At 35.2% G+C, this 144,179-nt stretch overlaps 1 protein-coding gene across 1 annotated transcript; it reads right to left on the reverse strand.

Annotated features, from left to right (window-relative positions):
* Positions 1 to 24,994: 24,994 nt before the first annotated feature.
* Positions 24,995 to 86,661, reverse strand: LOC126975887 (peripheral plasma membrane protein CASK). The gene is made up of 12 exons (XM_050823984.1): positions 86,541 to 86,661; positions 44,447 to 44,638; positions 42,324 to 42,488; positions 41,686 to 41,754; positions 41,350 to 41,379; positions 40,850 to 40,948; positions 40,395 to 40,533; positions 35,415 to 35,534; positions 34,652 to 34,762; positions 33,697 to 33,804; positions 32,757 to 32,932; positions 24,995 to 32,492 (listed from the first exon to the last, which is right to left on the reverse strand). Exons 1-12 carry the CDS (start codon positions 86,550 to 86,552, stop codon positions 32,313 to 32,315), a joined length of 1,401 nt encoding a protein of 466 aa, XP_050679941.1. The 5' UTR covers positions 86,553 to 86,661; the 3' UTR covers positions 24,995 to 32,312.
* Between the last annotated feature and the right edge of the window lie 57,518 nt (positions 86,662 to 144,179).

The raw sequence follows: 144,179 nt of genomic DNA on the forward strand, positions 1-144,179 counted from the left end.
CTAACCTAACCTAACCTAACCTAACCTAACCTAACCTAACCTAACCTAACCTAACCTAACCTAACCTAACCTAACCTAACCTAACCTAACCTAACCTAACCTAACCTAACCTAACCTAACCTAACCTAACCTAACCTAACCTAACCTAACCTAACCTAACCTAACCTAACCTAACCTAACCTAACCTAACCTAACCTAACCTAACCTAACCTAACCTAACCTAACCTAACCTAACCTAACCTAACCTAACCTAACCTAACCTAACCTAACCTAACCTAACCTAACCTAACCTAACCTAACCTAACCTAACCTAACCTAACCTAACCTAACCTAACCTAACCTAACCTAACCTAACCTAACCTAACCTAACCTAACCTAACCTAACCTAACCTAACCTAACCTAACCTAACCTAACCTAACCTAACCTAACCTAACCTAACCTAACCTAACCTAACCTAACCTAACCTAACCTAACCTAACCTAACCTAACCTAACCTAACCTAACCTAACCTAACCTAACCTAACCTAACCTAACCTAACCTAATCTAACCTAACCTAACCTAACCTAACCTAACCTAACCTAACCTAACCTAACCTAACCTAACCTAACCTAACCTAACCTAACCTAACCTAACCTAACCTAACCTAACCTAACCTAACCTAACCTAACCTAACCTAACCTAACCTAACCTAACCTAACCTAACCTAACCTAACCTAACCTAACCTAACCTAACCTAACCTAACCTAACCTAACCTAACCTAACCTAACCTAACCTAACCTAACCTAACCTAACCTAACCTAACCTAACCTAACCTAACCTAACCTAACCTAACCTAACCTAACCTAACCTAACCTAACCTAACCTAACCTAACCTAACCTAACCTAACCTAACCTAACCTAACCTAACCTAACCTAACCTAACCTAACCTAACCTAACCTAACCTAACCTAACCTAACCTAACCTAACCTAACCTAACCTAACCTAACCTAACCTAACCTAACCTAACCTAACCTAACCTAACCTAACCTAACCTAACCTAACCTAACCTAACCTAACCTAACCTAACCTAACCTAACCTAACCTAACCTAACCTAACCTAACCTAACCTAACCTAACCTAACCTAACCTAACCTAACCTAACCTAACCTAACCTAACCTAACCTAACCTAACCTAACCTAACCTAACCTAACCTAACCTAACCTAACCTAACCTAACCTAACCTAACCTAACCTAACCTAACCTAACCTAACCTAACCTAACCTAACCTAACCTAACCTAACCTAACCTAACCTAACCTAACCTAACCTAACCTAACCTAACCTAACCTAACCTAACCTAACCTAACCTAACCTAACCTAACCTAACCTAACCTAACCTAACCTAACCTAACCTAACCTAACCTAACCTAACCTAACCTAACCTAACCTAACCTAACCTAACCTAACCTAACCTAACCTAACCTAACCTAACCTAACCTAACCTAACCTAACCTAACCTAACCTAACCTAACCTAACCTAACCTAACCTAACCTAACCTAACCTAACCTAACCTAACCTAACCTAACCTAACCTAACCTAACCTAACCTAACCTAACCTAACCTAACCTAACCTAACCTAACCTAACCTAACCTAACCTAACCTAACCTAACCTAACCTAACCTAACCTAACCTAACCTAACCTAACCTAACCTAACCTAACCTAACCTAACCTAACCTAACCTAACCTAACCTAACCTAACCTAACCTAACCTAACCTAACCTAACCTAACCTAACCTAACCTAACCTAACCTAACCTAACCTAATCTAACCTAACCTAACCTAACCTAACCTAACCTAACCTAACCTAACCTAACCTAACCTAACCTAACCTAACCTAACCTAACCTAACCTAACCTAACCTAACCTAACCTAACCTAACCTAACCTAACCTAACCTAACCTAACCTAACCTAACCTAACCTAACCTAACCTAACCTAACCTAACCTAACCTAACCTAACCTAACCTAACCTAACCTAACCTAACCTAACCTAACCTAACCTAACCTAACCTAACCTAACCTAACCTAGCCTAACCTAACCTAACCTAACCTAACCTAACCTAACCTAACCTAACCTAACCTAACCTAACCTAACCTAACCTAACCTAACCTAACCTAACCTAACCTAACCTAACCTAACCTAACCTAACCTAACCTAACCTAACCTAACCTAACCTAACCTAACCTAACCTAACCTAACCTAACCTAACCTAACCTAACCTAACCTAACCTAACCTAACCTAACCTAACCTAACCTAACCTAACCTAACCTAACCTAACCTAACCTAACCTAACCTAACCTAACCTAACCTAACCTAACCTAACCTAACCTAACCTAACCTAACCTAACCTAACCTAACCTAACCTAACCTAACCTAACCTAACCTAACCTAACCTAACCTAACCTAACCTAACCTAACCTAACCTAACCTAACCTAACCTAACCTAACCTAACCTAACCTAACCTAACCTAACCTAACCTAACCTAACCTAACCTAACCTAACCTAACCTAACCTAACCTAACCTAACCTAACCTAACCTAACCTAACCTAACCTAACCTAACCTAACCTAACCTAACCTAACCTAACCTAACCTAACCTAACCTAACCTAACCTAACCTAACCTAACCTAACCTAACCTAACCTAACCTAACCTAACCTAACCTAACCTAACCTAACCTAACCTAACCTAACCTAACCTAACCTAACCTAACCTAACCTAACCTAACCTAACCTAACCTAACCTAACCTAACCTAACCTAACCTAACCTAACCTAACCTAACCTAACCTAACCTAACCTAACCTAACCTAACCTAACCTAACCTAACCTAACCTAACCTAACCTAACCTAACCTAACCCAGTCGCAGTCTGATCACGGTCGTGTTAACAGCTAAATCGGATCGCTCCGCAGTTGAAAAATCTTAGAGGTGGTATTTTTGATGCGTACATAGTGTTGCTGTATATCAATTGACGTGTTTCAAAGTGGTGAATCCAATGATATAATTTGTTTGAAGATCGCAGTGTAAAAAGTGAGAAAAAGTGTAAAAAATCGTGTTGTTTAGGTTACAATTAGTGAAAAAGTGAACCACACAAAAAGTAAAGGGGTAACGTACTTATTTAAATTTATTTATCGTTAGGTCTCATTTAAACAAAGATTTTGATACCATAAACAGAAATTTCCGGCCACGCGCGACAATATAATAAGGATTTTTCCGAAAACCACGTGGCACGTGATTAGTGTTCCCGGAGAAGTAGCGGATCGTGCAATACCTTTTCAGAAAGCGCTTAACAAAATCATTCTGAAGCCGTTTAAAGCGTGGAGATCGGAGCATCCCACGTGAAGTTATCCCACCCGGAAGAATTGAAGAAGAAAATTCTAGGTTGTTTTTGCAACAATTAAGTGTAGTACACACACATCAAATAATAACAGTGCAGTACACTCACATCACATAATAACAGTGCACGATTTAAATAAATTTTAAACATGTCGTCGCCGATGAAAGCTAGAGAACGCTACAACGCTGCAATGGAAGTGCTTGACAAGTCCAAGAGTATCACACCAACAACCAAGAAGGTAATTTCTGATGCCCTGGTATACATTTATGACTTTATTAAGGAAATCAATAGTGAATATCTTGCAGTAAAGAGGGAATTAGAAAAAACGAAGGAAATAAATAGGGAGCTCTTAGACGCCCGTCAAAGTGAAGAAGTAAAAGCCCTCAAAAATTTAGACCAGCTCCTGCAAGGTGTAAAGGCCCTGGAGACAAAGAGTAATACGATCCATGAAAATATCGAGCGCATCGCCGCAAAAACAGTGCAGATGTCGGATGCACCGCGGGCAGCCGCTGTACCGCTGACTTATGCGGGAGCAGTTGCCAGGGGCCTTAGAACACCCAGCCACTCATTGATTGTCAGTAGCACTTCAACATCTGATACGAGTGAATACGTTCTGAACAAAATACGAACTGCAGTGGATCCCACCAAAACCGGAGCAAGGGTCGATGGCATCCGCCGAGTTCGCAACCAGCGAGTTGTTCTGACATGTGCGTCGAGGGAGGAGGTGGAATTCGTAACTAGTAGGCTCAAGAGCAACCCGGAACTTACATTTCAGGAAGCTAAAGGGAGAAATCCACTTATCATTATTAAAGACGTACTGGCAGACCTCAAGGACGAAGACGTCCTTGGGGCATTAAAGGCCCAAAACAAAATGATATTTTCCGGGCTCTCCGAAGAAGAGCAGTCAATCGAGATTAAGTTCCGTCGAAGAAACCGAAACCCGAACATTAACCACATTGTGATGCGAGTTGCTCCAAAGCTGTGGCAGCGACTGACAGCCGAAGGTTCTGTCCACATTGACCTCAAGCGGTCAAACGTGGAGGACTTCTCGCCTGTCATCCAATGTACCCGATGTCTTGGCTTCGGGCACGGACGACGTAATTGCAAAGAGACTGCCAGCCTCTGCAGCCACTGTGGAGGCCCTCATCTACGACACGACTGCCCTCACTACCTTGTGGGAGAACAGCCGTGTTGCTCCAATTGTCGGGCCGCAGGTCTCGAAAGAACAGACCACGGGGCCTTCAGTGACGAATGTCCGGTCCGTCGCAAATGGGATTCGATTGCCCGCATGAGCGTTGCATATTGTTGAAAGTTTTTATTTTTAAAACAATCTAATAATTATTATGGGCTATTAATTATCAAATAATATAAATAAATGTAAGTTCATCTTTTAAAATAATAATATAATATCTATGTCATTGCCTTGTAATAAATTTATAGTCACATTAATCAAATAAATCATGTGAAAAATTTAGTGTAAAGCACTGATTAAATCTAATTAATTATTATCACTATGTAATGAAATGGCATAAATTCACATACTATAGTAACCTACTGGAATTTTAGTATCATAATAATATTAGTAGTCGTTATTCACTATAGTAATATTAATTTAATTACTTATATTAAAAATATTGTGTAGAATAGATATTGAAATTGTTAATAGTATTGTATTTTAAATATTACAATACTTATTGTATATACTTATAAACAAGCCTTCTAAGTTGTAACTGTGAAATAATTTAATGCATAATGCAATAATAATAATGTATTTAATTAACTGTATCACATAAAACACTAAGTTGTAAGAACTGATTATATCCAATTAATGATTAATATTATTAAATAAATAACGTTAGCATAAATATTATAATAACTCAGTGAAAAGTGTTAGCATCATTAAAAGAATAATTGTTGTTCGTTGTATATTAAAGGCAATTCCTTAAAGAAATGAAACGTTTATATAGATCACAGTTCATGGAAGTAAAGGCAAAGTAAACCAATTTGTTAAATATACATTTAAATTTGTAAAAGTAGTAAATATAGACATAAGTGATTGAATATTTAAAAGTACTGTATAAATAAATAATCAAAAATTTAAATATATTAAAACAGCGAATCGTCGTAAATAGTCTTGTAAGATACGTTGGTAAGCTCTTTTGTGTTAGATATAAGTGAACTATGCTTTCACCATATGTATATATATATATATGCATATTAGTATAGAATATTTAAATATTATTACATATAGAATGTATTATATTATAATCGTACGTATAGAATTAACGGTAATGCTATCACATCTATGTTCATAGATGGACCAAGCATACCCATGCCGATGATATTAAGTGTTATGTACATAATAAATTTTTTAGACCTACGTAAAAATTTAATTGTGTATTTATACGTAATCTTTATGTTTTGTATTTCATTAGGGTAGCCGCAACAAAAAAAAAAAAAAAACAAAACAAAACAAAAAAAAAAAAATAAAAAAAAAAAAATAAAAAAAAAAAAAATAAAAAAAAAAAAAAAAAATAAAAAAAAAAAAAAATATAATAAAAAAAAATTTATTTATAAAAAAAAAAAAAAAGTTGATATGGCACCCTTATTTTCCATTAATCATTTAGAAATTATTGTCATTGTCAATGTTCGTTACTAGTAACTGTATTATATCTTTTGTCTAAATTACGTATATGTAAAGATATTGTTAATATTAATCATTGTCGAATTTCAGTATGAATGTAAAAGTATCATGTAAGAAACAAAGTTTGCAAGTTAGCGACTCTATTGTATAAAATTAATTGATTAGCAAGATCTTAACAAATAAGGTATCATAAACATTAGCTATATTCTTAACGTGATCAGCACAAAAATGTAGGTAATTTCAAAAACAGGATCACAATTCCTTCCGCGTGATGGGAGGAAAGCACTGGAAGACATCATCCCTTGGTGGGTGCTTGTCTATTTAAAAAAAAAAAAAAAAAAAAAAAAAAAAAAAAAAAAAAAAAAAAAAAAAAAAAAAAAAAAAAAAACCTAACCTAACCTAACCTAACCTAACCTAACCTAACCTAACCTTTTTTTTTTTTTTTTAACGAGGAGGAAATACATTTACGTACTACCCCTGTGCACTATGTGGCACAGGGAGTGTGGGACTCAACCACTTAGACCATCTTCTACGTAGCTAGAAGTTGGCCAAGTTTGGTAATACCCACTAAAACCTCCTCGAAAGCAGAGAGTTCCCCTTTTTGAGAGGTTCTCCGGGATCTTTGCAGGGCATTTCACCGGAGAACCTCGGGGAAGAGGCCATCAGTGGCCCTCTACTGGCTGCTAGGGGCTAGGGTTGAGAGGTCTTCTTGGACCCCTCTCCCCCTCCTGCCCCGCCCTGCTGCCCTCTGAAGGGCAACTGATGCCCTCTCTCTGTTTCTTTCGGCTTCCTCCTTCTGTAGCATTACGTGCTCGCAGAAGGAGGAAGCCGCCTTCCAGGACTCCTCGCTGTCCAGCATGCTCTTGACCATTCCAGGCAGCGAGAGGTCCTGGCCGATCACTGTCCTCAGGTCTTGACGCCTCGTTTCCCACGCGGCGCAATTCCGGAGAGTGTGATCGGCCGTATCCTCCTCGGTGTCATCACAGTGATGACAACGAGGCGATACCTCCTTCCTCACAACCCGGCACAGATATTGTCCAAAGCAGCCATGGCCCGACAACACCTGTGCCAGGCGGAAGGAGATCTCCCCCTTTCGTCTTTTCTTCCAGTCACTTAGGACTGGAAGAATGGCGCCTATAGTGCGCGCGCCCACTTGGGAGGACTCAAGTTCCTCCCGCCACTGCCGCATAATGGCAGCGTCAGCCGCGCGCCTTACAGACGCCTCGCGCTCCCTCCAAATTTCGCCGCCCATTTCCGCCTTAAGGCGATATAGGGCGGCGCTCATGCGAGCCTCCAAGGCCCAGGGCGGAGTGCCCGCAATAACGCAAGCCGCATCAAATGATACCGTCCGATAGCACCTGGCTATGCGGTTCGCTATCACTCGCTGCGGCCTGCGGAGGAGTGACCCATTGCCTTTTCTTTTTAAGGCATCTGCCCAGATGGGGGCCCCATACAGAGCCATGCTCTTCAGGACCCCGCTATACAGCCTCCTGACGCTTTGGGACGGCCCCCCCGCGTTTGGTAATAAACGCGCGAGAGCTCCAGCCGCCCCAACCAATCTCTCTCCGAGGTGCCTGAAGTGCGCCTCAAAGCCCCAACGGCCATCCAGCACAAGGCCTAGGTACCTCATGCAGGGGGCCACCGGGACACGCACTCCGTTCACCTCGATGAAAGCGCCAGGAGGTGGGCCCCTCCTTGGGCCGTGGAACAGGATGGCGTCCGTTTTACTTAACGCCACCCTGAGCCCCAACAGCCTGATCCGCTCAACAACAAGGGAGGTCCCGACCGAGGCCAGTAAGCCTGCCTCCCCAAAGGACCCCCCCTGGGCCACCACCAGGGTGTCGTCTGCATAGCAGAAGATGCGCATCTTGGGTAGAAGCGCACCTCGCAACACCCAGTCGTAGCCCATGTTCCAGAGGAGCGGACCCAGCACCGACCCCTGCGGGACTCCGCACTCTACGGGACGCCGCCTCATCCTCCCGTCTCCCGCCACGTAGGCCACCCGGCGCCCAACCAGGTAGTCCTTCACTATTCGGCGCAAGTACCAGGGCACCTCGAAGAAGTCGAGTGCCTCAGCAATTACGCCGAAAACCTAACCTAACCTAACCTAACCTAACCTAACCTAACCTAACCTAACCTAACCTAACCTAACCTAACCTAACCTAACCTAACCTAACCTAACCTAACCTAACCTAACCTAACCTAACCTAACCTAACCTAACCTAACCTAACCTAACCTAACCTAACCTAACCTAACCTAACCTAACCTAACCTAACCTAACCTAACCTAACCTAACCTAACCTAACCTAACCTAACCTAACCTAACCTAACCTAACCTAACCTAACCTAACCTAACCTAACCTAACCTAACCTAACCTAACCTAACCTAACCTAACCTAACCTAACCTAACCTAACCTAACCTAACCTAACCTAACCTAACCTAACCTAACCTAACCTAACCTAACCTAACCTAACCTAACCTAACCTAACCTAACCTAACCTAACCTAACCTAACCTAACCTAACCTAACCTAACCTAACCTAACCTAACCTAACCTAACCTAACCTAACCTAACCTAACCTAACCTAACCTAACCTAACCTAACCTAACCTAACCTAACCTACCTGTACGCACTTAACAATTTATATATACAAAAATCGAATATTTATAAACCAGGATAAACAATTTACAAGTATGAAAAATATATGCACTATGAACAATAATTTAAACAATTTTTTTTTGTATAAGCGCGCCTTCCTTCGTTCACTCGTTCCCGCCAAAAAAAAAAAAAAAAAAAAAAAAAAAAAAAAAAAAAAAAAAAAAAAAAAAAAAAAACTGACAACACTCAAATACTGTCAAGTGTCAACAGCTGGGACTCAGGCGCGCTGTAATTTTATGATCTGGTAACTAAGCAATTGAGTTAAACTGTATTTCATTTTTACATGATTTTATGGTTTTCATTTCACAGTTCACTAATCACTTCACTTCAGTTTATTTTACACTTTTGGAATTTTATTTTAAATATATATATTGGTCTATAACTTTTATCTTTTAATAACCGATAAAGTGAAGGCGAGTGGGATGACTGATTACATAAATTATTTGTGGCATTGAATGTCTTTTTTTAAGATGTTTTAAAATTTATCCAGATTATTGGATAAATATGTGCTAAAAATATTTACATAAGTCATTCTAATCTCGAATATATTCTTAAAATTTATATTCTTTTCTACCAAGTGGTTTGAAACTTTGAACTATCAAAAATGTCGGGCTAGTGAGGAAACCTTATCTTATAATTATTACCCAAGTATTTTAAAGAAATATCAGCTTTTATACAGTATCGTAAGTAGAATTATAATTTCATGAACATAGACGGTGTCTGGCAGAAACAATATTTACAAGTTCAGAAAATACACACCAATACTAAATCTTACATTTCAACCAATAGTAAAACGTTTCATTCAATAAGAATTGAGAATAATATTATGTGTTCTATCTCGCTCTAAATCTATGCTATCGCAGTTTGTGTAAACTCGCGTCGAACCTCGATCATACGATGTCAATGAGCATTCAGCACCTACGCTGTTGCTCATTGATTAAAATTGCATGAATAGCGATCGACCCCCGAGTCCCGACGTCCCGCTTCACTCGTCAGTCGAGTCCGCTCGGCCTTGCTGTGCGGTTGTGAAACGCGGAGCATATGACTGAACACGTGAGTATATCTGCAATCGTCGAGAGAACGTGACGATGCTCGTACATTGATGAGATTATTACTGGTGATCTGTATGATTCTATGAGTGGATGTACAGCATTATGAAATGGTTCTTATCAGAGCTAATATTACGTTATATAAAATAAAATGTTCTTATCAGAGCTAATATTACGTTATATAAAATAAAATGTTCTTTTTCGTCGGCAAGCTATAGAGCTTTAAAATAAATCTTTCTTTAAGATAACTAAATCTAATACACAAAGGAGGAAGGTTGGCCTCGATTTGCATAGCAGCTATTGGGCTAGTTTTAAGTGCACCCAATATTGTACGCATGCATTTATTTTGTATTTTATCCAGACTATTAACAATTTTGCTGTCTGCGGCGAAACAATGAAAGCCATATTCAAAATGACTACGAATAAGCGATTTATACAAAATTAACAATATTTTAGGGTCCGCTCCCCACGACGTTGCACACAAAGATTTTAATACATTATAAGCTTTATTCGCTTTAATTATAACACTATCTGTATATTTTTTCCAAGACAGTTTTGGAGTAAATGTTACACCTAGAAATTTTATGTCACATGAAATAGGCAGTGGAATGCCATTGTATAAAATGGGAGGCAATATGATGCGTTTACGACCAATCACAAAGACTTTTGATTTGGTTGGATTTACATTTAAATTAAGATAAGAAAAGTATTGATATAAATTTACAAGTGCTTTATTAATAGTAGCGGCTAAATTAATCAGATCAACTCCCGATACATAGACGACTAAGTCATCTGCATACTGTAGGTTTACTATATTTGGCCCCAAAATAAGGTTCAATCGTCTTATGTACATAATAAAAATTAAAGGAGACAATATTCCCCCCTGACAAACACCTAGAGAAGAGAGTCGTGGTCCATACAAATGTTTATTAAATTTTACATATACTTTTCTGTCAGTCAAAAAGGATTGCATCCAATTTATTATTTTACCTGGTATCCCTAACATTGATAACTCGTCACAAAGCACGGCAATATTTACACTATTGAAGGCACCTGAGATGTCAAAAAATACAGACAAAAGATACTGATTACTTGCTAAACATTGATGCGCATCAAGCTGTAACTGCGCTATACTCTCCCTAGAAGACCGACCTTTGCGAAAACCAAACTGATTATTAGGCAAAAGACAATTTTGTTCTATAAAGAACTCGAGACGTTGTTTTAGAAGCTGCTCAAATATCTTCCCAACACAAGACGTGAGAGCTATAGGTCTATAAGAGTCAGGTAACATTTTATTTTTGTCTGGCTTTAAAACTGGGATTAAACAGTCTGTTTTCCATTCTGCAGGAATAGTATTCTCCTTCCATAGGCGATTAAGATTATTTAAAAAGATGTTGAGACTGTGGCAATTAAGTTTTTTGAGTAAAATATATGGAATGGTATCAAGACCGAAAGATGTATCTCTTCTAGTAAATAAAGCGGATTTTAGTTCTTGTAAAGAAAAAGGCTCTATCAAATATTTATTACTATCATTAACAACATTTACATAGTTAGTTAACTCATTTGATACAAAGTCAGAAGTATACTTTTGTAGAAAATCTGGAATCCAACTATCATTCAACACACTGTCAGGAATGTAAGTTTTGTTAAATTTGCGCATGTATTTCCAAATTGAAGACAAAGGAGTACAACGATTAAATGAATTGCACAAGCCTATCCAGCTATTTCTTCTTTCACTTTTTAAGATAAGTTTTTTTAAAGCCCGCAATCTCTTAAACTCCACATAATTTTCATCAGTGGAGTTGTTTTTAAAATTAATGTAACCATTTTTAGCATTTAAAACTGCTTCTGTACACCTCTGATTCCACCAAGGCGACCAAGGATATTTAAAAGATTTTTGTGAACAAGAACTAGTAGCATTATTACTATTAGAACTTTTGGAAAACAGACAGCTAGGGATTGACTGCTTGGCAGCAGAAAGTAAAATATTACAAAAGGAATTAAAAGCATCTATTGAAGATAAAGTGTCAAATTTAACATCATCCAAATAAGAAACAACTAAGTTACTATACATATTCCAATTCACCTGCTTATAATTAGGGTGAGTGGGCAAATGTAGATTATTACATAATGTGTTTTGCAAACTAATACTATCACTACTTACTGCCATTTTTATTATTACAGGGAGATGATAACTACTGCACAGAGGACTGTCAATAACTGACCAGTTACATAAAAGAGCCAAAGATGGAGTTACCAAAGTCAAGTCAAGAGCATTAGGACGCCAAGATGGAGATCCTATTGTGGTAGCTTGAAAATAAAATGTTCTTATCAGAGCTAATATTACGTTATATAAAATAAAATGTTCTTTTCAGAACGAATCTTTCGGCATACGCTTATTACAGTTATTATGCACGATAACTATTTCTACGATCTATAATGCTACGTTACAAGTTAGATATTAGACTTTTGTATTTATTGATATTATTTGTTGTAGGTACAGCTACAGGAGTCCCCTTCAAGTGAAACGCACCGGCAACTTGATGAGTCGGCCTGTCTTTGACATTTTGATAGGCTGGGACGTCAAGTTGTTCGTAGGGTCTGGTAATGTGGTATTTCGGGTATTGGTGGTATGTTTTTCAGGTATGGTATCGGTAAGGTTTTGGGTAACTTGTACAGGTAAAGGTAATGAATATAATGTATTGTTTTCTTCAGTTTCATTAAATAAATATGCAGGTTTTAAACGGTCGATCGATATGTTTGTTTGTCGACCTGGTAACTGAATGGTATAAACTTTACCGCTTCGTTTGATAACACGGTACGGTCCTTCATATGGTGTTTGTATTGGGGCATTTACTGAAGCTATTCTAATAAACACATGACTGCATGTATGTAAGTCTTGATGAACAAATATGTGTTTGTTATTACGATGTTAAGTAGGTGAGTGTGGTTTATTAGCTGCGATATGGGAACGTAATTTATCAACGTAGGTATGATCCAATGGTAGATGATGTTTGTGTGCTTATGTCGAAGAAATCACTTGGTAGACGAAGGTTATAGCCGTCTGTTAGTTCGGCGGCGCTAACGCCTGTGTCCGATCGTAGGACTGCGCGCAGGCCTAATAATACGGTTGGTAGTTCATTGACCCATGCACAGGTGTTCGTTAACCTTGAACGAAGGGTTGTCTTCAAGCAACGATGAAAGCGTTCTACCTTTCCGTTACTCTTTGGGTTATAGCTAGTACTTCGTATCCGTTTAACTCCCATAGTTTTCATGAGGTTGGTAAACAGAGAGCTTTCGAATTGTCGACCTTGATCGCTTGTTAGTGTCGCTGGGCATCCAAATCTTGAGATCCAGTGATTGTATATGATATCTGCAATTGTCTCGGCTGTAATATTGTCGCTAGGGATTGCCTCAGGCCAACCAATATGTCCGTCGATCATTGTTATCAGATAACGATGTCCTTGAACAGAGGTAGGTAGAGGTCCAACAATATCTATGTGTATATACTGAAAACGATCGCTTGCGTCAAAACATTGAATTTTGCTGACTATGTGGCGTTGTATTTTACTTTTCTGACAATTTATACAAGTTTTACTCCACTTTCCGATGTCGATATTCATTGATGGCCAAAAGAATTTTTAGATATTAATTTACGTGATGTTCGTATTCCTGGGTGAGTAATATTATGTACACTATTAAAAATTTGTTTGCGGAATTCTGTAGGTATGTAAGGACGTACATGACTTGTTGATGTTTCGCAATATAATTCTAGGTTCATGTTAGGTACATTTATTTTCTTAAAGGTTAAGTTTGGTTGTTGAATGAGTTGTGTTATGCTGCTGTCTCGCTCTTGTGCGTTTGCAATCTCGCTGTAGTCGATCGTAGGTGACACTGTTATTGTTTCTATTCTACTTAATGCGTCGGCAATAATATTGTTTTTTCCACTGATGTGTCGAATATCGGTTGTGAATTCACTGATGAATAATAATTGGCGCGTTCGGCGTGGCGTTTCGTTTGCAGTATGTGTTTTATTCATAGCGAATGTGAGGGGTCTGTGGTCTGTGAATATAATTAATTCACGTCCTTCAAACATCTAACGGAAATGTTTTACTGACTTATAGACGACTGAGAGTTCTCTGTCATACGCTGAGTATTTCTTCTCCGCCTCTGAGAATTTCTTTGAGAAGTAACCGAGTGGTTGCCAATTATTTTCGATGTATTGTTGTAGGACTGCACCTACTGCATTGTCAGACGCATCGCAGAATATTGCGATAGGGGCATCATGTGATGGGTGAGCGAGTAAGGTAGCTTTGGATATACTATTCTTGCACTCTTCGAATGATTGTGATGCTTCGTCGGTCCATTCAATTATTGTTTTATCACGTTTCTTGACATGGTGTAGGTAAGCGTTTAGTGGAGCTTGTATTGATGCAGCATTTGGTATGTGGTCACGATAGAAATTTAACATGCCTAGAAATCGTCTTAAACCTTCTATAGTTTTCGGTTTTGAATATTCCGTAATGGCTTTAATTAGTTCTCTTCTGGTGGCTGTATACCGTTTTTTGATACGATGTATCCAAGAAATTTGACTTCCGTTTTGCCTAAGTTACGCTTCGCGGGGTTGATAGTGATACCGTTTTCTTCCAATCTTCTAAGAACTGTTCTTAGGTGATCGCGATGCTCAGTCTCGTTTGCTGAGGCTATGAGCAAATCGTCGATGAATGGGAAAACGTAGTCTAATCCACGGAGCAATTCGTGAATAAATCGCTGAAATGTTTGTCCCGCATTCTTCAGACCAGGACACATGCGAGGAAATTCAAATAAACCCATTGGTGTGATGATAGCTGTCTTCTCTATGTCCTGTTCCCTGGTCTTCAATTGTTGGTAAGCGCGGTTGACGTCGATTGTGGAGAATATTGTTTTGCCAGACAGATGATGGGTGAAGTCCTTGACTCTCGGCACTGGATAACGATCGGGTTTGGTTATGCTGTTCAATCGTCTATAATCACCACATACCCGTATATCTCCATTCTTCTTAGGTACTATATGGAGTGGTGAAGACCATGGACTTTTACTCGGTCTGCAGAGTCCTTGTTGCATCATTTTTTCGAATTCTTTCTTTACTATTTCATAACGATGAGGTGGAATGGGACGAGCACGGCAATGTAATGGAGGTCCTTGTGTTTCAATATAATGTTCCACGTTAATTTTTGGCGATAATTGCATCGATGTTAATCTCGTGGTACCGGGGAATTCGGCGAGTATCGCGTGGTACGGGGCCTGTATATCGATACTTCGTATTGTGGGTGAGGTCGTTGACATTATTGGCGCGTTGACTTTAAGACTTGTGACGGCATCAATTAATCTTCGATTTTTTAAGTCTACGATAAGTTGATGGTGGTTGAGAAAATCGGCACCTAATATTGGTTTCGTGACGTCAGCTACAATAAACTTCCATTTGTATGGTCGACGGAGGTTGAGATCGAGTTCTAATGTTTTCTCACCATAAGTTGAAATTGTTGTGTTGTTTGCAGCGTACAATTTAAATGGTAGAGGCGTTGCTTTCAGGCCTAGTTTTCTTGGTAGGACGGATATATTAGCACCGGTATCTACTAAGAATGACATTTTTGTTTTCTTGTCTGTGACAAAAAGGCGGTATGAAGTGTGAAGGACGCCGGGGTCCGCCGCAGCTAACGTCCGTTCTAGTTTCCCGATGGCTCTTTCTTGAAGCTGCAGGGCGTAGTACAACGTCGTGCTTCACTACCAAATCGGCGATGGTAATAACAGTAAAGTGTTGGTGAGCTATTGAGTGTGCGGGAACGGTGTTGTGATGAAGTTCTATTGCGAGATGACGAGCGAAATCGGTGGTGATGATAGTGTTGAGATGGCCTTGACTTGAGTTCGGCGACTTCTAGTGATAGTTTTCGTATCTCGTTAATAAGGAATTGTGTGTGATCTACCTGATTTGACGTCGATGATTCTGGACCTGATGCTGGTGGCTGGCTGGAGACGGCTGCTATCTCCTGGATTTGCTCCATCATCGTGTCAGCAAGCAACGCTAGTTCCTCCAGCGTGGACTTCGCGCTGAATGACTCGCTGACGGCGAGCACGGAGTGGACGTGGGCTGGCAGCAGCTTACTCCACATCATGCGGAGGGTGGAGTCGGTAACCTTGTCCCTTGCAAGGTTACGCATGCGTCGCAGTAGCTGTGAAGGCTTCTCGTCTCCAAGCTCCATCTCGGCGAGTAGCTTCTGGAACTTGCGGCTGTCGGATTCTTCATACACTGATATGAGACGTTCCTTGATTGCTGAATATTGTTTATCTCTCGGTATGTTAAATAGGCCGTCGGAGATTTGTTCGATGTCAGCCTTTTCTAATTGGATGAGCACCATCTGTGTCAGCTGGGCTTGACTCCTCTTGAGGTCATCGGTGGCGGCTTCAAAGCTGTGATACCACAATCGCGGGTTTTCCCGCCAAAATGGTGGTATGCGCATCGACAGTGAAATGCTGGAGATTTCTGTCGCAGTTGGCGCTGGGAGTGGCTGAGCCTGGTTTGTGTCTTCCATTTCTTCGTCGGGTTGATATTACTCGAGCAGAGATTCGTCGAACAGGAATTCGTCGTTTCGGCGAGCTGGTAAAGCTGTTCTTCGATGTGTAGCCGGGCAGAGGTTCGGTGTTCTTGTGTTCTGGCTTCCTTCCATCGGCGTTCTTGTTCGGGCTTCCTGACTTCCTTCCGTCGGTGTTCTTGTTCGGGGTCACCACTTTTAGAGACTGTGGGTTTGGCGATTAAATAAAACAACTGCTTGACTGTGAGGAATATGTGGAAGATATATGATTTATTTGAAAGTTACACAATATATATACAAAATCCTTAAAACTAGTTACCCAATTACAATCGTTACTTAAAAAATATTTACAAGTTCAGAAAATACACACCAATACTAAATCTTACATTTCAACCAATAGTAAAACGTTTCATTCAATAAGAATTGAGAATAATATTATGTGTTCTATCTCGCTCTAAAACTAATGCTATCGCAGTTTGTGTAAACTCGCGTCGAACCTCGATCATACGATGTCAATGAGCATTCAGCACCTACGCTGTTGCTCATTGATTAAAATTGCATGAATAGCGATCGACCCCCGAGTCCCGACGTCCCGCTTCACTCGTCAGTCGAGTCCGCTCGGCCTTGCTGTGCGGTTGTGTAACGTGGAGCATATGACTGAACACGTGAGTATATCTGCGATCGTCGAGAGAACGTGACGATGCTCGTACATTGATGAGATTATTACTGGTGATCTGTATGATTCTATGAGTTGATGTACAGCATTATGAAATGGTTCTTATCAGAGCTAATATTAGGTTATATAAAATAAAATGTTCTTATCAGAGCTAATATTACGTTATATAAAATAAAATGTTCTTTTCAGAACGAATCTTTCGGCATACGCTTATTACAGTTATTATGCACGATTACTATTTCTACGATCTATAATGCTACGTCACAAGTTAGATATTAGACTTTAGTATTTATTGATATTATTGGTTGTAGGTACAGCTACAATAACATAAGAAAGGTCTGGGGATCACGGGCATTTTTGGTATGGTCTAATATAAGTGACCATTACAGACATAATATTATCACCCATGCACAGTTGAGAAAGTGAGATCAAAACTAAGTACTTTTAAATATAATAATATTATTATCATTTACCAATATTAGATGACTAACGCCTATTATCATATAATTATGTAAGGTATATAAATTAAAAAAAAAGTATTTAAATTATTAATACATTCGTGGGACATTATTAACTTTGTTTATTTAAATCGTCTTTACTCACGATTCATCGGTCAAAGTGAAATAAAAGAAAAAATAAAGAATCAAATAAACTTTTTTCAATTGGCTTAAACAATGCGCTTTTGAATCGTCACTATTTTTAATTTTTATTTTAAATTAGAGGAACCTATTGTACCTTGTCCACTATGTGTACCTAGTAGGCCATTAAGCTGGTTTCAAAAATTACCGCGACGTTAAATTGTATTGTCATACGGTAGTCTGTACGTCACTACTGACTATTCAATTTAAAAGTAGTCACTTACCGCCATTAAGCCGGTGTTTGGTAAGAAAAAAGTAAGTACTTTTAATATGCTTTGAAGTCTTTAAATGTTTTTCAATAGTCACAGAACTTTTATATGCTATTTTATATTTTATATGCATTAGTTGTTTTCTTTAACTAGTATTAAAACAATAATAAACTTACGAGATAAGTAAACCCCAAATTGAAATCCATCGTTTTGTTGAAGTAATGTTAGAGTAGTGTTGTTCCTCGATCACTTTCGATCAATTGTGCCTTGGTCAGTGGCCAAGGTACATTTAGATGTTGTACTTTGACCAGGATAATATTTTTTTAAACTTTTTCATATTCACGTAATAAAATATTTGACATAAAATATAAAAGCCTTGTCTTATAAGAAAAAATAAACGTTGTGAAAAACAAATTGTTCAGAATTTATGAGTTATTTTTTTAATATGTTATTTAAACGAACAAAACAAAAATTAAAAAAGTTTGCATCAAAGCTAAATCTATATATATCAGAGATAAAATCAAGAAATCTGATAATAAAATAAAATCTGCTTGGCAAATTAATAAATCAGAAACTGGCAAAACAAGGATTATTGATTTTAAGACACGGCGACTTCTAGTGATAGTTTTCGTATCTCGTTAATAAGGAATTGTGTGTGATCTACCTGATTTGACGTCGATGATTCTGGACCTGATGCTGGTGGCTGGCTGGAGACGGCTGCTACCTCCTGGATTTGCTCCATCATCGTGTCAGCAACGCTAGTTCCTCCAGCGTGGACTTCGCCCTGAATGACTCGCTGACGTCGAGCACGGAGCGGACGTGGGCTGGCAGCAGCTTACTCCACATAATGCGGAGGGTGGAGTCGGTACTTGTCCCTTGCAAGGTTACGCATGCGCCGCAGTAGCTGTGAAGGCTTCTGATCTCCGAGCTCCATCTCGGCGAGTAGCTTCTGGAACTTGCGGCTGTCGGATTCTTCATACACCGATATGAGACGTTCCTTGATTGCTGAATATTGTTTATCTCTCGGTATGTTAAATAGGATGTCGGAGATTTGTTCGATGTCAGCCTTTTCTAATTGGACGAGCACCATCTGTGTCAGCTGGGCTTGACTCATCTTGAGATCATCGGTGGCGGCTTCAAAGCTGTGATACCACAATCGCGGATTTGGTATCACAGCTTTGAATTTTGACAACATTGGCGGGAGCCAAAATGGTGGTATGCGCATCGTCAGTGAAATGCTGGAGATTTCTGTCACGGTTGGCGCTGGGAGTGGCTGAGCCTGGTTTGTGTCTTCCATTTCTTCGTCGGGTTGATATTCCTCGAGCAGAGATTCGTCGAACAGAAATTCGTCGTTTCGGATAGCTGGTGGAGCTGTTCTTCGATGTTTAGCCTGGCAGAGGTTCGGTGTATTCTGTTCTGGCTTCCTTCCGTCGGCGTTCTTGTTCGGGTTCCTTGCGTCGGTGTTCTTGTTCGGGTTCCTTCCGTCGGTGTTCTTGTTCGGGTTGCTTCCGTCGGTGTTCTTGTTCGGGGTCACCACTTTAGAGACTGAGCGTTTGGCGATTGAATAAAACAACTGCTTGACTGTGAGGAATATGTGGAAGATATGATTTATTTGAAAGTTACATGATATATATACAAAATCCTTAAAACTAGTTACCCAATTACAATTGTAACTTAAAAAATATTTACAAGTTCAGAAAATACACACCAATACTAAAGCTTACATTTTAACCAATAGTAAAAAGTTTCATTCAATAAGAATTGAGAATAATATTATGTGTTCTATCTCGCTCTAAAACTAATGCTATCGCAGTAAGCCGGCCAGAGAGCGCGGTTTGTGTAAGCTCGCGTCGAACCTCGATCATACGATGTCAATGAGCATTCAGCACCTACTCTGTCGCTCATTGATTAAAATTCCATGAATAGTGATCGACCCCCTAGTCCCGACGCGTCATTCGAGGACGCTCGGCCTTGCTGTGCGGTTGTGTAACGCGGAGCATATGACTGATCACGTGAGTATATCTGCGGTCGTCGAGAGAACGTGACGATGCTCGTACATCGATGAGTTGACTACTGGTGATCTGTATGATTCTATGAGTTGATGTACAGCATTATGAAAAGGTTCTTATGGGAGCTAATATTACGTTATATAAAATAAAATGTTCTTTTCAGAACGAATCTTTCGGCATACGCTTATTACAGTTATTATGCACGATTACTATTTCTACGATCTATAATGCCACGTTACAAGTTAGATATTAGACATTTGTATTAATTGATATTATTGGTTGTTGGTACAGCTACAGATTCATCAATAACTCTAAATATTAATGATGAGTTAGTTTCAGATAAACTCATTGTTGCCAATTATTTCTCTAAATTTTTTACAAATATATTTTTATTATAAATATATTTACCTATAGAAACCACAAAGTATCTTATATCATATTATATTATTATCTTATCTCATCACCAAATTCAGCTGAACTTCTTTTAAAGAATAGCATTAAACCTAATTTGACTTGAAAAATGAAAGGTACGGAAGACTTATCGGGACTGTCTGTTAAGGCTGTTGAGTCTTTTATACAAAATATTGCTCCAATTTTGGCAGCTATTTTTAATTGCTGTGTAAGTGATGGTGTCTTCCCCGGTTTAATGAAGATAAGCAAGGTAGTGCCCATATTCAAGACTGGCTGCTCGAATAATCTTACTAATTATAGGCTCATATCTGTACTGCCAGCGTTAAGTAAAATATTCGAAAAAATCATGTTCGAGCAACTGTTGGCACACTTTAATATGAATGGAATACTACATAAAAACCAATTTGGATTTAAAAAAGGCCGGTCCACTCAAGATGCGGAATCTACTCTTATCAAATCTGTGTTTTCTGTGATCTCTCGAAGGCATTCGACTGCGTCGATCATCGTACGTTAATTGTAAAACTGAAATTCTATGCAGTCTCTGGAACATCTGGATATGATAATTTCTTATTTGTCCGGTCGTGACCAAATAGTGTCCATCGACGGTGTCACTTCTGCAGGTTCCTCAATAAAAATGGGAGTGCCTCAGGGTTCTATACTGGGCCCTTTCCTGTTCCTAGTTTATATCAATGATCTTCATATCTAGTAGATAATATGTCAGATATAGTTTTGTTCTCCGATGTTACATCGATGATATTTAGAGTAAATAGAAATGATAGAGAGATCATTGAAACTAATAATGCCCTCAACGTTGTTTCTAACTGGTTTTCTGCAAATCATCTTTTGTTGAATGAAGGTAAAACTAAATATATTAAATTCTCTTTACCAAATGTTACATTTACTGAACAAATAGTTAAACTAAACAATGTAACTCTAGACTTAGTTTCTGATACAGGGTTCCTAGGAGTTACACTAGATTCAAAAAATTGCAATTGCAAAATATTGAGAAATTATCATCTAAATTAAGTTCGGCTTCCTACGCCGTTTGAAAAATGAGACAACTATCGGATATAGCAACGGCTAGACTGGTATATTTTGCGTACTTCTACAGTGTTATGTCTTACGGTGTTTTGCTCTGGTGTACGGCGGCCGATATTGGTAGCATCTTCATTTTACAGAAGAGAGCTGTTCGCGCTATATACATTCTTGGAAGTCGAGATTCATTGCGAAATCTGTTCAAAGAAATAAATATACTTACAGTGCCATTAGAATATATCTACCAAAATATAATGTATACTAGGAAAAATATGTATAAATATGTTAAAAAGTGTGAACAGCATAACTTTGATACCAGACATAAATATATAATTGCTATACCCAGTTTTAAAACCACTAAGGCAAATAAGTCATTTTTGGGAAATTCTGTTCGATTCTATACTAAGCTCCACATGACCATAACAGAATTGCCTGACAAAACATTCAAGACTTATATAAAAACTGTTTTAATGGGAAAAGGTAACTATAATATTAGGAATATATTGAGGATAAAGAAGTTTGGAGTGCGGTACCATGCATATCGCCAGTCTCTGCGACCCTGTTGCATCCACTGACGTATTTTTAATTACTAACGTAATTTACTTTTTGACGCTTATGCGCACTTGTGAACATTTAATGACTATTTACAGATGCTTTTTGTAAGTTTACATAAATAAAAAATTACATTCCATTTATAAAACGGTTTTTGTTAAGAATAGTAATATTTTCCATAAAATACCACCAATACCTAGGTACACCATAGAACTGGCACATAAGTACATAGAGTAGGTTGTACCTTGGCCATAAATCCCTTTTTTCGTTTTAATTATTTAAACGCTTCTAAGTATGAAAAATACATTTATGATACTTTGGTGGTGAATACTCAAATAATTGACCTTTCAGAATATATGCAAAAATCGTTTGAGTACAGTTCGTCAAATAAATATCTAAAAAACTGTGCTAGGTTCAACAGGTGGGGAACCTGAACTACTACTGAATCTACCATATCGCATCTACTTAAAAAACAAACGGTGTTGGTACCGACTAACTTTGGTCCATTAGAAAGTCCTTGATCAGTGTGAGACGCAGAACTAGCTTAACCGCCAGCTCTTGGTATACCTAGAGGGTCACCAGTTGATCAACGACCGGCAGTACGGCTTTCGCCATGGTCAGTCGGCAGGCGATCTTCTGGTATACCTAACACATAGATGGGTGGCGGCTATTGAAAGCAAGGGGGAAGGCCTGGCAGTTAGCGTGGATATAGCGAAGGCCTATCGTGTATGGCACAAGGCGCTCCTCTCAAAACTTCCATTATTTGGGCTTCCCGAGAGCTTATGCAAGTGGACCTTCAGCTTCCTCACTGGGCGCAGCATACAGATCGTTGTCGACGGTTATTGCTCGAACCCGAAGCCCGTGAACGCTGGAGTGCCCCAAAGCTGTGTTCTATCTCTCACGCTGTTTCTTCGGCATATCAATGAAATGTTGGACACCTCCAACAAACATTGCTATGTAGACGACAGCACTGGTGATGCCATATACACGGGCCATGCAGGTCTATCTCGAGAAATCGTCGACCAGTGACGAGAGAAACTTGTGTCTTCTATCGAGTCCTCTGTCGAGAGGATCGCCGAATGGGGTAAGTTGAACCTTGTGCAATTTAACCCCCTGAAGACTCAAGTTTGCGCGTTTACCACTAAAAAAACCCGATTTGTCGTATCACCGCCCTTCGACATCACTTCCCTTAAAGCCTCGCCTAGTATCGGAATACTGGGTCTCGAAATCTCGAGCGATTGCCAATTCTGCGGCCATCTAGAGGGCAAAGCCAAATAGGCTGGGAAGAAACTGGGCGTCATTAATAGAGCACGGCAATACTTCAAGCCGGCCCACATCCTAACGCTTGGTTTTCAAGGAGCTTTCTTCCACGTACTACAAAGCTGTGGAATGAGCTGTGTAGTGCGGTGTTCGATATGGGTACCTTCAAAAAACGTATACCTTCCTTAAAAGCCGGCAACTCTCCTGTTATTCCTCTGGTGTTGCAAGAGAATGGCGGCGGTGATCACTTAACACCAAGGGACCCGTACGCTCGTTTGTCCTCCTATTTTATAAAAAAAATGCGCACAAATTGTTGTTGCTCCATGTCACAAGTTTGTAAATAATTCCAGGGACAGCTTTCATTAGCCTGACTAACAATCGATCTTAGCTGCCGTAGCGGTACATTTCATTTATTAAGGATATATTCATATTTCGTTCCCAAAACGTGTCAAAACGTGGATAATATTTATATTTATAAACAAGGAATAGAAATTATCCTTATCTATATTACCTAAATAAAATAATATGAGGTTACCAACTTTTTATAGAAATCAAAAAAATGTCCAAAGAGGGAAGAATACTCACGGCACTGTATAACATAGTGAAAGAAAGATAAATTTATTCCTTGCCACACACATAAAAATATAATCTAAATACTTATCCCCTTATTCATAATAACTCTGTCTTCTTCTATTGACCTAAGTCAGAATGAGAAAAAACACTCCATAGCGGCTGTTTAAAGTAAGCGGACGATTATGAATAATATATATTCCTAACCCTAACTTAACTAAATGCAGTGTGGCAAAAGAAAAGACCGATGCTCAGCTTGTGCTGTAAACCAATATACTCGCTGCAGCGCTGGTTTTCAGCATCTACCTGGCTAACTGTCGGAGTGCCAGTTAACAATAAAATGTGTGGTATAGTAGGAATCTACTTGCCACAGTGCCGCCTTTTTCTTAGGTGAAGCAGTAATGTGCAAACATTGTTTCGGTTTACAGGCGGCAAAGCTAGTTAAATTACTGGACGAATAGGGCTACACATCTTATGTCTCAAAGTGACGCGGGCTATTATAATACCATACAAATTTTAGGTTCATTCCTACTTACAAGCAGATAAATGTCTTGTTACTTTTTCTAAAAAACAAAATCGATTAGAATCCTTTCCTAAATTCTATTGCAACGATTCGCTTGCAACGATGCTGCTGTACCACTTGTAATTCCCAGGAAGAAAGCCAAATTAAATAACTCCATACCATTCACTTTATCTGGATTAACTTCCAGGATCTCTGCTTACATCGTCCACCTATCGAAGGGTTAATTACTTACCTATACCGATGGATCATCAACTAGCGGCTATGGCGGCCGTAACAGATTGTTAACCTCAAAATTTGGCAGGTCCTAAATCTACTCATGACTTTGTAGAACAGATATATACATAACTAGCTGATACCCCGCGACTTCATCCGCGTACACACAGGGCTGACCACGTAGTAGCAAAATTTCAAATAAGAATACTTATTAAATATGCTGTCGCGACACTTTTTAAATAATGTGTTCTGAAATGTCGTAGCCTACTGACATACATTATTTTATTCTATCATCAGCATTTTACAGCGAACGCAAAATAAAGACTTTTTAAGGTAATTTTTTTAACTTTTTTTGTTAATATAATACAGCCTATGTCACCCGGTGATAATGTAGCTTCCCAACAGTGAATTTTTCAAATCCTTTCAAGGCCGTAGTTTCGGAGCCTATGCAAACAAACAAACAATCAAATCTTGCCTCTTTATAATATTGCATAATGCATAATGAGTGAGGTAGAAAGCGGAATCTGAGTTGTCAAAACACACTCACATCAGCCTTATGATGATATGATAATTAAATAAATGAAAGACAAGTGATATTTTGTGCGATTTATTAAATTTCAACAGTTATTACAATGTTTTTTCTTCAGTCATTATTATTTAAATATTTGGAAATTCTACTTTGCCAATTTAAAATGTCAATATTCCGACGCAAATAATAAAAAAAATCTACTAATAATATATTTAAATATGTAATATGCACAGTGACATAAGTTTGAATTATTTGTAGTCTTAATTTTGAACATTATGTTTGCTAGTTTGTAAGCTCAAAACATAAAAATAGTATGCATTAACACTGTGATTTTAAAATAATTTTACAACAAAAACAATTTCAACAAACCATAATATGCACAAAACAATTACAAGACTAAAATAATATTACCAACAATAATTTAATGAAATATAAATGGAATGTAAAAAGGGTGGGAATTAATTAAGTTCTTTTCACACAAGTTTAAACAAGACTACTCCGGTGGCGAAGTCAACAGAATTAATATTTACCTTAGTGTTTACTGCTAATAAAAGTGGGAGCGAGATAATTTTACGCGAGCGATAGACAGTACCTACCCATGTAAAGGTCAATGTCCGAAAATGATCTGTGCTGCGCGACTGGAGTATTTAAACTTTTATTATTTATATATAAATCGTCGTTCTATCCATTTCATACCTACACTTGTAGGTAATATAAATATAATTTATGTATAATTACATTTACAATTAAATACTGTTACTATATCTGAAATAAATCTAATGACTCGTTTATAAAATATTTAAAGTGTAATATCCTACAGGAGACATGCTTTGCAATAATCTATCTGTTATACTATGCAATTTTTAAATAAATTCAAAATAATTATATATATATATTTTTTAGTTATGTAATTAAATTATTAATAATTGCATCCAATGGGGAAAAAGTATATATTTAACAACATTTGATTTATCTTAAATTTAAATAACAAATTAAATATAATTATTGAGTGTACAGCCACCATGTGAATAAAACTATGAAGTACGCTGCTTCCTTCCAAACCCATTGTTTGGAAGTCATTAAGTTCAGATATAACAACCAGCTGCTGTATTCTACTTAAAACAAAAGCTGTGTTATTAATAAACGCGAAGTAAAGTTATTCCTGATTTAAAACATTTCTACTCAGTCACTACATAATTACGTGACAGGGAGAAGTGATTTTAAACATGTAACTTTACATTGCGTTTATTAATAAGGCAAAATAATATGATTTACAACACAGTACAATAGTTTAACTCATATAATGTAAGACACTTGATAATAAAAAATTATGTGTGTAACATAAAACCAATAGCATACAGTACACACATCCTCTTCACTACTAACAAAAGTTTATACAAACTACCCTCACTGAAAAAAAAAACAGTTGTGTTGGGATCTATTTTTCAAATAATGCTTTAATTAGGTGTTCTAACCAGATGAGGCAGGGTTCACAGGCAAACTTTAACTATTGTCTATTGACAGTTTTGGACCATGTTCAAAATATATTAAATGATAAGTCAATTACTACATGTATAATATAGCATATTGTTAATTCAACAATGACTTTTGACGAGCGTCAAATTCAATTATAAATACAAATCATTAAATACCTACACGGCCATTTATCTCTGGACCTCGTAACGTAATGCCCAATCCCGTTCCCATATGACCCCCTTGCGCTCGTCCTGATGCGTCAGTACGGTTTGCAGTTTCATAATTCATTACCGTTACGTACATGCCGTGATATTTTCGTGTAATCACTGCTTTGTTTTTGAGGTTTCAGTGTAACGTTCTGACTATTGATTGTTAATAGTTTTGTAGTTAGTGTTGTTCTGTGTCGCGATAATAGTAAGTAATTAATATTTGTATTATAACAATAATAATTAATTAGCATCACAATATCACCTTTACACAAATCAATCGTACAGAAAAAATTAACCGTCGTAATTATTAATAATAATATCCTAGTGATGATTGTTTTGCACACCGTAACGAGGCGATCATGTGACGTCATCGACGTTAGGTCCAGACATAATGTAACCGGGTATTAGTAGTTTGTAACGATGTATCGATAAATCGATGTTGGGAAAAAAACTTTTTAATTGCATTTAAAATCTCATCATAATATAATATATAATATGAAATAAAATATCTATGCGAACGGATAATAATTATACTGTTTTGAACAGTTACACAAAAGGTCTGTGCATTGATTATTATGTACAAACTATTATCAATAAAACCTATGATAAAGCAACACTAGAAGAAAAAAAATATACCACATTTTATTTCAATCGGCACTCACACCTCGTTAGTTTAATAATTCAATTTACGATTCATATACTTATCTTACATAAAATGTCTACATCTCTTACGCTAGAAGTATTAAAGAGTTAAAACAATACATAATTACAAAAGAGAAAAATTCTATACTAACGTTATACTGAGTATACTTACATAAAATATATTCGAAACGAACACAAACATTCAATAACAGAATTAAATGTATTTATGTGAGTATAGAAACTCACAAATATATGACACTGAAAGATTAACATCAAATATAAATTCATATTAAATATGTTTTACTAACTGCGACCAACCTAATGATGTATCTTTTGATAATAATAATATGTTTTCTTTCTTTACAATACTACCACTTTCCAAGGATTTTAACAAAAACAGCTCAATGGTGCTCCGTATATCTTTAATTAACGTAGGTATATAATTTAAAGTTATTTCCCAACTGGTAAAAGACGAGTATACCAGAATAGACGAGTATACCAGAATAGACGAGTTTACTTTTGTATAAGTAAAGAAGATTTTTTTTAACAAAAGTTTTTTTGATATTAGTAATATATAAACGATAATATTCTCATTATTATTATATATACCCAATAATGAAATAGTAGTCCACAACAAAAAAGGCGAAATTATAATTGGTATAAGTAATAATCTTTTACATTACATACTTTATGTTTAATGTATTTTAAATATTTATAAGTGTCAATGACGTTCTTGCTACTTCTTTTTATTAGCTCAACCCTTTACGAAGTAGCGGTAGATTAAATAAGAAAAAATATTTTTTTTAACATTCATAAGTGTTATTCCCGTGACCTACACGAATCAAGTGATTTTGATTTATATCATCAGAGGTTGGCCTCGTCAGTTAGTAGCTAAAGACATTGAGCAAATTATATTCCATATTACCTGCTCTAGTTACAACTTCCAATAAAATAAAGAACACAGATTTTATAAATTCTACCTAACCTTAGTAGTATATTCGTAAAATAGTGAAATAGTGTTTAGTAAATTTCTACTGTTAAACCTTAATTTGTCTTAAATGTACAGGAATGTTAGTGCAAGTTTAACGAAACAAGAAAACCCCTTGTTCTTAAATACTCTGTCTAAGTACAAAGATGAGGGTAAGTTTAGTAACGGTTATCTAATATCTAACAAATATAAATAGCGCAAAACGTTTTTGTCCCACTAACTCCATGTGATAATTTTTTATAAATAGAACAAAAATATCCCATTGCAGTTTAAGTTTGAAACTTTGCTCTTTATTGTAAACAATGAAGAAAATACGAAAATAGATGCCAACTTGCAGAGGACACTTTGTCAATTTAGGGTTTATTTTGTTCCGAACACTGAGGCCATTCATCAACTAAAACAATTTTGCTTAGCCTCAAGGGTTATTTATCAAATTATATAAGTAAATATTCGTCATTTTCTTCTTAAATTGTTTTATTCAAACCTATTTTATTAGGTTGATCCAGTTAGTGTCAATTAGCCTTTTTTTATTTCAACTTGGTAGCTTATTTTTCTTTGCATATTGCCAAATAATAAATGGCTTTGACGAAATTTATGTGTTATACCTACAGATTACCTATCAACACTCACATTATTGTATCATAACAGTTAAGAGGCAAAAACGAGCCGAAAGATTTATACTACCACCCTCCCACTCCCACCGCGGCGCACGGAGAGGCTACGGACGTGTTCTAAGCTTCGCTTTACAAGAAAGTGTATATGATTGTGTCCACTGCAGCCCACGCCCATGCTAAGCATCAATTGGCGTCATTGATATATGCTTGGCATGCTCGATTAGGCGCTTACATAGCTCAACGCTGTCAGCGTGATACACGCTGTCAACGTGATACACGCTGTCAACGTGATACACGCTGTCAACGTGATACACGCTGTGCCTATGTACAACTAGGACGCTAGACGTAGGTTCATATTCCTGTATAGTGAGTGCTGCAGTGGAAACGTAGACCTCTAAGCTGTCAAATAAATGAATCCATGCAGCTAAAATGCGTGAGCCTTGCTTGCGCAGCGGTGGGACAGCAACTTTTATGGATCGGCCCAAGACAAGGCGAATAACACGAAAAATTGCTATATTGATATCATAAACTTATAGAAAGAATGTGGAGTGAATTATTGAAAAAGGAGCGACGACATAAAACATGCCTAAAGTCTAGTACCTTCTGTAGAAGAATGGTTTGTATATGTGTAAGAAATGGTTTGTATAACGGAGATAGTGGGACGCCCCCGCAACAAACGTGTCAATATAAGTTATCATATAAAAATCTACAAATAAAACAGCTACTTAATAATAACATATTACAACAGCATTTTCAACAAAAACTAAAATATATCTAAGATTTCTTGCAACCCTGTGTACGCTAACATTTGTGATATATAGGCTATATGAAGTTTTCTCACTAGAATTATTTCGGCAGTACTATATATTGCTTTCCTTAGTAACCTTAAGGTCATCCACAACATAGGATGTGGTAGAATAATTAAAATTAGTGAGAATACATCATATTATTTTATTCCATAGTAGTATATACTTATATATAATTTCAGAAGTAAACATTCTCTACTCTCTATAAGTTTTCCATTAAAGTATCTACTAATGTATATTTATGTACATTGTTATTAAAATTGTTTAAATGTCGATAAAAGTTTTAGGAAATTCTCATTCAATTACATCGCTTGCTAGTGTTTGGCACAAGTTTTGAGCGAAGCGCACTAAAGCATAAGTAATGCGTGTAGTGATCACATGCCCAGCTCATTGATGACAATATAATTTTTGACTGTATTACTCAAAATATTACAACCGTACAACACGAATAGAATAATTTTAACTTTAGAATTAAAGAGCGAAGTAAACCAACACGCAAAGCATACGATATAGTAAACTTAATAAAATTTATGTGTTAAATTGAGTTTGAATACGATAAAAAGTATTTCGAGGTATGATTTAATGACATGATAATATAGCCGCTGTCAAATTTGAGTAAGACATTTAAAGAAAAAGTTAACGATGCTTTTATTTTTCGTAATATAAGTAAAACTAGTCTTTGCGAACCTTTAGAACAAAAACATATATTTTGTAATATTATCTCTCTTTGGTTTATAAAATATAAAAAAACTTTACACAAAAAATTGTTTTGGACGAGATCAACAAAATATGTACAATGTAGGTACATACATGATATAAATATTTCAATATATGAAATTAACTCGACCAGAAACAAACATCACTAACATATAATTATATGTATTATATGTTTTTTTCTAGTTACAGATTCAATTAAACATGTACTTAAGCCATCTTAGCCTTTCTTATATTTGTGATCATTTTTGAAATGAATCATATATGGATAATATTGACTTATTCTATACACAATAGAACTAGGCGGGCTGCCTAAATTTCGGTGGAAAAAAATCTAAATTTAAGAAAATCTATGTACGCGCAAAGTATAACTTGTTTGGCTCGTTTAAATATTGCATGAAAAAATAGATAACAGTCAGTTGGTAAGTAGACGAAAGAGACGGGGACCCACTGTGGCGTGGAGCGCAGTTAGGCGAACGCGGCCTCTAGCTGAGCTTAGTGTTTGATCCGTATAAGAAGTCTTTAATTAAGCTAGTCTTCAGTTGGGCTACCTTTACGGTCTACTATCTATAGTTAACAGTTAGTTGGTCAGTAGACCCAAGAGACGGGGACCCACTGTGGCGTGGAGCGCAGTTAGGCGAACGCGGCCTCTAGCTGAGCTTAGTGTTTGATCCGTATAAGAAGTCTTTAATTAAGCTTGTCTTCAGTTGGGCTACCTTTACGGTCTACTATCTATAGTTAACAGTTAGTTGGTCAGTAGACCCAAGAGACGGGGACCCACTGTGGCGTGGAGCGCAGTTAGGCGAACGCGGCCTCTAGCTGAGCTTAGTGTTTGATCCGTATAAGAAGTCTTTAAAAAAGCTTGTCTTCAGATGAGGTACTTTTGCGATATACTATCTATAGTTAATAGTCAGTTGGTCAGTCGACCCAAGAGACTGAGACCCACTGTGGCGTGGAGCGCAGTTAGGTTACTGCGGCCTCTAACTGAGCTTAGTGTTTGATCCGTATAAGAAGTCTTTAATTTAGCTTATATTCAGTTGAGGTACCTTTGCGATATACTATCTATAGTTAACTATTAACAATTAACTGTTAACAGTTAGTTGGTCAGTAGATCCAAGAGACGGGGACCCACTGTGGCGTTGAGCGCAGTTAGGCGAACGCGGCCTCTAGCTGAGCTAGTGTTTGATCCATATAAGAAGTCTATTTTAATCAAGGTTGCCTTCAGTTGAGGTACCTTTGCGATATATAATCTATAGATAACAGTCAGTTGGTCAGTAGCCTCAAGAGACGGGGACCCACTGTGGCGTGGAGCGCAGTTAGGCGAACGCGGCCTCTAGCTGAGCTTAGTGTTTGATCCGTATAAGAAGTCTTTAATTAATCTTGTATTCAGTTGAGGTACCTTTGCGATACACAATCTATAGATAACAGTCAGTTGGTCAGTAGACCCAAGAGACGGGGACCCACTGTGGCGTGGAGCGCAGTTAGGCGAACGCGGCCTCAAACTGAGCTTAGTGTTTGATCCGTATAAGAAGTCTTTAATTAATCTTGTATTCAGTTGAGGTACCTTTGCGATACACAATCTATAGATAACAGTCAGTTGGTCAGTAGACCCAAGAGACGGGGTCCCACTGTGGCGTGGAGCGCAGTTAGGCGAACGCGGCCTCAAACTAAGCTTAGTGTTTGATCCGTATAAGAAGTCTTTAATTAATCTTGTATTCAGTTGAGGTACCTTTGCGATACACAATCTATAGATAACAGTCAGTTGGTCAGTAGACCCAAGAGACGGGGTCCCACTGTGGCGTGGAGCGCAGTTAGGCGAACGCGGCCTCAAACTAAGCTTAGTGTTTGATCCGTATAAGAAGTCTTTAATTAATCTTGTATTCAGTTGAGGTACCTTTGCGATACACAATCTATAGATAACAGTCAGTTGGTCAGTAGACCCAAGAGACGGGGACCCACTGTGGCGTGGAGCGCAGTCTGGCGAGTGCGGCCTCTAGCTGAGCTAATGTGTCGTCGATATCGTTGTTCACGATGATTAAATCGAAGTAATGTCCGTACGTGCGGCGCAGTTGCTCAGACTCGCGGACTAAAACCTCGAGCGAGCCGTCATACTGAAAAAAAAAGTGCTCACATGTTTTACTATGGCAAGAGCCGTCTTTGATGACTCAATAAGAACACAGAAATAATCATATTTTATTTGATATGCATAAGAGTACTAATATTTTCTATCATAACGTGGCTAATTCGAATTTAAAAATTAATTAAATCAAATTAAAACAATAACTTCCGTGTTGTAAGCCACCACGGATGTTATTATTTCGCCTGTTAGGAGATAAGCAAATAAGATTTTGATATAAACTATTGATTATACTCACATCAGCCACATTGTTAAGTGGCGGTGCGGCAATGAACACGACGTACGGCGCGAACTCCGCCGTCCGCAGTATCTTGAGCGCTTGGGGCTCCACGTCAAGTATTGCGATGCGCCGCTCCGAGTGAATGCGGCGGATTGTCTCGAGTTTGGTGCCATACATTGCATCCTCGTGAGTGCCTGAATTTAAGCCATACGTTGATTTTATTGTGTGGTGTGAGAGTAAACTATATTTTGCCTTTTTGAATAAATCTTAAAAAGCTTTCGGTATGAAGTTTATATTTTAAACCCAACAATAAATAATACCACACAAAGGAGAAAAAAATAATTTTAAATAGTGATGAATTACATCTCGAACTCAAATGAGGAGAGTAATGGGTAATAAAGAATACTGCAAAGCAAATTCCATATTTACTTTCCGGTACGTGGTCGCCATTCGAGGACTTTTTTGCCCCACCGGCCATCTGTCTGTCGAACTATGTGCCCTGCTTACTGCCACTTCAGTTTCGCAATCATTTGGGCTATGTCGGTGACATTGGTTCTCCTACGGATCTACTCATTTCTAATTCGACCTCACAAGGAAACTCCGAGCATAGCTCTCTCCATTACTCTCTGACCGACCATCAGCTCTCTCATCAGGGCCATAGCTAGCGACCACGTCTGCGTGCCGTAAGTCATCACTGGCAACACACACTGGTTGTAAGTACATATTTAGAGAGAAACATAAACATTTGGCGACACCAGTCCATGCGAAGGTGTTTCTGGTCGTCGGTTAAAGTATGGGGATTCCATCTGGTACAATACTTCCTGACGCCTATATGTTCGTGTAATACTTTTTGAACTTGACTCATACCAATGCGTAGGCTTGCCCGTAGGTATATATATAGGTCACTCTTAAAATATATAAATTAGTATAGATGATAGAATTTGTCATAGAAGGGTACCGTATTCGAGGTACTCGTTGGCCCCAATGTCTGCCATCATTTCGTCGTGAGTCACGAAGTAATAATTCCTGCCACTCTCCTCATCGGGCCGCGGCGGTCGAGTTGTATCTGAAATAAACATATTTTGAAAACATGTATGTTTTTTAAATGTATGAAAACCATAAGCCCTAAGCGCAATGATAAAAGAAATCATTGGGATTGATAAAAATAATGTTTACATAGTTACCTACGTTTAATTAATATCGATTGTTTATCGACTATCGAATCAAATCACACTAAATTTTTTACTATCGAAAAGTCGGTTCTATCCTTTAAGACAATATATGAATAGAATTTCCTACAGAACTTCTACTTTTAGTACAAAAAACAGATTTTGTCGTCGAGAGTAACAATTTTGGCTTATTTACAAATAAATTGTGCTCGAAATAATTTTTGAGTCTTTTTGACAAAAAGAGATTTTTACAATTTCACTCTTCGTGTTTTAGAACATATAATAAGCTCAAATATTCGTCCTTGGCCATGGAACTCGGGTTCCATAGTTATAGATAAATGTATAGATTCAATTTGTTGACGGTTAAGCAATAACGTTTTTTTATGGAAAAATTAGGACAAACGAGCATACACGCCCACATTCTCTTGCAACACCAGAGGAATCACAGGAGCGTTGCCGGCCTTTAAGGAAGGTGTACGCGCTTTTTTTGAAGGTAACCATGTCGCATCGTCCTGGAAACACCTCACAAGAAAGCTCTTTTCACAGCTCCGTAGTACGTGGAAGAAAGGTCCTTGAAAAGCGCACAGTGGAGGACACATCCAGACGGTGGGGATGATATCCTAATAGTCCTATTTATACTAACTAATTGCTACATTATTAATTTATTAATCATAATTAGTTGAATATCGTCAATTGCATTATACCTAAGCATCGGTTCAATATATTGTGTGATAGTATACTTACGTGGTATTGGATATGCGTACGAGTCTGGGTGTCGTGCGATGAGAGTGTTTTTTATGTGGCGACGTCCTACTCCGTGAGCACCGAGCAGCACTATTGTTTTTCTTTGGAAAGCTGAAAAATTATATAAATGTATTAATATTTGTAAAAAACTGGATAAAATACACCAGCATACGTTTTTGGGTTAAATTATATAGCACAAAATCGTATCAAGTTTTTCTTTGTTGATATATTGCAGTTCGATCACTAGTTCTATTGTGCCTCCAGTCATGTGCAATCCTTTGTCTCTTACTCTTTGGGGAGGTGTTGAAAACGCACCTCTTACAAAGTTCACTGCCTCTGACATAATTATTTATTCGTTTGAATTGAATTTTATAGAATTCCTTTTGTTGTCATTAAAAACATTAACACCGTTTAGGAAATAAATGTAAAAAATACCATTATTATAATGTTGTACATTGTTTGAATACCATAAGATTATCTCTAGACCCACGATGGATAATTTGCAGTTGAGGAATAAGATCCAAAGAATTTTTTATAAAACTAATAAGGCTTTACTCATGAATGATATCTTCTTTGAAGATTTAATACTAAAAATGTACTTTAATACTAAATTGAGTTTAAGGTTTAAAATATTTCCTTTCGGAAACTCGGTTTTTAGGGACCTTATTTTACCAATATTGGCGAAATGTATATTTGATAGACGCTCAAAATTTCCTGCGATAATTGTTTCACAAGTATTAAATAATTAAATATTTATACTTACACGGCAACTTGACCACCTCTTCGTAGGTGACAACGTCAAGTTGATCAAACACAGCGTTGTGTTTGGCCAGATATTTGTCTTTAGTTTGTTTCTTCTTGCGCCCGAATATTGAACAATTCACTGAAACAAATTCCGTTATTGTTAATACTGTAAAAATATTGTTATTAAATTTATTTTAAAAGTGTTGGATAATACTATAAAGAACATGCAAGCGTGCATATATTCGTGCCCATTATTTATTAAATAGAGAACAATATAGCAATATGAGATTTCACTGGATATTTTTATTCTATTTTGCTTCTCTCGTCAGTATTTCATTAATTACGTTCTGTTTAAACACAGACTTCTTTTAATAATTATTGAAGTGAAACTTCTTTAGAATCGTTAGGATTTGAAACTTGATGAAACGAAAAAGCGAGACGATAGAGACGCAAATAGGTAAATGTATGGGATTCAGCTGGAGGACGAGGACGAGGTAGACACATAAGTTAATAAGATTTAACGTAGGAGAAAATAAGATAGGAAGCATTATACAGTATTTTGGCACCAGGCCATCATAGTTGAAGAAAATATTGTCTTAAGAATGACGCGAGTGTACCTCAATATATTCTGAAGTCATGCGCACGACGTATTACTACATAGTCACCAGGAGAACATAAATATAGTAGCGGTGATTGTAATGTCTTTCATAGCGGTTTAAATCATGTGTCATCCTAGCAAGATGTACCAGGAACTCATTTGCAATTTAGAGGTTCACGCACAATGCACATCTTAAAATTATTATACAAGTGCTGACCCGCTATTGTTGTTGTTCTTTGGTATTCGTGGTTCTTTTTGTGATCTGCTTCGTACTTCCTACACTCGTACCAAGGCAAAGTCCCACAGTTTTCTTGGACCTCAGTGTTGTACGTGGTTTTGGGCGCATGCGTAGTACAAAGCTTGAGAAAAAACATCACAACAACCGTGGTGTTTTGTACATGTGTGAATTACACACATGTTTTTTTAGGTTCTTTATGTGATAAATCTATAAAGAAGAATTGAAGTGTGGATGAAATATGACTGCAAACAAACACAACACAACACAAGTTTGATGTAACTGAACAGCACAATGCTAAGCTTTATTAAAACACACGACAATGCCTAGATTCAAATTAATGATAGATTACCAAGCTATATTGTTGAATTCAAATATAAAGCGTATATAATTATGTAGAATGAGAAGTAACCAAAATCAAATATAAAAATAAGTCAGACAGCGAGAATAATATCGGTAAATATTATATTATATATTATATAATATTTAGTAGGCTAATTATAATTATAGATTAGAAAAATACATTATATTATCCCAACGCAACAGCATAGCTACAACCACTACCCATGACAATGAAAGTTCGATTTACATGTTAGACTTGATTCGCACATATTTAAGAATGTATTTATTTCAACACAAAAACACAAAACAGTAACCTGTAATGAATGGTCGTACTAGTTAGGATTATAAATAATTTTTATTGAGGCACATGACTTAGTTATCTTGGTATCTTGCGTCGTTCCTTCACAGTGTCTTATATATTTAAAGAAATGAAGCAGTTTCTGGTAACAGTATCATCCAGCCACCACAAGTAGCGCCATTGCCTACCTCGACCATATTTTAGGGAAGGTAACAGCCCGCCCTACGCAAACACCACAAATAGTGACATTTAACATTGGGCAGAATTCTATAAAAACTGTTAAATGTTTTTTTTATTTTTATTTCTCCGTTATATTATTTCGCTTACGGGCAAGTGCCAGTGTGTTGCGAGGACAGTGAAACTGAAGGGAGACCTATGTGTAACAAAGCTTTGGAAAATAAGGTTCAGGGCGACCGCAGTTTACTTACATGTATAAACAAAGTTTAGTATTTGAAATAAGCTACAAGTCTTAAGTTGAGTGCGAATGAAGACTAGCATGTATATGTATATGTATTACCTGTATTCTCACATCCGTCTGTATGAGAGACGCAGCCGTCAGCTCCTAGCCGCACAACATTACAACACACAGATGTCATGCAATACAACTTGGATACAAGATGTGACTACATCGGGGCGCGGGCGCAGACGGGGCCATACACAAAATATATATCCGTACTGACTAATCTTAATATCTGCATGCATTAAATTAAACATTACGCCCTTTATAAACTTGCATCCTTGAAACTTTTGTACCAGTAGGTACTGAGCACACGAGAGCCCCAGTACTTGCCCATGAAAAATTTTCTAGAAATTCATATCAACACCATTTGTAAACCTAAAGCAGCAAACGAAGAATTTTCAACCATTTCGTTTAGAAGGTGTAGATAGAAAGAGGAACTAACAATAGAGAGACATATATTTTTACAGATTATATTATGTTTTATCTCAAAGAAGGAGCCTTGCTTGGTGCTTGTAATTAATTGATTAATATCAGACCGATACACCACCTATGTAGGTAGATAAGCGTTACTGTAACTTACAAGAGTAATAATGCTATAAGTAATTGGTATATTGAGTAAAGCCTTGTTACTAATTTATTTGTGCATCGTGTTTTTTCGGGAGCTAACGATATAATAAAGATAAATTAACAAAACTTAGTTGTATTTAAATAATTCCATACGATTAAAAGGAGTCGTTCCCGAAGTACTTCGGACAAAGTTTTTATACACCAGAATAGTGTAAAACGGCAGTTGCACTGGTACTGATATAATTGTTTTAATCTGAAAGTTAGAAGTAAATAACTTACTCTTGTGAAATTATCAAGTAACAAAAATCCCAAACAGAGGTATCAACATTTATGGTTGTCGGAGTTACAAAAGTCCCTGTAACAATTCGATATTTACGATGCATATTCCGGTTTATAGAATTGTATTTCATTGATCCTATCTATTATTTACCATCAGTTGGTTTTATCGAATAATAAATTAGTTAAGAGATTGTTTGTTCTCTGTTAATCCCGGAGTCGAAAGACCTTAAGAGTTAGATCGTAAATATGCCGAAGAAATATAAATATTTTGTGATATAAAACGATGTATCTATAGAAATAATATGTAGTCTAGTAATTTTATCCCTAAGTGCCGCAAGCTTCAGAACGAAACATTCTACATATAACCAACATCAAACTGTTACAAATCGCATATATTTTGCCGTAAGTATGTATTAATATACATATATCTATTTTGTTTTACTATCTACCCCCTGTATAATTTATGGATGGCCCCTTACTTGGGAAATGTTTTAACATTCCACACAAATAAAAGCATGAAAAGGACAGGATCTCGAATGTTGGTTCAATGATTTCACAATCGAAGCGTCTAAGAAAAACATTTCTCAAGGAAAACAGACTTTATATTAATTTATATTCATAGCTTTCTAACGAAGATCTCTCTACACAATACGGCGTATACAATTAACACAAATTATATTGGAGTGGGCGATATCATGTATGGATATTCAAATTATTAGATTAGCAACAAGATGGTATTAATCCCATGCAATGTATCCAGCGATTGACGTCACAAGTAATTAGAATTTCGATTCAATAATACTTTAGGTTAATTAATAAGCACACTTTTACTCACCAACTGTCGAATAGTCCAAATTTGTAGCAATGGGACAAAACATAATTTTTGAACTCGATATGTATTTAACATAAAATTATATTATTAATCAGATTACCACCAAATCAAGATTTTCACTAGGTACCACAACGGCGCCTATTTCTGCCGTGAAGCAGTAATGTGTCAGCATTACTGTGTTTCAATGTGAAGGGCGCCGTAGCTAGTGAAATTACTGGGCAAATGAGACTTACCATCTTATGACTAAAGGTAACGAGCGCAGTTGTAGTGCCGCTCAGAATTTTTGGGGTTTTTCAAGAATCCTGAGCGGCAATGCATTGTAATGGGCAGGGCATATCAATTACCACCAGCTGAACGTCCTTCAAAAAAGATCTCGATTCTAGCAAGTCTCATAACATTGAATAATATGATTATTCTACTACGCGATTAAGAATCAATATTTATATGACTAAATACAAATTAAATATCTGATATTGATATGACCACTTTATCATAACAGAGGTTGTTCAATATACCACAGCATCAAATTGCTTTTAAATGCTCATATAATTTGTCACATATTATTACGAAGCCATAATCTGAGTTATTGCCATCTAACCACTACGGTTACCACAATTTCATTGTTATATGCATGAAGTACACTAGTATATGAAAAACGTACAGGCAAAATTTTATGTTATTGTATTCAATTATTTTACGCAACATAACTATCAAAATCGGCCTGATTTTTTTTTATGGGCTGGTATTTGCTGTAGACGATGGTTTTTGGCAAAATGTACAGACGGTGTCCTCTTTTTCTTTGGTATGTGTAGTTTTGGCTTTTAATTTAGAGATTATTGGATCCCAGGTGTTAGATAATTTTAGACCATGTTCTCTATTGGAATTTGGGTGTCGTTTCATTTCAAGCTGCTGCTTCACGTACCAGTCTTGGGAGAAATCTATTCTCTTTTACTAAAACTTTTGGTTAGTCGAAGCGGATGCAGTGGTGTATTCTGTGGTGTTCACAACAGGTGACTTAGAGTGACGTCTGTGTTTGATATCCGCAATGTGTTCTATAACGGCCGTTACCAATATTCAGTCTATCTCCGGTTGTGGCCTACGTGAGATAAAAATCGTAACTATCGTTGACTTTTGTGTCCTTATCCGTACACGCTGTCTGTTAATGGGAGGACGTATAGCTTATCAGCGATAGAAGTTTGGATGGAAATTGCAATTCACGCGTCCCAATACAAGGCGATAAGAATGACTTATCGGGTATATTGAGACAGTTTCAGATTATTAACAGCTAATTACTGACAGTAGAAGGTAGTAATTTATCTCAATCTGTAGATAGTATATTGGGAACGTCCTTTAGTCGGCTTGAGTTATTGCAAGATTGAACAGTTTACCTTGGTCAGTATTAGACCTTTCCGCTGCAGCGCAGGCCGCCCTCCACTCCTGAAGTTCAGGGCTCGGTATGAGACCAGCTGAACCTCCCGCTGCGTCTTTCCGAGCTTGCCACCAATGCGAATCGTCTTTACTTATAATCTGAAATATTATTTTTTTAAGCAATTGCTCTTTGCAAGAAACATACTAGTTTTAATAATCTCAATAGTAAGGACAACGTTAATTATTTTCTTTGAATATATTCAAATTTCTCTAAATGTAGAAAATTTACTGTATCTTAGTAAAATATTGTTAAGCTATGACATTATATACTATACTATATTTCTGCCATTTTATACAACATTACAAAATCAATATTTTTAATTCGAAATCCGTATTAAAGTTTGAAAACTTCCCAAAAACCCTGTTTCCCGTAATTCCTAATTGATTAATTAAAATTTGAAAAAAAGAAACTCACTTGCAGAATATCGCCCGTATTGAATGAGATCCCAGCTTGAGCGCACGGTATCAATTCATCTTCGAGTGGGTCATAGTCAAATTGTGCTCTTACAAATATCTGCAAAAAATTTTGATTACTGATCACCCGTGACAACAAAGGTTAAGGAAAAACATGAACAATATAATGAGCACAACAGGACAGGCTTGCAAAATCTATGGACACTCATAACACTAGATCAACACTGGGTACATACACGAAACAGATGAAAAATTATAAGGACATATAAAAACATTTCACTAACTATCGTAGCAAATGAAAATGAAAATTTTAATGGAAATGTAGGAATGAATGAAGCGATTGTAACGGACAACAAGCGCACAGAAACTGGAAGACAGGGACGCGCGGTAACATCCGAACGATGGGTACAAAAAGATACAACAACAACAGTATTAGCAAATATTTAACATAAACAACGAAATACAACATTATCAAGATGGTCAGTGCTATCAACTACTTACTAGAACGGGCGAAGGCTTAATCCGGAATAGCTAGTTAGAAACAAAAGAACAAATCTTTTAGTTTTTTAGTTACCAATCATAAGAAGCTTAAAGGCGATTTATGTGCGCTTGCCGAATTATCGACTACTCTCCAGTATTTTGGATTCAATCAAAAGCGCGTTAGTTTCACAAATTCTATTTGAAAACCAATCACACAAGTAACATCTACTGTAAAAAAAAGATTATTAGTTTTAGTAACAGGGTAAGCAATTCAAACAGCATTCCTATTAAGTAGAGCTCAAGGTCACTCAATAACAACTATCATTATAATGTGGTCTGTAATTATTGTTGACTTACTTCGCAGGGCGGGGGCGCAGACCGATAGGACGGCACTATCTTGAATGTGACAGAGCCTCTGGCCTCACGCTGAAACAGAGAAATGTTATAAGAAACGTGTATTTTAGTTAATACGTATTTAATTACGGTTGGATTACCCTGTCCGCATCAAAGTTCCTCAACCCTTTTCTTTAACTGCAAATTTAATTTGATTTTTTAAATTCATCGCTTAAATTGTAATTTTCGTGACTTATTTAATCTTCATCCATCGTCATCATCACCATCTTCGTCCATGAAACAGTCTTTCTATCTCACTCAATTCAATTTGAAGAAAAGTGAATTATAACATTGATCTTAATAATTTTAATCTACTATAATTATGCGATTTCGCCTACTAGGCGATATTTTCTATATTCCCAAAGATAAGCAATTGTAAGTTTTATTTACTGTGACATTTATTCATTATAGTCGTGAATCAGTATGTACATAGATATAATATTTATATAATTAATGTTGAATGTTTCAAATTAAACCCATGATCGTCAATATTAATAACACGGTTTATTACTTCGCAAATTTAACGAAAATGTATGTAACAAAACAATTTTTAGATAAATTTAAATTATTGGACCGAAACAGAATAATTGAGTAAGATATACCAGCATCCTTTGTAGTTGAGCGACGGACTGATTGGCGACAGGTGTACCGTTGATCTCTTTGATCTCATCGCCGACGTGGAGAGTCGCCTGGCGATGGATCATGCCTCCGTGCATAATACGTGCGACTATACAGCGACCGTCGTCTGCGAGCTTTAGAGTTATGCCCTGAAAGGTTCACATTTAATGAGCGTTACATCCTTACGGAAATTATAGTATACTTCAGATAGATAGATGGTAAGCTGTAGAAACAACTATATGTGCTGTGATCGTCTGGGGCCATTACCACTATTAAGACAATTGAACCACCAGTGAGTGACAGTGAATGGTGTAAAAAGAACACTTGTGATTAACACTTGTTAGCCTTGCAAGCCAGAATAGCAGGCGGCCATATTATCCTCGACCACGTCGGTACGTCGGTAAAGGTAAGGCATGTCTTCCTAATCCATCCTTCCTCCTTAATCACCGATCGCATCTATTTCTTTATCAGCCTCCTTCTATATACAGTCCACTTAAATTCAAATACACATATAATAACCGCCTAAATAAATAGTCGTTTATCGTCCAGGCACTAAAAAATTCCGGTTTGAAGGTTGTGGCTGCCACTCAGTAATATATCGAATACTCTGAGAGGTCGCTTCATTGTATGCCTTCTACAGCATTCATCACACGTTGTCCGGAAGAGCTGCTTGACTTTATTCCTCCCAAACGTTACATGTCCCACCTAGATGTCTTACGTTCCTTCACAGTAAGGAACATTTTATTACGTACTGCGCTAGTTAATTGCGCGGTGTGTTCACGAGTACATTAAAAAAAGCACGATCACGTACTTAAAAGGCCGGCAACACTCCTCTGATTCTTCTGTAAGAGAGTATGGACAGAGTGATAGGTAATATCAGTTGACCCGTCCACTCATTTGTCCTCATAATCCATATAAAACTAAACGCCTGTTTTAACGTAGGCTGAGAAAAGATCGGTTGGAACGTACTTAAATTATAACCAAATCACTCAAATTTAAATCGACAAAAATCTGAAGTTGTCACTCATTCAAAGCTAGAATGTATGTTTTTTAACCGTAGAAATTTACAAAAGGTATATATGACTATTTCGGATAGTGCCTATGACTATAATATTTCATCTTTTTTAATTATTATCATTAAGGTCTATCGCAATAAATATCGTAAACAAACTCGAAACGTTTAAAAGTATAAAATGAATATTTTATATTCAACTCTGCATCCCGCGCTTCAGAATTAACGCGTACTTGACCTTCTACAGTTTGTTTCCTGCCTCAATATTAAATTCTATAAAACGGCACAAAAGAATGCCTTTTTAAAAAAGGGACTTCATTCGACATATTATTACATTCTTACATGTTTACGCCATTGCTTCAATTTTAATTTTAAACTCGAGTGGGAGTGAAATAAAAGCAAATGAAGAATTATATTACATAATAATTAATTTTACTGAGTTATTTGCGTTCTTCATTATGTATATAATATATAAAAAGGAATGTATGTGCGTGTAAGATCAGATCGATGAACATATAGTTACATTAGTGCTGGATAGATAGCGCTGATGGCAGGGATTTTTATCTTTTGTACGTAAGTTTGTTTACAACCATTCCTCTGGTTTTGCACACAGCTGTTAGTATGAGTGGAGGTGATAACCAAAGAGGATGTAATTACTACATAATAAGAGGCGAGACTGCCTAAGAAAAAATTGTAATTTAGTTTAGTATGAAACGTGCAGTCATTTGACGTAAGTTTCAAATAGTAGTAATTACAGTATAGCGATTGGCCACGAAAGATTGGCGCTTAAAACGTAGTGGATTTCGGCTATTTCTTCTTTTTACAAGATTAAAGCCGTCATCAGTCAATCTGTCAATGACTGCACGTTTCATACAATCGAGTGAATCGCTTTTTTCTTAGAGTTTCGCTAGGCTGGTGATAACTCACTATCAGGTATGCTTGTTTGTCCTTATTTTCCATAATAAGACTGAGACTAGTATTTCTAATACAAAATTCATGTACATGATGGACAAGCATGGAGCTCACTTTATCATGGGCGATCACCACCGTTAATAAAGGGCCTGCGATCGAGTTTTTTTTTAATTCAAGCTATACCATTGGTTCGTCCGTATTCTTCTGGAACTGCACAAGCCGTACTCTGGTCACGTTCTCGAACTCTGGCTCGGTGTCGTCTTCGTCCTCGGTTTGCGGCTGCGTGGCGCGACCGTTGACCGGCGGTGGTGAAGCGCGCAGCGACTCCTCACCGTACACTTCTCTTGCGACCACATCGTGTGCTTGTAGAAGAGCCTGCAACAAAAGTACTTTTTAGATACTATTGGAAATGAAACATTCTGCAAATAATGATCGTTTTAACAATTTTTTGCTAATATTACATAGTGTTAATATTTCTATTGCGGTTAAACAGATACAGTCCACTGAGAGAGAGACGATCGGACAGTGCAATCATAGTAGGTTAGCATTGGTTTCCCCTTCAGGCTGACTGCACCCCTGACTACAGCCGAAAACTTGTGGCCAGATTTCTCAAAATGGTCACATCAATCGCTGAAACTTTACATACCTACGGCAACTACGGTCATTGCGACTTTTTGTAATAGCAAATTGGATTTATTTAATATAATAATAACATTGACACACTTTTACTCAAATTATCTAGACCCAAAACTAGGCATACTTAGCCTGTACGATGGGTGCAAGTCGACGATATATACATTGTAAATCGCAAACGATGTCTTTATTTGATAAATGTATTGCCTCATAAATCAGATCATGTTTAAAATACGATTTAGTTCGTTGGTTTCTGACTCTAACCCAAACATGTTACTGAAAAATCGACGTGAGAATTATTAATCCATACAAACGTCGGTTTTGCTACAAACGAAAAGAATTTTCCCGGTATGAATATCCGTTCGAATTTTTTAATCTCAGCTCAATGGCTATTTTACCATTTTGGCATGCCGTCTGTTACAGATAAAATCAGCAGTTGCCAATATGTTAGGAAATAATCCGAAAGCGTTCTACGAAATTGCACAGAATCAATAACCGAAAATCGTTTTGATCTAGCCATCTTCAGAAGTTTATTGGAGTATATTTTTCCGATAGACGCTTCAATAGTTGGTCAAATTCAAGTTAAATGATTAAGACAAAAGTGTAGTAAAGTGTAAGAAAGCAGTAATGTGTAAGCATTACTGTATTTCGGTCTAAAGGGCGCCGCAGCTAGTGAAATTACTGGGCAAATGAGACTTGACATCTTATCTCTCAAGGTGACGAGCGTGTTGTAGTGCCCCACAGAATTTTTGGGTTTTTCAATAATTTTTCTATTAATTTTTATGAAAGTAAGCTCAGTATTTTTCAAGAATCCGGAGGGGCACTGCATTTAAATGGGCAGGACGTATTAATTATCATCAGCTGCCGTCCTGCTCGTCTCGTCCCTTATTTTCATAAAAAAATTTACTCGTATTATGATAGAATTGTCATGATAATTTCGTAAAAACATTTTAAATTAATTTGAGAGTAAGTATTAGATTATTATTTTGGTAAACTTAAAAAAAAAATACAGAATTACTTACCTACAGATCTAGGCATTTTAAAATAATTTTTTTTAATAGAAAAATATTCAAATCACAACCTTTCGATAGTTTGTATCCCAAATATAATGTTAAATGTATGCTTTACTATTATTATCTACGGATTATTACTACTAGCAGATATGCCTGGGTACCTGAGTGTCTAGGTTATCAAAGGGACCGAGATCATTATCTTTGGACGCCTGAGATTATAATTCAGCATACAAATTAGACATAACGTAGAAATTACAAGCGCATATCTAATCTCATAATATCTTGTCCAACATTAATTATCCAGTAATTTTTATTTAGAAACGTGTTTAGAAAATAATGGAAAAGGCGATAGACTATATTTATTTATTTATTACACTTTTTTGACACCACATTAACAAAATATAACTTAACTACTCACATACATAATAACGTCACATGGTGCAAATGGCGGACTTATCACTATATAGTGATCCCTTCCAGGCAACCATTTGTAATACAATAAAAGAGAAAGAAAAAGAAAAAGGGGACACATTGACATAAAAAGGGGTAAGAAAAGTATCAAAAATATACAAACACATACTATGCCTATACTATACTAAAATATAGATAAATATGTAAAAACGTAAAATAATACGTAAATAAAAAGTAGAAACAATATTTAACTAGTATATTAAATATAAACGATTTCAATTAAACATCCAAATTTAAATTTATGTAAGTATAGTCATATATTTAATTGTGTTTATTTAAACAAAATACTTAAATAATATTTTGCTACTGAACTTTAGAGCAATATATGGCTACAGTATTGCATGATTTACGTTTAGTTACATCAACAACATTTTACTTTTTTTTAGTATTCATATACGTATATTGTACAGTTCCTAGTGTAGACAACACAGTAAAGCAACTTATCATGTCGACCAGGCATACAAATAGACGCGTAGAATATAGTGCATTAACCAATTATTATAGATCAGGTTAAAAAATAATGGAACTGGAAACATTGCTTTCGGAGTCGGAACATACTGACAGTATTGCTTTTCATAACATTTCCGTCCTATTTGTTGTAGAAGCCCTATTATAGATAGATACTAATAATAATAAAAAACTGGCGCAAAAAGCCTAAGGTGAATGAAGCCTTAGTCACAAATCATTATTGAAGACTCATTGTCAATACTCTTCAATTAAGCGCGCGTAGCGAAAACAATTTTTTTTTATTTAATAAAGTAATTGACGAGACGGGCAGGACGTTCAGCTGATAGTTATAAAAGTAATAAATACGTCCTGCCCAGTACAATGCAGTGGCCGCTCAGAATTCTTAAATCACTCAAAAATTCTAACAACTGCGCTCGTCACCTTGAGACATAACATGTTAAGTCTCATTTGCCCAGTAATTTCACTAGCTACGGCGCCCTTTAGACCGAAACACAGTAATTATTATAATTACATACAGTGTATCATAAATAAAACAATTTAATAGTAAAAAAACATTATACGTGCTTATAGGAACGAGCACCAAGACGACTTGTGAAATAGAATATCTCTCGGAAACTCCCCTTACTTGAAGCCGACAATATGTTAAATGTCCCTTAATGAAGATAGATAAGAATAACTGCTCGAAATTAACTTACTTGGTAATCGAGGCCAAGGCGGAATCTGTTCCCGGATAATGTTTGGCTAAATGTATTTAATGTTCTCGTATCGCCCGTTTGTTGAAACAACACATACAGTAAGTAAATCAAGTTATATTGTCAGGACGATTACTTACACATTCATTTTATTCAACTATATTGTATATATCTGCTCAAATTGTTTTCATAACTTGAATTGTTATATACGCTTTTATGTACTGAATTAACTTTAAAAAACAATGTCTCTGGAAGTAACTAGCCTTAAAATACTGGCCGGGCCTAGTTCAATGCTAGTGACAACTAAAATAATATAAATTATTTTAATTAATTATTAGAAGCACTACTTATGTAAAACTATAATTGCTTTCGTTGGACGCTTCTTTCTTGTGATAGTTTTCATTCATATAACATCTTCACAGCTATAATATTATTTTTTATTTTTATTTTCGTATTTTTCAGTTGTTCGTATGAAATTTGCAAATTTCTATTGTTAAAGTTTACAATAATTAATTAATGATTAGTGTGAGGTTTATAGTGTATCTCATATTACTTACTTGAAAAAAATAAATGACTTATAAAGCAACAATCTCGTATGACAACATCCGATGATATAATGATTGCTAAGCGTGGAAGAGATTATTTATGTTTCTTTTTATATATAAAAAGTTATAACAAATTAGTAACAATTCACTACTATAAGCAGTTTAATATTAATGGAACATATTAAGAAAAGCATTATAAAGAATACATATTCTCATATGATGTCAATATCTCAAGTCAGGGGCGTGCATTGGTTTTCGGGAAGGTAAGCTACAGACCAGTGGTAGTCTCCTTTTCACAGGATGCCGTCTAGATTATGGGTACCGCAACGTTGCCTATTTCTGCCGTCAAGCAGTTATGTGTAAACATTACTGTGTTTCGATCTGAAGGGTGCAGTAGCTAGTGAAATTACTGGGCAAATGAGACTTGATTTAACGTCTCAAGGTGACGAGCGCAATTGCAGTGCCGCTCAGAATTTTTGGGCTTTTCAAGAATCCTGAGCGGCACTTTATTGTAATGGGCAGGGCGTATCAATTACCATCAACTAAACGTTCTGCTCGTCTCGTCCCGTATTTTCATAAAAAAAAGGCTAAGCACTGTAGATAGAACTGTACAGACAGTACTGGGTTTTGAGGTCTAAATATTAAAGTTGTTTGTGTTTCGCATATAGTTTCTGGACCATTTGGTACAATACTGTTGTATTGAATTAATAGAAGTTTGGTTAAAGAATAACGGAACCAACTTGAACTAAAAATAAGTTTAACACTAATTCTATATTTATTTAGGTTCTTAACGAGGTAGGCACTAACTAATTGCCAATATGATATGCACGCCCCTGGTATCAGTGTATTAAGTTATATTTAATAGGACCAGGGAGGTCTCCTTTGTGTGAAAACTCAGAAAAACTGTCCCAGAGTAAAGACCAAGGCAGATAGTTAATTGCCCCAAAAACCGTGTTATTTTAAAATTCGATATCGATTCGGAAAATATATAAATTTTTATAAATATAGGTAAAGAAATCATCATAAATGATCAAAATTTGTATTGGGCACCTCGAAAATGTCATTGTAGGTTCTAAGTTTAGTTTAAGTAATAAAATTGTATTGTGTTCGTCTGACCTCCTATTTTAATAAAAAATAAAATTTTATGCATTGTTTTTATATCATATTTTCCAAACATGTAACGTACCTATACATAGTGTCTAGAGAAATTTTATCAAGAATCATTGATTCTGATGTCTTGTTTATGATGAGGACCAGACGATTTTATACCCGCGGGAACCTCTCGGTAAGCTGTTAAACGTGTATCGACTGTAACGGAGAAACTTGACACTATAAAGTCATAATTTATCTTTATAGACATATCTTTGCCAGATTTATAAATACCCACAATAGAATAAGTAAAACAAACGACCCCTACAAAATATTTTATTATTTCAATATAGTTTCATGCAAGTTCCAAAATTGGAATAATATTACTAATGGATATAAATCAAATCAAAATCACTTTATTCATGTAGGTCACGGAAATGACACTTATGAATGTCAAAAAAAATATTTTTCTTATAAAACTACCGTAAAGGCACAGTAGACATATTTATCAATACGGAAACTAAGCCTTGTTGACAAAATACTTACCTTCACGTGCGTACACTTCATTGAAGCAATAGGGTTGTCAGGTTATTTTTCTAAGCGACTTAAGGAAGAGATTCTCTGGACTGTATTTTTAGAACGAAGTTCCATAATTGGGGCGTTTCAGAACGTTAAAGAGTAAAAAGCGTAAGATTTTTATGTATAGTGTATGTACAATGGCTATACAGTGTCTAATACAATATTATTAAAGTTTCCATGATGACTGTTATGTAATATTTAAAAAAAATATTTTCTTGAATGTTTTTTAGTAAGTGTCATTTATTAAGAACAATTAACACCTATTTCCAGATACAAGATGGTGGATATGGCTTTTTAATAGAATCAATACAGGTATCATTTTCGAGGTTTTGGGGCGTGCCAATAACGAATATGACATGTAATTTTGAGATCCAAGATTGCGGATGTTTCTTTTACAAAAATTTTACACACAATTTTATTTCAAAAGTCCAGCATATCTCAAAGTCTATCTTCAACACCCTCGAGAATCATGAAAACAACACCCATGTTGTCATTTTCTTGCAGCCACCACTTAAATTTTCATTTTGACAGGACTAGCTGGTATTGGTTTCGCACCCACGAAAACCATGACAAAGCACATGTAGGTAACTAGTCCAAAATAAATAGCTTATAAATAGCTTAGGGGCCTCGTCGATGCGCATGTTTGTGTGAGTGTGTCATTTCGAACGTTTGTAGGTAGTTTCCGAGCTGGTACATGTGTCTACTGTGGTAAAGGGTTGAACTAATGAGAAGTAGTAGCAAGAGAGTCATTGCCACTCTTATAAATTAAGATTTACATTTTCATCAAAATCATTACAATAAAATATTTAAAGTGATGCAACAAAACATTCTCAAACGTCTTAAATGAGTAAGTTAAAAAAGAAAATGTAAATTAAGACAAAACAAAAGTTATGATGAGTAATAAATATATACTTGACAGCGTGTGCTGTTTTAGAAAACAATTATTAAAGCCTATTCTTATGTTTAATTGTTGTTTTTCACAGTGTTGTTACTTTTTATAGAGATGTTTCTAGATTAAATCGGCTTAACGTTTGTAATTTCATTATTCTCAAAGTAAAGTTTCCTTTAAAATATGTATATCATCTGATTAAGTCGGCCACTTTGAGACAAACTTAGTATGTTTCGGCAAACATGAAAGCCATTAAGGCACACACACATGACAGGGGCGTCCAATTAAAATCAGCTGTCGTAACATTAATGAAAAAAACTTTCTGCCCTCCATAAATTTACACTCGATACAATATTGATCGACTTTATCCTAAAACCAGGAATGACATAGATTAATTGAATCAAGAAAGGTACCAAACACTGAATAGAACGTAGCAGACGTTTGCAAATTAAATACCGTAGTTACTCGATTAATTATTCCTTTGAAAGCGAACGTCGATTTACATAATTCATAATGATGACTTTGATACTCAAGAGAAGTGGCCGAAAACTGCTTTCGGCGATATGTTCGCCAGATATCAGCAGATAAATGTCAAAATAACTTTGCAGCAATATGTTATTTGTGTGAAGTCATACGAGGCGTATATTATGTGTTCTGGGTCTGTGACTTCAAAAATCCTAAATTGTGTTTCATTAGCCATTATTATGGTCTCATTAGCCCCGTAAGTGATAACTACGGACGCGGCGCCCTTCAGACCGAAAAACAATAATGCTTGCACATTATTGCTTCACGGCAGAATAACCCGACGCTGTGGTAAATTTACAAGGAACAATATTGTATAAGACACTAAGGCTGTGCAGTTTCTACAATAATTGTTAGACTTCTATACGATAATTCTTTTACATATTGATTGAGCATGCACTTTGTATATGTACCGTTCTTTTAGCACTTTACCGAAAAGTAACAACCTGCGAAACAGTTCAAATGAAGTAAACTACTAAGTTCTAATTCGGCAATATATTTTTAAGCAATAAACTGCATATCACATCAATGATTTTAACTAGGAGGATAATGCAGATTCGTAGAATAGACCACGTTTGACTTATTGCCATTTCAATACAAAGGCCAAACGTAAAAAGATATTTTGGGTAAAACGAAAAATGTAGGCAGCCTTGACTCATAACAACGAAACATGACACTGAATAAAAACGGGCAAATTTGAGAAATTATTGTAATAAAAATGTTCCCATGATGAGATGTATCCTTCACTACGGATGTAACCGCAAAGCGCCGACACTCGATGCCCGTCAAAAACTCATTTTGGTTATCTTTCGTAGGCGTAGCGGAAAGTGGCAATTTCATAAGATGAATGGCAAAAGAAATACAGAGTAGTGTACGAGAGTGTTACACGAAGGGGTTATTTAGGAAAACTGGGTAAACAAGCCTACTTTTTGCCTGCCTTTGACAAATTATCATTTTTATTATAATAATAACATTACTCTAGCAGAAACATGAAAAAAGGAAAACTGAGCCTTGATGACTACAAATATAGTTAAAATATGACTATTATAACTTGGAAGAAAACGTCAATTATTGAGGAATTATAAAATGATATATTATGACTTCTTCCAGAATATCAAAATTAAATTTGCTGTTTTATTACAATTTTTTGACAAATCGTCACCTCTTTCTTTCTCAACACTAAATTCATCTTATTTTTCTCAACACATTAAAAATTAAAAACTGTTAAATTAGATAATAAATATAAAAGTCAAATGACGTGTTACAGATTTTGCGCAACGGAGGCAAGAAAATCGACCAAATAAATATAATTGACTTTTCTGTCCCAATATACTTATCCACGGTAACTCACCTTATCCGTACAAGCTGTCTGTCAATGGGAGGACGTATAGCTTACCAGTGATAGAAGTATGTATGGAAATTGCAATTCACGCGTCCCAATATAAGGCGATAAGAATGACTTATCGGGTATATTGGGATAGCTTCAGATTATTGACAGCTAATTACTGACAGTAGAAGGTAGTAATTTATCTCTATCTGTAGATAGCATATTGGGAACGGCCGCCAGTTGTTCTAGGCGATCTTTGTTACAAAGGTTTTTTCTTACAGTATTTCTGAGTTAGAACGAATTACGTCCAAGTCAACAGACAAAAAGTCTTAATAATTAAATAATATACCTCGGTGGCGTATCTGAACCTGCTGTGCTGGTTTCTGGTTATATATCTGGAAGATGGTATTGCGTTTTCTTGAGGAAATTGTCAGTAGCATCATAAAGGCTGAAATTATTCCCGTTACATAGCAATGAGCTCGCCCTAAATTGCGGAACCTGGAGCTTAGAAATATAGATAGCGTTATGTGGGTGCCACATACATCTCTAGCCGTTCCCTTTGTGGATAAGCAGGTTAGAGTAGTCTACGAATATTCATATCATTTTTAGGGTTCCGTAGCCAAATGGCATACACGGAACCTATATAGATTCATCATGTCTGCCTGTCCGTCCGTTTTTTTTTTTTTTTTTTATTGAATAGGAGGACAAACGAGCGTACAGGTCACCTGGTGTTAAGTGATCACCGCCGCCCACACTCTCCTGCAACACCAGAGGAATCACAAGAGCGTTGCCGGCCTTTAAGGAAGGTGTACGCGCTTTTCTTGAAGGTACCCATGTCGTATCGTCCCGGAAACACCGCACAAGGAAGCTCATTCCACAGCTTCGTGGTACGAGGAAGAAAGCTCCTTGAAAACCGCACTGTGGAGGACCGCCACACATCCAGATGGTGGGGATGATATCGTAACTTGTGGCGTGTCGTGCGAAGGTGAAATTCGGCGGCAGGAATCAGGTTGAACAGCTCTTCGGAACACTCCCTGTGATAAATGCGGTAGAAGACACACAATGAAGCGACGTCTCTACGCAACGCCAAGTGATCCAGCCGTTCACAGAGTACTGGGTCCCCGATAATTCGAGCTGCTCTGCGTTGCACGCGGTCAAATGGATCGAGCTGATACTGGGGTGCGCCAGACCAGAGATGACAGCAATACTCCATGTGAGGCCGGACCTGCGCTTTGTAGAGCGCTAGAATGTGGGCCGGCTTGAAGTATTGCCGTGCTCTATTTATGACGCCCAGTTTCTTTGAAGCCAGTTTGGCTTTGCCCTCCAGATGGCCACGGAATTGGCAATTGCTCGAGATTTCGAGACCCAGTATTCCGATACTAGGCGAGGCTTTAAGGGAAGTGTTCTCGAAGAGCGGTGATACGTGAATGTCACAGTCAAATGTGTCCCCCCCTGTAACTTCTAAAATAAGAGAATGATAAAACTTCCACCGAAAATTGGTTTGAATGAGATAGCTAGTAAGTAGGTTTTTTTTCATACGTGTAAATCACGAGAAATCATTTGCACTGTATTATTTTGAGCAAAGATTTTTTTGCCTTTTCCACTTAAATTATTTAATATCATGTTCCTTCATGGACGAGTCCGACTCGCACTTGGCCGCTTTTTTATTATTTTAGTAACACACGTTATTTTTTAAATGTAAAAGCGCGAAGTAAACCATGTACATCGTTTGTGTGAGAAAACTGATGAATATAAAATAAGATGTCTGTACTCGAATGTGTCCCAGATTTATTAAATTTTTCATAATTACCTGAGAAGCGATTCAAATAGAAAAAGAAAATTGGTTATATCCTAACGAAATATACGACCCAGAAAATGTAATTTTGTCAATTCCCCAAAGATAGCCATCGATACGATTGATACAATAGCTGTTGACGCACCTAACATAATTCTTACATCACAACCAACATTTATTTCAATTTATACCATAAATTGAACATAAAGAGTGTGATTTTATTACTCGGTCCATATTTATAATCATATATTATATTCCACAAAAATAAAACACAGTGTAAGTTAGGATTTTTTTGAGTTTATTTTAAAGTAAAAACTATTTAGCCGCGTTGCGCAACTTTTGGTAGGGGAAAATGTTATGGGTTCGCGTCACCGACATGCTCATGATTGGTGCGCGAAATAAATAAATAATATAAAAATAGTAGTAAGACACTTTTTGGATGGGTGTAAGTAACATCATGAGTTCGTGTCAATGAAACAGCTGACGTATTGCGCAACATTAGTGCTGTGGATGTATATCTTATAAGTGAAATTGAATAGATTTAGTGAAAAGTTCAATGTGTATATACTGTGCATTGTTGAAATAGTGTTATGTTTGATTAATATATATGTATTATTGAAAATTAGTTTTTTCAATTATTTCTATTTAAAGGCGGAACCATAATTCAAATGTACCTTAGCTTATTCAACGGTTTACAAGATCGGCAGCGCTCTTGTGATGTCTCTTATGTTTCAAGAGAGTTTGAGCGTCGCGTCGGTTATCACATACTCTCAGGTAACCCGTTTGTACAATAATTAATCTTATGGAAAATTATACAGGGTAAACGAATAGATCACCAGTTAATGTTATGTTATCACAGTAGGATGGATAATTTTAAATAAGAACATGGACAGATATTATTTAGATGTAGTTTTTAGTTCAACTTAGTAATTATAGGGATGTCCATTGTAAGAATATAATCCACTTGCCTAATATAAAACCAGCTGTCAATCGCAGGACTGCACGCCAGAAGTTAAAAAGTTCTTCTTAGCATCACAACCCTGTCAATATTTTTTGGGTTGTTACGTAATTGAGAGGTTAATTAAGAAAGGCCTCGAAACGTCGGGTTAACCAGAATATTAATAAAAATGTTATTTTTACGCAAAATCTAATGTAAGAACACAGTTACAATTACACACGTTTGAATCCTTTAAAAAGTGTTTTATTTAAATGTGTAACACTCGAGTTAATCAAAGAAAATACTAAAAACATATATCGTTAATTTAATTGGTATTTATGTGATTGTTGATAATTATTACGTTGAGTTTCATGGCGAGTGGCAGCTCCACTGTAAAACATGATAGAGTACATTCAGAGTCGGATATGCAGCCCGCATTTCTCGCATGTCCAATAACGCCTTGCTGTAGCACGGAGTGCGATCCGTACTCGTAAACAAATATAAGTTATGAATGCTTCACGAGCTACACAATTTACAAGGTCACTAGACAAACAACCGCGGCGACAACGGAGTAAATAAAACTTTCACTTTGTAGAGAATGAACTGGAAATATTTTAAAAAATATATGTGCCCAAAAATAATACGAGATTAAAATACAAATGTAATTTTATCTTTGCGATCTGCAATTATTGGTAAAAAAGACAGACATATCAAGCTTATTATAATGGTCATAAAAGAGTACCAATTTATTTTATATCAATGAATAATCCACAATCACTATTATATTTAAACCAAAAGGAAATAACGTCAGCAGAAACATTTAATCGCCAACATTGGCAATAAATTTCAATTCATGTTTATTCCGCGGTTTTGCGTGCAAATAGTGTATCTGTATAGGAATAGATTGTGAAACTTTTGCGGTGAACATTTATTACAAATGTACGCCGCGCCGGTGCTAAAGTTCTCGGTCTGTCGTCACTTGTAACAGGCAAACCGACTCGAGAGACTTTCAGACACGAAAATAGATATTCTTGTAAAACTACACTGGCCTGCAAAAGTAAGTATCACACTTTTCAAATTAAATTTTTTTCTTAACTATAGAAGGTAGAGATTTAAGATTAAAAACGTTTTGTTGCAAATTTATTAGGCTTTAATTCTTAGAAACTAAAATTATAGATTAGTAACATTTTTAACTTAAAAAAGATAAAACAATGTAAATACACATTTTCAGTTTAGTGTAAAAAAATTCAACTAAAATGTATTACATGTTATTTAATTTTTAATAACTGGTATTGCCTCCTCGAGCTCTGATTACAGCTTCGAGCCGGTTTGGCATACTGAACACTAGGTTTTGGAGCCGATGTTGGGGAATATTCTCCCATTCTTCTACCAGGGCCTGCTTTAGTGCCTTGAGGGTAGTAGGTGGTGGTCTGCGATTTCTGACTAGCCTCCCAAGCTCATCCCAGGCGTGTTCAATCGGGTTGAGATCAGGACTTCTTGATGGCCAAGCCATTACGCTAATACCGACCTCCTGAATATACTCTTGTACGATATGAGCCGTGTGTGGCCGGGCATTATCATGCATCAGCATCGATCCATCACCCATATTTGCTAAATACGGCCCTGCATACCCATTGAGAATCTCTTGAGCATATCTTTGCCCAGTGAGGGTGCCATTTTCTATGGCTCCTAGCTCTGTGCGACCTTCTGAAGATATGCCAGCCCATTCATGTACACTGCCTCCACCGTATTGGACTCTTTCTGAGATGAAGGCTTGAAGGTATCGCTCACCAGGTCGCCTGTAAACACTTCGCCTTCCATCAGAAGTGTAAAGGGAGAATCGAGACTCATCTGCAAACAAAATTCTTGACCATTCTTCTTCATCCCACTGCATGAGTTCACGGGCGTATCGCAGTCTCGCTACTCGATGCTGTCTCTCGAGTTTTGGGCCACTCGCTGGTCTTCGGGGTTTCAAATTTGCTTCAGCAAGTCTTCTTCTCACTGTACTGTCACTAATGTAGTCTCTCCGGGTCTGAAGTAGCTGTAGCTGGACTTCAACTGCATTTTGGTGGCGATTTCTTAACACAGTGGAAATAATATAACGATCTTCTCGGGCACTGGTACACCTAGGTCTGCCATTACAAGGTCTCCTCAGATGGGGTCCAGTCTCTTCGTACCTTCGCTTTACCTTCTGGACCGTTCGTACCGTCACACCCACCATTCTTGCAGTGCGACGCATACTGATGCCTAGTTCCAGAAAAGCCATGATTCTTCAACTGAAAGAGGCATGATAAATAAATGTTATGTGCTTTTTAGCAAAAATTTTTAAAACAAGACCCATCGATCTTGAAAAAAAATTAAAACAGAAAGAAAAATGTGAATGGTAAAATTGTAATTCGGAAACGTCCACTTTGAAAAAGGAATGGTTTTGTTTTTAAGTTTTTTTTCAGCCAATTCTTAAAAGAAGGTTACCGACTATAAAGTTTTTATGTACAAAATTAAATTTTCTTTGGAGTACTTTTAATTTCGAAAGTATATCTTGTGAACTTAAAACGTTATCCCAATTTTAAAAGTGTGATACTTACTTTTGAAGGCCAGTGTATATACGTTGCATAAATATTAAATCGAATCAGTAGTTTTAATAGCAACCAAAGTCGGGGTTTTCAGACCAGTGGGAGGCTCCTTTGCACAGGATGCCGGCTAGATTATAGGTTCCACAACGGCGCATATTTATGTGGTGAAGCAGTAATGTTTAAGCACTACCGTGTTTCGGTATGAAGGGCGCCGTAGCTAGTGCAATTACTGGGCAAATGAGACTAAACATCTTATGTCTCAAGGTGACGAGCGCAATAATTGTAGTGCTCAAAAATTTTGGGGTTTCCAAGAATTCTGAGCGGCATTGCATTGTTAGAGGCAGGGCGTATCAATAACCATCAGCTGAACTTCCTGCTCGACTCGTCCCTTACTGTCATAAAAAAAGGTTCCGAAAAAAAGCGCGCACTAAATTATTATTCTGTTGTATGAGAGGAGAGGGGTGGTGGTGAACAGCTCTCCTATTTCATATTATACTCCTTAACATTGTAACCATTTCGCGCCTAAGTAATCTTTTGTGGACGAATGATATTTCTTTGGCAGCTTTCTTAGGTAGATACCACTTATATAAAAAATACGTGTTCCACTCGCGCATCGGTAATCTCATTTGATCCTACACTACTGCCGCCTTTGACTTCACCCGCGTAGATAACAGTAATGCCGGTTACAAAAAGCTAACAAACGAAAAAGAGTGTTTGTGAAGCGAAGGAGAGTGAAATGGAAGGGAGAGTTTCGCTAGTGTTTATTGTTTGTGGAAAAGGCTCACATGGCAGATTGACCATATAATCGGATTTCGTTCACAGTTTCACTGGTTTTTCTTCAGGGAAATAAATACCTATTCTTTTCTAAGATGAGATATCTGCCCGAATACCACGTCAAATGAAGTTGCAAAGATAAGCCGGAACAAATAGACACCGCCCAAAATAAAAAAGGGTTTCTTGAATGAGAGCCGTGCATACAAAATACAGATGTACGTATTTAGTAATAGTTATTTATGCAACTGTTGTGTAATATGGGGCATTAAAACGCGAATGTGGATTTGTCACACGTTAATATATGATAATAGTATCACATGAGTGTTTTAATACCGACAAGACAGTTGCATACAAGACTTTATCTACGCCCATAATATGAATCCTCTATAAAAGATTCTGAAACAGTTAGCTTACTGGTAACATTAAAAAAGCCAGTCCTAGTAACCATTACATCATCCAAACGAGTGTTGTAACGTTGTACTGAATTTCAAATGGTTGTAATGGTTGTCAGGACATTGGGTGTTTTAATGTTGGCAAAAAGCTAACTAATTTAGAATCTTTAATAAAGGATTTAAAGCCTGGATGTAGATAAAAGTATGTTACTTTACGGACACTTCATTTTTATTTATATGCATAGACTAATTATTATTGCTATCGTTAAGACGCTACGTCAAATACTAACGAAGTCCCAATAGATCCCCATACCAATATTCTAATTTTTAATAAAGGTAACATATATACGTTACTTGATCATGGCGGGAAATTATATCATCACCGGGTGACACAAAATCCAAAGCTAAACCATATAAAATTAAATATACCTTATATAATATAAGGGAAAAAGTATTTTTATTTTCAAGTAGAGATTAGGTAATGTTATCTTTAATTGAGAGGATGCGGGTCAGTGAGCGCGCTGCTCGGGTGATATTGTTGTTTACTGTTTCGGACTGTAAAAAGCGCCGCTACGGTCCGCTGCTTTGCATACAATTGTTGCTACAAATTCGGACTTTTTACCTAAATAATTGCCGTTGTGTAGTATTTATAAGACATTTGAAATTCTATATCTATTACTAGAATAATGCAGTTTGATAAAGTAACAAATAAAAGACATCGCATCACATAAAAGTCATCATATAAAGGTAACAAAGCTGTGAGTTAATTTCGCTCGAGGGCTTGAGGTGTCAGAGAATCACGTCCTAAAAATAAAGATAGACAAACCGCTATTACATACTAGTAAGTCTTATATAACCTAGGTGCTAGGCTTAATGGTTCATTTACTATCATCAACGAAGATATTTTTTTAGAAGCGAAGAAGTGCCTGTATGTTCATAAAACACGAATACAAAAAGAGTAAAGCATCTTTTGATGCTTGTATAAATTCGACAGTTGGCAATTCAAGTTTTAAAAGTACACGTAAAAATCACAAAAGGGAGAAAAAATAACAAAACTAAAACGTGTCTATATAACAACTCTTTGTAAAATATAACTGTCAAAATTAACGTGTCAATTCAAAATTTTTGTTGAAAATTTGAAGCAAGATTGGATTTTTCATCGCACAAAGACTAGAGTAGTTTTTAACCGTGTTACACTCTCACATATTGGTGCACCTAGCGAAGCCTCTTCAAAGCATCTCGTCTTGAGTCTCTTTGTTCGTCGAACCTTTGTCTGCACTATTCCATGGTCAAAATTAGTAGAGAACATTGTCGACGCGAAAAACCTCATTCTTAAGATCTAACATTCTACAATGTAATAAATCGGTGTCATTCTTTTACTAGGAGACTATTTCTTCTAACATTATTATTAATTACTCTCTTTTATTGTATATACTGAGCTAGATAAATATCAGCTTCGTATGGCACTTGCCCAAAATTGTAAAATATTATTGTCTGTAACATCTCTACATCCATAACTGTTTATCACTTATTTTACGCATTTAGAAAAATCTCTATAGTCTCTATTAATACGCATTACATAACAGAATTCTCCCAGATAAAGGAAGAGGTAGATAGGTAATATGTCGACACAAATTATAAATATGTTTACTATTTATAATTTATTTAATGTATTATTTTACTGAAATCTTTGTGTTTTTGTTATTAGAATAAAAAAAAACATGTAAAAAAATGTTGACTTTCTGATGTCTAACTTAATAGATACAGGTTCATTGCTTTCGATTTGATTTCTTTTTTATCTTTTCATTTAAACACGAACATCTCCCATCATGTCAGTGAAAGGCTGGTCAAATTCAGTACAGTCGTGTATGGATATTACTATTCTTATTATATATGGCCGCAGCAAGCACATTTTTGAAGAAAAGCCGGAGTTAGGAGACACAGACAAAATAACAAAATAAGAATTTAGATAATCTATATATATGACAATAGTCTTTGTTTAAAGCTCAATCACGCCTCAATTACTGATCATATCGACATGAAATTACCACCATGCGATGCGAAATTTAAAAAGCTATCATTTGAAACAGATACATTTTTATTATTATTTAAGATTATACAAGTTCATAAAAGGCAGCAATGTCTGGAATACAAGAGCAGGCTTCAAATAAATGCACGCCAATATATAGAGAGCGTCCTTATTAATTCTATATCAGCAATATTGTTCTTTATAAAGTAACATTAGAAGCGCGGTCACGAACTACAGCAGTACGTATTCAGATCTCGTACGGGTTACACTAAAATGTGAGAGAACAAGGCTACCAAGCGTTATGTTCTTCACAGCTATTGGAAACAAATACACTAAGCCTATTGCTGAAACGCTCGTGTAAACGATTGCACATATCATTTGCATAATATTAAAATCCGATGCTCATTTCGGATATAAATTGTTAAATAATAGTTTAAAAAAAACTAAAAGACACGCTAAAATGCACAAAATTCTCTTTGGTATTCGAAAATATCCTAATATTAGTTTAAATCGGTTAAAGACAATGGTTGAAATTTAAAATTGACATCATTTCCTGACTTATCGACGATACATGAAAATTATACAAATCAACAAAAATCTGATTTTGCAAAATGAAAAATAATAATTTTATCAAATTAATGTTTTTGTCATCGGTCCTCGATATATCTACGGAGTTTGAACGAAATCTTGCCGCTTAAAGTGGGTCTAAATCGCGCACGTAAGCAAATATACATACAGGTGAAACTAATAATAAAGTAAAAATAGTAATACATATTAAAATGTAATTCGATTAAACTTATTGCACTTCTTCTCAATGTAAACTTTCACAAAGTCCAAACTTAGACTTTCCCTTGCCTGATAACATTCTTAAATTTTTTTCAACATTATACATTGTTGACATATTGATATATTATTGATAAACATATATCTTTTTTAAGGAATCTAAGGGTTATCTTTTATTAATATGTAGATATTATATTGACGACCTTTATTAAGCCCAGTGGTACCAACCCTGCCTACTGAGCAGCAGGTCCCGGGTTCGAATCCCAGTAAGTGCAATAAAATATCAATGTTTATTTGATGATGAATATAAATGTTTATTTCCGAGTCATGGATGTTTATATGTATTTAAGTATGTTAAAGTAAGTATATTGTATTAAATATATCGTTGTCTTGCACCACATAGTTCAGGCTATGCCTAGTTTAGGGCAAGATAATTTGTGTAAGAGTGTGTCAATATTATTAATGTTACTATATAACCTAAGTAACTAACATAAAAAAAGCTTTTGTACATGGACCTATTTATTTAACTAGAGATAAGTATCTAAAGCAGATAACCCTTGCGGTTCCCATCCAGTTCCCAACAGCAAATAAAACTGTAATATGACCATGGGACTGTTGTTAATAAATATATTTTTGTTAAAAGTCACCATTAATGTGGCATATATTATATCAGTAAAACATCAGTAATAAAAATGAATATTGATCTAACAAACTAAACTGCAGAAAAAATATTTTTAACATCTTCACGCAAACTTGTCAGAAGTATATGTTTGCTAGAATGATATGAACTAACTTTCAGAAACGTTTGCGAGACCATTTTGCGATACTCATCACAAGCCAATTGAATTTATTCATGTTATTGAGTTGACTGCATACAAATATTTTGATTACATTTGCGGGTATTGAATTAAATTTTGTTATTATGTAGCCGATGGTCTCAAGAATAAGTATTTTATATATTGTCATTGGTAATGATGTGCTCAATGCACGCGCGTTTTAAATACATGAAATTTATTGAAGGCTCTCTAATAGACATATTGTAAGCACAAATCGTCAAGAGATCATAAATTATTATTTCGTTAAGATAAAGATTTCGACGAGTAGGTGCTGAATAATAAATAATATAAAAAACGTTGGAGACATTCTAGCTCGACATTGTCAGTAAAATGTAAATAGAAAATGAATTGTACATGATATACGCACCTATTATAAAATTTATAGCTATCTGCCCTACCTTTTCAGAACAATTCTCATACTTCATTTGCGTTTATGATTGAAAAGAGTTATGTGAATATTTGCTTCGCGTATTAGCAAAATTATCATTATTATAGTTTACTAAAATAATATTATCCAATACACATCTTCCTACACATCCATGCAAACGAATTATAAAATATTTCCTAAAACACAATTTGGTCTATTTCTTGAATAATTCTTAACTCTGATATATATATATATATATATATATATATATATATATATGATAGGCAGGCTAATTCATTGTCAATTTTTAGTTTAACAATTTCACCGGCGGCTGAACAAATTACTCAAGGATAAAATTAAAGTGACCAAACGGGGAAGAATCAACAAGATAGCGATCGATACGTGCGACCAGCGATACGAAAAGTTTTTACGACAACATTTACTATTTACAGCATGGAAAATGGAAATGGTCATAAATAATATTGATGTTTTCGACATTGTAACACTATTGTTCCACTTGGATGTTGTGTCTATTGTTCTTTCGAGAAGTTTATTATTCAACCCTAACCGTGAATGTCTCAATATGAAATATCTGTATTTCATTTAACATATTTCTTTTGCGATGTCATGTATTTGTTCTAGATGTTTTATTAACTTTGTATATGAGCCACTTTTCTTTTGCTGACGAAGTGGAAGTCTGCCAAAAAAAATTCCTTTTACTTTGAGGGACATGCTAGAGAGATTTTACTCACTATAAAAGTAAACTACATTTGTGTTTTTGAGATTTATTATTTTTGTTTGTTCTGTTCCCAAAGGGTGAACAGTGACAATTGTTATAGTAAGGTTCTGTTTTAATAAAAATTTAGATTTGAATTCATTCAATTCAAGAAGAAATAATAAATTGTACGTGCCGTTTAATAAGTTAGCTAGAGTTAAGGGCTCCTTTATAGGTATGCTAGGACCCACTGAGCACAAATTCAAGAAATATAGGTACTCATATTAAGGCTTATTTGACAAAGAAGGTTTACTATAGTTTCGTAGATCTTAAAGAGGATAATGATGCATTGTTCTTTTCTGGTTCTGCGCAAGCCACCTAAAATTGTAGAATATTATAATAATAAGTCAGCTAAGTTTTTATATGATTTAAAAGGTGGGCTTAAAGTTTCTTATTAGTTCATCTCCCCATGTCAAAGCTCCTGTACGAACTTATGTAGCTTCATGACGTTTATAACCAAATATTGTTGCTATATGTTTTGTGACTGTCACTCCCTGTGCTAAATAAATGTATTTTTTTCCCACCTCGATGAAAAGCTGTCTTTTAGTCCCTGGATACGAGAGACAAAAATGGCCGATTATCTCCCGGTAAGACGACTTTTGTCCCTTGTACCAGGGCCTAAAAGCGAGCTTTTCATCCAGGCGGGAAAAGAAATGGTATACGCACCACGTGAGATAAGTAGGACATTGCCACCCGCGGAATATTGAAAATCGCGGGAATGACCTACTTTTCTCCCTAGGTGCGTAATATACTATTCTATTCTACTCAGACGCACCACGCATTTCTAAATCTACTATTTCCATTGTTACTATATTCTATTTCAATAAATTCATATCAGTGTCTCTTTTAAAAACAATTCATTATAACCGTATAACAGAACCCTAGTATAAAACACCGCTGTCCGCTCGTTCGTCCAACTGCCAGTCCTCAAAAAGCACGTACTTTTATATAATTTACGATAGTACGGAAAGTTAGTTCATGTGAGAGAGACTCGCACTTGACCGGTTTTATTTGATACACACGTTAGAGAATTATTTTGCTTCTGGCATTAAAAATTATTTTATCTATCTGATAAAAAAAAAGTGTGTGTGTACTTATGTATGCACGCAAGAAGCTATACTTCTTTGGCCTAGGTAATAATACAAAAAGTTCGTAGAAAGAACAATATTGTAGAAATCTTGCAAAGATGGATTTGACAATTAATTACTAAGTAACGAATATGGCTGTATGGGCTTGAACCCTTTGCCTGTCCTAATAATGGACGAATAAACCAAAAAATAAAAAAATAAAGAATGTCGCAAACGTCAGAAAACTTTAGGAGCCAACTTCAACCTGTTACTTTTTTGTTACAGTGATGCGCGCGCATCTTAAAATTGCACCATCATATTTTTTTCATAATGCGCCTAAAAAAGTATAACTTCAAAACCAAAGTAATCAGTGTTACGGTTTGCATATAGGTAATTGATGGAAATCCCAATATCCAATTCCCCGCAGAGTAAACAAACTCATTTAAGAGTTTGACTCTCTCGCACGCCTTGATTGTCTATACGATGGTATATTTTAAGTCTATAACTAATGCTTTCAGTACCTAATGTAACAATAAGTCGGCATCGATAGAATCTTACAGCTTAATTATTGGACCCACGAACTTAATAAGAAAACTTTCTTTCTATTCTCTTTTAGTATACATCCATATGTCTGATGAAGTACCTAGACGAGACTATTTAATTTCTAGAAACGTTGTTTGATATCGTATGCAGTATTGCGATAACACAAAAACGCTTTTTACCTGATGATTACGACAACAGCATACCAGTGAGAGCCGGCAAGATTATGAGTACCACAACGGCGCTTATTTCTACTGTGAAGAAGTAATGTGTAAACATTATTGTGTTTCGGTCAGAACGGCGCCGCAGCTAGTGAAATTACTGGGCAAATGAGACTTACATCCTATGTCTCAAGGTGACGAGCGCAATTGTTGTGCCGCTCAGAATTTTTGGGGTTTTCAAGAATCCTGAGGGGCACTGCATTGTAATGGGTAAGGCGTATCAATTACCATCAGCTGAACGTCCTGCTCGTCTCGTCCCTTATTTTCATAAAAAAAAGCATAAAAATATATTTCAGGGTTTTTACAGTGAACTCATGAAACCATTCTTTCGATATTACGTTTGATGGAATACAATATCGATTATCAATTCAGGGAATAATATTAATTATGGTATCTCTATTTAATACCAGCTAGAATATTTTTCACACAACATTTGGCGAAGAAACTCGTAGCACAAGTAAAATATTCTAAAGAAATCAATATTTGATAAGTGCTCGAGTAACACAAGAATATATTCCAATCCCGCTTTACCTACAATATATAAACGTATTTCAATATGCTGAGGAGACGATATTAGTATTAACTTAGTTGGTACGAGAACTGCATAGAAAAATATTATGCTTTAACATACTTTGCAACAAAGTAACTAGAAATAATTATATAATAATAATATTGACACACTTTTACACACATTATCTAACTAAAACTAGGCATGGCCTGTACTATTGGTGCAAGACAACGATATATTTAATACAATATACTTACATAAACATACAACATAAACAAAAATAACTATCCATGACACACAAACAAACATTCATATTCATCATATAAATGATTGCACCTACCGGGATTCGAACCAGGGACCTCTAGCTCAGTAGGCAGGGTCACTAACCATTGGGTTATAGGGGTCGTCAATAGATCGATTGTCATAAGAAATCACTTTGCTGCTTTCGGTAGGTCTCTAGATTTCTGCCAGCTCATGCGATTTCTCTCGTTCCGCATAAAATTTTGCAAGAGGCTCCATAAAACAAATATTTGACGTGTTCACAAGTAAAAAGTAAAAGGTCTGTGAAATTGTCAGGAGGAACGCCTTATTGAAAATGGACACAATATGTATGCTAAGTTGAATGTTTTATCTAAAATAGAGAAGACACTGGAAATTTAACGTTCACTCATGGTTCAGACCATTATATCTATTCAATATGGCGTACGACAAGTACTGTTACGTTCGCGCGCAATTTTTTGTAAAGTTTTGTATAGAGTGTTCGAATCCAATACTATACCTAGATTATTCGTCTTCATTCTAGTATAAGTTTAAAGGGAAATAGCATTTCCTAAAACCAGTAATCGAATGAGGCGTGCGAATTTCTAAGTGCTTCCGATCGACTCACTCGGTTTTCCGTAGAATGTCAAAATGCTTACGATTGACTTACTCCGTACGCCACGCGTAATTAAATATGATGAAAATAATCAGAAGAAGTATCAGTTATAAAATACTTCCTACAACATGCTTTTAATTTCTTAACATAAGCATGGCAGGAATTCAGTCATGTATAGTAACCTAAATATGCAGGCGGCATCTTAATACACATAATAAAACCAGCTAAATTGAGAACATTACTGTGGATAAAAAAGGAGTTTTACGACGTATCATTCAGTACCATAAAATTACTCTACCAATACCAATAAAATTACTTTGCCACTATAAAATTACTTGCACTAATAAAACATTATTGCATCGTTGAAAATCAAACGTTTCGCGATATTTAACCTCATTTGCAAAAAGCATAAGTTTAAAACAGCCTGTTGAACTGTTTTGCAAACGGTGTTTGTTATTATATATCTCATATTAATTATATTATTTTCTCTAAAAAAATTTTTATTTATACGAGACGAGCAGGACGTTCAGCTAATGATAATTGATACACTCTGCCCATTACAATGCAGTGCCGCTAAGAATTCTGAGCGGCACTACAACTGCGCTCGTCACCTTGAGACATAAGATGTTCAGTCTCATTTGCCCAGTAATTTCACTAGCTATGGCGCTCTTCAGTACGAAACACAGTAATGCTTACTTACACATTACTGTGAAGCAGAAGTAGGCACCGTTGTGGTACCCATAATCTAGCATCCTGCGCAAAGGAACCTCCCACTGGTGCATCCTCCTCGCTGCGTCTTAATCCTCAGTACTGAGGGTCGTGACCACCCCTCTGTATCACTTTCTCACGTATGATCGCTCTCCATCTATTACTGTCTCTGGCGGTGTGAAAGGCATTGTGAACCGTAGAGTCGAGGGCGGCGGATCTGATCGGACCATCGTGTTGGACTGCGTCCACGAGGCCTCTTCCCATCTATTTTGCCGACCACAATGAGCCTCTCAAGGTTTCCATCGTCCTTCCTTGCGATTTGACCGAAGTATTCTAAAACTCTGCGCAGACATTCGGAAGACAATCGCGAGGATATCCTGAGTTCACGCAGTATGGAGAGATTAGATCGAAATACTGAGCATCTTTCTCCAGCACCACATCTCAAAGGCGTCAATGCGTGCATGCATATGCAGTTTTATTTATATATGAGGGGGAAAACGGGCAAGAGACTCACCTGGGCAGTTATGAGGCAACTGCTCAAGGACATCCCCAATACGAAGAGGCAAGAGTTGCAAGTACTATTTCGCGGGTTGACTCATAGAAAGCCCCCTTCAGGAACGATATTCACTTACCTTATTCATAATGGTCCGCTAACTTTAAACAGCCGCTAAGGAGTGTTTTTTCTCATTCTGACTTAGGTCAATAGAAAAAGACAGAGTGCGAATTAGCAATGCTTTAAGTTAGCAGACTATTATGAATAAGGGGGTTAGTATTTCCTTTGATTAACGCGAGTGTTGCAAATTGAAATTAAACACTATTAAGGGATTAAAACGCATGTGATTGTAACTGTTTTTACATTCGATTTTAGAGTAAAAGTTGCAATTTTATTTTTACTTTAAGTTAACCCGACGTTTCAAGACCTTTCCAGAATACGTTTTCAGCCCCCTGAACTGTAGATGAAATGAGTCAAAGATAGTATTTGTCTTCTGTCTGCAGCAAATACCACCTCCGAGGCAGTAAATGGCGCTAAACTTCATATTGACAACTATGACAAATATTATCTTTGCCTCATTTCATCTGCAGTCCTCCTGAAAACGAGAATTGTCTTGAAACGTCGGGTTAACTAAAATAAAAATGTAACTTTTTTCGCAAATATCTAATGTAAAAACAGTTACAATTACACGTGTTTTAATCCTTTAAAAGTGTTTTATTTAGATCTTAACTTAGTCACTATTAAAGTCTAATAATAGGCGTAAGTATATATAAAAACTCAAACTCTTATGTAGTGTTAAATTCCTCGAGAATCAAACGAAATTGAAGAAATCTATTAAATCCTTTGTACAATTTATCATGTTGATGTTGTAATAGCATTTTAAGTATTTTACTTTTGTAGAATTTTCCACAGGTAATGAGAAGGTCGGAGAGTGCCACAGGCTATACAAAACATCTCATTCCTCCGGGAAATTCTTACAAAATTACGCGTTCAAATTGGCGAGAAAAACTTAGCGTAACCTCATTAATTTTGATAGACATAATGGCAAGTTAATTCAATAACTAGGAAAATAAAGGGATCTAGCAATGTTTGGATTGTGAACGAAAATAAATGGGAGTATCATTTTCTAATCTCTTTGGGTTAAATGTTCTTCAAATGATTAAAAGTGCTCTCAAAGTTACAGTCTAACTGCTCTGCGACTAGAACTTTACACGCCAAGTTTAGACAATCTGCTCTTAATTAAATGACGTCATCGGCAACCGACTAGTTCGGAGCCAAAGTCAGACTTAATTCGACTTTGTATTTCGTATAAGCAATACCTAATTAGAATTCGTGGTATTCAGAAAACTTTGAATAGAATTGGTCGCTCTTTGAAAAGGGGTGGCCTAAATTTGTGTTTAAACAAATTATCAATCCAAGCAGTATAATAAATTGAATACTAGTACCTATTTTAAGCTCTTTGTATTAATGTATGTAATTAACTGTAAATTTTAACTTCACTTTGATTGAATTATTTTTAATGACTCTTGTTAGATACTTTTGCTAAATATTATAAATGTATGTCCCCAGCCTGTCTGTCTGTCTATTCGTGATAAAAAACGAAAACTACAGAGTGATTCAGGACGGCTCATAATGATTATATTGTTGGGAGATTGTAATTGCATGTGGTAATTGCGAAGATTTTGTTTCACTTCAACGATATTATTATTAGTTACTTGATAGTCCATTTTTCTAGTTTCAATTCACGTAAGTAGTAGTTCGAGTATGAATTGTCTTGGAGTAAATACCAAGGTTGGCTTAACTAAGGCTAAACATACTTTTTCAATTGGGTGGTTGTTTTTTTTACTTTACAAACGTGAACTATTCTATCGTATACCTTTAATATACGGTAGCTACAAAACAACGTCAATCGCAACTCTTTGTGGCCACACAACAACAATCACACAATCAAATAGCCCATATCTATCTGAATAAAAAGTATTGTTTAAAAGCTGGATTAAATTTACGTTCGCTTGCGCTGTTGAATGGAATATAATATGATTTAGCTTATAAACCTGGAAAGAATTGCACTCTACGTGAGTACCCTCGCATTACTCTGGAACCGCGTCGTATGCAAATTGGCAACAACTAAAGTTTTCACCGAATATATTATTTTCTATCTATCGTACAAAGTGTACCTATTATCGAATTGTGGAAACAATGTGTATAACATCAAAATTTAAAAGAAAACATCGTTACAAATAATTTCCACGGACGGAGTGGTACTTATTTCTGTTGTTATACTTCTTTTGGCGTTATTCACACTGACACCTAAATTCTACACTCTGACGTGTATTGGTCAACTAGCGGCCGTTTTCAATAACCTATCTATCCGTAGTTTAACTTACTAGAGGTAGACAAATCTATCCTTATACTTAGATTTAAAACTAGATATAAACTAGATAACTATTTTAACTAGAGATACGTTATTGAAAACGGCCGATAATCACTTAATACAAATGATACTTCAGCTATTATAAGTCTCTTGTTACTCATATGTCTATTGAGCCACATATAATTCAAAATGCAAAATATATTTATTTTGTCTCACAATCACATGGGCAATAGACGAGAATTCAATAAATATCAACTTTGTATAAGTTGTAAAATAAAACAAAAAATCTATTAATATTTATTCTATTTTTTTTTATTATCATTGAACCAACAGCACACAAAAATTAAACATAAAACAAAAATATTATGCGATGGCCGACTGCCAATTACAGGTTCACACTATTTATGGTATAACATTTAATTTAATTAATTTATTCTACAAATATTTTAATGATATTTAAAAACTTACACGTAATTTAACTAAATTCGCGGTACAATAATATTTTCATTGGTTCTATTTAATACCTTATTTATTATAACATTGTAGGAAGAATCTACAAGCGTAACAAAATTAAGGCTTATTTTTCCGCCAAAGAAGAATAACTTCTGGCGTGCTGTTATACGGGACACTGAGTTTAGCTTTTTTAAAAAAAACTTTATTTATTAAAAACACTTTTTAATTGTTAAAACTTATGAGTGCATTTGAATATAATAAGAACTTAGAATAATTGAGTCTGAACTGATCACGACTGAACAGCAGAGGAGTTGGAAATAGTCTAGCCAATGTACAGAGTAAGCAATATGCCATACATCATGTATGTGTAACAGTGCGTACATATGTACACACACACACTGTCATATAAAAATATAATATATATCATTTACTAGTTCTTTACAAGTATAATTAGCTCTTATAAAAAAATATTTAATATACAGATTACAGACACGGCATGTTTACGATTTTATTATTATACTAGCTGACCCAGCAAACGTTGTATTGCCGATATTAAAATCGCGATACAAAAGTAACTGTTGACCGTAGATGGGTGAAAGTTTGAAGTTGTATGTATTTTTTAATGCTGACTCATAATTAATTAATAAATTTATTACAAAAAAATTAAAAAATAAATTTGGCATGCACCACCCTTAACATTTAGGGTGATGAAAAATAGATGTTGACCGATTCTCAGACCTACCCAATATGCACTCAAAATTTCATGAGAATCGGTCAAGCCGTTTCGAAGGAGTTTAACTACAAACACCGCGACATGAGAATTTTATATATTAGATTACCTATATATAGAGATTGTGAATTTGGGATGTTTTTATTTTGTACCCATATTTAAAAAAAATGCATGTACAGACAGGTACAGTATTCCTCCAATATATTGTAGACTTGTGCAATTGAAACTACAACAGTAACTGTACGGGTGCAATCAAATTTATTGCCCCGACATAGGCAGTTATAGTGATTTATATCACAAACATGAAAAACTCTCGCATGTTTGTCGGTCATTGTTTTAAAATGTCACTGACAAACATGACCATTTTCCGCTTAGTTATTCTGTGATAAAGTGCCCAAAATATATAGCCTCGCTGAGAGACCGATAGCTATTTAATTGCTTGAGTTTAAAATAAATTATTACCCACGGTTAAACAAAATAATAAAGATAATATGTAAAAATAGAAAAAAAAAATCTGAACATATATTCTAGCTTTATTTGGGACAATTTCGACTTTCCCTGGGAGATATCAAACGTAGTCAGATATATAAAGTCTCAAGTTTTCTTTATTAAAACTTTATTTATAACAGGGCTGAGCCCTCTCCTGTCTGTCCCATTCACAACAAAAATTATTTTATATCTATCATTGATACATACAAAAGAACATTGTATTATGTCATCATTCTATACTATATTCTCGAAAAATAATTGTAAATCGAAATGATTAACAACAAACAAAAAGACAGAAGGAAAAATTACGGGCTTCAATAAAACTATGATTGTGGAAGGAAGGGCACGTCTTCTAAGATAACTTCATTTACCTATCCCTGTTACGTGATGTTACTGTACATTTCCGGAGATATATTGTCTATGTTAACCTATTGAAATATACATACGTTACGGCCATTCGCGTGCATGTTTTAGATAACGTTTAAATTAAAATATTTTTATTCAAAATAGGATTTAAGATACTATGTGATCTTGCGTCAAAAACTACCACCTACTCGAAAATTCATGTCTCAGTCCTGAGAAGATTCGGCGCTTAAATACCCTGCGGGCGGTCGCTCCATTTTCAATCTGTGATATCATTAAGAAAGTCATTTATGTTCTGGTAATCTTTACCACGTTTTTTTTGATAATTCTCTTGAATTTCGTAACACTTTCGTAATGCAAATCATTATACACTTTCTGGGATCACGTTGTGAAACGTGTATATACGCGCAACAAAAGACTTACTAACTCGACTTAACCCAGAGGTAAGCACCATTTGTTTTCGTTTTGTGCCTATGAACCTTCTATGAACATACACTGATGTTAATGATAACATAAATATATTAAGAGGGAACCTTTAAAATGTATATTTCTTTTAATTTTTCTCTGATGATTATGATGTCTAAAGGACTTACGTAATAAATAGCCCGAATAGTCTTCTTCTGCAGTACAAAGATGGTATAAATATCGACTGTACTGCCCCATAGCAATATACCAAAGGGCGTTATTATAGTATGAGACAACTTAAGAAAACTATCACGCCGTATCTATAGTATTTAATTTAGTTCAGTTAATCAATTCTGAAGTGGTGTGAAACAAGAGTTGTGAACGAACGAATAAGATACGAAATAAATATCACATGCTTTAGCGCTCGGTGCTTGTAAGTAAACGCCTTTACAAGTACGCCCCCGCTCATCATACAAACTGCGGTTCAATCACAATTGTAATAAAAATCTTGGTATCGCGGAGGATTTGAGTGGAAACCAGCTTTAATCCTATTACATAATCATAAGTGTACAAATTGTACCTAAATGAAATAATAATTTTTATTATTATATTATATATGTGGGAGACTCCTTTACACTGGACGCAGGCTAGATTATGGGTACTAACACAACGGTGCCTATTTCTACCGTGAAGCAGTAATGTTTAAGCATTACTGTTTCGGTCTAAAGAGCGCCGTAGCTAGTGAAATTACTGGGCAAATGAGACTTGACATCCTTTGTCTCAAGGTGACGAGCGCAGTTGTAGTGTTGCTCGAAATTTTTGGGTTTTTCAATTAACCTGAGCGGTACTGCATTGTAATGCGCAGGGTGTATCAATTACCATCAGCTGAACGTCCTGTTCGTCTCGTCACATATTTTCATAATAAGAATATAAATAAAAAAATTCATTCATTCTTTTACTCTTATGATGCTATCGCCACAACACTAGCAATTATGTTTGAAAACGCATCATCCAAGTTTTTTTTATAACCAGCACTGCCTTTTTCATATAAAAAATAAAAATCCTTTGGCTGCTGAACTATACTGGCTATGCCTATTAAAGCCATATTGTTAATTAAAATAATTCAAGTCATTATAATATATACTAACAACATTTATTTGAAAATGTTTTTAGCCTGACGTAGTTGATATTATCCCAAAATTTGCTATAATGGTATGCAAATTATAAGATCATCAGTTATGTATACAGTTATTAAAGCAAGTGCCGATTGCAGATTATACCCGTGTTTATAAACAAGGGTAAACGACCGCCTAAAACACCTGCCGACATCGTCACTAAAGCGAGCTAAGTGTAGAAACACATTAGAAAATATAATGGATGGCTCTCGCACAAGGGAGTTGACACTGGTAATGGCAAGAATATTTCACTTTTTTCCACAAAATAATAAAAGTCCTTTAAATGGAGAGTTCTTTTCCCATTTCCATAATTAATTAGCTGATTGTATAACCAGCATTAGCTCATGTAAACTCGTATCAAAAGAGAGATAATGAAGTAGGTACTTTAATTGTATATTGTATTCAAGTATGAAGGATTCAATCACATAACAAAAGTAGGTACTTTAATTTATTTATTTTATAACAGACAAAAACAGAAACAAAAGATTAAATACTAAAATAATAAGAATAGTTCCCTTTCAACGTCTCACTGAGAACATAGATGTTAAAGATAAAAGCGACATCTGCTCAGGTGCAAGCGTGCACATACAATCTACAATAAAAGTTAATCAAGTTAATTGTATATTGTATTTAAATATGAAGAATTCAATCACATAATAAGCTCGATAGGACCAAACACAATATCTATGTAAGAGAGAGGTTTAAATGTAAGAAGGATTAATTCAGAAGGTCATCAACTCGTCAGTCTCATTAACTGTAATTATAGTGGTCGCCGCCACAACATATTACTAAGCTGATTAGAGATAATGTACAATGCTTGTATACATACTTACCATTACTGACGAGCATCGTTCTAATTATGTACTTAGCGTTGGCGCCACTTAAATATAATATATTATATAATACATATTATACACAATACAATTAATTCAATACATTGTTTACTATACGCTGAAAACTATTTAATGTATCTAATAAATAAGATTTTTTTTTTATGAATTTGTCAATAATATATCATAACATCAAGAATTATTTCGTAAAATATGCTCCCTGTTGTTGTAATGAAATTGTTTTACAGCAGAACTGTCAAACCGTGCATCAATAAATTCTCTCATAGAAAATATGTCCATGTATCGGTCGACGGTGGACACATCAAAGGAAAAACAAAATTGTTGTTTCTATTTAATTCCAAACACTTTCATATTTATTCACCTTTTAAACCTTCTCTGGACTTCCACAAATAATTCAAGACAAAAATTAGCCAAATCGGTCCAGCCGTTTTCGAGTTTTAGCGAGACTAAAGATTTAGGTGATCTTAAGTACAAATTAAAACGGGAAATGGTTTGAACAAACTAACTGGTTTTTTTTTATAGGAGGAGGCAAAAGACTCACGTGATGGGGAGTGGTGAGGTAGCCTCCCTTTGAGGTGGCTGGCGTGTAAGGAGAGGCGTGGGTTCGAATCTCGCATCGTCCATACAGTTTGGTACAAACTAAATTTGTATACTACACAAATAAAATTTTATGAACGATGCGGGACTCGAACCCACGACCTCCGGCGTTCCGTGCCGGTGCTCTAACCAACTGAGCTAACCGTTCGAGTATCGTATCGTCATAAAATCTTGTATGCTTTGTTCAGCTCTCAGGCTGTGGCTTCATTTACAGGATCTACTTTACAAGTGATAACCTGCTCAACCCCAATATTTGCAGCTTAGGAAATTGACTTGAGATGTCGCTCTTGTAAATCTTAACAATTAGTTATGTTTTTAAAGTGATAACCCTTGCTTCTAGGGTTAATACACAAATAAAATTTGAAAAACAACAAATGCACGACGTGGGACTCGAACCCACGACCTCCGGCGTTCCGTGCCGGTGCTCTAACCAACTGAGCTAACCGTTCGAGTGTCGTATCGTTATAAATTCTTGTATACTTTGTTCAATGCTCAAAATTTTGTAGTTTTTCAAATTTTATTTGTGTATTAATCCTAGAAGTGAGGGTTATCATTTAATAATAGGAAACCATTTATACTCTAGTATAGTGTAAACCTTATTCGTCTACATCGTCTCGGGCCTACATTCGTTTACTCGTTCAAACGTATCATAAATTGACGACTCCTATAGCCCAGTGGTTAGTGACCCTGCCCTACTGAGCTAGAGGTCCCTGGTTGGAATCTGGTAAGTGTAATCATTTATGAGGTGAATATGAACGTTTGTTGCCGAGTCATGGATGTTTATTTGTATTTATGTATTTTTAAGTAAAGTAGTATTAAATATATCGTTGTCTTGCATTCATAGCACAGGCTATGCCTAGTTTGGGGCAAGATAATTTGTGTAAATATTATTATTATAAATAGCTATTTGTCAATGTTTTACCGCAACATTTTAATATAACATAAACAACGTTACATTTTCCGACGGTACACACACAAACCAGTTAAATAACAAAAGCTCGTACAAATAATGCATCAGATCGTCTCTGGTTACATGAAGTGTTGCACAACAACAATGCAAAAGCTTGAATGTTAAATCGTTGTTTGGAACACGGATTAATGTTATTTATATAATTGATTGTTAAATGAAAAACACACAACGGCTGTGTGTGTGAAAAATATTTGCAATTTGATTTTGTTTAACATAGTTTAAATTGAAATAAATAGTAGTTGGAATAAATAATTAAAGTAACAATAGAAACAAAATGCAATGAGAGGCAAATAGAGGTCAATTATCAGTGCTCTGTTGACAACAAGTACGATTAGTGTTTTGTACTAGCTTTTACCCCGACTTCGTCCGCGTGGAGAAGTTACTTTGTGCAGCATTTTTTATTTTTTTTTAGAAATGTTTGCCAATATAACACATGCAAACTGCTGCGGTTAACTATTAATTGCTTATTTTAATACATTTGTATTCCATGTCAAAACATAAATATTTTGCAGGTTTGATACTCGTAAGCACACCACATGAAGTTGCCCATTGGAAACGCAATTTTTAAAGCTTATTAGCTACAAATCCCAATAACACATAATATCTTACATTATTTTTAGAATCATTGGGAATTCACAAATAAGTTTCTAACTAATTTCTTTTCATTTGTGCTACGATTACGTTTACGATGTGTTTTGACAAATTAAAAAAAAACTTTAAAATCTTTTTTATCATATACAGGACGTCCCAGTAAGTATGATATAAATTCTACATGACCGCGAACGCCTAAGGCTTGAAACATATTGGGTACTCTCCATAGGAGGAAAACGTGCCGCCTAGATATGAATGAAGGATTAGTCGTTAATGCGTTTAGATTGAAAATGTTTGCTGTGTCACGCTCTAAAAGAAGTGACTCTAACAGCGGTGATTTGTCTTGTACGTCATCGAGAATATTATATAAAACACAAACATTTTACAAACAAAACATCACAACAATGATCGTGGGTATTTTCAGTGCTCCTGTATATCGGTATTTTGTCTTGCTATAAATACTGGTTACAAGGAAAATCTTTTTTTTCTAATGCTTAAAACATTTGTAACTATAGTATCTATTAGTGAAAAATGTGAACGTAAGTTTGTTTGTTATGCTTTCACGCCTAAACCACCGAACTGATTTTGATACAATTTCGTACAGAAATAGAGCTTGAAAAAGGACATAGGTTACCTTTTATTGCAAAAAAAAATGTAGGGGTTGAAATAGGGGATGACAGTTTGTATGGAAATTCGTCATTATCGAAGATATAAATAATGAAAATTTGTATTTTTTCGACAACATTTGTTCGAGCATTTTTGAAACTTTGACCTACATGGGGATGAAATAGGAGATTAAAGTTCACAGCTAAATACTATTAAAAAGACTGTCAACAATGACGCATATCCCTTATATGCGCTTTATAATATGAAGAGCGCAGCCAGCAGCGGAAAGAGCAGTTTGTATGTGATTATTTGAAAAGTATCCAAAGTAACTATTCAACGCGGACTAAGCCGCAGGTAAAAGCTAGTTAGTAAATAATTTTAATAACAAATGCATGAAAAAATATAAAGCTCATTCAAAATGATCTCGATTGACTTTAATACAAATTCAAATTCAGATATTTTTATTCAAAATAGGATGTGACATCACTTATTGAAATTAAAAAAAAACTACCACCCATTCCAAAATGAATGCCTCAGTCCTGAGAAGAATGTGCGCAAAAAACTCAGCGGGCCTTTTTTTTTTCATCGAATAAATATGTTTACAAAGTAATATTGTACAATTAAACTTATTATTTAATAGCCTGAGGGCGGTCACTCCATTCCCAATCTGTGGTATCATTAAGAAAGTCATTTATGTTATAGTAACCTTTACCACACAAACGTTTTTTAACAATTCTTTTGAATAACGTAATACTTTTGTTTTGAACATTTTCTGGGATCTTGTTGTAAAAGCATATACATCGCCCCACAAAAGACTTACTAACTCGACTTAGCCGAGTAGTAGGCATCATCAGTTTATGTCTGTTTCTGGTGTTAACATTACACTGCAATGCTGCTTTTACTTATAAAAGAAGGAAATAAATTATAGCTTAGGAAACTAACATAAGCATACAAAGTTTGTTTTTTAATTTTCAAATTATTCACTAAAATTACGGATAGAGGATACTCTCCTAAATAGAGCTAACACCTCACCATACGATCACTAACATCGGATAATACCCCATCATAATCTGCTAACTAATTGAGAAGCTTCGATAGAGCTTTGAGCTTAAACTCGGTCATTCGGTTAAAATGTTGCTTGATAATGAATTTCTCGTCAGGAAATAAAAAAAACTCTGTCCTTTGCGTACCAGTTTAGAAGTTCTTTTAATTTTACCATTAGTGCGTCGTATGATGTATTTTTTTTTATGGAATAGGAGGACAAACGAGCGTACGGGTTGTTCACCGCCGCCCACAATCTCTTGCAACACCTGAGGAATCACAGGAGCGTTGCCGGCCTTTAAGGAAGGTGTACGCGCTTTTTTTGAAGGTACCCATGTCGTATCGTCCCTGAAACACCGCACAAGGAAGCTCATTCCACAGCTTTGTAGTACGTGGAAGAAAGCTCCTTGAAAACCGCACTGTGGAGGACCGCCACACATCCAGATGGTGATCATGATATCCTAACTTGTGGCGTGTCGTGCGAAGGTGGAATTCGGCGGCAGGAATCAGGTTAAACAGCTCTTCGGAACACTCCCCGTGATAAATGCGGTAGAAGACACAGAATAAAGCGACGTCTCTACGCAACGCCAAGTGATCCAGCCGTTCACAGAGCACTGGGTCCCCGACAATTCGAGCTGCTCTGCGTTGCACGCGGTCAAATGGATCGAGCTGATACTGGAGTGCGCCAGACCAGAGATGACAGCAATACTCCATGTGTGGCCGGAACTGCGCTTTGTAGAGCGCTAGTATGTGGGCCGGCTTGAAGTATTGCCGTGCTCTATTAATGTCGCCCAGTTTCTTTGAAGCCAATTTTGCTTTGCCTTCGAGATGACCACGAAATTGGCAATCGCTCGAGATTTCGAGACCCAGTATTCCGATACTATGCGAGGCTTTAAGGGAAGTGTTGTCGAAGAGCGGTGATACGACAAATGGGGTTTTTTTAGTGGTAAACGCGCAAACTTGAGTCTTCTCCCCAGATTTAACCCCCGTTAAATTGGACAAGGTTCAATTTTCCCCATTCCGCGACCTTCTCAAGAGAGGAATCGATAGAAGACACAAGTTTCTCCCGGCACTGGTCGACGATTTCCCGAGAGAGACCTGCACGGCCCGTGTATACGGCATCACCGGTGCTGTCGTCTGCATAGCAATGAATGTTGGAGGTGTCCAACATATCATTGATATGCATAAGAAACAGCGTGGGAGACAGCACACAGCCTTGGGGCACTCCAGCATTCACGGGCTTCGGGTTCGAGCAATATCCGTCGACAACGACCTGTATGCTGCGCCCAGTGAGGAAGCTGGAGGTCCACTTGCACAAGCTCTCGGGAAGCCCAAATGGTGGAAGTTTGGAGAGGAGCGCCTTGTGCTATACACGATTAGATTAGATTATTAAAGGCCGGCAACGCTCCTGTGATTCCTCTGTTGCAAGAGAGTGTGGGCGGCGGTGATCACTTAACAACAGGTGACCCGTACGCTCGTTTGTCCTCCTATTCCATAAAAAAAAACATAAACGATCAAAGGCCTTCGCTATATCCAGGCTAACTGCCAGGCCTTCCCCCTTGCTTTCAATAGCTGCAGCCCATCTATGTGTTAGGTATACCAGAAGATCACCTGCCGACCGACCATGGCGAAACCCGTATTCTCGGTCGTTGATCAACTGGTGACCCTCTAGGTATACCAAGAGCTGACGGCTAATTATGCTCTCCATGATTTTGGAGAGCAGGGAGGTAATAGTAATAAGCCTGCAGTTTGCCGGATCCGAACTGTCTCCTTTTTTTTTGGATCGGATGGACAAGGGCTGACTTCCATGAGTCAGGGACTACGCCTTTAGAATAAGAGTGCCGGAATAAACGCGTTAGCATCGGCGTCAACTCAGGGGCACACGTTCTAAGCACGATTGGAGAAATGCCATCCGGCCCGCTCGACTTCCCGATGTCCAACGAAAACAGAGCTCGCCTAACAGTTTTCTGTCTGAACTGTACTTCAGGCATAGAGCTCTGACACCGCGGGATGATCGGCGGTGTTTGTCCGTCCGTCAAAAGTTGAGTTGGAGGCGGAAAGAGTGCACAAGTGATCGGCTTTCTCTTTTGCCGTATGGGCCAGGGTGTCATTCCTCATGTGCAACGGCGGCATGGACGGCTGGCTGAAGTTACCAAGAGCAGCTTTCGACAACGACCAGAACTTGCGTGTTCCGGTCGGGTAACTGGAAAGCTGTTCGCCGATTTTGACGACGTGTTTTGACTTTGCACGGGCGATTTGCCGCTTAAAAAATCTGGAGGCACGGTTGTATTTCCTCTTAAGAACTGTGCAGTTCGGATCCTTTGTGCCCAGCGCCGCAACCCAAGTTCGATACGCCTGTTTTTTGCAGTCAGATGCTGCTTTAACTGACGCATCGAACCAGGGCTGTGATCTGCCACCGATGGGTACTACAGAGTTTGGTATAAAAATATCCATACCCTGTAGTATCACATCGGATACTGCAACGGCACAGGCACTAGGATCATCCGAAGGAATAATAATATTCAAGTCATAAGTCGTCTCTTAAAATACGCAACACGATTCTAGGCGCTGTATTTATTCTCGAGGTAAAAAAAAAATAGAAGTTTTACTTTTAATCTAGTTTCTTTCCTTTCAAAATCATTTTTAAAATAAAATAGTGTAATAAATTTTAATTTAATAATTTTATCTCACATGCGTTGAGTAAAAATTTTTTTTTTATAAATTAACAGAAGGGCAAACAGGCAAGGGGCCATTAAATTATTATTATTACATACTCAAGTAATGTAATAAATAGTACATTATGTAATGATATATGATATAGTGGTATATTGGTCACTATGCTCGAGGTGATATTTTTTAAGACAATAAAGGACGAGACGAGCAGGACGTTCAGCTAGTGGTTATTAATACAATGCAGTGCCGCTCAGGATTCTTGAAAAAGACAAAAATTCTGCTCAGCACTACAATTGCGCTCGCCACCTTGAGACATAAGATGTTAAGTGTCATTTGCCAAGTAATTTCACTAGATACGGCGCCCAGCAGACCGAAACACAATTATTGTATTTTGCTTACACATTTTTGTTTCACGGCAGAAAAAGCCGCCGTTGTGCTACCCATAATCTAGCCGGTAATATGTGCAAAGGAGCCTCCCACTGGTAAATATATTATAATAAGAGAATCAAATGCACACACGTTTCAGCAGCCTGTATCAAAAAACCTCTGTGAAATAAATGCGAATATTACAAGTATTCAAACAGTAACTTTAGAAAATAAATTATCTTACATTCAAAGAAATTTTTATTTTTTTTTTAACTACGTACGCACTTTTATATGCTTAAATACTCTTTGATAGTCTTAATAAGAGATATTTAAAACGTTTCGTTTAGAGTCCACATACACCCGGGTGCTACACAGGTAGCAATGCAATATAATCGACAACATCATACACTAATTACCGAGTACCTACTAGTGCGGTAAGCCTAAAATAAAAAGTATGCATGCATTTCTTGAATCGTGCGCTACGGGTAATTATGATAAGAAATATAATATTTTCCTTCTATATGAAAAAAAACTACATCCTCGAAATAAAGATACGAAGACATACCACATAAATATAAACGTCCGCATTTCTAAAAGTATTGCCGCTCACGCCGACAATTCATTATTACTGAAAATCAATTTCTCGAACGGTATAGACAAATACGTTCGTAATTTTCCTTGGCGGGGATAAACCGATAGAATCTTCTAGTTGTCGGTCTTTTGTGATAATATTAATTGAACACTATAGTAATAACGATCTTACAAATAATAACAATTAAAATCATTAACGAGATTGTATTTATTAACAACTGGCTGACCCGGCAAACGTTGTTTTGCCATATAAAGTATAATTCACGCGATAGTTTTATAAGTAATAAAATATTGCCTATATTATAGCCTGTACATCATTTTGTTCTATTGTCAATAGTTTTTGCAGCGCACGCAAAAATAGGTTATCGATTTTACACCTTGTGTTACAAAATAGCAATTTTATTACGGATCCCTAATTTTGAAAAATAAAAACATAGCTTATGTAGCCTTCCTCGATAAATGGACTACCCAACACTGAAAGAATCATTCAAATCGGACCAGTAGTACCAGAGATTAGCGCGTTCAAACAAACAAACAAACACTGCAGCTTTATAATATTAGTATAGATAACAATGCTTAGTATAAATAAATATTTTTTTTGACTTAAAAAAAAGAGGAAGTTCGATTCGAGTGTATGTTTTGTAATTTCAATTTTCGTGGTTTTGATTTTATTTCATTTTAAAGGGTAAATTTAATATTTGTAGTGGTGGCTCCTTTGCACAGGATGCCGGCTAGATTATGGGTACCACAACAGCGTACAACAACCTTACTCTACCGTGAAGCAGTAACGTGTTATTATTTTTGTTTTTCAGGGAGCGCCGTAGCTAGTGAAATTACTGGGCAAATGAGACTTACCATCTTTTGTCTTAAGGTAACGAGCGCAATTGTAGTGTCGCTCAAAATTTTTACGTTTTTCAAGAATCCTGAGCGGCACTGTATTGTAATGGGCAGGGCGTATCAATTACCATCAGCTGAACGTCCTGTTCGCCTCGTCCTTTATTTAATAAAAAAATGTCCTTCTAGGGTTTTACATACAAGAGGTAGCAGAAGTAGAACTGATGAAGAATGATTAAGTGGAACTTTATCACATAATACGCCGTAAATGGAAATGAAGCGTCCACAGGTTATTTAATGCATAAATTTTATTATAACCATTTTTTATTAAAAAAAGAGGCCCTCTGAGTAGTTTACGCCCATTCTTGCAGGTCTGGAGGCAAAGACTTCTGAATAGGCGGTAGATTTTGACGTTCAATAAGTGATATTAATGTAATAAGTATTTGAATTTGTCTTCCAGTATTAAAATCCTATTTATTTTTTATTTTTAAACCATTTCTTAAATGAGTTAACGCGTCAGGAGATATAAGTAGATTTGCTTATGTTGTTGTATAGACGCAATTTTGACAAGTTAAATAAGGAAATTGCGAGGAGATTCCCGCCATCAGTCGAATTAAATTGAAAAGTCTTCGGGTATATAATATCATCGCAACTTCGATTTATTCCTCTAAAGTACAAATACTATTACGTGATTCCGTTTCTATATTTATTCAAAACCAATATTATACTCGATAACAATTTTTGGACAATAAACTAAGATTTGATGTTTTGATTATAGAGAAGAGTAACACGAACTAATTGCAATTTAACTGGAGTAAAAGAATTAAAATAAAGCACAGATAATATGTGCTACCGCTTTGCAAAGAATTGAATACTAGTAGTAGTTTTACCAGTGGGAGGCTCCTTTGCACAGGAAGCCGGGTAGATTATGGGTACGACAACGGCGCCTATTTCTGCCGTGAAGCAGTAATGTGAAAATATTACTGTGTTTCGATCCGAAGGGTGCCGTAGCTAGTGAAACTACTGGGCGAATGAGACTTATGTCTCAAGATGATGAGCGCAATTGTAGTGCCACTCAGGATTTTTGGGTTTTTAAAGAATCCTGAGCGGCACTGCGTTGTACTGGGTGGGGCGTATCAATTATCATCAGATGAGCGTTTTGCTCGTCTCGTCCCTAATTTTAAAAAGTATATTTGAATAAAAATTAATGAATTTTCAGCGATTCTCAAATTTAAGTTTACATGTAGGTAGTCCTAATTAAAACAATTTGATCTTACGAAGCTCCATAACATCCTACGTGTGCTATGAAATTGTGGTTTGGGAGCAAATAATTGTTTCTAGCTAACCTTATGCTAGAATTAGGACGTAGTCCCTGTATTCAGGCCATTAGAGATAACGATAATCCTTTCAGGCCACTTCGTAATTTACTGCAGATCTTTCTTACAATGTTTCTTTAATTAAAGCTTTTTTATTTGTTATTTATAAAGTAGAATCTACGATACTCGTCTAATTTCTGTTTTAATTGGATACAATTGAACAATAAACACTTAACAGGATTATTTATTGTTTAAAATAATATATATTAATGTTAAATTACTGTCAGTCTTTCAGGAAAAATGTCAGCATAGTTAATTAAACGGACTTTAAAACATACCCCTTCTCTGTATAATTATTTTATAGGTATTTTATTGTATGTTTGTTACCTAATCTCTTTAGGTATAAGATTTGTCATGAGAAGTAATGTTTCTGTATATGAACCATTTCTTTACATTGTAATGGTAGTGGCCCTCTCTCGTAAAAATTACTACTTTTTTGAGTTAGGTAGGTAGTGTTTCTTTTTTATGGAAGAGGAGGACAAATTCATCTGATGTGTCATCTGATGAATATAATAGAAATATATATTTGTAAAGGGGCTGTGACATGGGGAGAAGAACTGACAAAAAACTCCTAGACTATCTTTTAAATCATATCTTACAGTATGTGGCTACTGCAGCTCATACTATCTTATAATACCAGAGGAATCACAAGAGTGATGCCAACCTTATAAAACGTAGAATTGAACAATAATAATACACCCAATAATATGTACGGAATTGTTCTATGACTTTTGTATTAAGTACGTGTATTTTTAAAGTAATTTTTTGCTTACAATTTGTAAATAAAAATTGTTTGCTTATTTGTCACTGACTTTTAGAATAATAAACAATTGTGACTCACTTATGATAAAAAACAATCCATATTAAATAGTAAATATTATAGTGTACCGTATTTCATTTAAAACTTGACGCTATTTAACATTTCAGATATTTCTTGTGGCCATCTAAGAAAACACGAAAGATCTAAACACATAATCATTGAAAATATTTCATCGGCAACTTAAGCCTTCCTAATTCATTATAATTAACCTAAATTATAAGGTCTCGACTAAGTAATGAGCTACCACCTGATCGGATTGACGATCGGTACCTAATTAATAATTACTATCTGACGATAATTAAAAAAAAGAAGAGTCAATTTAATTGAGAATTGAAATATAATATTATAGGAATTAAAAAATAACTGTTATATTGACAATAGTGGAAATGTTTATGGTAATCTAAGCATTTAAAAAAAAATTGAAGCGTCTGTTATAATTAAATAACAGCATTTTAATAAATACTTATGCTGTCTTATTGATATGATAAAGCCATCAAAAGTTACTCCAAGATTAAAATTACTTCTCCCTGTTATGTTATTCTGTAGTGATAAAGGTAAGATAAAGACAAAAAGTATTAAATTTGGAATAACTTTACTTCGCGTTTATTAATAACATAGATGAATTATATATTACAACTTAAACAGCCCACGGGTCACGAGCGGTCGTTATTTACTGTGAAACAAATTAAGTTATGGTATCCCACAATTTGCTTTGATATTTCTTTTGACGATTACTTGCTTGATCTCGTCGATTAGGAAGCACTATCAATATCTCTTATTAAATTTTTTGATAACGATAAGTAATACACATCCGTATTTAATTATCGTATTTGAATCCAATACAAAACCAAAATATCAGCTATGTTTAACCGGGTTATTCAAAGCGATTTCAGTTCGCGGAAGCCTGAAATAAGTCGATTTGCTTTTAACAAGCGTTAACAAGCAATTCAATACAAAAACTTTTACGCATGGAGTTGCCGTTAATTATTTTATCAATACATTTTCAACAAACATTAAAACCATCAAAACCATACACAGCAAATATTATGTCAAGTTGTATTCGTCAACTTACATAGCAGAGCATTTTAGCAGTTATGGTCCATCCCAGTCGATTGAGTGTCCATAATCCACGTTTTAAAATAACCGCACACTCCAAAATACAACAGTTTGTAGAATATACAAATGAAAGTTCGTATTTCGTACGAGAGTTGAGTCAACTCGTAGCACGAGCGCTCGACAGCGCGACCAGAAATCGACTGAAACTCTGAATGCTGTATCACTTTGTATTTCTACTGTTTTGCCGCTTCCAACTGATTTGATTTGTATTATCGGTCGCTAATATGCTCATGTTGATCCAATGTGGGCACTGCACTGATTAATGACTAGAAATTGCATGCGAAATTAGCAATTAGCTTAAGCAATTAAGCATTGAATACTAAAATTATTTTACCTACTGTTATAAATATATCTTTTACTATGCTTTGTAATTAATTAAGAAGATCGTACAAATATTTTGGACTATTCTTGACATTATTTACCGTTTTAAAAGAAATAAACTGTTATGAGGTCACTGATCCAGTGTCCACCCGACTGCTCAGTGTAAAACTGAAGTAACAGGGCAATCAACAAACTACTAAAGTTATGAACAAATGTAAACACACATAATAATCATATATTTTGTTATATTAAAACATTAAATAAAGCAAGTCATTCAATATTACACTGTTGCACCCGTGAGAGAGTTATCGATGTCGATCCAATAATTCCGAAATCAAAGGGTATTGAAATGCAATTCTTGAAATTTGGTTCTATTGATCAAGCTCAAATTGCCAAAACGAGAACTTGAAAGAAGAAAAGGTTTTTCTTTTATAGTTGGAAACTATTTGTCTAGGCCTCAATAGAAGGTTGGTTTATAGTGGATTTGGCAAGAGGCCGTAATTTATTTTTAACTTTCAGGTGATCTTCGCAAGTCATCTCTCAGAGCGCTTTCGCACTACGTCCGATCAGACCCCGATCTGTACCCGTACATCGGAATCTGATCGGACGTAGTGCAAAAGCACTCTAAACTACCATAAAAATAGTTCTACGATTACTTCGGACCGTGTTTTCACGGGTGAGGATCGGATTCGGATCGGACTTAGTGCGAAAGCGCTCATATCTACGAGGAAATCCATTCAACAAGAAAAAGTTTCAATCTGATCAAAAATCTTACACTCGCGAGCTTAATTACTACGGTAAAAGTATAACACTAGATGCCAGAAAAACTTAATGACAAATTGAGCACATACAAATTAGAATAATATGTTCTAAAACGCAGAAATGTCGATACAGAAGAATATCCAATTGATGCTTCTGTTAATTAGCCATTAGGAAGTAACAGATAGGCACTGCTAATAGGTTCGTAAAAAATTATAATATTAAGAAGTACTTTAAAAATTATAATATTAGGACGTACGTAGAGCATTCCTAAAATTTATATTATTTGGTAATATATTTTTAAGCTCACGTTTTACCAGTAGGCTCCTTTGAACAGGATGCCGGCTAGATTATGGGTACCACAACGATGCCTTTTTTTGGTGCATATGACATAATATATATTAAATTGGATAATATCGTTGGATGAATAAAAATCAAAATGCAACATGTTAAGCATCACAGAGATGAAGTAGCCGAATAGCAGGCCAATATGAAACAGTATAATGATCGTAATGCCCGTAATCCACGTACTAACATTCAGTTGACACTGGGAGGCTTACATACAGCTTCCGTTGGCTTACGTCTGTTACTGATAAGTCCATTAGTACCTACTGACGTTAAGGGCTATACAGAAAATAAATATTTTTTACGAATCTGATTCATATAATTTTTTAGGTTTTTAAAGTGACAACCCTTACTTCTGGGATTAATTACACAAATAAAACTTAAGCTACAACCTGAGAGTTGAACAAAGAGTTTATAAACGATACACAACTCGACCGGTTGGCTCAGTTGGAAAGAGCGGTCGCGGGTTCAAGTCCCGCATCGGTCATAAAAAAATGTTTTCAGTTTCATTTGTGTAATGAATCTGATTTATATTTTGGTTTCAAAATACATACTTTGATACACATTATTGAGGTATAATTTTTCGTTACCTAAAATATGATGTAGGTATAGACGATCTGGCAGCCGGATAATGCTTAACCAGTTTTGATTTGTCGACGAGTGCGTTAGCTAGTGACTTAATAATTAAAACAGAAAGGAGATAATGCCAAGCGTGGCTGACTGTTTACGACTTGTCAATAAAAAACGCTTATAGCAACATTAGATTCGCTGGCCTTTTCTATCTTGCTGTTTTTACGTTAGGATTGTTTTTCTCTCTCGCAAGCTTTTCATTATTATAGACATTAAATACGGTTCGACGTCTGGTACAGTAAGTTGGTGTGTGGAAAAATACTAACTGATATTACTAGTATTCATTTATGGATTGACACCGTAATATTATGGTGATAAGAATATTTAATGAACATAGAACTAAGAACGCCAATTGCGTCAACCTATACTTAACACTGTATGTGCCAAGCGAAGTTTCCAGAACTGGCCACATATAATAAGTAAAATGATAGAAAAGCAATTACGAAATTTCGTAATGAAACTCGGAACATGTTATTTTTAATTTCTAATATTCACATTTGTTTTTTTACTGTGCCGTCGTTACAACATGTGTGCTGGAATTACAATGATTATAATTGGAGAATATTTTTGCTTGTTTTTTTACGACTTCCGCGAGCCTTACAAATTTGATATTTGAGCTCAAAGCCCTGTCGTAGCTCTGAATTTAGAAGAAATAAAGGACTAGCTCTATTCTATAGCACTGTGACAAATGACGAAATCATACGCAAAAGTTAAACGACATAACCGGTTCTTGAAATTTTGCATAAAATGTCAAATAGCAAAAGAAGCGTTACTAAGAAACGTACGTCAACATATTCGGCCTTACAAGTAACCCTTGGTATAATGTTATATCTAAGAATATGGTTTATTCTGTGCAAAATGTTGAAAAAATCGCTGACAACACTGTCAATAAAATAATAATTTTCACGTTTTCCGAATGTCAGGCAGCCTTGCAAATAAACGCGGAAAACGTTATACGTCCGAATAAACCAAATCATAAGCAAAATATCTATTTTGCATATTCTTGGTTTATTCTCCGGTACGTTATACCAAGTCGATTTGTAAGGCGGATTGTGTTTTGAAATTTCACAACTTTACAACGATGACGCTTTTGAACAGTCAGGTACGAGTATTGGATCGTTTCAGGTCTACAACTGATGAACATCCACCAAACAGCACAAACCTCTTCTTGTTTCATAAAATAAACTTAGCACAGATTTAACGAATCCCTAATAGTCGGTGATCACGCCTTGCACGAGTCACGATGAACAGGTCTCTATTTAAGACTCTTTTCCGATAGCTTTTACATTGCTTTATACTGTAAAAGCTTTAAATTAAAAAACAATAAATAAGTGATAGGTATTATTTATAAGAATCCTATAGCTTTATCACCTATGTGGTTAATAAGGCATACTTTCTTTGGTCAAAGATTTTTAGGAGCCAAAAAAATTTTTTTCGATATAATTATTTAATCATTCGCAGATTTTTTTTTTAAATCCGTACAGATTTTGGTAGCTATTATAGAAGTATACAAAAAGATCAGAATTCAATACAGATAACTCACACGGACACAAAATGAAATAATGCGATTTAAACTTACATTTATTTAACCTTTAAACTGAAAGTAAGTCGGAGAACTGCTGTAAAGACACATGTCGAGATTTAACTTAAACTAGAACTCAAGTTTCGTTATGTGAAATTATATAAGACTTTTTGATATGGTTACTATACATAAATTGAGTTTAAGCCCAAAAAGTCACAGAAAGTTTGGCACAACTTTTGCATCGTTCAAAATATGGAGACTTACGAAAGATGTTCATAAACAAGAAATTTATCGCAAAATACAAAACAATTAAGAGGCAAGAATATAAACAGTTTGTTATGTTTTTAAAGTGATAACCCTCACTTCTAGGATAAATACACAAATAAAATTTGAAAACAAAACGATGCGGGACTCGAACCCACGTCCTCTCGCGTTCCGTGCAAGTGCTCTTGCAACTGAGCTAATCGTTTAAGTGACGTATCGTCATGAAGCCACAACCTGAGAGTTGAACAAAGCATATAAGATTTTATGACGATACGTCACTCGAAAGGCAATAATATATTAACCATCGGTTAGCTTACATAATAAGATCTAGTCAAAGTGAGTCAAAATCCACTTAAAAAGACGTATGTAGTAAGAAATGCAAACAATACATGTTCTTATAAAGTACCGCTGGATTGCAAAACACTCGCACAACGACGAACAGAACAATATTGCATTCCTAGTTATATGCGCAGGCCGCAGTAATAACGCTTACTTATGTGACATGAGCTCTCTGTCGCATTGTTACAAACAAATAAAAATACAACAATCTGCTAATGCGTATGTCATGTTACATTGTTATATTTACGTTATTTTTGTTCAACGCCAACTTTTTTGTAAATAATAATTTGAAACTAATAGTGCTAGCGATTATCATTTCTAAGTAATTTCTTTAAGAGTTTTATTAATTTTGTATTTTTGGTTCATCTATATAAATGTTGAATTTTTCCTTGAAATAATAATATATATTGACACACTTTTAGACAAATTATCTTGCCCAAAACTAGGCATAGCCTGTGTTATGGGTTGCAAGACAACGATATATTTAATACAATATATCTACTATATTCATCACAAAAATGATTGCGCCTACCGGGATTCGAACCCGGGACCTCTATCTTAGTAGGTAGGATCGCTAACCACTTATACGATATTATAAATTATAAAAAATACTTATTCTCTCAAAGAACACTTCAGATAAAATAAAAAGGGCAATACAATTGGCATAAGACATTTTACAATACAAAAATATGCCAGCATAATATAATAACAATAATATTGACATACTGTTATACAAATTATGTTGCCCCAAACTAGGCATAGCCTGTACTATGGGTGCAAAACAACCATAATATATTTAAAACAATATATTTACATAAACATTCATGACTCGGAAGGAAACATTATGGATGTCCTTTTTCGAAATTTGAGTCAAAATAAGGTGGAAAAATAATATATTTCAAATCAAATAAATGACAGTGTATCTGGGACACAAAAAGGTAAATATTTTACCAAATTTCGTGAAAAAAATTTTTTTCGTAAAAGATAAAAATAAAAAACCAAAAACTAGTTTTTTTTAATTTTTCACATAAATATTGAGGTTATATTTTCTTACCTACAACTTTGCCATTTAATTTTTTACTTAGGACTGGCAGTTTCAGATCACCCGTCATTTATTTTTCCTTTCAAATTTTGCTATATTCTCTTCCTTTTCCAATAAGTTTCTGCCTACTATCATCTTCAAAGGCTTTCAGCGCTGTTCTATTAACTCAACAGCATGAAAACATTTTAAATAGATTATTAAACTCTAAATTAGCTGAAAAATAAATATAATTTAACAGAAAGGAACAATAATAAGCATTCCAAGGCAATGACTAATAAAACGGCCGTAATAATTCATTAGGATGTCATGGAAAAAGAAACAATAAAACAATGAATTCCTTAAGAGTTTCTTGAATAGATAAAAGGACCTAGTCAGGATTTAATTAAGTACCTACAACTTCCAAAGCTACTTTATTAGAATAATTGTACCAAACAAAGTAAGTTCAGATTATACCCATATATTACGCGGCCATAAGGAGTATAATAAAAGATAAGCCGATATAGAACCTATCAGAACGTGCTTAAGTAACCGGCAATGTTCACAAAATGAGTATAGTTCGTGAAGAGAAGAGCAAAGAGGATAAGTGGCGTGTTTAAGAAGAAATAGCAACTTAGTATCGCTGAAGCTGAAAAAGCACTTCAATCTTTTAATCTTAAATACGACCGTCGCGAACGAAATTTAGACACAAAATGATTAAACTGAAAAAAAAACTGCAATAGGTATTCTTTCCTTAAAGAAACCTCAAAAAACGTATCGTAGCTTGTACACTTCTACGTATTTTTTTTTTAATTTTAGGTTATTATGAAATGCTTCATGCTGATTATTGGTATAAATCTGTAGACTTTTTTGTCATTAATTATATTTTATTGTGCAATTTTGTCATAAAAAAATGTTTAATTACTGATTGACAGCAATTCTATGCTTAAAATATTTGTCTGTCTGTATAATGTCCTTTTATAACTCAATAATTATCTGTATGAATATTATTATGTGGTTATATTATTATATATGATGACTTTATGCTGCCTGCGACTTTGTCCGCATTAAAATCATAATGACAAAGTATCGGGAATCTTAAAAAGCTGCGCCCGTTATTTATCGTAATCATCAAGACGACCTACATAGCCCAGTGGTAAGGGACCATACCCACTAAGCTAGAGGTCCCGGATTCGAATCCCAGTAGGTGCAAACATTTATATGATGAATATGGATAGTTATTTCCGGGACATGGATGTTATACATATGTATTTATGTATGTTAAACTATATATATCGTATTAAATATACCGTTGTCTTGCATCCCTTAGCACAGGCTATGCCTTATTTGGGGAAAGATAATTTGTGCAAGTGTGTCAATATTATTATTACTATCAAAGAACAGCCTTCTTAAAAATTTGAAGAAAGTGGTGTGTAGTGTCTGATTGTATTAATGATAGACTTTATTAGATTATGATGATGATAAGATATGATACTTTCTTTTGTTTTACGTCGTGAAAAACTAAAACAAAGTATACTTAATACACAAACAGAGAGAGAGATGATGATTTATTCTCTCTCTCTCTCTTTTCGGATTATCTATATCTTTATACGTTGAGGATTGTATGAAAGAAATTACGATTGTAAATTGATACATTTAATTTTTTAAATGACATATACCGGTATAAAAAAAGCTTTTGCAAGGGTTTATTCCCATTGCAAATATTTTAAGTGTATTTTATAGAATACTAGCTGACCCAGCAAACGTTGTATTGCCGATATTAAAATCGCGATACAAAAGTTGATGAATAACGTAGATGGGTGAAAATTTGAAGGTGTATGTATTTTTTAATGCTGACACACAATCAAACATATTTAAAAAAATAAAAAAATAAAATAAAAAATAAAAATTCACGTGAACTACCCTTAACATTTAGGGGTATGAAAAAGACTCAGACCTGCCCAATATGCACTCAAAATTTCATGAGGATCGGTCAAGCCGTTTCGAAGGAGTTTAACTACAAAGACCGCGACATTAGAATTTTATATATTAGATAGTTTATCGGGTCAGTTAGATCTATAAAAGAGTATTGTAACATATAATATAGATTCTGTATAATAAGCCACAACAACATACATGGTTGAACAAGATGTGATCTCACAAAAGACGACATAATCTATCGGATAATGAATCTCTTATCGATCGGGGCTTGTAAATGTATAAGTGAGGCTTCTTATACACGATGCTATTGTCAGTCCTGTGCCATTTTTAGCTGACTTCCAAAAAAAGGAGGAGGTTCTTTTTTTGATCTTTTTTTTATGTATACTTTTTTATAGAAGAGGAGGACAAACGTGCATACATACGGATCACCTGATGGTATGGGATGACTAGGGCCTAATATAAGAGAAATAAGAAGAGCATTTCAGACATAATAAGCCGTTGAACAAACGAACATTAGAATTCGAAACCCGAAAACTCATTGGTGCTGGGCTGGTGATTGAACCGAGGACTTCGTGCTGAAAATCAACAGTACCCACTGAGTCTCCGCCGCTTATATCGTCTATGATTTGACGCTTAGTATCACTTCTTTTTTGCTGGTGGTTATGAGTCATTCTATAAGGAAATCAATAAAATGGCAGAAATCATTCATGAAATATTAATACGTAACACTTTCTTTTCTGTTAATATTAACATCATCAATTTAAATTTATAAACAAAATTTATGAATGATGCGGGACTCGAACCAGTTCCGTTCCGTAAAGTAGATTCTGTAGATGAAGCCACAACCTAAAAGTTGAACAAGACATATAAAAATTTATGAACGGTAAGTACGTCACTCGAACGGTTAGCTCAATTGGTAAGAGCGCTCGCACGGAACGCGAGAGGTCGCGGGTTCGTGTCCCGCATTGTTCATAAATTTTGTTTATAAATTTAATTTGTGTAATTAATCCCAAAATTGAGGGTTATCACTTTGAAAAATAACAAATTGTTAACATCATTAGTTAATTAATACTAAATCATTACTACTAATATCTTCCCTATCTTGGCGTGCGTCCGTGCAGAATGGGATGTCGCTATGCCAACTAACAGCCGTTTTCAATAATCTTTCTATCCTTAGTTTATATATCTTTCTATCCTATGAGACAAATCTATCCTTTAACGCTTACTTACATTTCAATAACCTATTGACAGGTAGCATTGGACTATAACTAAATTGGACATCACTATGGATAGATAAGATCTTGTCATTAAACGGTGACAGCAATGTATCCGTAAGTTAAACTGAAGAGAGATAGGTTATTGAAAACGGCCGTTAATGGATGACAGGCTTGCCCTGCATGTTTCAGTATGACAACTCTCTCTATTATTTCTACTTAAACATTTTATTGAGATGAAAACCTTTAGTTGCGAATGCAACTTGCAAAATACTAGTTAATACTAAAATGACAATCTGAAATCGTCAGTATCGTTAGCAATGCTTTAATGAACTATGTTCCGGAGCGGTTCAGACCTCGTGTAGACGAACCCTAACATCTCGTACACTATTATCATATAAAGCAGGCGTACAAAAAGAACTAAGAGGTATTCCTTCGGCATAACAAAGACATAAATCCTCCATAAATTATTCTCCTCTTTATTACTAGGACGCGCCTCTCGTCACATACTTTTTACTTTACAAAACTTTGTTACGCATCCGAATTACTCACACGGGATTTGCCATAGTATTTCTGTTCAAGAAACTTATTATTTCGATCGTTTTATTTTTCCAATTAATACTTACCGTCGAATAAGACTTACATGTTTTACCAATATTATCGTTATTACTGTATTGTATATGACGGCGCGACACATGACATTTGACATTTGCTGTCGACGACGTCGGAACAGAATGGCAGCATGACAGATGTCAGCTGTCAGCTGCCACTCTTGCGGAACGTCACACCGGTGGGAGCGTGGCGGCCATCTTGGTCCCTTTTGGATCGAGAACCGCCAACGCACCACGCGCTCGACGAATCGCTTATTTCCGACGCCATCTTTAACAGTTTCTGATTTGATTTAATAGAGTATCATTATCTGTACCTAATTAAAGTGTTTTAGAGTTATATTTTGTTAATCTGTGAAGTTAAGAAGAAATAAATCACTGGAGAACTAATTTGTGACTTTGTTCGAGTTTCTGACCCACGTGAAATATGGAAGATTCTGATATAGGCCATCCTGAGTCTATATATATATGCAATTGCTGTACTGCAAACACCAGCTTATTATGTTGATGTAGAATAAGTCTTACTATAGTTTTTTCTTTGGTTCTTGATGTATATTAGTTTTAATTAGATAAGGCATGTATATTATATTCGTAATTATTAAGATTATTACATTAAAGCGGTAAAGGCCTGGCCTTATAGCGCGTTAAAATATGCCTTTTGAGTGCAGATTGGTCAAGATAAATTATGTGGAGCCCTTATAACATTTATTTTAAGTTATAATACAATAGCGGACAGCCAAACTAAATTTTAATTTCAAAATATTGCCCTAAGCTTAATAGTGAAATGCTTAAAAATTTTGCGCTAAGGTTCTACTTTACTTATTTTTTCTATAATAAGTTTTATCGATGTATTATCATATAATATTTTGGATTTATTTAAAACTAAGCTTTACTTTGCGGAATTCCGTAATTATCCAAATGTTTTCAGTTTTCTTTAGTGTTTATTCCACGAAAATTCGTCTTTTAAACAATTCGACACGAATTTCGCCTCTACACGAGGCATCCTCAGGAGAAGTTGACTCGCCAAAATCTAGCACGAGACTCAACTGAGTCTATTTAAAGTCTATTTCAAACATTTGAATATTAATTTATTTTTAACCTTATTTGTATATTAACTATATTATGACCAGTCGGTATAACATCACACTAGTTCTAGCTAGTTCCACTGCTCTCAAACTCTCTATTGTGGTGTAATACAAGAAGTTCTGGCGTTTGTCTGTTAAATACAAACAACTGCTCCCTTCTGCAGTTAGTTTGCTTCTATTATTGAACACGATGAACGTAAAGACGTATTCATTAAATACAGTCAAACTGACACTGAAAGTTATTATGTAGATTAAGGACTTACCTTCAAAAATATGTCGCTTATTTTTGAAGTGAAAACTTGTTTAGCCGCGTCGGGCACTTTTTGGTAGGGGAAAATCTTATGGGTTCGCGTACCGACATGCTCATGACTGGCACTCGCAATAAATAAAAAATTAAAAAAAAATAAACATATGTAGATAGAGATTAGATACTTTAAAGATGAGTTCCGTCACCGAAATATTTATAGCAGTATATCTGTAGCTATACAGCTGACGCATTGGGCATATTATAAGCTGAAAAAAATAAATAAAGGTATTTTAATACCGATACTAAATTATTCCTATTTTATTATAGTTGTTTAGTTACCACAAATATTGAAAAAGTAACAGTGAAATTTGTTGACAGTTTAATAAACTAATTTGTGTTGTTAAATTAAGACTACGCGCATAGAAACTTTAGGATGGACTTTATGTTGTTTTGACGTTTTGTTAAAATCATCGATTACGCAGTGAACTAAGGAAAGCTTGAATAAATACTTGAATAGCTACATATAGTAACAAAATTTATTGAAGCATTACTTTGCGGAAATCCATAATTGTCCATATTTGTCTTTAAACAATTCGACACGTGTTTCGCCTCTACACGAGTATAACTACATATAGTAAAACAATCATAATTTTTAATGAACGGACTCAAGTAACAACACACATTGTTTTGTTTCACACCATTTTACCTGCTCGCGATATAATATTTTATCACTATAGGACTTTTTGCAATTTCTTATGTCACAAACCAAAGCTGCGGCTGAAAATTATGGACATATAAATAATGGAAAGCACAACATAAAATAGCAGTAAACGAAAAGAAATCATTCACTGAAGAAAATCATGGCGCTGTTTATTACACATACCGGATATTCAAATAATCAGTATTTATGTTAACTCAATAATATGGAGATAAAGAATTGTTCAGAGATATATACGATACTTTATACAATAATATTATTTATAGTACCTACAATTTATCCCAACCTACAACCTCACGCTGGGCATAACTATCGACATGAACCAAACCATAGACGACCTAGTACTCCATAAAAATAATAAGCCCTAAAATAAATGTTCTATAAAACATTTAATGCATAAATCATTTTGATACTACTTGCACCCGAGGGCGTGCTTTATAAAAGAAAATCCAATCAATGAAAATAGTATGGCAGTTAGATGATCAATTTAGTTTACAGAAAAAAATTGTTTCAATTTTTGTGAATGTTGTTGAGATTTCAAGTATAAACATACAAAATAAAATACATATCTACTAAGTATAATAATTTTTAAAACAGTCAACATTCATGTTTACTTAAAAATGTTCAAACGATATACAGTGGAACTAAAACCCCAGTGATTAGAACCTTAAAGCCACTAATTACGCAACCCACCACCGGTCACAGTTGCATTTCGCGTACCATCTTTGGGAATAATGTAACATGAAAAGGAACTCGGCATCCCAAACGTTTTGTTAGTACTTGTGTAGATGGCGTTGGACATGAGAAAATTTCCATTTTCAGATGAAACCAGATGTCGCCGGCGAAATAGTGGTTGGAAGCCTGAGCTAGATAATGCGCCAATATTACACAAGATGGCGCTAAGTCACATGTTTGCAAAGTTGCAAGAGTTCTCGGAAAGCTGCCGAGTGCCGACCGATCGAAGCCCTCTGAAGTCCATTTTTCATTGCCCTGTTTATAAGTTTATTTTCATAATTCCTTGTGTACATTTTTTTTTAACTATATATATTGTAAGACTTTATTAAAGAATAAATATTTTTTTATTTAAAATATCTGGATGTTTTACAACAAGCCAGTAATTATTACTTATATCTGTGTGTACACGAGGCACCTTCAGGAGATGTTGACCGCCGAATTAATAATCTCGTTTCAGAATAGTTATCAACCTTGTTTTGTATTAATTGTAATTAAGTGAAAAATTTACTTAAAAACTAATTAGTTATTTATCAAATGATAATTCGCCTATTTTTTAAAATTGCAACAAAAACGCTAGTAAAACTCACAACTGACTACTAACTATAGTTAAATATAAATTTACATTCAAATATGTTTTTATTCAAAATAGGCATTAAAATCATGTAACATCAAAATCTAAAACCCATTCGATAAGATCTGCCCTAGACCAGAGAAGATTGGGCGCAAAAACACTCAGTAAGCACACAAACGTATTTACAAATCTTCTGAATTTCGCCACACATATTATCTAAATACTGGTCGGAAATAGTTTTCAACGAATCTTTAAAAGCAATATGTGAATTTTTAAAGAATAATACAGAAAAAGGCAAAATCATTAACTTTGTAATAGAGTACTGACCCAAATGCTGGGTAAATAGTAATTAAGTTTTGGTGACCCTAAGAAGCGGCCACCCGAGGGATTCGTTTCAGGCCCTTCATTTATCTACAACTTAAATGCGATCTCTTACAACTTTAATACTTTTATATTTGTACCAAATTGTACGAATACGATTCGTATATTGTATACTATGTAATTTTTTTTTTGTTTCTTGCATTATTTCCAAGAGATTCCACTTTTTCCAAAGATAATATTATAGATTCAGTAAATTAAATGAAAATCGCAAAGACCGCTAAGAACCAGATTAAGAATATATATCCTAATACATATATATTTCTGTTGTAACTGAACTCCTCCTAAACGGCTGGACCGATTTTAATGAAACTTTCTGTGTGTCCTCAGGTGGATTCGAGAATGCTTTAGATTCACAATTGAACTACCTCATAAACGGTCGATCTTGATGAATTTTGGGTGTTCCAGTGAATTTGAGATTGGTTTAGATTCTCAATTCCGTCCATATAATATAATTCTCCTGCACATGTGTATGTTAGTGAACCCCTCCTAACGGCTGGACCGATTTTTTAAGACGTGTGTACAGGACAACGTCTGTCGGGTCCACTTGTGTATATATATATAATATTGTTCGTGATTTTGGGGTATACCTTACCTTAATGCCAAGTTGACAATGAGAAAGCACCACAATCACAGATCGAATAATTATTATCGTATGTTAAGCTTTATAACATGTGTTCCTAAGGCGTATAAATATGCATATTATGTGTCTTTATTGAGTACTCGTGTAGTCGCAGCTAGAATATTATCATAACTATATGGAATCCGATGTATCGCGTATGTACCAAAAATCAGGTGGAGATGATGCAAAAGAAATTCCTGCCCATCTTATATATTGGGTGTCGAGTCCACTACCAGAATTTTTTAAGAAAGAGAAAGAAAGAAAGAAAGCCAGTGAAGTAATTTCATTGACTGAGTCTCTTTGAGAAAAAAATATGTTAGCATGAAACTGTATCCTCAGAACTCCTTAATTTAATATATTTTCATACATCCGTCCGGGCTACACGCTCTAAAAAAATTATTTCATATTTCAAACATAAGTATAAGTGAACAAATACTGTTATACGTGCACCACTGCACAGAATGTTTGTAATTCAAAGCTCAAAATTAAATGTTGTAGATATGTTTTTCGTGCTCTTCTTAAACATATAAATTCAAGTAAAACATTCTTAACACTTACAAAATGATTAAAATTACCATTAATTAATTTTGAAGAATCATGCGTTTGTGTGATATAACATGTTCTTTTTAGCGTAGCGGATAAGAGCTGCATATGCATCATACGCATATTCTCCTGTCGATGAGCTCCCTATTAGGCTCTGTAAAATAAGCAATTCTTGTTCATGTAATGGTATTAAAATTTACTATAAAGTACCAAAAGTTGTATTTGAATTGTCAAAAAATAAATTTAAATCATTTATTAAACACAGACTCATGTCGAAGGCTTATTTATATTAACGAATACGTAAATACAATATTACATTATGGAATTAAATACATTATAAGTTGTTACTTTTTATAAATTTTTATGGTTCATCCTTGTGTTATTTTACTAGATTGCATTATTTTTAAAATATGTATGGATATAGTTTCCTGTAATTAGCATGTATATATAGTATTTTTAGTGATTGATGTTGACGAGCAATCTATTGATTTTATATCAATAAAGTCGACAAATGTCAACAAAATATTTTTGACTTTGACTTTGACGGTCAAGACAATAAGTCATTCGGAAGCAGGTTGTGTCGTATGAGGTAATGACGAACACGATTCGTATATCTAATAAATCATACGCGCACAAATTTATCACAGACGAACGACACAGGAAATGACAAACGGGAGCTACATACATCTTCAACCTCACTACGGAGGATGACGGCAAAATGATTACGTTAGTAGGCCTAAGGTTCGGTTTTCAAACAATTCTTCATAGCCAGTCTGTACTTGTTTATACGCCAAGTTTGACTGTAACTTAATATAAAATATTAATTATCTTATATAATATATAATCTAAATCTCGGAAACGGCTCCAACGATTTTAATGAAATTTAATATACAGGTAGTTTCGGGGGCTAGAAATCGATCTAGCTAGGTTTCTATTTAAAAAAATGTAGTCTTTTTCAATAAATCACGGAGTTTTAATGAGTAAGAGCTACAATAACATTAAAATACTAGACTATAATAGCTCAGATGGGACATTGGGTGATCCGGAAAGCAGAAGACCACGGTTCGAATACAGATGTCCTATTAGTTTTTGTTTTGTTCAAGTTTTGTACATTCTTAAAAATCCAACCTAGGCTCGGTCGTCCGGATATTAATAATTAATACGAGTAATCATGGTTATTGAAAATTCCTCATAATTGTTGGTTAATGAAATTTAAGTTAAGTTACGTTAAGAATAAAAAGAGCGATAGATTCACATAATAAGATACAAACAAGTCCAAGCTTAGAATAATTTCAACAAAGTTGTCGGCAAAACAGTCTAGTAAGTATGAGTGAGACCGCTATTAACTGTTGTTATGTACATTTGTATAAGAGAAAGCCGAGATGCGGTTTAACAACACACGGGGGAGAGAATATTACACTTGACCTCTATTTTTTATGTGTACAACGCTATTCGTTCACTTGAAATTTTATTTCAATGTGTTTCTTCCCTAAAGAGTTGCCCAAACGGTGATAGTACTTACAAATATTAAATCTTATTGTCCTATTAACGTACTGCCTTTGTCGATTATACGTCTAAATAAAAATTAAGCATGTTTTTAATACAAAAATGATAGATATTAATTTTGAACAGATTTGTTTTATTTTTGTCTGTCTGTTTGGAGCAAACGTGGCTTATCTACCAAACATCCAATGGCGGTGAGTTAACATTACAATTTATAACTTAGGTTATTGAAATTGTATACTAAATTTGATGATGATAAATCAGATTGGCAAGAAAACAATATTTACACATTGCGGGCAATCGTTCGTTTCAATATGAAGGTACCCGTATAATTTTCAATTAATTATGATGTGTCTATAAGTGATATGGTCCCGTAAAGAGGAAGGATGATAAAATAATTTCTACAACGGCGATGATTGGTGATTTTGAAGGTATTTTAAGTGAAGAATTCTGAAGGCAAGTTCAGTTCTTTCAATCATTTAAAAATGACAGATTCCAAATTTAAATGTAAGCAATATTTTTATTCGTTTCAGTATTTATGGCCAGACTAAGTAATATGTTAAGTTTTTTGTGTACATTTTTTTTAAACATTAACGATATTTGTTGGACGTCACGGAAAAAAATAAGCCGTATGGGGTCTTTCGACAAAAGCGCTGTCTTAAGCCCATTGAGATATAATAAAATAATGTATGGCGAAAGTGTGTATAGGTCTACAGAAAAGACCAGAAACGATGGCATATCTTATGGATAATTATCATAAACCATATCCATTTTAATACTTTAAAAAATTGGCAATTATAAAGCGGTAATGTTAAAGCTGTTTACACACATACGATATTAATCCTTATCATTTTGTAACAACCAGGGGCGTGCATATCATATAGGCAAATAGGCAGTGCCTACTTCGTTATGAACCTAAATAAATATAGAGTTAAAGTTAATTTAGTTTAATTTGGTTCCGTTATTTTATAACCAAACTTCTATTGAAACCCCACTCAAAAATTTTCCTAAATACCTACGGTAAGCCTTAACTTCGACTAGTTAGATCTACAGTGCCTACCTTGATAGAAAACCAATGCACGCCCCTGGTAACAACATAATATTAAAAAATCATTCAGAAGTACATTTTAGTTTCAATTTAAACTCACTAACTTTGATTACACATTTCCGATGGCTTTAGACTACACTGTCCTCGAATTCTTACAAATGATGTATTTGTAAATGATGATTTTTTTTTCTATTGACAGAACAGCGTCTGTTGGGTGTTAGTGTTTATATAAAAGGAGGAAAGGCCACCTGATCACTGCGGCCCACACTCACTCACCAGAGAAATCATACAGAATTGCCGACCTTACATAAAAGTGTCAAATAAATGTAAATAGAATTCGAAAACACATTAGTACGCGAGGGCAAGGTTCGAACCAGGCGCTCTGTGTCATGGTTTCTACGCATTGAGTCACTGACACTTTCAAGCCCGCATATAAAGACGTCAGCAAAAACAAAACACAGATTAAAGGACGTGTATTTTATAACAGTAACAGGTGAGGAACCAAACCAAAAAAAAAATGAGATCAAAAATTTTAATATATAATATTTACAATTTTCAAAGTCTAAAAAATTTACTATTTTGTTACGCAATGAAACAAACAAAAAACCGTACAAAAGGCCGGCAATGCTTCTGTGATGCCTCTGGTGTTGCAACACAATGTGGACGGACTCATCGTCCTCGGTGAAACGTAAGCTCGTTTGTCATCCTCTCGCATTGAAAAAAAAATCGCGGATGTTACAGCTAGCATTAACCTCCTACGTACACCACGCCGAGTGAGTCAGTATGTATATAAATAGATGTAAAGGTTAGCAAACATCTTTTAGACATTACTATTTACACCTATGATAGGGACATGTTTCTACCATATAAATTTATTATTAACATCGACAGTGCATATAAGCCGATTAATGTCAAGCCGTATAATATATCAAAGTTATTGGTGTATCGTGATCAAGATGCAGTGTCTGTATTTCATGTAGTTGAACCGATAGATTGATCTAACATGCCGAAAGGAACACCTCAGGGACCATCCCGAAGATACGATGCGATTAATCTATTGTCCAAAACAAAATTGCAAAATATCAACGCAGTTTACGACGATACAACTATGTATGATAAATATTGTAGGTTTGCTTAGAGATAATTTAACGGGAGTAAGAGAGAAAAAGAACATCTGTGTTGAGCAAGCAAACGGGGCGAAATGAATCCATATTTTAAGTGTCAACCCTATATATATTCCCATAATAACTACAAGGTGATGTAAGACGGAGCGTAATTTTTGTCCCCGGCACGATGAGGATAATTTTTGGTACTATGACGTTTGAAAGTTATATAAACAACCAATGCTCAAACCACATGTTAATCTAACCATTAGATTTTATTTTATGACAATAAGAGACAAGACGAGCACGAGGTTCTGTTGATGGGAATTGATACGCCCTGCCCATAACAATGCAGCGCCGCTTAGGATTCTTTAAAAACCCAAAAATTCTGAGTGACACTACAACTGCGCTCTTCACCTTGAGAAAAAGGTGCCGTTGTGGTACCCATAATCTAGCCGGCATCCTGTGCAAAGGAGCCTCACACTGGTAATACATACATACATAATCATTAGTGTCTACAGTTTTCTAGTCAGTTATCTGACTGGTAATGCTTTTGTAAAACAACGTGTGTTTCCAGTAGATAGGTATCTATCCGTTAATTTTATATCTGAATTATAATTTTTCAGTTCTGTTATATGAATATTTATATTATGCAGTTTTTAATTCCCACTGAGCATTGCCCCTAGTGCGCAGGTGGTGAGTTTAATTCAAAGGGCGACAAACTTTACGAATCATGAATAATGACACCAACGAACTAATGGAGAATTTTAGTCGGCTCTTGAACACGAGAAGTTTGAAGCAGACAAAAGGATTAATTGTGGTGAATTAATTCCACGACTTAGTTCCCGTTTAGTCATATTGTTAGACTTATGAATATGTTCCACGAATAAACTTAACACTGGTAATTTTTTAATTTGTTTTGAAAATCGGTAAAAACTCTTGGTTCTTTTAGAGTTAGCTACATTAAATTGTCAATTCGGTATAAAATATATATTTTCATTTTTTATTAAATTCAATTAAATAAAAAAATAATAATCACTAAGTTCAAAAAAATAACTACAACATCACATCTCTATTTCATACGCTCTATATTAGTTTGATTTATGAATATTTCACGTCATTTGTACTTTAAGATCAATCTAACGTTGGATTTACTTGACAATTTGCACAAGTATAAGTGACAAACAAAAATGTATCAAATCTATCATGGCAATTTTCACAACTATGGCCTCAATCCCAACCATGATCACCAGAACAATTTTGCTTTGCGGCCAACAATATAGCAAATCCTATTAATATTATAAATGAGAAAGTCGTATCGTCCGACAACCACCGCGCAAGAAAGCTTATTCTACAGCTACAAAAACGCGCATTATTTCAGAAAAGGACTGTAAGAAGCCTTGGTCAAAAAAGGCATTGATAGACTTAAGTATGTGTGCCTCGCCTACGCATCGGCCCACATTTATACGTTTGTCTATCAATGCCTCTTTTGCTGGCCGCTGCAGTAATGTACTATTTAAGTCCACCTTTTACCACAATCGAACGAACTATCAATGCTATACTTGCTATTAAAAAACAATTTCTTTTAGTTCTATAATGTATATTAATCAGACCAAGTCATGCTTTTCATAATTATGTATTTTAAATTAAAAGATTTTATTTCTTGGTAAATATACTAAATAACTCCAAAATATTCCGGCATCTTAATATCTTTAGCATTAGTTCTCATCGTAATAAAATCTTCAATGTGAGTTGCGTAGCGTGAGTCTCATTAGTAAGTGTTGTGTCGTGTAGCAAGGCGTGCGTAAGACGACCCAGTTCGGTTGTAATTAAACGTAACCTTTAATTTGTGACTTCGACGAACCAGACTACTTACTTACACCTCCAAAGCACTTCGTAGTGCCTTGGAGGAATAAATATATAATGTGGTTCCACTTTTAAACAGCTCGGGTACTAAAGTCGCTTTAAGATTATAAAATATTCACGTTAATAAGATTACGTTTTGGTTACAAAGGTTCAAATATAAGCTCGTGAGATTTGAAACTTTCTGCTCGAATCTGAGGACTTAAAACAGGTTCAAGGAATAAAATGTTTCCGGTATGACAAAGCCTTCTTAATTACTTTAATATATTGCTTACAAGCACCAACAGTACTGTTATATAAATTATATAGGATATAGTATCATATATACCAGTGGGAAGCTCCTTTGCACAGGCAGCCGGCTAGATTATGGGTACCACAACGGCGCCTATTTCTGCCGTAAAGTAGTAATGTGTAAACATTACTGTGTTTCGGTTTGAAGGGCACCGTAGCTAGTGAAATTACTGGGCAAATGAGATTAGTATCTAAATGTTTAGACATCTTATGTCTCAAGGTGACGAGCGCAATTGTAGTGCCGCTCAGAATTTTTGGGTTTTTCAAAAATCCTGAGTGGCACTGTATTGTAATGGGTAGGGCGTATCAATTACCAGCAGCTCTTCCCTTATTTTCATAAAAAAGTACCTAATTATTCTGAAACACATCAAAGATTATAGAATAGAAGATGATTGCTTGTTTAATACACCTTGGAATAGATTTATTTATATATCTAAGAAAGTCTGGAGATTCAAGAAATTTGGAAACAGTAAGGGATACATTATCAAAATTGTACTCGGACTGTACAAATACGGTGTGCGATAGGGACATATTTTATGGCAGCACTCGATAATATCAACGTCTTTAGTATTACGAGATCCGTGTAGGGGAGAAAATTATTAAAGCCCTTTCTTCGTGGTAATTTACGATATGAAGATAGTTGAAATTTGATAATATTTTAAGATTTATAATATATTTAGATTATATTATTTGGATACATTAGAGGTATATTTATTAACGATGTGCCGATCGATATTTCATAGATCTATTTCCATCACTACTTAATGACCCTACAAGACGCCATTTTTCCATTCTCATCATTGATCTTATCCCAAAAAAGAATATTTATAATTTCAAAATCAATGGAAGAACCCGCAATTTCAACGTATTGGTTTTTATGTCTCTAATAGGCATTTCTCTTTCTCCCTAATCTCTCTTATTCTACGAGGTGCAGTTGGCATTACAACATATCAAGTTAAGGCCTTGTTATTCTACATTAGAATCTCTCTTTTCAAGTACGTACTTATGATTACTATAACATTTTGTTAAATTTTTTAGAATTAATTCTACAAACTCTAAATTAACATGAGAAACACAAATAAGGATTAATACACAAATAAAATTTTGTTTTTCAAATTTTATTTGTGTATTAATACATATTATACACAAATAAAATTTTGTTTTTCAAATTTTATTTGTGTATTAATCGTATAAGTGAGGGTTATCACTTTAAAAATATAACATACAAAATTTTATTTGTGTATTAATCCTAGAAGTGAGGGTTATCACTTTAAAAACATAACATATTGTTAACATGAAAAAGTAATTTATAATGTACTTACATACGTTAGAAAGTATTTCATTTACAAAATTACTTTGAATAGGTATTTATATTATATTCTATCCACGATATTTTAATATTTTTACGCAAATTATAACTTTAGCATTTTCTTATATCTACTTATGTTCCCTTTTGCTTAACCAAAAACAATATTTAATTTTCAATGATTAATACAAATACAGACCTTTGTTTTATGTACTGTTAATGTAGTCCTTAATTATTCATTATTTACCCTTAAATGGATTGATGAATCTAATGACTGAAATTCACGTATAAAATTTAACGATGCAATGTTACCATTTTCATTCACACCTGTGTGAATCGATGCGTCTAATGCGATCTATATCTACCTACCTTTATGACCTGTAAGGATTAGCGGGTACCATTTAAATTAAATATAATTCATTAGCCACCCACGTCACAGAGTCAGGATAAACCTCATGTTTCTTTAATTGAAGCACATAGATTACGAAAAAGCAAGTTTCTGACTTTCGTTTGATCCCCACTGGAAAAAAGTCACTCGAGTACATAGTACGAGATGTTTAACAATTAAATTCCTCCAACTGAACAACTTATTGTTTCAAACAATAGCATCATGTACCAAATGGGGAGAAGGATGATCAAGTAAGATTCGTAGCGTTCATCTGTGTACACAAAGAAAATACAAACCAAATTAATGATGGTACAACAGCAAATTCAGCATTTTTTAATAATAAATCAAACAAGATTTGCTTGAGAAATGAATATTAACATAATTACATAACGGGAAATTGCAAGGAAGCTACATCTAGATCCCTCGAGTGTAATTAGAGGGATTTGCTTGCTGGCAGCCGCAACTGCCTCGCTTCGCTATTTGGTTGCATCGCACTACAAAAAAACTTATTAAAGCATACAACAAACAATGGGATACTTAATGGATTTAAGGAAGGTGTACGCGCTTTTTTGAAGGTACCAATGTCGTATCGCCGCACAATTATTATTTAGTCGTTCATGAAATTCTACCTATTTGGATCAAAACAGCATCCTTTATGCAACAAAAACAAGTCCCCTATCAATCTCTCAGAGTAAATAAAGAATAAGATTTGGGTCGTAATGAAAGAAGGATAAACTACAACTGTGCAGAGGATGTAGCAGTAAAATTTACTTCGATACGATTCAAATTGCGCCATCGGCCTCGTATAAAATCAACCACTCGGTCACGTTTCCAGCTTTTGGGCGTCACCTTACTCGAGCTTCACTACATATTTATGCATTTCTACAAAACCGTACAGTGCCAACCTCACAATGTTAGAAACTATTTAACAAACAAAATAAACGTTTTTAATGTTATTATTTTCTTTATAATTCTAATTTAAAATTAGAATTAATACACAAATAAAATTTGAAAAACAAAATTCTAATTAATTAAAGTGAGAGAAATCTATGCCTATCTAGAACAAAGAAATTTAACTGGAGAAATTATTTATAATTAAATTTTAAGATCTTTTTCATCATTTCGTATTGTACGTATTTACACTACCCAATCAATAATCCACAACATTCTTATTTGTCAGGAAAGCATCTAATGTTTGTCAGCACTTAAATAATTACATATTCTTGTGTCTTTCTCAAAGTGAGCGATAACGCCGCGTATATGGGCGTTATAGACCTAGAGGGGGGCGTTTAAAGTGCCCAGAAAAAAAAGGGGGGGCATTGACGTGGTTTAGGGGGGCGATAGTTGATTTGTAATGTCATGTAGATACTTTATAATAAATTTTTTGAATAAGGGTGTTTGTGCACTCATATGTGATTTCTCGGATCCATGAAAAAAATATGATCTGAATTTGCGTTTCTGTATGACGGCGTGTTTGAAGAATCACGGATACGAATTTAAAACGTATGAGTGCAGACTAATTAGTTTATATTTCTTCCCAGTATGATGGTATAAAACAAGGAATACTTGTACTAAGAGTGTATAAAAAATTGGAGGCGCTGAAAAATAATTGAAAGAGGGCGGTAAAAGAAAAAAAGTGTGTGCGTGTAATCTTTACGCGCGATCTAATAATTAACTTGAGGAATAATTAACAGACGCATTAATATATTACATTAAACAAAGTCGCGTTACCAACTAAGCACACACGTATTACTGAAGAGCTAGGAACATAGTTTTTTTTTCACGGAAACGTTGACGATATAACTACATCTTTTGAGCAACATTGGGCATTTTCTCTACCTAAAATAAAAAAATGCCTTTATTAATATATACTATAATTAATATTATTTTATCAAGTGGGATTTTATATATTACAAAAAAATATATAATGTTATATTTAGATATTATTATTAATCAGAATATAAACACTTACACTTTATACAGGTCAGGTCATTATCAGGTTCTTGATGTTCTTTTTATGCTTATTTATTGATAAAAGAGTAAAATGTTCCTGGGATTCCGCCATTTTATTAGACTGATTATTATTTTCATTATATATTCTATTTACAATTCAGTAATACCATTCGTACAATTTAAAATTTTCACTCTTTAATAAAATAATTGGTAATAAGAAATTGAAGGTTATATTATTATTAGCACATATCAATATGACGTTGTTATTGAACATTAGCAAATATGGGCTCGAACCCTTTGCATATCCTAAGAATGGAAACGAAAAACAAAAACCGAAAACAAATTTCTAAAAACTTATATATTATTCATTGCAATAGTAGTAATAAATAAACAATAAAAACACTTGGAGATTTTTAAAAAATATTACCGAGCAATTTGAAATATTCTTTAAAACCATTAGATTATAAGGGCTTAAAAAATTCTTTCAATTGTCTTTTGTACTAAGCGTTACTTCCGTCAGAAAAAAATCTGAGTAACCCCCAAGTCGCGCTTAGAGAAGTTTTACTTCAATAAGTTTGATAATCTTGTTTTATATGGAGTATTTATTTATACCAACATTTCAATGAGTCCGAGGTGTTTTTGACAGTTGACAGTTTATTTAATGTTGATTGGGGTTCGATAAAACTAGAATGCTGTTCAACACCGTACCATTATTCATTACTTGGTAGCGTAACTCAACCTGACATTGGCTAAAATGTGGTGACCTTTCCACAAAAGCCACAATATAAACAATAGAATAGAAAATACGAAATAAAAAACAATATTCGCCTTCAAGACATTTGCATTTAAAACACAGCGATAATATTCAATGCAAAAATGTAAATAGTAAAATTTTTACGCAGATAACAGTTTAATGGAAAGTGTCGTGCCGCAGTAATAAAATAAATCAAGAAAAACCTGGAAGAGTAAAATAAAAGTTGAAACAAAAAATATTTGTATTAATTTCGGTAGGTATAAACAAGTTTACACAGCTATGTCCAATGGAACGATATACTCAAGGCTAGGTAATGTTAGTTAGACAGAGTAATAGAGATAGCTTGACGAAATATATCAGTTTTTTTTTTATGAGAAAAAGTGACGCGACGAGAAAGACATTCACCGGATGGTAAGTGATACGGCCTGCCCATCACAATGTAGTGCCGTTCTTAAAAAAACTTAAAATATAAGCGGCAATGTGATCTCGTTATTCAGCTTGAGAAGTTTCAGTAATTTCACTGCGCCCTATAAACCGAAACCTAAATAGTGTACTTCCTCAAAGACCGGCAACGCTCCTGTGATTCCTCTGGTGTTGCAAGAGAATGTGGGTGGCAGCGATCACTTACCACCAGGTGGGTCACCTGGTGTTAAGTGTACGCTCGTTTGTCCTCCTTTTCCATAAAAAAAAGTGTGCGCTTCTGCTAGATGACAGAAAAGCCATTCCGTGTGAGGAAGCTCCCACTGGTGGTGGTTTTCCAACACTTATCTAATAAACGCATCTCAACGGTCAACTCTTAAGTTTTGGGGATGATCATGGGCATCTCTTGGAAGTCTCTTGCCCATTAGCCCGCTCTGATATATAACAAAATATCAAGTACTTAAATTTTTGTTTGTTTTATATATATATATATATATATATATATATATATAATATTTAACGTCAAGGTTCTCTCATATCTGTTTAAACTGACTAAAAAAACGGAAGATGTTATCTAAGTTGTCCAACTTTACTAAACCATACTTTATTTAGGTTTTTCAGGCACTGACTTATGCATAAAGTATATAATAATATTATACGGACAAATAAATGGATATGGCAAGTCAACATCTCCTGATGATGCCTCGTGTAGAGGCGAAACTCGTGTCAAATTGATTGAAGACGAATCTTAGCGGAATTTACACTCGAGAAGAACATTTGAATATTTTTAATGGTGTTAACACCATTGGTTCAAGCCTAGGCCCCGTGCGAGTTAGTCAATTTCACACACCACCTCTGAATATCTTAGGTATGTGTAAAAAGCATGTTTTTTAGTATTGTAATCTATAATTTATAATCGTTATTAATCCTGGAGATAAAATCTGATAAAAAAATCTTCTTCACGGTGATTTCCTTCACCGTAAGATCGTTGAATAAACGTATAAATGAATTCGGAAAATCGAAAACATTGGTACGTTGTGCGCGGTCATCGAACCGGCGGCTTCCAGACGAAAAGCAACGGCACAACGGCGCTTTAGAAGCTACGAGGAATTCATGTATAATATCGTAATTCATATTAATATACTATGTGAAATGAGGGTATAAATAAATAAGTTAGTAAGAATTTGTTATATAAGCAACGTGAGAAGATAATTGCTAAGTTCAATTTGGCTGCACGTCTATCATTCTATTTGCAGATCGGCGTCCGTCGACAATGGAAATTGAATAGGGCTATCCTGAATAATTGTGGTCCGTACGAAGCTCGCACAAGACGTTGAAGGGGTTGCCGGCCGATATCGAGGCCGTTAAATAAATGGGCCATCCGATATACTCCATGATTTATTAACAACCATGTATGTTACAGATATTGTTATATAATGTTGCCGCAGAACAATCTCGATACGTCCAAATGATTGGTAAACATTGACGATTATTTTGGTATTATACAAGATTTTATGACGATACGTCACTCGAACGGTTAGCTCAGTTGGTTAGAGCACTGGCACGGAACGCCAGGGGTCGTGAGTGAGAGTCCCGCATCGTTCATAAAGTTTGTTTTTCAAATTTTATTGGTGGATTATTCTGGTATTTTACAGCTATGTTAATTATCGTGAACAGATTTTTGTTGAATATAATCACATGTAAAGCAAGTAATATTAAAAACCTTCACGTCGTCTTTCAACACCAAAAGTAGTATATTAGAAATGACATCAAAAAGAATTCTAAAGGAATCAATTTTGAGAAAATAAATGCCATTTATGATGGATTAAGAGGACAGTGCTTACAGGATGTGACATGGTGAGTGATGACCTTCAACCATACTTTCCTGCTGCACCAGAGGATTCATAGAACAAAAAAAATCACAAAGAAAGTTACGAGTAAATCAGAGAAAGTAATGAGACATTTCAGCGAAACAGACGTCGTACCGTCTTATCAGAGCCATACACAGAAAGGCGGAGAGAGTTTATGGCTCCTCCGTGCGCGATATTTTGCGGTGCAAACAGTCTCAGTATTTTAAAAACCTCTAGTGTACGTTTGCTGCAAAGTAGAAATATATTGAGGAATGACGTAATGCACAATATCTCGCAATCCGATTATTGTAGTTACTTACAAAGGATCAGCAATCCATTATTTCTCAATATGGCAAAAGGTATTCCATTCGTCCACCTGTGTATTTTAACGCTCTTTGTAAGGTCCGTTACGGTTAGATATAATTTTTTTGTCGTAATGTAATCTTAATAAAAATTCATCAATTCAGTAATATATAAATAAAATTCTATTTGAAATTACTACTCTGGATTTGTCTTGCATATTAAAACTATGGATTTATACTATTTCCATAGGTTTAGTCACTGCTTGTTTATGAGATTTCTTAAAATACTCGATGTCGGCGTGTTGCCTAGAGAAGGCCAAGTCTTCTTAAGCTGACCATAATTTATACTCCACAGGGATTAGGAACTGGGCAAGACAAGGATCTTCACCTCTTATAAAGTCCAGAACGCCTATTTAAAACCAAACTTGAGTAGTTCGTACTTTGTGACTATGTGCAGAAACTTGCTGGAAAGTCCAAGGCACATTTTTGAGAAGCGTATTGCTAAGAGGTTTCACTCCAGTCTCTTGTCAAAGTTTGTCTAGCCTTCACCCCATTTTCCCAAAATTAAGCTTTTTGATGATAAGACGGATACCATGGAGATGTTTTGTCAATTATCTAAGCCACGACTGACTCAGGATGTTGAACATGTTGCACTTTTCGGACCACTGGCGAAGCTTCTTTGGAGCTATGAGGACATTTCTGTACCTTTCACCTGAGTAGAGGGAACGCAAGCATTTTATTTTAACTGTAGGGATTGATTTAAGGCAATCTCTCTCCATTTCTGGTATTTTTTTTTCTTTATAGAATTTCGGAGCATTCTGGTGTTACAGCAGATACAGCATTAACATCTTTTTTAGTTTTTTGATAGAGGATGTATTGGTACGTTTATGTATCGAAAGTAATATATACGAACGTACGACTCGACGGCTCCATATCTAATTATCAACAACGGCAATCACTAACTAAGTACAATAATGATATTTCCTTAACACAGCATTTCAATAATATTATTATAAATAAATAATAAAAAAATATATTTAATACCAATATTTAAAAATAATTAAAATGGCTGTAAGTCATTTAAGTTTCTAACACAATCATCTAGAATTACTAACTAAGCTATTTAACTAAGGCGGTGTCGGTGGCGCGGTTGAACCGTTCACTCGGAGGTACCCCGGTTCAATTTTCGGTTTTCGAATTCTTATGTACGTTTATTCGACGAACGCTTGTAAATAAATAAATATTTGTCGGAAGATGCACTTGTGTCGCACGCGCAACGTGACAAGGCGAGAGGCGAGGGTGAGGCCGCGGCGGGAGGAAGCAGATTCCAAAAATAATAATAATTATAACTAGAATTAGATGAATTAATTAGATTGTATAAAAATAATTGTTTTTTAACATTTAAGTGCATATTTTAGTTTTGGTAGTTTATTGTTAAATTTTTTTTATAACAAAAAAATCATAGTGGACTTTACATCGCTATACTAGTATTCATATCGCGAGAACTAGCCCAATTTTAAGTAGCGCGTAAACTATAATTTAGTATCGTTATTAATCCCGGAAATGAAATCTGATGAAAAATCCAGCTAGTGTATCCATATTTTGAGTTAAAAATACGAAAGTGAAGAAATCCTATCGATTGACCTTAGCACTGACATTTGCACAACAACCAGGTCGATGGCTAAACTTGTAACTGGCCTACATTTGCGATGACAAGCATCTTCCCCTTGAAGTGAAGAATAACGCTTCAAATAAAGGCTCTACAAACTCCTGTAACTTTGGGTACAGCGATAAGAGATTGCATGCAGAATTTTAGGAACAGAATATATTGAAGCTATTTCAATTTAGATTGGAATAAATTTTATTATGTAATTTAACTTCTGTTCAAAGCACTCTTATTGATGTTTAAACTTAAATAACAAAATATGATATATTACAAAAATTTGTTATCTGTATTATTCGCCACGTCGTAGTTTTACTTCTGTTAATTAAGCACACTGTGAATATATCATCGGACAAAACCTTCGGGGACAGTTACTCTATTACCTATTTATGATAAGAAATTTCGAACGAATAATTTTTATCTAATGGCAAATTATTATTGGAATAAGATTCTTGAAGGCTAAATTCTGAGTAGCATTCCGATTTCTCTCGGCATCTACAAACTATAAGATATTAGTGTTGAATATCCCAGACAACTCTCTGCTTCGCGGCAATAAAAGGCGTCGCTGCGGTAGGTATTAACTCAACCGACATCAAAAAGAGTTTCCCGTAGTAAAATTAATTACTGAAGAAACTAAAAATTTTTTAGTAAACCGAAGCCGAAAGGTTTTACCAGCATCACTGGTTTATTATATATCACTAATACAGTCTATTCAGGTATATTAATATATATGGTATAAATGAGCAAAGTTCAGCAGTAACCAAAGGACCGTTGTTCGCAATGAATCCAAATTCTTGTCGAACGAACCCAATACATAACGTGTAAAATAATACTTTATTTGAATTAGTAAAAGTAGTTTCAAAAAAGTAAAAAAACACGCTTTGGTTGAAATTAAAATTAACATCATTTCCTGCCTTATCTATGATCTATGAAAAAATTAGCAAAATCTTATTTTGCAAATTCAAAAATGGAATAATTTTAGCAAATTAATGTATTGTCATCGGTATTCGGTAAATCTACGAAGTTTGAACGAAAACCGTTTAAAGTGGGTCTAAATCGCACCCAAATGAGTCGGTTACAAACAAACATACGTATACAAGTAAAGCTAATAAAAAAAATAGTGTGTAAAACATCTACGCGACATTAAATCACGATAACAGATGCATTGGAATCACGTCGAGGGCCATGATAACTCCACTACACAATTTGAAATCCATTAAAAGTTTTAGCGACCTGGTGGTCGAGCTACAGTAAACTACGCCGTAAAACTAACCACTAACAACAGGTGAAAAGTTTTTTGAGTTGATTACGTTAAAGCAACGAACAGGGTCGCAACGCCATGTCAATAATAATATTAATGTTATGTAAATATTAATGTATAAAACGTAAATAAGTAATAACATTTATAATAAGGCATTTTTTCCTAATTATATAATTATATACTGCGTTCTAGAATGTGCGTGTAATAGTTTAAGTATGACGAGCAACCTAAATGGGTAAAATGTTATATATATTCCAAAGGCAATGTTTTATTTTAATCTATATCTATCTATATATAAAAATGAATTGCTGTTCGTTAGTCTCGCTAAAACTCGAGAACGGCTGGACCGATTTGGCAAATTTAGGTCTTGAATTATTTGTGGAAGTCCAGAGAAGGTTTAAAAGGTGGATAAATAGGAAAATGCTGCTAAATTAAATAAAAACAACAAATTTGTTTTTCCTTTGATGTGTCCATACATAATTTCTATGAGAGAATTTACTGACGCACGGTTTGACAGTTCTGCTGTGAAACAATTTCATTACGACAGCAGGGTGCATATTTTACGAAGTAATTTTTGATGTTATGATATATTATTGACAAATTCATATAAATAACATTATTTTATTTATTATATACAGAACAACGTCTGTCGGGTCAGCTAGTTATTAATAATATTCGAATCTTCAGTTCATCATTATCAACATTTATGTTAATACACAAATAAAATTTGAAAACAATTATATGAACGATGCGGGACTCCAACCCACGACCGTTCTGGCGTTCCGTGCCAGTGCTCTGCCAACTGAGCTAACCATTCGAGTGACGTATCGTCATAAAGAGTTGAACAAAGCATACAAGATTATTACCCAAGAAGGAAGAAAATGGTAATACATTATGATCATGCGTCGCTTTAAAATACTATGGGAAATATATCATGAATAAGTAATTGTCTTGAGGGTACGCCCAGATAACCTTTTTCGGACAGTATATGTAATTTTTTTTTCATTAAGCTTAATTTTTTTAACAAGTATTCAATTAAAAAAAATAATTCCTTACATTATTAATGTTCAGATCTAATAGGAACATGAGCCAACAAAGATATCTCACACTCTGGCTAAAACAAAAAGGTAAACCATAAATTATTTCGTGCAATGCAGCTAATCCTAATAACTGAACGGCTAATAAACCTTCGCGCTTTGCGAGCGATATAAAAACAGAAATGAGTAATAACATTTCTGACAATCGAAACGAGCCAGTATCGATATTTATTAAAAGCCGAGGTAAACTTTTATGACTCTAGAAGCCGGCGCAAGTTAACGTACGAATTTATTTATTACATCTCAAAACTTTCTTGTTAAGTGTGTTTTTATTGTAACCTAACTAGAATCAGTTTCTGACAAGAGGCAAATTAAAATTATGTGATGAGATTTTTCTCAGATAAAGCCAATAATTATTTATGTAATGATTTGACGTTTCAAGCATTCACAGTCATTCACATCATTAAAAAAACATACCGACGAATTGAGAACCTCTTCATTTTTTGAAGTCGGTTAAAAATGCGATGGGACCATTCATGAAGTGTTTTATATTCTAGTCGCGAATATGGCACTTGCACTAAATATCGGGAACACATAGCTAACATCACAGAGGATAATCCCGTAAATAATGCCAATGAGAGTCTTCTTTGAACAGAAGGTACCACAGGTATGTACTAGATAGCGGCGCCTGTTTCGGTTCGAAGGGGCCGTGTAAGTAGTGAAATAACTAGGCTAGTGATACTTCACGTCTTTAAATTACGAGGGCAATTGCGATGCCGCTCAGAATTTTGGGTTCAATCAAGAATTCTTACCGGCACTGCAGAATAATGGGCAGGGCAGTATTACTTACCATAAGGTGAACGTAATAATGCTAGGTCGCGTCATTTTTCCTATAGAAAAGGCATTAAGTGGAATCAATAATCGCAATTATTTTAATTTAAACTTCTCATCTTTTACGAGAGAAATACCCAAATGTAGTAGATGTTTCCAACCAACTTTTTATTAGGTATTATATTTAATTTTATAGGAATATTAATTGACGAATGTGGCCGGCCATGTCATCATAATATAATACATACTTCATCTTATATAATAAGATACTTCATCTAAACATAATTATAAACATAAAATTAAGCATCACATAACGACCTTTGGTATCGCACGACCCAACACATAGACTAGAGATACGATAACCAATTAATTAATTAAGTCTATATTCTTAGTGAGTTTAAATTTGAGTTAAAGACTATAGAGATAACAGGCATGAAAAGTTTAATTAAGTTTCACGGGTCGTTGGAGAATCTCTTTAAGTGTGCGTCCTTATAGCTTATAATAAGGGGGCGTGCGTAATGATTCGCAATAAATTTTCTCGAAACCAATTAAAAATATAATTTAATACGGTTACTTGACTTAACAAGAGCAGCTTAAACTTAATTTTACGGGACGAGAGGATGATTAGTATATAAGGCAGCATTAGTTTTCAAGGGTAATAATTTAAGGAAGATAATTTATTTTTTTGATAAATTAATGTCTGGTGAGTTTGGCCTTTAAAATTACTAAGAGGTTAGAGTTAGGAACTTTGTATTTAGTAATCAAATGTCAAGTACAAACAATATTTTACCAATATTTAGAAAAAGGGCCCTCAAAGTTGAACTGGGTTGCATATCTATTTATCTGAAGGATGGCGACAATATTGAAAAGGACCTGAAAACTAATAGGCGCGCAGGTGTGATAGTGACTCAGTTTATAGCCCTGTCATCTGTCAGTCAATTTATGCGAGTGGACTATGGGTGATATACGGCGGGAACTTATAATATTCTGCATGTTCGATGTATTATTATAACATCGACAAAATTGATTCATGGCCCATTTTGCTGATAATTATTTTAAATTCATAAAAACAGTTAAGTTTATATTTGCACGAAAAAGATTGTATGAAAATTGGTGTCTAATAAAATGATAACAGTTACTTAGAAAATGTATGTTATTTAAGCTAATTTCGACCTACTAGACAAAGGCCGATAATTTTTTAAACGAACATAATTAATAATACACGGTGAGATTCAACGGTTCTACCCATAGCGCCATCGATAATGTAAAGCCCAAATTTAAAAAAATAAAACTAAAACGTTAGGTACGTAAGGGAGAATATTTTATAATAGCTAACACTATAAGGTTTAGAAAAGATAATCATGCATGTGACGCTTGCACCAGGTGAAGAACCTATTTGTCGTATTACCGCTCTTCAACAATACTTCCTTTAAAGCCTCGCCTAGTATCAGAATACTGGGTCTCGAAATCTCGAGCGATTGCCAATTCCATGGTCATCTGGAGGCCAAAGCCAAATTGGCTTCGAAGAAGCTGGGCGTCATTAATAGAGCACGGCAATACTTTAAGCCGGTTCACATTCTAGCACTCTACAAAGCGCAGGTCCGTCCACACATGGAGTATTGCTGTCATCTCCGGTCTGACACACCCCTGTATCAGCTCGATCCATTTGACCGCGTGCAACGCAGAGCAGCTCGAATTGTCGGAGACCCAGTGCTCTGTGAACGGCTGGATCACTTGGCGTTGCGTAGGGACGTCGCTTCATTGTGTGTGTTCTACCGCAATTATCACGGGGAGTGTTCCGAAGAGCTGTTTAACCTGATTCCTGCCGCCGAATACCACGACACGCCACAAGTTAGGATATCATCTCCACCATCTGGATGTGGCGGTCCTCCACAGTGCGGTTTTCAAGGAGCATTCTTCCTCGTACTACAAAGCTGTGGAATGAGCTTCCTTGTGCGGTGTTTCCGGGACGATACGACATGGGTACCTTCAAAAAAGCGCGTACACCTTCCTTAAAGGCCGGCAAAGCTCTTGTGTTTGGTGTTGGAAGAGAATGTGAGCGGCGGTGATCACTTAACACCAGGTGACCCGTAAGCTCGTCTGTCCTCCTATTCCATAAAAGAAAAGAAGAGCGTTTAAATTCAATCTTATCAAAATCAAATATACAGCAGTTTGTTGTGTATTATTTGCAAAGTGAGTATTTTTTTTATGGATAATAAAGGACGAGACGAGCAGGTCGTTCAGATGATGGTAATTGCTACGCCCTGCCCATTACAATGCAGTGCCGCTAAGGATTCTTGAAAAACCCGAAAATTCTGAGCAGCACTAGAATAGCGCTCGTCACCTTGAGACATAAGATCTTAAGTCTCCTTTGCCAAGTAATTTTATTGTTTCCGAAACTGACATCAAGGAACACATTAACGATATGGGGGAGGAGTGTATTAGTGTTGAACGTCTTACTCAAAATAGGGAGACCTCTTTCAACTCATTTAAAGTTAAGATACATGCAAGTAAGATTAATACATTTTTGGATGCCAAGTTTTGGCCTTCGGGGCTAGTATACCGACGTTATAAGGAACGACAGTTATATACTGCTTTAAGTAATAATAAATAATATGAATAGTAAGCCAACCAATATAACATTAGCTACGTTTAACTGCCGTTCTATAAAAAGATCTGCAGAACAAATAAAGAAGCTATCAGAGAACGTTGACATTCTGGCCTTGCAGGAGACTTGGCTCCTCCCACATGATTTAGGATTTGTGAACGGACTCAGTCAGCACTTCAGTTGTATTGCTAAATCAGCTGTGGATACCTCTACAGGAATTCTTAAGGGCCGACCGTATGGGGGACTTGCACTGATGTGGCGTAAGTCACTGTTCCGAGTGTATCTATCATAGACTGTACCAGTGACAGATTGGCGGCCGTGCAAATTGATTTGGGCGGACGCCATATCCTTGTAATGACTGTCTATCTACCATTTGATGATGGTAATGAAGATTGTCTGGCAGACTTCATAGCTTGTTTGGGAAGTATTGAAGCCGTGATCAGTGACAGTGATATTGAAGCTATCTATGTGCTCGGTGACTTCAACGCACATTGTGGTACTAGATTCGGTAACGAGCTGCTTGCTTTCTGCACAGACTATTCACTCGTGTGCGTTGACACTGAGGTTCTGGCTCCGGACACGTTTACACATATTAATGATGGCAGCGGGTCTAAGCGTTGGCTAGATCACTGCGTGGTGACGGCTGCAGCGCGTGAAACAGTAATTTCCGTTTTTGTGGATCTTGGAGTGTACTGGTCTGACCATTTTCCCCTTCTAATTAAGTGTGAAATGGATATACTTCCTCAAAAAATAACAATATCTATAGAAAATAAGACACTATCTGGAGTTCACTGGGGTAACAGAGACATGAACGAAACCAATAGGTATAATATCCATTGTTGTGATAACCTGAGTGATATTAATTTATCTAGTCATTTTTTAAGCTGTATAGATTGTAATTTTAGTAATTTTATTTTATGTAATGCCCATTTATTTTTATTAGACCGCTATTATGACAGTATTGTTAAGGTTTTACAAGACGCTGCCAAAAAGAGTGTGTGTCACGATGCACCCGTAAGACATAAGAAAGTTTTGGGGTGGAACTACCACGTTCGTGAGAGTCACCAAAAAGCGAGATATTATTTCAAATACTGGCTATGGTGTGGTAAACCGCAAACTGGTGCGATTTTCGATAAAATGGCGGACAGTCGTAAGATTTTTAAAAATATATTGAAGTGGTGCCAAAATAACGAGGACCAGATAAAGATGGATATTCTAGCCTCGCATCAGGCAGATAAAAACTTCGTAAAATTCTGGAAGGCCACGAAACGTCTGAACTATAGATCAAATTTACCTGCGAGCGTTGATAAAGAGCATGAACCAAAACTCATTGCCGACTTATTTTCGCACCACTTCAAAGTGGACCCATTGTCTACTCGTAAAGCAGAATATGCCTCATCGCCTCGTAATGATAGTAGTACTGAATTTAAACCTCTTCGTTATTCATCGGACCATATAGCCAGTGTTACAACTAAAATGAAAAGGGGAAAGTCTCCAGGTTTTGATGGATTGAGCCTGGAGCATATACTTTATGCAGGTGATAAAATTTATAGTAAATTGGCGGAGCTCTTTACCATTTGCATAAATACAGGTTACTTGCCAAAAAACCTCATGAGAACTGTGGTGGTTCCTATCCCTAAAAATAAAACTGGCGATCTCTCCAGTCTCAAAAACTATAGGCCAATTTCGTTAGGTACAATTATAGGAAAAATACTGGAGAGATTAATTTACCCGGATGTAAACCGTAATTTAAAGATTGATGATGCGCAGTTTGGTTTTCGTCTCGGTCTCTCAACGGATTCTGCTATATTTGCTCTCAAATCGACAGTTAGCTACTACACACGTAGGGACACCGCTGTATACGCATGCTTCTTAAATCTGAGCCGAGCTTTTGATCTGGTAAACTACCAATTACTATGGCAAAAACTCACCTGGTCGAATGTACCGCAAAAAACTGTAGATCTGTTGAGATACTGGTACGAAAACCAAACAAATTATGTAAAATGGGGCGACGCCATCTCTAATGACTTTAGATTAGAGTGCGGCGTGCGTCAAGGAGGGCTAACCTCTCCGGACCTCTTTAGCCTTTATGTCAATGATCTGATTGTGGAACTTCGGAATGCCGGAGTTGGCTGTCATATAGGGAAAACGTGCGTGAATAACTTCAGCTACGCTGACGATATGGTGCTTTTAAGTCCCTCAATCAGAGGCCTCAGGAAACTGCTGGCTATCTGTGAAAAATATGCAGGGCAGCATGGCCTAAAATATAATGTAAAAAAAACACAAATGATGGTGTTTCTGGCTAAGAAAGGTCTGGAGAGAATTCCGATGGTCTTTTTAGACGGTGTATCCATAGATAGAGTGGACCGATTCAGGTACTTGGGGCATATCCTAACTGAGAATTTGTGTGATAGCGAAGATATAGAACGCGAGCGGAGGGCTCTGGCTGTTCGATGCAATATGCTCGCACGCCGGTTTGCACGGTGCAGTCCTGAGGCGAAGCTGACACTATTTAGAGCATATTGTCAATGCTTCTACACGTGTCAGCTTTGGGTCAACTGCACTAAAACTGCACGAAGCAGCATCAGAGTGCAGTATAATAATGCATACCGTATTCTGATGAGACTGCCCAAATATTGCAGTGCGTCGGGCATGTTTGCCGACGCCAGAGTCCCCGATTATTTCGCAGTGATAAGATCACGAGTTGCTGCTTTTTGGTCTCGCATTCGCGAATCCGAAAACGAAATTCTCAGTGTATGCTCTGAGCACCCAGAGAATCCTATACTCCATTACTGGCTTTCGGTGCATCGTGACATTAACCGGAAATAGTATTATCAGTACATTACTTTTTGTACGAACCCCCCTTTGGGGCAATCTTAGTTTTAAGTTATTTAATTATTAAGTACTGTGATGTATACAATTTTATTTTTAAGTACATCTTATTCAATTTACTGTAATGGGTTTAAAATGCCTGAAATAAATGACATATTATTATTATTATTATTAGCTACGGCGCCCATCAGACCGAAACACAATAATGTTTACACATTACTGCTTCACGGCAGCAGCAGGCGCCCTTATGGTACGCATAATGTAGCCGGCATCCTGTGCAAAGTAGCCTTCCGCTGGTAAAAAATAATATTTATTATGGAATTTGTGATTGAAATGAATTACCTACATTATAATGAAGAAATTTCATTTATAATATTCTCATTATTGTTCAGTGGAGTAATGTTATTTCGTTGAAAAACAAAACAAAATTAAAGTTCCATTAATATTTATAAGAATAGTGGGTGACAGGATATTATAACATTTTGATATTAAAGTAACGACGACAACATGTCAAGCCCATATCACTTCTGTCGATAATTCTATTTACACTTTTCAATTCTGTATTCTAGTTACGAACCTATGTTAGTAAGAATGATACAGGAGGATCTAGACTCCAAACAACTCTTTCGTTTCTAGATAATAATAAACAATGTTATTTTACATATCACAGATATTGTCGTCAACGAAATTATAAATTAAAAATACTACTCATAACAAAAGTAAGCAGCGGAATTCTAAAATTCAATATCTGGACGACCGAGACTTCCTCGGATTTTTAGGAATGTACAAAACTTGAACAAAAAAAAACTAATAGGACATTTGGATTCGAACCGGGGTCTTCTGATTTCCGGATCACCCAATGTCCCATCTGAGCTATTATAGTCTTGTATTTAGTGGCGAAATTTACCTTTGTATTCTAATGTTATTGTAGCTGCTTCTCATTAAATACATTTTTTTAATTGAAACCTAGCAGCTAGATCGATTTCTCGCCCCCGAAACTACTTGTATACTAAATTTTATGAAAATAGTTGGAGCCGTTTCCTAGATTCAGACTATATATATACAAGAATTGCTCGTTTAAATATATAAGATAATGTTTAAGTACTATTTGTAAATTTTGGTAAATTCTTACTATGGAAAGTTTGAAGCAGTTAAAAGTTATAACTAAATTACTGGCATTTTTGCTGTGACGGTGGATTTACCTAGATAGTTATGAGTTTAGCAAAACGAAATTTGTAGCATGAAATAATATGAGCGAATTCAGGTTTAAGTAATAAATTCAAACAGCTGCAAACTGCAATCAACTTAAGTGTTCATATAATATTTTCACACGTAGATAACCTCATTGTGGTCCATAGAATACGAGAATCTTCGAAATATTCTAGAATATTTGTAAAAATGATACACTAGGGGAGCAATAGCACGGCTTTTACGGGCGCCGTCGAATGGATCAGAATTCAGACTCCGAGTGTTTATTGGCCCGCATCTGGTATTATCATTCCCGCTGTCGGGAATACCCTCGAGTGCGGTTGGTTTAATGTGCGAACGTTTTAGGTGCGTTTCAGTGAACGTTAGGTATTAATAAATTGATTTTCGGTAAGGACGGTTTACATAAAGTATCAGTTTATGAAATAAAATCATACCTCACCCAACACCCAGGTAAAACAGTAAGAGGGGAAAAAAATCTTCTCTCTCAGTGTGCCTTAAAAAATAATTTTATAGAAAAATAATTAAGAATATAAACGACTTTCATAATTATTAATTCAGGTAAGGCGAATTTAGATGAGGTTAGGATAATTTGTTGCTCTGACTACAATTGCTTAGAACGAATAGATGATCAACTCGAAGTTTTCATAATCTACGATAGCGGTGAAAAAAATTTGGTGCAAGACAAAACGCACCACAAAACGAGCTGAGGCATAGCATAATGGTATAGGTACAACCCCAATTACTATTTACCCGTCAGGAATGTACCTGTGCCTTCTATTGCTAGATACTATAACGTATAACCTTTGGTGATTTAATGAAATAAGTTCCAATCAACTCAATATCGCTTCAGGAAATAATATAAAATTTGAACTAATATACACCCATAATATTTTATTCAAATACGTGTAAATATGAAAAAGATCTTTGCACATATGGTTACGCAGACAAAGGCACGAGACATATGCTAGTGCAGGAATATAATGGCAAATTGAAACGGCTTTAAGTTCATAGCATGGTTGATAGCGATTCAGTGATATATCGCTGTGGAGCATAGTACTTGTTCCATTCATCTCAGTCGTTTGCTATCGTTCAACGTTCAAGAGCACTCCATGTTATTGATTCTTAAGCCTTTTCAGAGGAAATTTATGTAGGTTCGTATTTTACGACATCACCGATATTGCAATTTGAATCTCAATAGAGGTTTTCCTTTATGACACGATATTAGAATTAATAAATTTAATATCAAGTCATACTTTTGAATTTTGAATTTATTAGAAATTCAGAAATACGGAACTGCGCTCAAGAACTGGCATTGCTGATGTGGGAGAAAAAACCGCCAGGCTAAAGTAGAACTGGGCTGGGCATGTATGTCGGATACATACAGACCGATGGGCATACGTCACGCATTGCCTCAGGTCACGGGTAAAGACGTCGAGTTAGAACCCGAAAACGATGGCGTGACGATCTGGATGCCTATACAGGTGGTCGGAGCTGGCACAGGGCTCCTTTAAGTAAAGCAGGGAGACGCCTTTGCCTAGTAGTGGGATCTGATAGACTAATAAAAAAATTATAAGTTCAGAATAAAACTATTATAGTAAATGCGAATGCTAATCATGCAAGCGGTGCACGCCGCATAGAAATAGAAATTTAAAAAAGCCCATATTCGGAAGACAATAAGACAAAGAAAGTAATATTTTGTAAAAATAAACGAAACAGTTTTAATTTCGCCTTTCAGCACAGCACTCATTACCAGTCGTTTTAGGCTTCTCGCTAGTGTTCCGCAATGCGTCTGCAACGAATCGCTTTTGCAGAATGATGCCAAAATTTCAGCCACACACCATGGCTGGTGTAATTTGTGATAGTGTGCACTTTGAATATATGATATATTACGGAGCCGGAGCAAATTCAACGCAGTGCCTCTCTGAGGTTAGCGCTTTGTAAATTTTCTGTGGAGGTAGCAGTATTAAACTTCATCGACTAATAGGTATGACAAAGTGGCGTTGCTTTATTCTCATGACTTTAGCATCGTAGCAAATGTTTTATTGGAGTTACATAATTATTAATGTGGTATATTATTAGTCATTGTATTTTCCATTTTATTTTATTTATTTTGTCTCAAAAACACTAAGGATTCCATAAAAAAAAATACTTACCATTCTATATAACCACAGTATTCACAATAATATAATAATAATCAGAAGTTGGCATATTTTTTTTTAGATTTTGAGTGGTCTCCCTGCTGCTCGTATACCATAACAGGAGGCCATGTTTCATTAATACAATGTCGAAATGAATAAAGACCCAGAAAAGCAGGCGGCCTTCAATTTAAATTATTAACATCAATCATAAACCCTAGTAGCGATTTGTTGAGTTAAATGATTTAGAAGTCAAAGTTTTTCATTGAGATATTATTATACAGGCACAGTATAATGAAAATTAAATTTTATTGATCGTAATAGTTCAATTTGGATAAACTTTTTCGATTAAACTGCTATGGTGCCAAATATTAAATATTTAATTAATTAATATTCAACAATACACGTTTTAAACGAAGGAGACGTAGTAATGACAATATTTTCATATTAGCTGTGAGAGAAGCAGCTGCCGTAAATTGATGAGAGTGGCAAACGGCCAAGGTTTCCTTTGCTAGTCGTTCGGCTGGCCGTAGGAATTTCATTATTGAGACTACTCGAGACACAAAGCTGCAACTAGGAACTAGTATTCGAGATTTCTTTGGACATATCTTTAATGGCTGCATAGAGTTTTTTACCACATTTTTAACGTATATTCTTACTTATAGAAAAGCTTCGTTTTTTGGTCATGTGGCCCTGACTATCAAGAGAGACACATTAAGGAAAAATTAAAAGGAACTTTCAACTTAGCGACCTCAGATATCTTTGTTGTATTGACCATACATTTAAATACTGAAATATTACTATACAAAAACACTACATTTGGCACAAGGTGTGAAGGACTCGACCAAGCAATTCAATAAAACGAAAGAAATAGAGGGAGATAGAGATTATACTAGAACGGCTGTCATTAGCTTTTAAAATTTAACTTTGTTAGTAAACAAAGTATAAGTCTTCCGAAAATAATAAAATTAATCCTGGAATCTAACATATCTCTACCATTAAACAAATAAAACTTGTGTGTTAAATCGGAACTTCATACTGGTTAACTAATTTAACTTGTACGCGTTACGAAGAATACCTCTACAAGTTCGTAATTCCCAAATTAAGTTTCTTTGAATGAAAGCTGAGGAAAGCAAATAAGAGAACAAAAGGTTTCTATTACGGCGGCGGTGTTAAGTTTTAGTTTATGTATTGGAAAACGATAGCTTTCCGAATACAATGCTCTAGAAACGGCTCAGTTTCAAGTTCAGTGACTAATTTATAGAGTTATTAATTTGCCTAATTATCAACATTGACAGAAAATTAGGTCAAATGTTATTAGTTATTTAGTATTATTTATGCTGTTCCTCATTTAAGCGAGAGAGGAAATGAAAGGGGTATTATACTATTATTAATACTATAACAGCCTACAACTCTCACGTTTAAGCATACACATGATCACTAATATCTTATTTTATTAACGTAGCAAGTATATATTTTTTCTTTTTTATGACAATAAGGGACGAGACGAGCTGGACGTTCAGCTGATGGTAATTGATATGCCCTGTCCATTACAGTGCAATGCCGCTCAGGATTCTTGAAAAATTCAAAAATTCTGAGCGACACTATAATTGCGCCCGTCTCCTTGAGACGTAAGATGTTACGTCTCCTTTGCCCAGTAATTTCAATAGCTACGGCGCCCTTCTGACCGAAACTATAATTCTTCCACATTATTGCTTCACGGCAGAAATAGGCACCAATGGGTACCAACCCATCATCTAGCCGGTACCCTGTGCATAGAAGCCTCCCACTGGTATTATATTTTTATCTATCACCTATTTATTACATTAGTCATACCTCGCTGAAGATTAAATCCGAACATTATAAAGATTAAATTAAAAGTTAAACAAAATACTAATCTTAAAATCCTGTAAGAACTTAGTCAATGTACATTCCGTTCATAAGAAAATTACAAGCGTCTTAACGTTCAGAAAGATGCGTTTTATGCGTTCCGATTCAAACTGCTCTGAGAATGAAGCTTGACCAAATAATATGAGAATAACATCAAATATTATTAATACTGTACATTAAAAACATAGTATAAAATATATACTGCTTCATTGTTTTAGTTTCAACGAAGCGTGTTGCCGGTCCTAATTGCTGACGAGTTTACAAAATTACTAACTAAACCACTCCCAGACATTATTACCAAGTTTTTGATGAATCTTGTTTAAACTAGTGTAAACTAAGGCAATTGCATTACGTGAAAGGCTTACTTAAAGTTCTAATTTTTGTTTAGAGTAACCTACATTATTTTATGTTGATAATTACTCAAGACTTTATACGTTTATCTACACCCATGCTTTACATCCTCTATTAAAGATTCTAAAACAGTTATCTTATTGCCAACATTAAAACATCCAACATACAATATCCCATATAATGAAATTCATTACAACACTCGTTTGGATGATGTAATGGTTACTAGGACTGGCTTTTTTAATGTTAGCAGTAAGCTAACTTGTTTCAGAAGCTTTTATAGAGGATTCATATTATGGCTGTAGATAAATTTTTGTATGGATTTAATTAGGTATTAAAACACTCATGTGATACTATTATCACATGTCTGTGATTATCACATATTCGTGTTTTAATACTCTTTATTACACAACAGTTACTTAAATAACTATTACGAGTTTATATTGTATGAAATACGACCATTAAATGTCGGTATCAAAATAAGTGCAGTAGTGATCTTCAAACTTCAAATTTACTTTAACAGAGCACTCTAGAAAGGAATTAAATTGTCTTACAACAAACAGATCTCTGGCGCGGCGAGTCATTCGGTTCGTCGATTTTTCCATTTAGATTTACAGAGTCCAGTACACGGACTGAACGATGAAAATAAATCGTTTTCGGGATCAGAATTTTTTATCGGGGTAATTATATGTTGGTACAGCGAATCGGAGAATAGCAAACATTTTTATTTTGAGATTGATGTTTGCTCACAAAATAAATTAAAGACTTATTGCTATTGACACGAACTCTCGAACTGCGTGAGCGTGTACTCTCTATGATTCACGCATGACAGTTTTCATGGTTATTTTTCTGTTTAAGTTATAAAATCAATGCGTTGGGAATTTTCAATTTAAATTGCTGAACTATTAGTTATAATTGACTGAACTAGTTTATTATGTCGTGTTTATGTTTAAAAATGTAATTTCAATTAAATAAGTAATATTGGCGTAAGCAATACTAAAGGCATAAAAGGCATTTATTTTCTCAAAATTGATTCCTTTACAATTATTTTTGATGTCATTTTTAATACTAATACTAAAACCTTGTTTCGGAAACAATTTATGCTGTGGGAGAGAAGAAGCGGTGCAAGAAACCCCCAGCCAATACACTAAGGACTGAATTGACTTCTGAATACTCTAACTTATTCAATTAGAATTGTAGCTCACATACATACTTGCAATATACTATCGTATAGACGAACAAAACGTGCAAAAGAGAAGAACATCTCTAACATCACTAAGATAGAAGTGAAGCAGGCTTATATAAAATAAGCAAATATTAATCGACGATGATCACAGGCCAATATTAAGGATGTGTGTCTTGCCGAACATACAGAAAGAAACACTGAATCGAAACGAATCAAGTAACACCACTCACCTAGTTTTTCTTTATTTTCTATTTGTGCAGAGGAACCTGTTGTGCCTAGGGCAGTTTTTGAGATATCTAATTTTTATTTTTATTTGACAAACTGTACTCAAACGATTTTTGCATATTATGAAAGGTCAATTATTTGAGTATTGACCACCAAAATATTAAAAATGAATATGTCATACTTACAACTGTTTTAATAAATAAAACGACAAAAGGGATTTATTAATCATTGTTTTAATACTAGTTAATGAATGGAACCAATGGCATATAAAAGTTCACTGACTATTATAAAACGTTTAAAACTATCAGACTTCAAAGCAAATTATAAATACTTACCTACTTTTTTCACCAAAAAAACTATTTAACGACGATAACATAAAACACCGGCTTAATGGCGGTGACTCCTTTCAAATTGAATAGGCAGTAGTGACATACAGAATACACTAGACAATAGAATTTATCATCGCTTAAATTTTTGAAAGCCTTATGGCCACATAGTGCCAAGGTACAACAGGTTCCCCTATTATCAAAAGATACATCATATAATCATATAACGTCCACTTAATATTGTATTATTACATCGTTTGGAAGCCGTACAAAATAAAAATTGTAACCCTTCAAAATCGAAAAATTTATTGTTTAAATTAAACGCACCGAGATTCGATTTGATTGAAATCCGGCGGTGTTTATATAACAGCGTTATTTGATTCGGATTGTACGTTTCAAGTACCATTTTCAAGCCAGTTGGTGAAGCGATTTATTTCAATAGCCATACGAGGTTTATGCCGTTTACTTTTATAATTAAACTCATATCAACAACCTCCATATAAATGATTCTTATGAGTAAATTATAATTGTCTGAAAGGGGTCTTATTGACTATTTTTTTCTTCTACTGTTTATAATAAAGAAGAACCCATGGCAAATAATATAACAGAGTAATATGTTTAAAAAAGTAGTATCGCGTGCGTATTATGTTCAAATAAAATCAGATTCATTCAAATTAATGACACTTATGGTAAGTATAAGGTAAACATTTTACCATTTACCAACACGTCGGAAAAGGTCATGCTTTAATAAAATAGGAATAAAATATTATTTACATTTTATGAGGTTTTCTACTGTAGTGCAGTTATAAGCAAACAGCGTTTACTATTCATTACATTACATTTATATTGCTCATTCAATTTGAAATGCGAGATATAGATTATCATTATAATTAACTTTAAACGCAATCTTTATATATATCATTCTTGTGTGCGTGTGTATGTCACTGAACTCCTCCTAGACGGCTGGACCGATTCTAATGAAACTTTCTGTGTGTATTCAGGTGGATTCGAGAAGTATATAAACGTAAGTAAAGTATAAGTACAAGTTATTGTGAAGCTGTCCTAGCATTGAAGCATTCTCAGTTTATATAAATTTTAAACAAAGGTACATATATATAACTAACATACGTAACGAACACGTTACAGAGCAAAATAAACAAGTGAGTAAATTTGACAAGGATTAATGTTTTTCTATCGAAATCGCCCGCTTGCATACGCTGAAGTACTTAGTCACGCCTGTTTTCTTATGTCACGGACACATGTATATATTTATTAAAGGGGCTAAATCGATACCACAGCGCCAGAGAGTATAATTCAGAAAAGGGTTTTAAAAAAAATTCTAAAAACAACTTGAGTTGTTACTGTATGCAACGATAATATCCAAGACTAATGATGATATACATATTGGCAGTAACTTATAGACTTTTTTCTCTTTGGTATTGTTGGGTTATCATTCATGGAACAATTTCTTATCTCAAACTTACTTAATTTCAGTCTTGTTACATTTTGGAACTGAGGCATCGAAATGTATTTGTAAAATGTGCCGTAACGAAACTACGGCAATAGTTTTCTATTCTCATTTAACTTCATAAAAAATTATAAATAGGTTTTTGGTTAGAACTTTCAAAACACAATCGTTACCATAATATTAAAAATTAATAATTTTACATTACAACTAAAATAGCATTATTATTATATTTTTTTCATTATCATCAACTCTATTATACATTTTGTATGTCTTCAGTATGTCATTGCTTAGCAAACTAAGTTGATTTTCTAAGAAAACCCCTAAAATACAAACAAAAAAACACAGTGTCCTTTTATTACATCAGACCCAGATCCCAAACAAATCGAAATAAGCAAGAAAATCGATCGCAACGCTTAATAAACACAAAATGTAAGGTTGCAATTGTTATTTAACTGAAGTAATGTCGTAATAACCGTTTAATAATTATATTCGAGAGCAAAACTAAATTGAGTCTGAAGATGAATTTGAATAGAATTTAGTAAGAGCTTAATTTTCGAATAAATAATGGATATACAATAACAAATTTTCACTTTATTTTGTATATTTTGAAGTGAAAACTTATTTAGGCACGCTGGTCATTTTATTTTGTGTCTTAGTTTAGTCAGAGCAAAATTTTCCAAAGTAATTTATACCTACGCAATTTTTATTAATTAATATTTCGTGTGTATGTACAATAATTGTATATCGTTAATACGAGCGAGGTTTGTAATCAAACCTCGCTTCGATGAAGTTTTCACATCTGTCGTAGTCTTATGTAAACACCGAGTTTTTAATTATTCGGAATTTTTAATATTCTAACCACAAAACATCGTATTCGAAAAATAGTATTGGACAGAATTATTATTCTAATACAGTGCTCGGTAAAGAAAATGAATTAAAACATTCAGTCAAAGTATCGAGAATGGATGATATGTTGAAGGTTTTTAAATCATTATTTTTTTGTTTTACTTGTGTTATTGTCAGATTGGCACAACTGTTTTTCATTTTGTCGCGGAGTTTGAGTTTCACAAATCATTTAGATTAAATAAGAAGTTAGATCATATATATAGTGTGTATTGCCAACTTTATAACGGACATAAACTTCGAATAAAAAGTTTGTCTTAAATTTTGCATCGCCAATGGAATTTCGTGTTCGGATATACTGAAAGTGTCACAGAAAGCTTACGGTGGATCGACTAACGAAATCACTTGCTTGTTAGTGGTACAAACCATTGAAAAGCGGTTGAGATATGCTGGAAAAATTTACGTCGCCCTAATATGCTTATAAATATAATAATAAACGACTTTAACTAAACTCAACATCGTACAAGGGAAGGATATAGTAACCGAAAATCCTCATTCAAGGTTCTGAGACAAGCTGCTGAACTTTCTGTGTCTCACAAGTCTATCCGTATTAATTTAAATAATCACTTGGGTATGAAACATGTTACTGTATTCAACTAGTCCTACAAACCTAAATTTTCATCATAAGAGTCGCTGAGGACATGGAACGAATCAATTCCGAATTCCGACCTAACAACATTCACGGAATGCATTGTTTCTGGTGACGAGACATGGCTTTACGAGTTTGACACGCAAGCTAGTCAACAAGCTTCGGAGTGGCGCCTTCCAACTGACCCGAAACCAAAGAAATAAACTAATATCATAAATAGTTTGAATAAGTTCACATAGGAGATAAAAATATCAGAAGGGTGAAAAAAACGATATTTTAAAAAATAGAGCAATGGCATAAAGCGGCTTAAATATTATGTATATTGTATTCTATGCAACACTGTAACCTTTACATGATAAAACATGAAGCATCAACAAACAATGGAACAAGGCATACGACAGTAACACGTTTGGTGCGTGTGAGAGCTCATGTTACGCTGGCTCTAACTTTTCACGCAGCTAACGAGTCCAAGTGCGGAAATGAATTCTGTCACTGTTGCTTGTTTTCACAGATCAGCAGACAAAGGTCGGGCGGTGGTTTTGATGTTGTAGAGTATAAGTTGGAAACTTTTTTACCGTTGTATATTTTATGCGCTATTTAAAACTCAATGTTCAAATTAAGTTAAACTTAACACCGATAATTTAAAAGTAGTAGATGTAGATCTATTATCGGTCCTATATTTTTATTATATAATACATATGCAAAGGTGAAAGAAAAAAAATTCAGTGTTGTGAAAAACTTTATAAATTTAGCGGAATGTTAACAGCGAATCTCCTTTTTTTATGAAGTAAGGGACGAGACGAGTAGGACGTTCAGCTGATGGTAATTGATACCCCCTGCCCCTAAACAATATAGTGCCGCTCAGGATTCTTGAAAAACCCCAAAAATTCTGACCGGCACTGCTTTATGTTTTTACTATTCATCTATATATCGGTATAGGTAAAAGGCAGAATTACCACAACTCTGCGATAAAATAAGACAGCTGGTTGAACCCTTTGATACACCAATAAAATATCCCGACCAATAGGATTGTATCTCACTTAGCGAAAATGTACCCAGGGCCAGAGCCCAGTTATAAATTGTAGCAGCCCACCTGGCTCCTCACTAAATCAACTGAGGGGTTCACTGCAAGAAAAAATATGACATCCTCATAAACCGATGAACCGCACTGTGAAAGGAGTTCATAATATAGGTTACTCAATATGACCTAGACACCATACGACATGAATTCTTTGTTAGCTTTCAAACGTTTTTAACCGACTTCGAAAGGGAGGAGGTTCTCAATTCGATTGGTATTTTATTATGTATGTACACTGATTACACTGAGATTTTTGATCCAATTTCGTGATTCTTGATGCGGAATGGTTGCCATTTGGTCCCATAAAAACTTGACATAATTTGGCCCAGTAGTTTTCATTTTATTAATATTTTTGTTTACGTGAATGATGTTATTACAGTTTCCGTACTGCTTTTTTAGTTTTAATTGAATTTGTTTATATATTATTATTATTAACCCGTTTGCTGGGAAGTGGGTCTTAGGCTACCTTCATAGCTATGAAACATTTTTCACGATATTTCATTGTCTCACAAAAATGTGAAACAGGGGATCTATATTTCTTTAAGATACGCGGAACATTTCGTAGGCCATAGCTGCTTAAAAAATTACTTTTTAATATATGGCAGTAAAAAGCAATGAAATCTCACAGTTAACCTGATTAATGACACTAAAAAAAAACCGACGTTCTACGTACAAATAATTGAATTTTATTAAAATTAAAGCTATGCATATGCATAAGAGGTGTATCAAATTAAATATCAATTAAGTTATTTTATACTTTTGAGTTTTTGACGTCGGTTTTTTTAAACGTAGTTTTTTTATAATTATCTTAACCTATAGTATATAACGTATATAGTTTGTAACGGATAGTCTGGACAAATAAAAAACGAATTTATTTATTTATTGGTTTCCAAACAACATACATGTATTAAACTTTACAAAAAAACGCTACTTAATGTACTTAGATCATGATTCAAAAATATACATTAATTAAATGGATACACATAATATTATGATGGCACATATGACAAATATTTTATTCGTGTATCAAATGCTTTTACTGATTAAAACTGTAACTCATAAATTACATATGAATAAAGGAAGAAGAAAATACACTTTCATCATAGCTTGAAAAACGCAAACAAATATGAAAATTTGAAAACTTCGAGAAGTTACTTTATAAACAATGCCTTCTTGTTTGATGGTCCGCTCAGTGTTATTATTTGTATTCAAGCAGGTCTTCTTGGTGCCGTGCTAAGTAGCACTTCCGCCTTTCGTTAAAGTTCACAGCTATTAGTCCCTGTGACTGTTATTTTAATAAAACAAGAGACAAAAGTTCGAAAGTTGCAAGTCCGGCAACACTGAACTTTCTGCAGTTTAAAATAGAAGTTATAATACGCGGAAAATTTAGTTACGAACTTGTGTCCAACTCCGTGTCAAAGAGATAGTGCTTCGCATTTTAGATTTCCATCTACAGATTTACGATTCACTTTATTGGTTTCAATATATCGACCACACTTCATCTGTCGCGAGTCATTAATTACGAATATCACTGACCTGTATAAATCCCACTGGATATGGATGGCTGTTCTATATGTTTGACAGCAAATTTCTTGACGTATAATGCAAATGGCTGCAAAGGAACGTACAATAATCTGAAGTATTTTTGCATTTTGAAGTAATTTCGTTCGTTTTCCGTGTTATTTATGTTTCAAGAATCAACATATCAAAGCGCACATTTATTTTTAAAAAGATTCTCATCATCTCGCAACTTATAAAGACTTTGACAGTCGCCAGTCCAGTAGTATATTGTCAAGGTCAGTGACGAATGTACATTTCTAACTTATGATACGACAGACTAACCAACAAAAGCTATACCTTACCAAAAAAACGATCTATTTGAGGGTAACCCCACAAATAGATAGTTACGACTTAGTCTGGTTTCTTTACGAATTTATTTTTCATGTACCCAATCTATGTTTACGAGATCCTTACATCAACAAATCTGCGGAACAGCCCACATGCGGCGTTAGCTAAATTATTCAAACGGAAACGCAACTATTAGTCGGGTAAAAGTGACCCAGGACCCGAGCCTCACGTACGGTCTCTCGCCACTATTTACGGCGCTAATTCTTACAACGCAATCAAGACAATTGTTTGCCTCACGCGCTAATAATAGATTATCCTCGGTTATTTATATTGCTTGTCGTCGATCTTTGCGGGTTTATGGCCTCTATATTTATATAATTGCCAATAATCCTAATTACGAGGTAGTTGTAGCGAAATTGTGATCACAGATGTATTATCTATGAACTTGGCCGGACAAACTTCATAACTGTACGGTGTTTAATATCAAACAAAAAACTGTATTTATCACAATAGAATTCACTACTCATCCAATATAAAAAAGTCGTTTTTGTGAAAATATAACATGAGCTAATTTATACTTGATAGATTGATTGATAAGCGTCAAGGGCCGAGTCCAATTGAAAACATAAACCATGGATGAACCCACCACAACACATGCATAATTTATATCAGTTCAGCGAAGAAGTTCAGTGACATATTTATAAACGTATAGAAGAAGGCCGGAAAATGCCTCTAGTGTTTTGTATATTAATCCACAAAAAAAAGAATAATATGAAATTATGTTGTATCCCAAAGAATACTGTAAGCACAGTTGAAGATTAGGAAACGTCTTTTATTATATGAAATAAGATTTCTCATCGAAAGGGGACAGATCCATAATCTCTTTAATCATCTTGAATCAAACTTTACCAAGGATCAAACTGTGCAACAAAAATGAATACGAATCCTCTACAAATTTATACATAAAATGGAAACACACACTAAGCTGCAACTCAAATATGCCAGTATGAAATATGACAATGGGGAGCATTTGCGACTTATCCCATTAACGTCGGTTACAAAACCCTCTTGATGATACGAGCGTATATTTTATAAAAGAATACGAGAGGCAGGAACCATGAAAACGTAAAGAGTGCATTCAACCCTCACCGAAAGCGACGAATGGAGTGCGCTATGTTACAAACAAAAGCCACGAAGTAGGCTCACTGAGTTCAAACACATTCGCGAACTCGTTTATAGGTTCCTTTACAGGTCAAATTGGATGTTTTACGTTTTACGCAGTCCACTTAACACGTTAAGCGTAAACTTTCACGGTTTAAAGAAGGTAAGAGAAGATTCATCACATCTCCGTCAAGTATTAAAATCGTTCAATTTACACAAACCTTTAAATATAAGACATAAATTTATTAATTCCGTGCAATATTAGTTTCGCACTTAAAGTAAATAAATTAAACAGGAATGTCGCTCATATCTTTGCTAAATACCAATTCTCCACAATTGTTTCATAATGTTGCCTTTTGTTCTATTACTTTTGTTGAGATTGGAAAACACACTATTTTTGTATTCAATATCGCGATGCACATGAACGAAACAGAAAACATAAACTTAAATCTTTTTATAAAACTGTGCAAACACTAATTGGAAATACACCAATGATAAAAAGTTTCAAAAACTTTATTGTTGTGGAGAGTCTAAAATGCAAATCTGTGTAATAGGCACGCAATCCGATTTTTCAACAGCTCAACTAAATCCTCTATTGCATGAATGAAACGTGAAACGAAAACTGCGGATTTAATAAACAAAAAAGTCAAGTAGTATATTTTGTTCTCTGAATGGCCCTGTCGGGATTAATTTGTGGTAGATATTTAAAAATAACTATTTAAATAAACGATTATAACTGGTGTTCAATTTGCAATATTTTTGAAAATGTTTGCATATCTAACACCACCGTAATAATAATTAGTAATTGTGTAAAAAACAAATATTTATACATAAAAAACTTAGATAATTTAGTGTGCGTGACAAGCTACGTCTGACACTCGCAATTTGTATGACACTTTGTGTTAGTGTGCGTGAATTGCTCAAAATAGAGGTTAGTTCTAAACTTTAAGTATAAATGTTTATAAATACCAGAATATATATCTTGAAATATAATACACCAATCTTATGATAGATTTATTGACCGACTTCGTATCGTAATAACTCATTGCGGCCCTCAAAATATTAGGTACGTCAAGAAGTACCAGAATCAAACAATAAATGTTTTAAATGAAATAATTCTAAGGCAATACCCATTTTTGATATAACCATTGGAATCAATAAGGTTTTTTACAAAATAAAAGCATAAAATTCGACAATCGGTCAAACACCAATCAGAGTGAATTACGTCACGGCTTCGCAATCTTGAAGTTTTTGTTGTCATATAACGTGTTCACACTGTGTTCTGAGGCGCGACTTCATAAGGGACCACTTACGATCGTTTGCGTTACAGCTTATTTTATTGCTGAAATATATTGGAATTATTAGACGTGTACCGTCGTTCTAGAAGTGGAATCACAAAATGCCTATCATGCCTATTAGTTTTAGTTTCCTTTACCAAAAAAATTCTTCCTACGTTGAGTGATTACATAAATAGTATTCTCCATGTAGAGATCTACAGTTTTATATGAATATAAATTCTGATAAAAATACACATCAAATAGCAATTCATAAATGGCGGAGCTGTGTGAGCAGCGGTTTGTTTGTTAATATTACAATGTTTCCACTGAAGCATGATCCCCTTTCATAATTTTGGGAGCTGGTTAGAGTTTCCATTAATTTAGGTCAACTCAGAGATATGATAGCATTAAATATTATGACCAGTTGTGACAGCTATCTAACTTGCCTCAAACATTCGTAGATCTCCTCCACCATAACCTTTCTTATGTACAACTAATTATAATACCAACCAAATGGTTCGGAAACTAAACATGTTTGAAATATTTTTTAAGTAAACTTATTTAATCAGAGCTCTCACAGTAAAGACCTGAGAGAGCTTCTCTCAGAATATTTCATAATTTCATCAATTTTTGGTGCTGAAACACAACTTAGTTTATATATTATACTTTTACATCAGAGTGGGTTTTAAATTGTCATTAATAATAAATTAATCGATTGCTGTTAGCACTAGTACATACAACATTGATCCCATCCTTGCCTCACATTAGTTAGTATCCTTAGTTTACCTGAAACAAAAGCATAAGATAGTCAGCAAAACAATTTTCAAATTCGTAAAGTAAAAAATTAGACGAACTCAACATTTTTATAAGATATTTGAAATTTATCATTTTATAATCTTGTTCCTCTAATCAAATCTTGTGACTGTACACTAGTTTGTATGTATATAGTTATATATATGTAAATTAATTTAAAAAATAGTCTAGATGATAAGTTACTTAACAAAGCAACGTCATTGTTTAATATAATTGACCATTTATACAGTTTAACTTATTATTAAATATGTTAAAGAAAAAAGGGAAATCAATTATTGACTTAGGTCAAAACGGCACTTTTTTTACGAAAGTAAAAGTTTTTTTAGAAAAGTTTTTACCACCAATTTGGAAAAAATGAAGCTTTTTCAGAAGAAGTGCTATTATATTATATTTTATTCAATGTTGTCAAGGGATGCACGAAAAAACTCAAACGTTTTGTCCAAATGTTGTGAACTTTATTGAGTGCAACTTCCGCTAGGTTTTGTCTTTAATCACTTCGATAGGTGTTTCGCCTCTACACGAGGCATCCTCGGGAGATGTTGACTCGCCAAATTCTGGCACTTTGTAATACAAAACTCACAACATTTAGATAGTTATGGAACGCCTAATTCAACAAATTTTCAAACGTTTAGACTTACTTGTATGTCAAAAAGTTCCAGGAACTCAACGAAAAAACTTAACATATATATTTCTTAGTTCTTAACGAAATACCATCACTCACAGTAAAACTTTTTTTTTATAATTAATCCTAGTAATATTATAAATGTGAAAGTTTGTATGTCTGGATGTATATTTGAACCTCTTTAACGCAAAAACTACTGAATGGATTTTGATGAACCATTATAATAATATAGCTTACCACCAGAATAACTCATAGGCTATAAGTAATAAAACTATAGTGCGAATTATCCAAAATATGAAATAAGCGTGAAGTAGGTAAGTAGAAAACAAATCTGCAATTTATATGGCAATACAACGTTTGCTGGGTCAGCTAGTATCGAATATATTCATATCTGATTATGAGCAATCTATCTCTTCTATAAGATTAATAATCCTTTTTCAGGGTAGGTAATATAAATAACCACAAGATTATGTGCTTGTATCAGTTGTATTACTTGTTGTATATGTCGACAGTACAATATCTACACGGATTTTACTTACTCGACACATTTGTTTGCGATCGAAGTGTTAGTGAGGCGTGAAGGTGGGTGAGAAATATTCATGACTGCTTCAAGGTTTGAGGTCGGCGTTATTGCGTATGTAGACTAGAATTTCCATTCGCTTTAGATTTCTTTAGAGGAAAAATATTGAAACTGAAATCGTATTCTGGTTTCTGAATATATTACAGACTGTAAAGTCCCGTATAACGTGTAGAAATATCTTAGTATTTTTGGATGAGACTGGTTGTGGATCTCTGCGGTAAGTCAAAGTGAGACCACTGTTACACCGTTTTTATAATGCGTTTACATAATCACAGATCATGATTGTGGTGTTGTTAAGGCTAAAATTACTATTTAGTATTTGGTGTATCATATGCTTTTAAATTTGGCGCCACTTGCGCATTTGATCGTCAAAATGATACTGTCATTTCCAAACTGATTACTATAATAATATATATACTGTTTCGAATACTGCATATAGTATAGGCAAGCAGTTATCGTGTACTTTTTTTTTACGTAAAGAAAAGAACTCTCAAAGAGACTCAACAAAGAAACTTGATTAAACAAAATTCAATACAAATATAATGTATAAATAATTTAGAGCACAAACTATGATAATTTATAAATTATTATAATTGGAAACCTTGTTGATATAGCAACACAAAACATAATATTATTAGGATATTTCAACAAATTCGGGTTTCAAGGGTGGTGTGAACCGTGATTTACCAATTATAAATATTCATATATTGTAAATACAAAATAAAAATATTCGATGAATGGAAATGATTTTAGTTTTTTTTTATGAAAATAAGGGACGAGACGAGCAGGACGTACAGCCGATGGTAATGGATACGCCCTGCCCATTACAATGCAGTGCCGCTCAGGATTCTTGATAAACCCCAAAAATTCTGAGTGGCAATACAACTGCGCTCGTCACCTTGAAACATAAGATGTTACGTCTCATTTGCCCAGTAATTTCACTAGCTACAGCGCCCTTCAGACCGAAACACCGTAATGCTAACATATTGCTGCTTCACGGCAGAAATAGGCGCCGTTGTGGTACCCATAATCTAGCCGGCATCCTGTGCAAAGGAGCCTCCCACTGGTGCCATATTATATGGTATGGCAAAGAGTATAAATTGGAAGGCTTTTACTTAATAAATACATCCGACAACGGTAAACACGTAGGACCATAACATAAAACATCACCCTAACCCTATTCCCAACTAAGTATCCCAGTCTATTACCAGAGCATAGTGCGTTAGTTTGGTCAAATACTTATTCGGAGGATCATTTGTTCCCGCCGTCTACGACCCTCGCTGGCTCATCAGTAACACACACTTCACATCACCTTTGTAATTTTGTTTCCCGTCGCGCCGCTTACTGGAGCCCTCTTAATTATATGTCGGCTTCACGCCTTGCTGTTTACAACGGGCAAGTAATCTTGATGTGACATAGACTGAAGAACATACATGTTATTGAGTCATTATTATATCTATATTTATTAGAAAATTTGATGTGGAATTTGAATTGGAAAAAATAGTTGCAAATATCGGCTAGAAGATCAGCGATGTACACAAGGCATACCTAAATATCGGAGACATAAACAATTAAAAAAAGACGACCCTGAATTTGGATGAAATACAAATTTTTATTGATAAGCAAGCCATCCAGGTGGGCGAAACAACTTGACGTAACACCTTTTGGGTTAAGAGCTCTGGAGACGTCGATTCGAATCCCACACCATCCATTGATTTCGGTACAAAAATAAAAATTTGTATATAATATCCCACTAGGTAAGTGAAGGGAAATAATTAGAATTATGTAAATAAGAAAATAGAACCAATTATAAAATAAAGTGATGCGAGTGTACAAATTAAAACGGTTATTTAGAATTGTTTTTCGATATAAATTTGAAACGATTATAATCAAAGAGAAGGTTCAAACGCGAGGCCTATTTTGTTCTATTAAACCCAATTGACATAGAAATATACGAGCAATAAACACAGCGAGTACACCTGCCGCCTTATTTAATATTGGAACATTGGAAATGAATTTAGGAGCAAACTTTTACTTAGGTGTCGATACGATACACCATTTTAGTAGTCGCGCCTTATCTTTCGAATGAAAAGATTCGACTGATGCTTCGACGATGAATTCGCCTCTTGATCACGGCGCTTGTGAATACAACAACATATCTGGAAATTCGAAAAACCTTGAATCTTAGTAACAAATGTTTTTTTTATAATACACGAAACGCTGAAAAGATAAATAGTTCAAAAATGTTGTCATGTCATAATTGAAACAAGTCCGCCCTTCCTTAATTTGATAAAAGTATCTCAGAAATAGTAATAGACATTTATGATCAAAGGAATACTTCTCCTGTAAGGCAATTTGACGTCTGCCAGAAAATTTTATCCTGTAATTGAAGCCAATTTATAATAGGTTAGGGAAAAGCTTCATCGTATTTTATATGAAAGCTGATGACATTTTTTAAAGTTTATTTACATTAATTACAGTATAACTGTGGCATATTGTTTGATTATTATTTTGCCATGATATATTTGATAGCGACATGCTGTCATTGCTGTAGAAATTTTGGAACTTCTGATCAAAAAAACGCTACAAGTTTTTGTATCAAACTGACAAATTGAACATGAATTGAACTCAGAGAGGTTTTTGAAGTATTTTGGGCAGAGTAAAACTTTTCGGCTGACTCCATGACATTGGCAAAAAAATTTGTATGTAAATTGTAATTAATTCCGTCTAACTAGTCAAAACACAATATGAAGAACGCGTTGAAAATTAATTTTATATTTACAATTGTTCTGCCCGCTAAACCACAATACTAATGAATATGAGTGAGTACGTAATAGATAACACCATTACGGCCCGGGTGTCGGTTGATGATTGAGAAACTGAAGTGGCAGTCGGCAGGGCACAGCGGACGGACAGATGGTTGTTGTGGCAGCAAAGTCCTCGAATGGCGACCACGTACCGGAAGATGCAGTGTTGGTAGAACCCCCTACAAGATGTACCGATGACCTGGTTAAGATCGCCGAAATTGGTTGTATGAGGGCAGCGCAGGGCATTTCAGCTAATA

This window comes from Leptidea sinapis, chromosome 38, assembly GCF_905404315.1.
Source record: "Leptidea sinapis chromosome 38, ilLepSina1.1, whole genome shotgun sequence".
In the NCBI taxonomy this organism is placed as follows: domain Eukaryota; kingdom Metazoa; phylum Arthropoda; class Insecta; order Lepidoptera; family Pieridae; genus Leptidea; species Leptidea sinapis.

Excerpts from the sequence above, each read along its gene's own strand:
- LOC126975887 (XM_050823984.1), bottom strand. Across the intron at positions 41,380-41,685 it reads CTGCGCCCCCGCCCTGCGAA|CTATTCCGGATTAAGCCTTC; the intron begins GTAAGTCAACAA and ends GTTTCTAACTAG. Across the intron at positions 32,493-32,756 it reads CACTTAACAATGTGGCTGAT|TATGACGGCTCGCTCGAGGT; the intron begins GTGAGTATAATC and ends TTTTTTTTTCAG.